The sequence below is a fragment of the Mus musculus genome, chromosome 9 (genome assembly GCF_000001635.26).
Source record: "Mus musculus strain C57BL/6J chromosome 9, GRCm38.p6 C57BL/6J".
In the NCBI taxonomy this organism is placed as follows: Eukaryota; Metazoa; Chordata; class Mammalia; order Rodentia; family Muridae; genus Mus; species Mus musculus.
This window is the reverse complement of record NC_000075.6, coordinates 113,478,719-113,622,897: the sequence shown is the minus strand read 5'-3', so window position 1 is coordinate 113,622,897 and position 144,179 is coordinate 113,478,719. Positions and strand designations below refer to the sequence as shown.

At 44.1% G+C, this 144,179-nt stretch overlaps 2 long non-coding RNA genes and 1 pseudogene across 2 annotated transcripts; 2 read left to right on the top strand and 1 right to left on the bottom strand.

Annotated features, from left to right (window-relative positions):
• The first annotated feature begins 855 nt into the window (after positions 1–855).
• Gm36592 lies at positions 856–7,900 on the top strand. The gene is made up of 3 exons (XR_379910.4): positions 856–1,111; positions 1,832–1,998; positions 7,751–7,900. It is a non-coding gene; the product is annotated as a predicted gene, 36592 (long non-coding RNA).
• Positions 7,901–35,745: 27,845 nt separating this feature from the next.
• Positions 35,746–126,152, top strand: AU023762 (expressed sequence AU023762). Its single transcript, NR_040760.1, has 5 exons — positions 35,746–35,805; positions 100,376–100,487; positions 121,545–121,641; positions 123,826–123,875; positions 124,293–126,152. It is a non-coding gene; the product is annotated as an expressed sequence AU023762 (long non-coding RNA).
• On the bottom strand, positions 91,459–92,687 carry Gm7183 (predicted gene 7183; annotated as a pseudogene).
• Positions 126,153–144,179: the final 18,027 nt, after the last annotated feature.

Here is a 144,179-nt window from a genome sequence, read left to right as displayed (position 1 = left end):
TACCTCCCTCTATCCCTCTCTCCTTCCTTCTTCTCTTCTCTTCTCTTCTCTTCTCTTCTCTTCTCTTCTCTTCTCTTCTCTTCTCTTCTCTTCTCTTCTCTTCTCTTCTCTTCTCTTCTCTTCTCTCCTCTCCTCTCCTCTCCTCTCCTCTCCTCTCCTCTCCTCTCCTCTCCTCTCCTCTCCTCTCCTCTCCTCCTCTTCTCCTTCCTTCCTTCCTTCCTTCCTTCCTTCCTTCCTTCCTTCCTTCCTTCCTTCCTTTCTCTTTTTGGTGTTTTGAAATGGGGCCTTGTATAACTCAGGCTGGCCTTGACTTGCCTGTAACCTTGAACTCAGCACCATTCTGTCCCTCCCCACAAATGCTGAGATCCTAGGTGGGTGCCATCACAACTGGTCTCATTTTACATTTTAAAGAAAGGATTATCTCTTTGTAAACCAGGCTGGCTTGAAACTCACCACCCCCCCCACCCCTTGTGTCAGCCTCCCATGTGCTGGGATTACAGGTATGTGCTGCCAAGAGGCTGTTTCTTATTTTATTCAGCTAAAGGTTTTCATCTCCCATCTTGTTAGACATTAAACCATAATTGTAAACACAGGGCTAAATTTTTAAATTAAAATTTATCCAATTTTTTTGTTGTTTGATAAATTCAAAATCTGAAAGGGAGATATATAAAGAAACATATAAAGAAAAATCTATAAAGGACGTAGGGTATCTATCTACCCTGGGACACCTCTCAGAGATGTCCTTCTGGGTCTAGGCCAATATGGCTGACTGCAGAAGTGATCCCAGTTCTTTCCCTCCTTGAGTCAATACCTTGTTGCTCGGTGACTTTGCCGCTTCTGCCTGGAGAGTTGTGTTTGACTCCTTAGTCCTTGATGTAGGCTAGTCTCTGTCAGGCTATGGTTAGTGGGACTGGGACCAAGTGCTGGTTCTGAGCCTCAGTGTCATGTGCTTCCGTCCTCTCCCTCTGAAGCAGGCTAAGCTACGACAGACAAACAAGCCCAGGCTTAGCTTGGAGGACGAGAGACTACGGAAAGCAAATCACCCAAGCATGCCTGGAAGCTGTGAGATCAAGGATTCTGGATGTGTTTGATGAGGAGTTAGGGAACCAGGGTGAGCAGAGGAGAGAGTGGGGAGAAATGAGCTGGAGGGGTGGTTGGCAGAGGGGTGGCTGGGAGCCTGGTCAGCCACGAGGGGAAATTACACCTGTAGAATAGCAATGGTTGAATACATATGCAAATTACTATATAGATGCGGGCATGAATGACCAAACAGGGGTCGGGTCAGGGCTCTTAGCTGATGAAAAGGGCGGCAGCTGCTTGGCGACAAAACTTGTCTGGGACTTGACTCAAATTCCATATTGCTCAGTGTCAGACTCTGCCAACAGTGAGCAAAGCTGGCGAAGGCCAAGTGGGTGTCTTAGTTAGGGTTTCCACTTTGGTGAAGAGATACCGTAACTAGGACAACTCTTAGAAAGGATAACATTTAATTGGGGCTGGCTTACAATTTTAGAGGTTCAGTCCATTATCATCATGGCGGGAAGCATGGCAGCATGCAGGCAGACGTGCTGGAGGAGCCGAGAGTTCTACATCTTGATCTGCAGGCAGCAGAAAGAGACTGTGTGCCACATTGGGAATAGCTTGAGCATTTATAATCTCAAAGCTCACCTCCACAGAGACACAACAACAAGGCTACACTTCCTAATTGTGCCGCTCCCTATGGGCCTAGCATTCAGGCGCGTGAGTCTATGGGGTCATACTTATTCAGCCACCCTAGTGGGCAAGGCCTGGAATCCATCTAGCCTGACGCCTGCTGTTTTCTCTTTGGATACAGGATTCTCCGTGTACTGAGGAGTTCTTGTATTGATTGTTGACCTCTGACACATGCGTGTGGGGGTTCACATGCATGAGAAGAGAGAGCAAGCCCTGGTATGAACACACTTTGCTATCTACTCCACCTACGCCATTGTTAGCTCTCCATTAGCCCCAAAATGTCCCAAGGTGAGTCCAGATGCAAGAAAATGAGAAATGGCTCCATTCCCCCTTCGCTGTCTTTATTTTTACTTAAACAATCCTGCCAAGGATTTTACAAGTATTTACTTCATCATTTTGTGTGTGTGTGTACTTGTGTGTGTGTGTGTGTACGTGTGTGTGTGTGTGTGTGTGTGTGTGTGTGTGTGTGCATGTACCAGTACCCACTGAAGCACCCACTGATGATCTCTGTAGAGACTTCTGTGTGAACGCTAATGGTTTTGCATTTGCCGGTAAGGCAGCGAATCTCAGAGAACAGGTCCTCATCTTGGTGGTTGCTCCTACTGCCTGGTCTTAAAGGCTTGCTATACACTACACTCAGCTTCTCCCTTGTGTGACCCTCAGGACTCTATGCTCACTACTTTTGGGTTATTAGTTTATCGCACCAGTGGACATTTGGCTTATCTCATCTTTAGATTTGACTTGAGGTTCTGAACCAGTTCATACCTTCCTATATCCCTGAGACCACAGGTCAGAAAGAGTGTCACACGAGGAAGGGCATGTTTCCCTCCAGCTTTTTGGCACTTAAGTTATGGTAGTGGTGGTGTCAGGGCATGAAGAGCCTCAGCAGGTTCCAGAAATAGGTTTTGTGATATCAGATGTGGTGACGTCATGGAGAAATGGAGATGAGATACTCCAGCTAAAGACCCCTCAGTCAAATTTTGAACCATACCATAAACAAGCCCTGCCTTTGGTCAGGATGGAAGGGTGCCTTCTATGAATCCCTCCAGTTAGAATGAGCTGCACATGGAAGTGAGGATGGAGTCTAATATAACCAAGGCTGGCCCATGGTGAAGCATAGTCTGTTCCCCAACTCCTGCTCATCCTGTCTCATCTCCTAAGTTCTGGGATTGTAGGCATGAATCGCCACACCTGGTCAGCTCTATTTCATCTCTACGGCTCCAGGGCAAGATTCTTAAACTGGGCTCCAACTCCTTCCTCATCTTCCCTAGGATGAGTCTTTTGATTTTCAGTTTCCCACTGTGAGAGGTTCTCAGGGATGCTGAGCCCAAACTGACTCCACATTTGGGTGATAGTAAGGCAAGTTCTATGAGATGGGAAGGCTTTGTCACCCTGAAACTGGGGTACAGCAGGGCTTCTTTACTGTCTTGGTTTTGTTTGCATTTTCTCCCAGGTGTCAACAGATTCAAGGACAGTAAAGTAGCTGAGCATATGGGCCGCAGAAATGGAGAGTAGGGATGGACTTGAGAGATATTTAGGGTTAAAATGGACGCTGGAAGAGGGACTGCAGAGGGGACGAGGGGGTGGAGAGGGAGGAGGAAAGGGTGGGGTTGGAGGCAGGACATGTCAGGAGATCCAGCATCCTCATAGCTCATTCTCACAGAGATACCTCAAACTGTATATTTGAGAGATGGTTGGCCCATGTGGAGAGACAGGTTCTTAGTGCAGAAAGGACAGATTTAGGGGGCCAGGTGGAGGTGGCACACACATTTATTCTCAGTACTTGGGAGGCAGAAGCAAGTTAATCTCTGAGTTTAAGGCCAGCCTGATCTACAAAGCTAGTTCCAGCACAGCCAGGGCTACGTAGAGAAATCCTGTCTTGAAAAACCAGGGGAAGAAAAAGAATAGATTTGGAACCTGGAAAAGACTGAAAGGGAGGAAAAGAGGGGAAAAGCTCTGGAGGGAGAAGGGGAGACAGGGTCAGAGACAGATAAATACCCATAAACTCTCCTTCCTCCATTACTGACAAGGATTGAGTTCTTTTTAGGAGACATAAACTTTTTACAGCATCTTTTTAAAGTGCTTTCATATTTTAGTTGAATTGCTGTTGAAAGACATAGTTTTAAAATGCATAATATGATCTCTACCCCTTTAAAGCAGAATTCCCTAAAATCAATTTATCCTTAAAAGACTCTTTTGGCTAGATTGAGAGAAATCCCAAGCATAAAGGAAAGTCAGAACATCATATAATAAACCCCACGAACTAACAAACAGCCACAACAGCTCACAGCTAACCTCGATTTACCTATACCCCACTCCCCTTCATTCCATGCTATGAAAATTTACCTCTGTTCTGTGGACCCAAGGTGACCTTTATGAACGTCCTCACACACACATGAGTGCTGGCACTTTCTGATGTATTCCCTACAGCTGCCTCCTTACCTTCACCAGGACTTTCCCTAGGCTCGCTGCCTGCAATCTAGTCTAGAATGGTATACAACTGGAGCAGTTGTGATGTTCTGTGCTAAATAAAAGCACATGGAACTGGAGATTTTCTGTGATGGTTAATCACGAATGTCAACTTGATTGGGTTTAGAGTCACCTAGGAGACACAGCTTTGAGTGTGCCTGCAAGGGCTTTTTTCAGAGATTTACCTGATGTGGGAAGAGCCACTCTGAATGTGGGTGGCGCCATCCCATGGGCTGAAGTCCTGGACTGAGTAAAAAAACCTGAAAAAGAGAGGCTGTGGAGGTGGGTAAAGGGTTTGCTGTGCAAGAATGAGAAACTGAGTTCAAATTCTCCACACCTAGGAGCCAGATGTGGCAGGGTGCATCTGCAACTCCAGCCGCGGTGGAGGGAGACACACAGGCCCCACAGGCTTGCTGGCCAGACACTCATGCAGAAAGGGCAAGCTACAGGGTTAGTGAGAGACCCTAACTCAAAGAATAAGGTAAAGAGTAATAAAGGACACACCCCACACCAACCTCTGGCCATCACATGTGCATACAGGGCGAATGCACCTACCACCACTTGAGCCTATAGGATAAATGTATACCCCCTACCATGTGTATTCAGGGTGAATGTACCCCCCCATGAGCATACAGGGTAAATGTAACACCCCCCCCCATACACATGTGCACACAAGGATGAGTGTACCCTTACCCCCCACCCACATGCTTAAAGATAAAGAAAGGCCAGCTGAGTGCCAGGATCCACCCTCTGTCCTGGCTGTGGGTGCTGTGTGACCAGCTGCCACTGCTCCCATGCTTTCCTCCTTGATGGACTAGATGCTCAAACCGTGAGCCCAGATAGATCTTCCCTTCCTTAAGGAAGGAACTGTTAGGTACTTCATTGACACAGCAATGAGAAAAGAAACAAATATACTTTCCTACCTTGATTTTGATTCTGGGTTTGTCTGGGCCATTCATAAGATATTTCTGGAGGACTATAATTTAGGATTTTTTTAAAAAAAAAACTCTCAAAGGTGGGGGCTATTTTATTGTATTGTCCTGTGGTATTTTATTTTCTTTTTAAAAATAAAGCCATCATTCTCAAATGCAAATAAATGGAAAACACTCATTTTTTTTTTTTTGAAGGATGATTTTGAGACAAAAACGAGAGATTCTAAGTACACGGAACACAACCTTGATTGGATGATGAGGTCCAGTTTGTTTGAAGCTTCAGCACTATCTCTGTGCTTTTGCTCAAGGGTCGTTCTGAGAAATTATATTCCGCTTTAGACCAAATGGCTTTAGACGGTTTCTGCATTTGCCACGCAGAGAGGGGAACTGTAGGTTGCCAGGTCAACCAGATAACCCTGCCTGATACTGTGACCAGCCGGTGTATGTGACATTGTGTCTGCAACATACGTTTTCTAGAGAAGTGAGTAGCCTCCTGTGCTGGCAGTGGGCTTCCTGAGTCTTCAGTGGCAGGCTCTGAGGATGAAGATGTGGGTAAGGTGCATAGAGCTGGGGGCACAGTGGCAGGCCATGAAGACCAGGAGAGGAATTTCATGGGCTTTTAGAGTCAACAGGGTACCCCTTTCTTCTGGAATCTTCTAGAACTTACCAGTACTCTCTGGAATCACATAGGGAGTGGGTATGGAGAGTAAACATTCTATGGGTTTGTTTTTTTTTTTTTAACTATCTAAAATTAAATGGTAATGACTAGGCTACGGAGGCTGGTTGGCTCACCTCCTCTCCTTTCTGACCACTTGGAATCTGCCTTCAGCATTTTCCTTTATGCACAAACCTTTGGTGACAACATATCTTTTGGGATGAAACCAAAGGCACACCGTCAATCCTAACTCTGTGAGTACTCAAACCTCACTTCTCTTGGGGGAACAGAGCCACACTGAGAACCAGGTGTGTGGCCACTGCAGTTGTGATTCCCGCACTGTGTGTGTGTGTGGGGGGGGGGGGCGCCTAGGAGGTGCTGACTGAGTCAGGAGAGTTTCTAATTCCAAGATAGCCATGGCTGCACAGTGAGATCTTATCCAATAAAGCCAAATTGTCAACTTTGGTGGGAGCTTATATTTCCATGTTGTGGGATGTCGGCAGGGCTAGGATAGTGTATGTGTAAGAGTGAATGAGTGTTTGTGTGTTTGTGTGTGTGCAGACAACAGCCTTGTTTAAGAAGAATCAGCTACACTTGACTGCCTTTGGTACCCACTGACTTCGGGCTCTGGGCTGTCTGAGGTCAGTACACAGTAGAGACGATTTTGTAAACACAGGCAGCGGCTCAAGGTCAAGTTTCTGGAGTGGTTTAATCCACTGTAGCTTCATGTTCTACAGATTTAGAAGAATATCATCAGCTGAAGTCCAGCCCGTTTTTTTTTTAAATCTCAAACATCACAGATTTAATGCAGAGAGAGACAGAGATGACACATCTTACTTGGCTGTTATCTTAAAAATAATCAATGCCTATGTAGCTGCGGGTTTTCCCACATGGAACTAGGACATTTCTCACCTATGTTCCTGCTCCTTTGCAGATGTTTACAACAACAACTCAACCTCAAAAGGTTAAAACAACCTTCTTTTCAGCAAGGTGGTACAGTTTGCTGTTCACAGTCCTGCCTGCCCTTGTCTGAGGACCCTCTCCTTCAAGGAACTGGAGATACGTTTTTATACTTAAGATCTCATTCTCTTTAAAAAAAAAAAAAAAAGATGTTTTTTTCTTTAAGAAAAAAAAAATCCCACCCATACGTTGTTAAAAGAATAAAGATGAAAATCTGATAAAGCAGGTTAAAAATAGTCATATTGTCTGTCTAAATGGGACACTCCCAGTTAGCACCCCAAGGATGTAACTGATTCTCAATAGTGCTCTGCTGTGGTGTTTTGAATAAGAATGGCCTCCATAGTCTCATATACTCGGATGCCTTGGTCCCCTATTGGTGGAATTGTTTGGGGAGGATTAGGAGATGTGGCCTTGTTGAAGTGTATCTCAGGGCAGGCTTTAGAAAGACTTGTGTCTTTCCCAGTATGTTCTTTGCCTCTTGCTTGTGGATCAAGATGTGAACTCTTCCCTGTTCCTGCCTGCATGGCTTTGCTCTGCTGTCATGGACCAACTTTCTGAAACCATAAGACCAAGTAAACACTTTCTTCTATAAGTCGCCTTGGTCATTGTGCTTTGTGATAGCAATGGAACAGTAAGTGATGCAAATACAAGTTCGTCTCCCATCTTCTTAGTTAACTTGGCGGCATACCTCTCAGCCATTAAGGAAATCTTGATCTTAGCCTTAGTTAGGGGCATGGTTCAGCGATGTAGTACTTGTCTAGCATGTGTGAGATCCTGAGTTCAATCCCTAGCCACCCCCAGCCCCTACTGATCTAAACAATTGGGCACCAGTCACAATTGTCAAGACACTTAATGCAAGTTGCTTTGGTCTTAAGCTTGACTTATTCAAGGTTTGCTTTCCATCATTAAAGTTGTTAAGCGTGGTTTTCTTCTACCTCAAATAATGGTAAACAGTATGAGCCTATATTACGGTTTTATTTCCTTGTGAATGTGGAACTTCAGTCACACACCTCTCATCTTCCAGGTGTGTGCTGCTGGCACCTAGAGGACCAGGTGAGTGTGAGTGGGTACAGATTCAGCCCAGCTTCCGTGAGAGCAATTCAGCACTGCAGGTCAGTCTCTGAAAGTTGAAGTGCCAGCATGAAGCCAACAATATCCATCCGTTCATCCATCCATCCATGATCCATTCACACATCCATCTGTCCATCCATCCTTATGTATCATCCACCCACCCACCCATCCTTCATCCATATATATATCCATCCTTCATCCATGCATCCTTATGTATCCATCCATCTATCCATCCTCCCATCCATCCTTCATCCATCCATCCATCCTTCATCCATTCATCCTTGTGTATCCATCTGTCCATCCATCCATCCATCCATCCATCCATCCATCCATCATCCATCCATCCTCATCTATACACTCATCTATCCAGGATCCCAAGTATAACTTTAATTTTTTTCAAAACCTATTTTTAATGATGGTTCTTAAATGCTTTAACTTCCCTTTTAGTCCGCCACCCATCAGAGGTAGTGGGAAAGAAAGGATATGGAGGTGGGGGTGGGGCTAGTGGACCTGTTTAAAAAAGTAGTGCCAGGATGGCAAACACAAAGCAGCAGCAGTGGCATTACCTAGCAGAGACAGCCAGGCCTCTGCCTTGGCAGCAGTCATCAGGAGGGACCAGGAGGAACGCCAAGGGACATTCTCGGCTGTGTCTCTCTCAGGGAAACTAAGATCAGCGAAGACTCAAGACCCACAAGCGTTGCGCAGCTAGCTCTATAAGCAAGCCTAGCTCAGTCCCTGTCACTGTCTGTCGAGGCCTTTTTATAGTTCCTTCAAACATCACGTGACCTCCATGTGTTTTTTTTTCCCATTTTTTATTAGGTATTTAGCTCATTTACATTTCCAATGCTATACCAAAAGTCCCCCATACCCACCCACCCCCACTCCCCTACCCACCCACTCCCCCTTTTTGGCCCTGGCGTTCCCCTGTACTGGGGCATATAAAGTTTGCGTGTCCAATGGGCCTCTCTTTCCAGTGATGGCTGACTAGGCCATCTTTTGATACATATGCAGCTAGAGTCAAGAGCTCCGGGGTACTGGTTAGTTCATAATGTTGTTCCACCTATAGGGTTGCAGTTCCCTTTAGCTCCTTGGGTACTTTCTCTAGCTCCTCCATTGGGAGCCCTGTGATCCATCCATTAGCTGACTGTGAGCATCCACTTCTGTGTTTGCTAGGCCCCGGCATAGTCTCACAAGAGACAGCTACATCTGGGTCCTTTCGATAAAATCTTGCTAGTATATGCAATGGTGTCAGCATTTGGATGCTGATTATGGGGTGGATCCCTGGATATGGCAGTCTCTACATGGTCCATCCTTTCATCTCAGCTCCAAACTTTGTCTTTGTAACTCCTTCCATGGGTGTTTTGTTACCAATTCTAAGGAGGGGCATAGTGTCCACACTTCAGTCTTCATTCTTCTTGAGTTTCATGTGTTTAGCAAATTGTATCTTATATCTTGGGTATCCTAGGTTTGGGGCTAATATCCACTTATCAGTGAGTACATATTGTGTGAGTTCCTTTGTGAATGTGTTACCTCACTGAGGATGATGCCCTCCAGGTCCATCCATTTGCCTAGGAATTTCATAAATTCATTCTTTTTAATAGCTGAGTAGTACTCCATTGTGTAGATGTACCACATTTTCTGTATCTATTCCTCTGTTGAGGGGCATCTGGGTTCTTTCCAGCTTCTGGCTATTATAAATAAGGCTGCTATGAACATAGTGGAGCATGTGTCCTTCTTACCAGTTGGGGCATCTTCTGGATATATGCCCAGGAGAGGTATTGCTCCATGTGTTTTTTGCCTCAGCTGACATCACTCTGCCAATCAGCCTAAGTCCAAGGAAGCAGCCAGAAACTGCAGCACACCACCGGAAGTTTATGGTGACTTCTCTCTATGGAGTCCCAGCATATGCAGACCAATGCATGTGTGTTGTCAGCAAAGAATCACGTGTCCTTTCATGTGCTTGCTTTAGTAGAACATCCTTTCACCCGTGTCTGCTTCAGCCAAACATTCCTTCAGGAGTCTGCCTGAGCCTTATACTTGTGTCCACTTCACCTAAATGTTCCTTCATGACTTTGCCCCAGCAAAACACCATCCAACACAACTGACTTTCCAAAGAACCTTTTAAGTTTCCACTTTACCAAAGAATATTGAACAAGACCTATTTTAAATAGAGTGCAGTTTGATTGCTTGGAAAGGCAGATACCATTTAAATCACAGGGCACGTGAGTAAATTTTAGAGATTCCTTATAGGGGTTTCATCTATCTACAGTCAAAGGAATGCATCTGAAGTGTATGTCTTGATGACTGTTTACAATTGTGTACAACTGAGTGGCTACCAGGATGATAAAGATACAGCAATTTTCTGTCAGCTGAGAAAAGGTCCTAGCTTACCTACATCCTGTTCCCCTCACCCTGCCTAGAGATAACTACCATTCTGACTTGTCTACATAAATCAGTGTGCTTCAGAGGGTACTGGCCTCTTTCACTCAAACTCTCAACTGTGAGAGTCATTTTTATGTCGCCACGTCACTGGCTCGTCCCATCTCACTGGTCTGATTTATTGAGGAACATTATTTTCTTATGTGGGCTCAGGTTTTATCTCTTTTTCTGTTAGTGGAGATTCCAGTAGTTTCTAGCCTTGGACTATTTTGCATAAAGCTGCCAGAACACTCAAGTACAAGTCTTTTGATGTATACTCGTTTGTTGTTGTTTTCTTGCGCCATAATCTTATTATCACAGTCATGGGTAGCCTGGAACTCACTATGTAGCTTAGGCTGGCCTTGAGCCCTCTCACCAACCCTCCTGCCTCAGCTTCCCATGGGCTGGCATTATAGGGGTGTGCCAGCACTTCTGTCTTTAGTGTGAGTTAAATTTAGGACAATAGAGTCAACACATTCTTAGCTATTCAGTGTGAAGGTTGATAGGATTTTGAGGTTGGCTAAATGTGAGTGAACCTTCTGAGCTGCTGTACCTCATCTGGATGGTCACATTCTCTGACGCTTAGTGGAGGAATGGGTTAACTCTGCCAGGTGCTAGGTGCCACCTCTAGATTGTTTATAGATGGGTTTCTTCCAGGAGGGGAGGCTCCTAATGGAGTGTGCTGGTTAGTTTTTGTCAACTTGACACAAATTGGAGTCACCTGAAGAAGAGGGAGCCTCAGCAGAGGAACTCCCTCCATCAGATTGACCTGTGGGCATGTCCATGAGGCATTTTCTTGATTAAAAACTGATGTGGGAGGGCCCAGCCACTGTGGGTGGGGTCACCCCTGGGCAGGTGGACCTGGGTTCTATAAGAAAGCAGGCTGAGCAAGCCAGTAAGTAGTATTCTTCCATGACCTCTGCTTCTGTTCCTTCCTTTAGTTTCCTGCCTTGAATTTCTGCCCTGACTTCCCTCAGTGATGGACTGGGACATGTAAGCCAAATCTTTCTTCTCAAAGACCATTGCTTTACCATTGCTTTATCTCATAGACCAAATAGCTCTATCATAGCTATAGAGAACACTAATGAGGACTCAAACCTCACTGTTGTTGGGGAACTGGAGACCCTTATGTGAGATCCTCATCTATGGAAGAGACAGGACAGCTTGCCCAAGTGTAGGGGATCCCTCATCTTTTGTTGGACTGACTCAAGAGTCTGAGTAGTAGAGAAGACAGAGCCATCGCTGCCCTGTGTCCGGTTGTCAGAGTTTCCAGGCCAGCAGATCTTTGGTACCCAGAACTCTCATCTTGTTGGTTCAGTGTGTGTAGCAACATGCAAGGCCAGTGTCTCGTGACAGGCAGTTTAATTTTACCTGCCTGCTGTGAGCTACACTCACCATCCTGGAGAATTGCAAAGTGGAAATTGTCTCTTAACACTGATAAACAGTAAGGAGGAGGGAAAAGCCCTGACAAAATATTACAACTTAATTGTATTTCTCAGCTGGGCTCAGGAAACTGGCTTCCTCCTTAGGCGAAGGGTGTTTACCAACTCTCCCAGACCCACAATAATTATTTCTTTAACCCATGGTGGGCTAGCACCTTCACCTGGGAGGGCTAGCTGAGCAAGGCCTTCTCAGGAGCTCAGCAGGGGAGTCACACCTTCATGGCTTCTGGCTGTGCCTTCTTGGCTTCTGGCTGTGGGGGTGGCAGGAGGGCGAGCTTCCCCCTGGAAACAGGGGTGGGGGAGGGAATGAGCCGAGCCTTTCTGCTGGCCTGGTTTTTCTGGTCACAGGTGTTTGCGACTCTAAATAAATGTGCGGTGTCAGGACTTAGCAGCCCATCAGCTGAGACTTATAATGAGGGCTGAGTAGGGAAATAAGATCGGTTCTCTCTGGGCGCTTGTCATTATGTTGGATGGACCCGAATTCAGGCCTAATTACAAAGCAGGGAGAACTGAGTTTGAAATTGGGAGAGACAGGGAGGAGGCCACCTGTCAGGGGACCCGTGGTTGTGGCTGTGTTTTTGGTTGGAGAGATGCCTCTATGCATCCCGGACAGATTTTAAGAACAATGCATTTTGAGTATCCGTGCAGACCGAGCATCCAGAGGTGATAGCAGCATCCAACAGTGAGCTCACAAAGGCTCATCTTGCTTTGTTTCACCTGGGTGTCATGAAACCCAGCATTTGTCTGCCCACTCATTTGCTCTCACACAAGTCAAGTAGAGTCTCGGGTCCTCACTGCAGTGTGTTGAACAGCAGCTCTCCAAAACTCTCTTTCCCTGAACCTCAGAATGTGAATATACTCGGAAGGATGCATGTGTGGTCATATCGGGCCAGGGTGGGCTCTTCATCTTGTGCAACTAGTGTCCTTTGGATGAGAGGAGAAGGTGGGCGTGGTGATGCGTGCCTATACCCTGGCATTTGTGAAATTGGTGCAGAGGATCTTGAGCTCAAGGTCACCCTGGGCTACATACACATCAAGGCCGCATCTCAAAGCAAAACAAAGAAATAGAGGAGACGCAGAGGAGAGTGTAACCATGTTGCAGCAGGGACGGAGATTGGGGCTGGGTGTCTACATGCCAAGGAGCACGGAGGGTGGTGGCCATGAAGAGCTGGGAGAGAGGCCAGCGGTAGATCCTCCAGGGGTAGATCCTCCAGAGGGAACCTACTAAGCCAACACCTTGGTAGTGGACTGTGAGAGAGAGGATGCATGTCTGTTGTTTATGCCACCCAGTTTGTGGCTTTGTGACAGCCTCCCTACAGAATACATCACTCAACCTCGCTGTTGGCATTTCATCTAGGCTCTGCCCCACAGTTATCTGGCAATAGCCAGGTATGTCTGACTCACTATTAAAGGGTCTGCTTGCCCCCTCCTCAGTCTCTTGCTCTTCCTTCTCTGTCCCTACTCTTCCCATTGCCCTCCCCCCTCTCTCCACGTGCTCATGGCCGGCCTCTCCATCTCCATCTATCTCTCTCTGTCTGCTTTTCTCTGTCTCTACTACCCCCTCAACTCCCTTCCCCATGCCCTGAATAAACTATTCTATACTCTACTGCTGTATGGCTGGTACCTCTGTATGGCTGTATGGCTGGTACCTCTGTATGGCTGTATGGCTGGTACCTCTGTATGGCTGTATGGCTGGTACCTCTGGTGGGAGGGATGCTTCGGCATGGGCCCACAGAGGCAGACCCTTCCCCCACACCATACCTTGCCTCCACCAAACATACTCCTTCCTCTTTTTCTTTTTTATAAAACCCAACACTGGCTCCCAGTCTCAGGCCCTTCCCTATCCTCATTTCTTACCAGCCCTTCCTCAGCTCAGCCTCTTGAGGGCTAGCCATGCATGTGGAGTATGCTTGGTCCTCAGGCATCTTGCCTTGCTGTCTTCTCATCTAGAATAATTCTTCTTCAGAGGGTCCCATGATTTGTCCTTGTATTTTGTATCAAATGCCACCCCTTCAGAAAGACCTGCTGTAGATATCTTATCAGAAATATCTCCACAAGGGGTGAATATAATCAGCTTATAATATGAGTGTAATTCATATACATTGGTTAGATTTCTTTCTTTCTTTTTTTTAGAATTAATTTTTTTATTAGGTATTTTCCTCATTTACATTTCCAATGCTATCCAAAAAGTCCCCAATACACTCCACCCCCCACTCCCCTACCCACCCACTCCCACTTTTTGGCCCTGGCGTTCCCCTGTACTGGGGCATATAAAGTTTGCGTGTCCAATGGGCCTCTCTTTCCAGTGATGGCCGACTAGGCCATCTTTTGATACATATGCAGCTAGAGTCAAGAGCTCCGGGGTACTGGTTAGTTCATAATGTTGTTCCACCTATAGGGTTGCAGTTCCCTTTAGCTCCTTGGGTACTTTCTCTAGCTCCTCCATTGGGAGCCCTGTGATCCATCCAATAGCTGACTGTGAGCATCCACTTCTGTGTTTGCTAGGCCCCGGCATTGTCTCACAAGAGACAGCTATATCTGGGTCCTTTCAGCAAAATCTTGCTAGTGTATGCAATGGTGTCAGCGTTTGGACGCTGATTATGGGATGGATCCCTGGATATGGCAGACTTTAGATGGTCCATCCTTTCTTCACAGCTCCAAACTTTATCTCTGTAACTCTTTCCATGGGTGTCTTGTTCCCAATTCTAAGAAGGGGCACAGTGTCCACACTTTGGTCTTCGTTCTTCTTGAGTTTCATGCGTTTACCAAATTGTATCTTATATCTTGGGTATCCTAAGTTTTTGGGCTAATATCCACTTATCAGTGAGTACATATTGTGTGAGTTCCTTTGTGATTGTGTTACCTCACTCAGGATGATGCCCTCCAGGTCCATCCATTTGCCTAGGAATTTCATAAATTCATTACTTTAAAAAAATAATATGAGTGTATAAAAATGTCATAAGGAAAACCAATCTCTTGCAATTACTATATGCTAATGAAAGGGAGAAAAAGAAAACCAGTATCTTCTTTGTCACTCTCTATCCCTCTAGTACACTTCAGTGATTTGTGGGACTTACCATCATCAGTGAGTAAATGTGAATTACTTTTCTAGCCCCTCCAACCAGCCTGGAAGCTTCAGGCAGGTTAGTGCCTTGTTACTGCAGTATCCACAACATGATTCCATGTGAATGTTCAATAAGTATTTATTGTCAATGGTGCCATGCCAGGCAGGCACAAGTCAAGTTGGTTTCTAGACTTTCCATCTTCACAGTGCATGCTATGGAGATGCTCTGAGGTGCTCTGAGGGAGGAGAGGACGAGAGGTCACACGGTTTGAGGGATCAATATGACTTTCTTGGACAAGTGGTGTTTGGGATTTGATTGTGGAGCCGGGGCTTGACCAAGTAGAAGGCAGGGTAGAATGTTTGAGAAAGTGGAGAAGGTGGGTGGGGCTGGGAGTCTGAAAGCCAGGCTGGACTCACTGAAGTGCAGTCTGCTTGTTGGCCAGGCAGAGATCGGGATGAGCCAGAATAAACCCTTCTCCCCTCGCCTTGCTTCTTGTCATGTCATAGTGAGAAAAGTAAAATTACAATAGGCTACCATTGAATACATGAATCTCCAGCTCCAGACTCCCAACTTCTTAGTACCGTAAGTAATCACAGCCCCACCACATGTAGAATTAGGTGGTGGGGTTGCATTTCTGGTGGGCCCTTGTGGGAGTGTCTCCCCAGTAGACACCACCTAGAGAGCCTTACTCCTAGAAGTATTTTCTCTCCTTTACTCTACCTATGTGATGGCCTTGTGGAGAAGAGTCTGTCTCAGATGTTCAGGTAACCCTTCCCTTCCTGAGGTTCCTCTCTGATTTTCCCTCCTTACTCTCCATACCTGTATCTGAGCCTGTGTTTCCCCTCTACCCTTTTCCCCCTCTTCCATAGCCCAAGAAGCCCTCAAGGCTATAGAGACTTCTGGAACCTGGTTCAGGATTTGCATTAGAGACTATCCCCACCATTCCTTTTGTCCCTTGTCCTTGCACTGGAGCAAAACTAGCTTCTCTTTTTGAGATAACAGGTTTGGCCATTGTTATCTGGCTATATTATATAATAGGCTGAAAATGCTGTTTGTGAGCCTTTGTTAGCCAAGACAGGACCAACATGGACGCCTTCTTAATTATGCGCCATTAATGATGTACTAACTGCAGTTGGGGGACACTGCTGTTTTAGTCCCCGCTTTAATTCTGTGCCTTGTTGTTAGAAAACGCTAATGAGTCCAGAAATTCTCAAAGGTCATAATCTGAATACATTTCCTTTTCTTTTTAGGGCAATGGGAATAGGATTTAAAACAATGAAATGAAATTTACTTCATCATTTGGCTGAGCACATCCTCGCTAATGATACTGAGGCATGCATTCATTCACTGGTCATTTGGACACATCTGAGCATGCCACATTTCTTGCCCTGTTTCTGAATTCTGCACAGGTGTGTGTGTGTGTGTGTGTGTGTGTGTGTGTGTGTGTGTGTATGTGTGTGTGTGATAGTTGCTTATCCTATTGATTATGAAAAATAACTGGAAAAAAAGTCCACCCAAATCCTTACGATATGAAAAGTGCAAATTTAGCAGGAGCAGCATTGAATTTTCCAGGGAGTCATTTATCATCCTTAGAAAGTTTTGGTTCTTTGCAAATAAAGGAGAGAAAGGAGTGGTAATTGTCCCCCTCAGCTAATTGACGGAACTGTGTCAGGAAACGGAGGCATTTCAGCGCTGCCTCCGATGATGACATTTGAAGGTTGTTCCAGTTCTCTCTGCTCTCCTAAATTAGGCAATCATTATTTCCCCGTGAATCTTTTTAATCTAATGGTGGCTTCTCACTGCAAACCCCTCCATTAGTTTCAAGATCCAGGTGGGAACGTGGAAACAAAACGGGGAATGTCGGAAAATAGTTTGGTCGGTGGTGTGGGATGCCTGAGTTTTACGGTTCTGTCCATCAGTTGGATAGAAAGCGGCATCTGTTTAAATTGCAGCCAGGGGAATTGGAGTTATCTGTTAAGAAGGGCTTTTTAGTTATTTTAAAGCAGCCCAGCAGGTTTGAAATGCCTCTGGATTCCGAGGATAGAAGAGTCCACATTGTATTGGGAAAGCAGAAGGCTGGAAGTTAGAAATGGCAGACAGTGGTGTTTAAGCCATTTCCCTCTTCAGGTGACCTCCATGGGGACAGGAGGCTCCATTGACTTTCAGGGTTAATAACAAGCATCCCCCCCCCAAGCATGTTTTTCAGATGGAGGTCTTACCCTGGGCCTTCTGATGAGATGCTAATGAGGGGAGGGCTGGATTAAGAAATTCAATGCTCAGTTGACATCAGACATCATCATCCAAATGCCAATTTGAGATGGAGACAGTGCAGGCTGGCTGTTGATAAAACGGTACTTCCTCAGCAGGACAGACCAACAGCCATCCTTGGTGGCACTTGGAGAACAGCTAGCTTCCCTGGGATAATGACCACATAATTCCAAGGTTATTTGATATTCCAGGGACAGCAGCTGCTGTGTCATTGTGTGCCGCTCTGATGGAATATCTCAGACTCGGCAAGGGCTGATGGGTGGAAACATGCTGGTTTGAAGTCCTGGAGGCTTTGAGGCCCAAGCATGAGCGTCTGCTTGGGCCAAGAGGAGGACAGATGAGATGGGTGGGGTAAGGGGAGGGGAGTAACAATGAAGTGGAGACTCAAGGGTTCTTTGGGAAGTCAGGTGTATTGGATGCTGTTTTGTTGGGGCAAACACACGAAGGATTCTTCACTAAGGACACGTGCAATTGAGCTGCATTTGTTGGGAGTCCATGGAGAGAAAAACACTAAAATACTTCTAATGATGTGCTGTGGCTTCTTGTTGCTTCCGAGGACTCGGGCTGATTGGCAGAGTGATGTCAGCTGAGACTTAAGTGCTGAAACAAGACTTGTGGAGGACACGTGATGTTTGGAGGGCATAAAAAGGACCCCACTGTCAGTGAGGTTGGGCTAGGCTTGCTCACAGAGCGAGCTGTGTAAGACTTGATGGGTCTCACATCTTCACTGACCTTTGCTTCTCTGAGAGAGGTACAGCTGAGAACTACTCCTGGCATCCCTCCTGGTCCCTCCTGGTGACTTGTGCTGAGGCTGAGGCGTGACTGTCTCTGCTAGGTACTGCCACCACTGCTGACTCCTGTTTGCTATCCTGACACTACCAAACTTGAGTGCTGGTGTATCCATGAAGTGTTTGTGAGTGGATCGAGCTGCCACTGTTGACCTGTGAACCGAACTGCTGATTTCCTGACAACATGGATGGGAGTTGCTCCAAAGAACTATTTCTAAACAGGTCCACTTCCCCCAAATCCTTTCTTTCCCACTATCCTTGGTGGGTGGTGGTCTAGAAGGGAGGTTAAAGCATTTAAGAACCATCATTAAACGTAGACTTTGAAAAACTGAAAGTTATACCAGCAACTATTGGCTGTATATAAATCTGAGAGGAGCAAGGCCCCAGAAGGTTGTCCACCCTGCTCTCACAGGTAATGATGGCTCTGTCCAGTTTAGGAGTGCAATGGCCAACGGTCACATCACAGTCAGAGCCCATGTTCCATACCATGAATTTATTCTTTAGTAAGGAACCTGCTCAAATGATAATGGTATTGGCTCATTCATAAGGCAGACAGCGCTTGTGGGCAAGTCACTTCTTCAAGGCCCTAGTTCTTTACTGTGTTGCATGGGTGATTAAATGTCAACCTGAATTTGGGAATGTACAAGCATTCAAACCATGGCGGTGACAGTTGCTGTCTATGCTCAGGCAAGCCCTTGAAGGTTTTTCTGCCTTGGAATGTCTTCCTACTGCATCCTCTCTCCTGTTGATGTTCCTCAAAGCAGCTGTCAGCAAGAGCAGGTAACATCAGTAATTGTGAAGAGGAAGCCAAATACACCCAACAAGTGCGTGCTGGGACACCGTGCTACCTGTTCCTTCTGCCTTCTTGAATTTCTTATAACAGGTAGGGAATGAGAGCAGATCTCTGTGGAGTTTAAAAAAAAAAAAGGAAAATATTGCTTAAAAGTAAATGACTGGGGCTGGCAAGATAGCTCAGTGGGTAGAAGTGCCTGCTGGGTGAGCATGAGGACCCAGGGACAAAATCCTTGCCTCTGACTTCAGTGCTGTGGGGGGAGGTCGGGGGAGCAGGAGGGTTGCTGGAGCCTGCTTTCTGCCAGTCTATTCTAGGTTCAGCCGGAGAGGCCCTGCCTCAAGGGAATAAGGCAGAGAGTAACAGAGAAGGACACCTGCTGTCCTCCGATGGCCTCTACACATGTGCACACATCTTATGCGCATGTGCAAACACATACACACACACACACACACACACACACACACACACACACACACACACCAGTGACGTGTGCATACCCTTAAATTATTCAAGCAAGGAATGGTGAAATATGCTGTAATCTCAGCAGCTGGAAGGCCGAGACAGGAAATTCATGAGCTAGCCTGGGCATACATACACTGTCTACAAGTAAGTTTAAAAGTTTAAAATAAAATCCATTTAAAAAGCCATTTTGAGAGAGAAAAAAAAAAAGCTGAGTGCAGTGGCTCACCCCATTCATTCCAGCCTCCTAGAGGCAGAGGCATGCAAACCTCTTTGATTTTTGAGGCCAGCCTGGTCTACGTACGCTAGGTCCAGGCCAATCAGGTAGTAAGACACTGTCTCAAAACAACAAACAAACAAACCCCCAAAAACAAACATTAGTTTTTTGTTCTACAAAGTCAATTTAACTATATGTCATCTCCCTTTTTCTTTTTTTCTCCATTTTCAAATTGCCTTTGTGTCCCTTGGGGTAGGTTCCATGTTTGGTGATAACATGTTGCCCTCTGAAGTTATCATAGAAGAGGGCCAGATGGCTGAAGAGCTAGCTGATGCCTTGTCCTCGGTTGGGTTTTTTGTTCTTGTTCGTCTGTCCTCTGCACAGGAACCGCACCGAGGATGCTTGATGCTGGAGCGTAGCAGGGACAATGGAGGAGTTCTTTATTTCTACTCTTACCACCCCACCTCTGTTCCCTTTTAATACAACTTTGGCATTTAGGGGCCATGCCCACCAGGAACCGAGTGCACATTAATTGCAGGCGAGTCTCCAGTGGGCACGTCGGTATGTGCAGTTGTCAGCAGAAGAACAAGTGGGATTTCACTTCTGTGTCTAGCTTTGGTAGCACGACTCGTCTTCCTAGCCTACAACTAAAACATGGTTGTTAAAACGGTAACATGATATTTAGAGGGTAATTTTGATCAAGGCTGTCATAATTTTCTTTCCTGAGTAAGTCTGTCTGTTCTTTGTTATATCTCTAATTATCCTGACACTTTTTTAGGAAAAAAAAAAAGGTGGGCTAGAGGTTATTTAAATACGAACCGAAGGGTTGACACCAGCGGGGAGGGAATGACTTTGATTTTCTAACATGTATTTTAATGTCATATGAGCTTATGGCTTATTTCCTCTCCTGAAGGCTCGCACTATTGTTGTTATTCTTCCTCGTGGAGGAAGAAAGTCGAGCTCAGAGTCGAGCTCATCCCCTCTGTCCCTATCTAGGCTCCGAGAAACCTAACGTAGGATGACTCCTCAGTTCTGATGCTCAGCAGCGATGGGGCTAGGGGTGTAGATCAGTGACGACCCCCTTGCTGTTTCAGACTGGTGCCTTAGAGCATCAAAAACCATGGCTGTCACCATGAGAGCAGCTGGACTCCCTGCAAGTAATCCTCAAGATTGGGTCTGCTTATGATCCCTTGTAGCCAGAGGGGCTGGAGAGGGTCATTACTCTCCAGTTGCTTGGTCCTGCATCCCCTCTCCCCTACACTCCTGTCCCAGCTTATGTTCTTCTGGGAGGAGCTGGAATGTAAACAGGGTGGGACCTTAGCAGAAGGGGACTCAGTCTGTGCAGCTATGAGGATGTCATTATCCATACTAGGGCAGGACATGTGATAATATGGTTGGTTTGGGGTCATCCATGAATTTTATTTATTTATTTATTTATTTATTTATTTATTTATTTTCTAAACAGGGTGTCTCTGTTTACAGGGCTCTCTAACAGAGCCCTGGCTGTCCTTCAACTCACTCTGAAGACCAGACTGGCCTTGAACTCACAGAGATCCCCCCACCTCCAAGTCTTGGAATTAAAGGTGTGTGCCACCGCACCTGACTTACACCCGAGAGTCTTATAAGCAAGCTCAATACGTTCCTTGGTTCACCGGTCATCAGTCTAGCCTTGTGTGGAATTGGTCTGTTATTGGTATCGTAATTGAGGGGAGCAGGTCTTTATTTCTCCCCAGGAAAAGTTGAGGCAATACTTGCCTGTCATGTGCAAGCCCCTTAATTCTATTACACACACACACACACACACACACACACCCCACCTCCACTATTACCAGTGGCAACAGCACTGTCACACTCCTTATCTAACCCTGGCTGGGCTCCCTGCAGCTGCAGCCTGCCTCAGGTTAGGAAGTCAGCAGGGAGCCTCCAGCGACTTGGCTTTTTTCACACCACTTTCGGGATCTCTATTAACTTAACTCACTAAAAATAACCCCATAGAACTGCTGAGCAGGCCAGAGAAACCGCAGGCCCGCGAAGCTGGCTATTGTTCACATTGGTCAGAACTATGGACCCCTTCTTAGGGCTGCCTGCTGTTTGACCCTGAAGCTCATTAGCAATGTTTGTGCATCTGTGGGGCCAAGAGACATGAGTACAGGAGGCCTGGTTTGGAGAAGGCAGGAGGTTGCTCTAGTTGCAGAATTCTGTCCACCAACCCAGAGTTCTCTTTTCTTCTGTATTTATGCAGCTTTTGCGTGAGCCTGGGTTAGACCAGCCTTTCCCTTCAAGGAACATTCTTTGCTGAGAACAGAGGTAACTCTTACCTTGACCCCACCTCCCCCCACCAGCTGCCATTATACAAGATTGCTCTTGACAGAATATCATGGTGGCCTTACATTGAGCCCTGGTTCCACCTATGTTATTGAGCCATCCCCTACTTCATTTTAGACTAATTTAGTGGAGACAAAATCTCATGTTACCCCGGTTGACCTCAAAGTCACTATGTAGCAGAGGATGGCCTTGTACTTCTGATCTTCCTGACTGCACTCTCCTGACTGCTAGGATTGCAGGCATGCACTGCTTTATGTGGTGCTGGGGATTGAACCCACAGCTTCGAGCCTGCTAGGCAAGTGCTAGCCACCAACTGAGCCCCACATTCCTCATTTGTGAAATAGGAATGGCCACTGAATTTGCTGTCTCTCTACCCGGGTGGTTGTAAATTCAGGTGGGACAGAACTAAAAGCAGTCAGGTGAGATGGAAATAGCTCTAGTTATCATTCTCGCTGCACATGCAGTAGTGCGTTAGCTGAGTTTAAACAACAACACTTGACCAACTATATGCTCTGAAATGGAAATTTCATGTGGCTTATGCTAGTATATTAGCATGAGGTTTGGGGGTCTTCTCACCTCCCTTAAATATCCGTGAGAGACAGAAAGACCATAAACATTCTTATTTTTGCATCTGGGGGAATGTAGGTTCAAAAGTTGCTCGCTTTAAGTTGTATGGACCCCAAACAGGGAAACCATTATCCCTTGCTTTCCTGTTCTAGCCATCAGCCCTGAGGGCCTCAGCTGCAGATGAGAAACTGAAGAAAGACTGTAGCTACCAAATACTTTACTCAGTAGCTGAGCCAAGGGCAACATTGTGCATCCCAGACTCTGCTATAAAGCTCACTAGGAGTGCTTAGCCTGGCCAGCGAGCTCTTCTGAAATGACTTGATGGCAGCATTGACCTCATCACAGCTTCTGGCTGCCGAGGCTGTTGTGTGTGCTTTTTGGGTCACAGTATTCTCATTGTGCAAAGCGTGGGATAACTGGATATCTAGGGATCTGATACCCCAGCAAGGACTCCGCGCGTGCCGGTGTTTCCGCTCTGCCCTTGGGCTTGGGCAGCTTTCTCAACAACACCCTTTGAATTTCAAGCCAATGAGCTTTCACTGCAGGCAGCTGCCCTGTGCACTACAAAATATTTAGCAGTGTCCCCGATTTCTATGTAATAGATGCCAAGTTACAACAACCGTCCAGTGACAGACATGGTCAAATGGTTTGTCAGGAGGAGCGAAAGTCACCCCTAGGTGAGACTAACTTGATTCAGGATGCCTCAGAGTATTGGGTGACAGCTGAGGCTTGGCTGGATGGCTAGTGACATATTTTAAACTTTTTTGATGTGTTTGAACACACCTGAAGGAATTACTTTTTCTCTCACCTGCTCATGACAATAAGATAATTAATGACAATTAATTAGATAATTAATGACCAACAGATAAGAGATGAGGGTCACCTCGCCAGGGTCTGTTTTTAAGCTTACACTGGTCTTGAATTTGAGACCTTTCTGTCTCCTCCTGCTGAATTCCAGGATTGTCTGAACAATGAGATCCTCCTGCCTCAGCCTCCTAAACGCTGAGATTATAGGTGTGCCACAGCACCGTGGGCAGGGATGGTCCCATTTGGGGTTGTGCTTTTTGCTAAATTGCCTATGAGCATAGAGATGTGGTGTTGCCTCTGTCCTTAGGTGGGAGGAAAAACCTGGAGGCCAGGTTCTTTCAATTTCCTGGCAAAATGCCTTCTGCTTGTTTTCTAGTGAATTAGGTTTTCAAATGCACGCTAAGCTAATCAAATGTAACGGACCCAAATCACACTATTGTTGCTCTTCAAGGCCATGTTGGAAGGGAGCAGCTTGAACCTAGGGCAGCCTGGAGACGAGGACAGTCACACAAACTCGGAAAGCGGTGCTTTTATTAGCAGTGCAAGGCGCACAAGCAGCACTTACTCAGCACGTCTCCTTGGTGATTATGAGACAAAATATCAGCAGCAGAAAGAGGACATTTTCCCTAAAAGAAGACCAGTACCTATAGTAGTATTTTATGGGGGATTTCTGCCTTACTCTTTCCTGTTTAGCTCCTGAGTAAACAACAAAGAGACAACAGAATGTACTAACGAGTGCCTGGCACTGAGCCCGGCAGGTTCTGAGCTATTCTAACCTACACTCTGGTCAGAGGGACCCCTGTTACTTGTGGTTTGAATTTTGCCTGCCCAACTTACTCCGTTTCATGTTTGTCCTCAGGGCGAGCTTTTCTTGGTCACGTGCTCATGATCCACCCCGCTAATGGAGACCTTCTTCCTTTCTTTCCCCCTTTTCTTTCTCTTTGGGGTCTCTATTTGACATGCCTTCTTCTCTCTCCTGCCCAGTCACAGGCTAGCTTTTATTACCCAATCAGAGGTTATTAGGGAGCCTTCTTTATAGCACATTGGTCAATACAATGTCTATGTCCACCCTCCAACTTGATCTTGGGGAACAGAACTCAGCACCTGAATATACAGTGCACAAGACCAAGCCAACAAGAGGCTTTCCAACAAAGCAGGAGCTTCATTGCAGGGTAGGCAATGACACAGGTGTCCTTATCCACTACTGTTTCCAGTGTATCTTTTGTCTTGGGGGAGGGGGGTGGGGACAGGGAGGAGGAGCAACATGAGGCTGGCCACTGTTCCTATGTCACCAATGGTGACTTGCTGCCAGGATTTCCCAATAGTGTCGCTGTTTATGGCTATGTCCCCTCCCCTTTTATCCTTAGTGATCCCTGGTGGAGACTGGACACAGCTGTTATATGCATCTATACCTCAGATCAATAGAAATCATAGTGCGTTCAGTCTTTGCCTTAGGACTTACACTCCCTGGAGAAAAAATAATCGTGACTTTTTTTTTTCTCCACTTAGCATTTAATTGTGTTTGAGCCACAAGCCAACTAGTGTTTCTTTTATTTTTCTTCAACTTATTATTTGCATGTATATAGAATATACATGTGTTGTATATGTATGTGTATATGTGTGTAGAGGTCACAGTTCAACACTGAATATTCTTTCTAGTTACTCTCCATGTTTCCCATTTATTTGTTTGTTTGTTTGAGAAAAGGTCTAGAGCCAGAAGTTTGGGCCAGCTGGCTGATGCTGAGCTCCAGGCATCCTCTTGTCTCTCTCTCTCACTAGAGCTTGGACCACAGATGGTGTGCTGGTTAGTTTTATGTCAACTTGACACAAGGTAGAGTCCTTTGGGAAGAGGGAACATCAACTAAGAAAATACCTCCATCAGTTTGGCCTGTATGTATGTCTTTAAGGCATTTTCTTGATTATTGGTTGATATGGGAGGTTCCAGCCCACTGGGGCAGCACCATCCTCTAGGTCCTGGATGGTATAAGAAAGCAGGCTAATCAAGCCATAGTGAGCAGGCAAAAAAGCATGGCCTCTGCTTCAAGCTGAGAGAACATTCATGCTGTATAGACCAACTCATTTCCTGTATTCAGTCACGACAACAGCAATAGATGAACGCTCTCCAAACTGTTTCTCTTCTTTCTTTTTTCTTTCTTTCTTTCTTTCTTTCTTTTTTTTAGGCTCTTGCATCTAAACAAAGTAATAAGGAATTATCCTTTTCTCTGCAAATGTGACTGTTGAACTTGTACACTGACTGTCTCATAGATTTTCATGAGATCTCTGAGCATCACTGCATGATGATCAGATGTATGGACACACGGATGAGTAACCTGTTGGTTTGATAAACTTTTGGAGTCAGATTGTTCAGGGTCCAATCCCGAGCCTGTTACCTTCTAGCTCAGTGACACAGGGTGGATGACTTCACTAATAAAGCTTCAATTTCCCTACTTGTAAAGTTGTTCTATTACTACTAATTGTGTCAGAATGGTTTGAAGGGCTAGAATGAACCATCACATGTGAAATGTGATACGGGTGACCCAACAATGGCAAGTGCTCATTGGATATCTGTTTGGAGATGATTCCCAAGCTGGGGTTAATGATATAGGGATCCTTATGCATTACTTTCTGGTTGCTGTGATAAAACACCTGTGACTAAGATAATTTGTAGGAAGGTTTACTTTGAGCTATAGTTCTGAGGAGTAGAGTCCATGATGCTGGAGAGCTACAGTTCTGAGGGGTAGAGTCCATGATGGTGGAACAGAGACATCAGGTAGCAAGCAGACGTGGTGGCTAGAGTAGCAGATGAGCACTCATATCTCAAACTGGAACCAGAGAGTACACTGAACATGCCTCCAGTCTTGAAATCTCAAAGTCCATCCACAGTGGCACACTTCCTCCAGCAACGCCATACCTCTAATCCTCAAACACTCACCAAGGAGGAATCAAGTATTCAAATGCCCAAGAGTTATAGGAGACATCTCTTTCAAACCATTTGTCTTAGAGTTTTACTGCTGTGAACAGACACCATAATCAATGCAACTCCTATAAGTACAACATTTAATTGGGGCTGGCTTACAGGTTCAGAGGTTCAGTCCATTATCATCAAGGTGAGAGTATGGCAGCATCCATGTAGACATTGTACAGGAGGAGCTGAGAGTTCTACATCTTCATCTGAAGGCTGATAGTGGAAGACTAACTTCCAGGCAGCTAGGGTGAGGCTCTTAAGCCCACGTCTGAGAGACCAGTCCTTGCAAGAGAGCACAAAGGCCTCAGAAGCAACAGAGCTTCTTGGACAGGGCCCCTTGGGCCTTCCTCTTCAGCCAGGTAGCAGATCTGAGCTCCAGACCTCTGTGCACCGTCCCTGCAAGAGGAGAGCTTGCCTGCAGAGAGTGCTCTGACCACTGGGATTCAGAAGAGAGTTGGACTCCCAGGAGTGCTGACATAGGTTAACAGAATCACAGGAGCAATAAGTGCCAGCCAGAGATAGCTAGAACATCTAACACCAGAGATTTCCAGATGGCGAAAGGCAAATGTAAGAATCTTACTAACAGAAACCAAGACCACTCGGCATCATCAGAACCCAGTACTCCCACCACAGCAAGTCCTGGATACTCCAACAAACCCAAAAAGCAAGATTTGGATTTAAAATCATATGATGCTGGTAGAGGATTTTAAGGGCATTAATTACTCACTTAAAGAAATACAGGAGAACACTGCTAAACAGGTAGAAGTTCTTAAAGAGGAAGCGTAAAAACCCCTTAAAGAATTACAGGAAAACACTGCCAGACAAGTAGAAGCCCTTAAAGAGGAAACACAAAAATCCCTTAAAGAATTACAGGAAAACACTGCCAGACAAGTAGAAGTCCTTAAAGAGGAAACACAAAAATCCCTTAAAGAATTATAGGAAAACACAACCAAACAGGTGATGGAATTGAACAAAACCATCCAAGATCTAAAAATGGAAGTAGAAACTATAAAGAAAACCCAAAGGGAGACAACTCTGGAGATAGAAACCCTAGGAAAGAAATCAGAAACCATAGATGCCAGCATCAGCAACAGAATACAAGAGATGGAAGAGAGAATCTCAGGTGTAGAAGATTCCATAGAAAGCATGGACACAACAATGAAAGAAAATGAAAAATGCAAAAAGATCCTAAAACATCCAGGAAATCCAGGACACAATGAGAAGACCAAACCTAATGATGATAGGTATAGATGAGAATGAAGATTTTCAACTTAATGGGCCAGTAAATATCTTCAACAAAATTATAGAAGAAAACTTCCCAAACCTAAAGAAAGAGATGCCCATGAACATACAAGAAGCCTACAGAACTCCAAATAGACTGGACCAGAAAAGAAATTCCTCCTGACACATAATAATCAGAACAACAAATGCACTAAATAAAGATAGAATATTAAAAGCAGTAAGGGAAAAAGGTCAAGTAACATATAAAGGCAGGCCTATCAGAATTACACCAGACTTCTCACCAGAGAAAGCCAGAAGATCCTGGAAGGTTGTTATACAGACCTTAAGAGAACACAAATGCCAGCCCAGGCTACTATACCCAGCCAAACTTTCAATTACCATAGATGGAGAAACCAAAGTATTCCATGACAACACCAAATTCACACAATACCTTTCCATGAATCCAGCCCTTCAAAGGATAATAAAGGGAAAACTCCAACACAAGGAGGGAAATTATGCCCTAGAAAAACCAAGAAAGTAATCCTTCAATAAACCTAAAAGAAGATCGCCGCAAAAACAGAATCCCAACTCTAACAACAAAAATAACAGGAAGCAACAATTACTTTTCCTTAATTTCTCTTAATATCAATGGACTCAATTCCCCAATGAAATACATAGACTAACAGACTGGCTACATAAACAGAACCCAACATTTTTCTGCATACAGGAAACCCACCTCAGGGACAAAGACAGACATTACTTCAGAGTAAAAGGCTGGAAAACAATTTTCCAAGCAAATGGTCTGAAGAAACAAGCTGGAGTAGCCATTCTAATATTGAATAAAATTGACTTCTAACTCAAAGTTATCAAAAAGGACAAAGAGGGACACTTCATACACATCAAAGGTAAAATCTTCCAAGATGAACTCAATTTAATTCTGAATATCTATGCTCCAAATGCAAGGAGATCCACATTCATTAAAGAAACTATAGTAAAGCTCAAAGTACACATTGCACCTTACACAATAATAGTGGGAGACTTCAATGCCCCACTCTCATCAGTGAACAGATCCTGGAAACAGTAACTAAGCAAGACACATGGACACTAACAGAAGCTATGAAAGAAATGGATCTAACAGATATCTACAGAACATTTTATCCTAAAACAAAAGGATATACCTTCTTCTCAGCACCTCATGGTACCTTCTCTAAAATTGACCGTATAATTGGTCACAAAACAGGCCTCAACAGATACAAAAATATTGAAATTATCCCATGCATCCTATCAGATCACCACGGACTAAGGCTGATCTTCAATAACAACATAAATAATAGAAAGCCAACATTCACATGGAAGCTGAACAACACTCTACTCAATGATAAGTTGGTCAAGGAAGAAATAAAGAGATTAAAGACTTTCTAGAGTTTAATGAAAATGAAGCATAACATACCCAAACTTATGGGACACAATGAAGACAGTCCTAAGAGGAAAACTCATAGCTCTGAGTGCCTCCAAAACAAAACAAAACAAAACAAAACAAAACAAAACAAAACAAAACAAAACAACCTAGACAGAGCATACACTAGCAGCTTGACAGCAAACCTAAAAGCTCTAGAACAAAAGGAAGCAAATTCACCCAAGAGTAGACTGCAGGAAATAATCAAACTCAGGGCTGAAATCAACCAAGTGGAAACAAAAAGTACTGTACAAAGAATCAACCAAAACAGGAGCTGTTTTTTTTTTTTGTTTGTTTGTTTTTGTTTTTTTTTGAGAAAATCAACAAGATAGATAAACCCTTAGCCAGACTAACTAGAGGGCATAGGGACAGTATCCTAATTAACAAAATCAGAAATGAAAAGGGAGAGATAACAAAAGAACCTGAGGAAAGCCAAAATATCATCAGTTCCTACCACAAAAGGCTATAATCAACAAAACTGGAAAGCCTGGATGAAATGGATAAATTTCTAGACAGATACCAGGTGCCAAAGTTAAATCAGGATGAGATTAACGATCTTAAACAGCCCCATAGCCCCTAAAGATATAGAAGGAATCATTAATAGTCTCCCAACCAAAAAAAAAAAAAAAGCCCAGGACCAGATGGGTTTAGTGTAGAGTTCTATCAGACCTTTAAAGAAGACCTAATTCCAAATCCCCTCAAACTATTCCACAAAACAGAAACAGAAGGTACTCTACCCAACTCATTCTATGAAGCTACAATTACTCTGATACCTAAACCACATAAAGACCCAACAAAGAAAGAGAACTTCAGACCAATTTCCCTTATTAATATCGATGCAAAAAACACTCAATAAAATGCCCAAAAAGTGAATCCAAGAACACATCAAAACAATCATCCATCATGATCAAGTAGGTTTCATTCCAGGGATGCAGGGATGGTTTAATATATGGAAATCCATCAATGTAATCCACTATATAAACAAACTCAAAGACAAAAACCACATAATCATCTTCTTAGATGCTGAGATAGCATTTGACAAAATCCAACACCCATTCATAATAAAAGTCTTGGAAAGATCAGGAATTCAAGGCCCATACCTAAACATAATAAAACCAATATATAGCAAACCAGTAGCCAACATCAATCTAAAATGGAGAGAAGCTGGAAGCAATCCGACTAAAATCAGGGACTAGACAAGGCTGCCCACTTTCTCCCTACCTATTCAATATAGTACTTGAAGTTCTAGCCAGTGCAATTATACAACAAAAGGAGATCAAGGGGATACAAATTGGAAAGGAAGAAGTCCAAATATCACTATTTGCAGATGATATGATAGTATATATAAGTGACCCTAAAAATTCCACCAGAGAACTCCTAAGCCTGATAAACAGCTTCAGTGCAGTAGCTGGATATAAAATTAACTCAAACAAATCAGTGGCCTTTCTCTACACAAAGGGTAAACAGGTTGAGAAAGAAATTAGGGAAACAACACCCTTCTCAATAGTCACAAATAATATAAAATACCTTGGCGTGACTCTAACTAAGGAAGTGAAAGATCTGTATGATAAGAACTTCAAGTCTCTGAAGAAAGAAATCGAAGAAGATCTCAGAAGATGGAAAGTCTCCCATGCTTATGGATTGGTAGGATTAATATAGTAAAAATGGCTATCTTGCCAAAAGCAATCTACAGATTCAATGCAATCCCCATCAAAATTCCAACTCAATTCTTCACATAGTGAGAAAGTTTTCAAATTCATCTGGAATAACAAAAATCCTAGGATAGCAAAAACTCTTCTCAAGGACAAAAGAACCTCTGGTGTAATCACCATGCCTGACCTCAAGCTGTACTACAGAGCAATTGTGATCAAAACTGCATGGTACTGGTACAGTGACAGGCAGGTAGATCAATGGAATAGAAGTGAAGACCCAGAAATGAGCCCACAACAACTATGGTCACTTGATCTTTGATAAAGGAGCTAAAACCATGCAGTGGAAAAAAGACAGAATTTTCAACAAATGGTGCTGGCACAACTGGCAGTTATTTTGTAAAAGAATGCGAATTGATCCATACTTATCTCCTTGTACAAAGTTCAAGTCTAAATGGATCAAGGACCTTCACATAAAACCAGAGACACTGGGCTGGTGAGATGGCTTAGCGGGTAAGAACACTGACTGTTCTTCCAAAGGTCCTGAGTTCAAATCCCATCAACCACATGGTGGTTCACAACATCAGTAATGAGATTTGGCACCCTCTTCTGGTGCATCTGAAGTCAACTACAGTGTACTTATGTATAATAATAAATATATCTTAAAAAGAAACAAAAACAAGCCAGAGACACTGAAACTTACAGAGGAGAAATTCGGGAAAATCCTCGAAGATATGGGCACAGGGGAAAAATTCCTGAACAGAACAGCAATGGGTTGTGCTGTAAGATCGAGAATTGACAAATGGGACCTCATAAAATTGCAAAGCTTCTGTAAGGCAAAAGACACTGTCAGAAAGACAAAAAGGCCACCAACAGATTGGGAAAGGTTCTTTACCAATCCTAAATCTGATAAGGGACTAATATCCAATGTATATAAAGAACTCAAACTGGACTCCAGAAAATCAAATAACCCTATTAAAAAGTGGGGTACAGAGCTAAACAAAGAATTCGCAAGTGAGGAATACTGAATGACTGGGAAGGACCAAAAATCTTCAGCATCCTTAATCATCAGGGAAATGCAAATCAAAACAACCCTTAGATTCTACCTCACACCAGTCAGATTGGCTAAGATAAAAAATTCAGGTGACAGCAGATTCTGGCGTGGATGTGGAGAAAGAGAAACACTCCTCCATTGCTGGTGGGATTGCAAGCTGGTACAACCACTCTGGAAATCAGTCTGGGGGTTCCTCAGAAAATTGGACATAGTACTACCGGAGGATCCCGCAATACCTCTCCTGGGCATATATCCAGAAGATGTCCCAACCGGTAAGAAGGACACATGCTCCACTATGTTCATAGCAGCCTTATTTATAATAGCCGGAAGCTGGAAAGAACCCAGATGTCCCTCAACAGAGGAATGGATACAGAAAATGTGGTACATTTACCCAATGGAATACTACTACTCAGCTATTAAAAAAATGAATTTATGAAATTCTTAGACAAATGGACAAATCTGGAGGATATCATCCTGAGTGAGGTAACCCAATCAGAAAAGAACACACATGATATGCACTCACTGATAAGTGGATATTAGCCCAGAAACTTAGAAGACCCAAGATACAATTTGGACCAAAAGTCCAGAATGTGGATACTTCGTTCCTTCTTAGAATGGAAGGAGTTACAGAGTCAAAGTTCGGAGCTGAGACAGAAGGAAGGACCATCCAGAGACTGCCCCACCTGGGGATCCATCCCATAAACAACCACTAAACCCAGACACAATTGCATATGCCAGCAAGATTTTGTTGACAGGACCCTGATATAGCTATCTCTTGTGAGGCTATGCCTGTGCCTGGCAAATACAGAAGTGGATGCTCACAGTTATCTATTGGATGGAACAGAGGGCTCCCAATGAAGGAGCTAGAGAAAATACTCAAGGAGCTAAAGGGGTCTGCAACCCTATAGGTGGAACAACAATATGAACTAACCAGTACCCCCAGGGCTTTTGTCTCTAGTTGCATATGTAGCAGCGGATGACCTAGTTGGCTATCAATGGGAGGAGAGGCACTTGGTCTTGGGAAAATTCTATGCCCTAGTATGGGGGGAATGCCAGGGCCAGGAAGTGGGAGTGGGTGGGTTGGTGAGCAAGGTGCGGGGAGGCTATAGGAGGCTTTTGGAGAGGAAACTAGGAAAGGGGATAACATTTGAAATGTAAATGTAGAAAATATCTTAAATAAAAAAAGCCCACACCTACAGTGACACACCTACTCCAACAATGCCACTCCTCCTAATAGTGCCACTCCCTGGGCCAAGCACATACAAACCATCACATCGCTCAACAGTGAGTGATGCTCGCTTCACATGGTAGCTTTAGCTGCCCTAGTTGGCTCCTCAGTCTAACTTCTGTCTTCCCCCAGTGTTAGTCCTCTGGCCCCCTGAAAGTCCTTTAAGATATTTTATGATGAGGAGATCTTCCACAGTGACTCTGATGTCATCTTCCAGGAAAGTATAAGATCTAGATAATAAGCGACAAAGAAAGAAAAATTATGTGTCAGAAGCGAGGGGTGAAAAATCTGGTCCTTGAGGAAAACATCTAGGTATGGGAGTCAACTGGAAATGTAGGATAAGCATAGAATAAGAGACCCTAAACAATTCTGTGACACAACTGTTGGCTCTATAGTAAGTACGCGTTTTTGGCTGTGACTTTTTTGAAGATTAATAAGCATCAAGAAGAAAGGCAACATTGGGGCTGGAGAGATTGATGGCTCAGTAGGTAAGAACAACTAACTTCTGCTCATGTAGGAGGCCTGGGTTCAGTTCCCGACACCCACATGGTGGCTCACAACTGTCTATGACTCCAGTTCTAGGGAATCCAGTGCTCTCGTCTGATCTCCACAGGCACCAGGCACATCATGCATTCATCCGATGTAATTTGATCATATCCTTCCATCACTATCTCTGTCTAGCTCCCCCTAGTGTCCCACCCTACCTTCCTCTCAACTTCCTGTCCTCTTTTTGACTTTGAGTCAATACATGGTAATTATACATGCGGATGTGGTAGAGTCAGGGATTTCAACACATGTGCATAGTGTGTAATAGTCAGATCAGGGTAACTGCTGTGTTGGGAACGTTCACAATCCTTGCTTCTAGATACTTGGAAATAAGCATTGAATATTACCTAGCATCGTTTCCCTACTGGGCTGTTGACTGTTATTAGAAGCTACGTCTCCTATGCCTGAACCTGTTAACCCTCCCCTCTGCAGCTCCACCCCCACCCTCACACCTCCTAGCCTTTAGTAACCTCTCTTCTACTCTCTACTCTTTGAGATCAGCTTTTTAAAGTTTCTATATGGAAGTGAGGACACACTTTGAGTCTGTGTCTGACATTTCACTTGATATAAAGTATTCTAGGGGAGCTGGAGAGATGGCTCAGTGGTCAAGAGCCCTGACTGCTCCTCCAGAGGTCCTGAGTTCAGTTCCCAGCAACCACATGGTGGCTAACAACCATCTGTAATGGGATCCAATGCCCTCTTCTGCTGTGTCTGATGACAGCAACAGTGTACCCACATACACAAGATAAATACATCTTTAATAAATAAATCTTTAAAAAAACAGAAAGTGTTCTAGAGTTCTCATGCTGCTATGGAGGCGTTTATCCCATTGCATGTGTGCATGGTGTGTATTCACCTATTCATATGTGGTGGAGGCTTGGGCTGATGCCACATCTTGGCTGTCGTGAACAGTGCTATAGTAAGTGTGGGAAAGATGACTACTGTCTCTACAACACACTTTCCTTTGCATACAGACCCAGAGGTGGATTTCTGAATCATTTGGTTGTTCTGTTTCTGTTTAAATATTTCCATTATATTTATCCTTTCATTTATTCTCTCTCCTTCTCTCTGTGTATATTCACATATGTATCTGTGCACATGTGTGCATGACTCACATGTGGAGGTCAGAGGATATCTTGGGGGAACTTGGCTTTTTCTTCCCACTATGTGGATCCTTGGGGTTCAGCACAGGTCACCAGTCTTGGCCTTAACCCACTGAGCCATCTTGTCCATTCTAGTTTTAGTTTTGGTTTTTTTTTTCTTTTAAAAATGTGTGTTTCTGGGTTTGTGCAGATGTCCACGGAGTCCAGAAGAGGACACTGGATCCCCTTGAGCAGGAGCTGTCTGTGGTTGTGTCTGACATGGGTGCTGGGGACCAAACTTTTGCCCCCTGCAAGAGCAGTACTGACAAGGAGTCACCTTTCTAGCTCCCAGCTGCAGGTTTTTGAGGGCTACCCCATTCTGCTCTCCACGATGTCTATTCTAATGGACATTTGCATCACGACTGCCTGAAGGTTTCCTGGTCCCTATATGTATGCTTATTATATTTGCTAGGTTTGGGGACTGAGATGGTGTTACATTGTGTTTTTGAGTTACATGTCTGTGATGACCAGTGACATTGGACACATTTTTGTATACATGTTGGCCATCCATACATATTCTTTTGATAAATACCATTCATGCAATTGGCTTGTTTTGTCAATTTATTATTGTTGTGCTGTTGAGTCCCTTATGTTTTAGATACTAGTCCTTGGCCAGTGACTGCAAATATTGCTTCCCATTCTGAAGCGCTGGGTCCAGGGCCTTGCACATAGTCTATAACTCACCATTGCATTACAGTCCTAAAAGGGTGATGGTGCCGTTGGAGTTTACAGGTGTGACTGATGTGTTGGGAGTTCTGACATCTTTCTAGAACCCCCTAGTATATCTGTCACCTCTCTAGTTATGGGGACAAGAAACAGCTTCAGAAGGGAGGAGCTTATTTCAGCTCGGTTTTAGGGGACAACTGACAGGGCTGGGAAGGAGCATGAGGGTGACGGTCACACTGTATCCACAGTCAGAAAACAAGAAAGGAGACAGGAGGAGGGGCTGGGCTGTAAAGCCTTACCCATCCCTACTTACCCTCTAGGGAGGCTCCCTCCTAAAGCTCCCACAACCTTTTAAGAACAGCATCTCTAGCTGGGGACCAAACTCTCAAACACATGCGCCCGTGGGGGCATTTCACTGACCACCTGCACTGAGATGGAAAGTGGTACACCTGACGCTCGAACCTCTGTCTGTCAAATTCTAAAGCCCATGAAAACAGAGGCCAAGCAGGTTCCTGTGTCTCCTTCCTTGGAGGACAATCACTGAGAAGCAATACCTGGAAGAGAAGCATGGGGGCGCTAGAATGTCCAGCCACCAAGCTTTGCCCTGTCTTTCCAAATGTGAAAATGAAAAAAAACAAGTAGATTGAACAATTTATCAAAGGCTGCTTCTCCTAAGATCAGATAGAAAACAAAAACAAACAAGCAAGCAAGCAAGCAAGCAAGCAAGCAAGCAAGCAAGCAAGCAAGCAAGCAAACCGGGATAACACAGAAAACAGCAAAGACTGTCCTCATTTTCTCCCACCTGCAGAGAGGCTCCAAGTTTGTGAGCGGTTCCGGTTTCTTCTGGTTCTACTTCCCTAACTCCTGAAGTTACACAGGGTGCAGAGAAGAAAGAGAAAGACAGCGCAGGATGTGGAGTCCAGCGAACAGAGGTACAGTTTTGAAAAATGGGAAAGATACTGGAAACTGAAGACAAATGTCCCTTGGACGAGATTTTAATTTCCTTGTAAAGTAACGGAACAAATATCAGGAGGAAAGAAATCTAAAATCACACGAAAGGGAATTGAAGCAAGAGCAGCAAGCAGTTCGGGTTTTGTAAACAAAGATTCATGCCAGAACACCCGGCAGCATCTCACTGATGGAATTATGGAATTAGTATATGAAGGAAAAAAATGAATTTAATACATTTTTGGTAATACCCAAGGGGGAGAAGGTGTGAAATCCAAGAGTAACTGAATGTAACATTTTAGAATGTATCTGACATCTGGTTAGGTTGGGATTTCCTTTTTCAAAGTTACTTTTTAGTTATGCTTGATTTCGCTAGAATTTCTGTGAGCATGTGTGAAGGTGGGCATTCTGTTTTGGATAGATGGCCATGATCTGAATCCTACATAAGTAAACACTACCCTCCCTCGCACCTCCAAATCTGCCACTGCGCTAAGAAAGGACTGGGAAAAAGAAAATAATCTTTTGCTTTAACCCCAAATGGATTATTTTGTGCCTGTAGGAATTCCGAGGAAGGTCCCACATGTGGTTCTCACATGTATGTATCAGTGTGTGTGAGCAAGCTCACCTGTGTGCATGCATTCCCATGGACACCAGAGGTCAGGGCTGGGTTCCTTCTTCACTGCTGTCCACCTTACTTAGTGTCTCTCACTGAATCTGGAGTCCCCAGCATCCACCTGTCTCCACCTTCCCGGGGCTGGAATTTCAGATGCACGTCATCATGCCTACGTTTACATGGGTGGTGGGGGTCAAATGCAAGTCCTTATGCTTGTGTGCAAAGCACTTTGTCCACAAAGTCATTTCCCCAGTGTTGATACCTAGGTCTTAAAACCTTTTTGGATTTATGCTTATGGGTGTTTTGTTGGCATGTATGTCTATGTATCCTGTACGTGCCTAGAGACTTCGGGAAGATAGAAGGCGGCATCTGATCTCTGGTACTGGAGTTCCAGATGGTTGTGAGCCTCTGTGTGAGTGCTGGGAATCAAACTGGAGTCTTCAAGAAGAGCAGCCAGTGCTGTTAAACTCTGACCCATCTTTGGACTTTAACATTTTTCTGTGACAATTTGATGACATATCTATTGATCCTTTTTATGGCAAAATGCTCAAAGGTGCTTTAGGTTGACCAGGAAACCCACAGGAAGATGCTGGGAGAGGCCTGGGGTTTCGCTCCAGACTACAGTGTTGAAGGCAAACAATTATTGATGGTTTTCTTTTTCTCTTTTTCTCTTTTTCTATTTTCTTTTCTTTTTCTTTCTTTTTGTTTTGTTTTGTTTTGTTTTGTTTTGTTTTTTGAGACAGGGTTTCTCTGTATAGCTCTGGCTATCCTGGAACTCGCTTTGTAGACCAGGCTGGCCTCGAACTCAGAAATCTGCCTGCCTCTGCCTCCCAAGTGCTGGGATTAAAGGCATGTGTCACCACTGCCCAGCTTATTGATGGTTTTCAAAAAGCAATTCTAAAAGAATATTACTATATTTTATATGTAAATAGGAATGCCAGCCAGCATCCAGTGACTGGACTGGGAAAGAGCTATTCTTCCTTGTTGTCAGGCAGCATGACAAGGGGCTGGGGAGATGGCTCTGGGTGAGAGTGCTCGCTGTGTGACCTGGGATCTCAGCACCCGTGTAAGAAGCTGTGTGCGGTCCTTGCATTTGTATCACCTGTGATGTGGGGATGGAGGCATAAGGACCTTGGGACTTAAGCCACCAGCCTAGCTCCAGCTTGAGTGATAAATCCTGTCTCAGGCGGTAAGGCACAGTGTGGTAAGTAGAACACCTGGTCTCCTCTGGGCACGTATACTCTCCCATATGTGTGCATGCACCACACAGACAAACAGACACACACACACACACACACACACACACACACACACACACACACACAAGAGAGAGAGAGAAAGAGGAAAAAGAGAATGGAGAAAGTACATGGAGAAGTGGTCTTTGGAACAAGAAATGGTCTGTGATGAGTATTCAGTATGATTGGTTGTCACAGACTCTCAGGCAAGCATACTCAGTTTTAGGTGCCTTCACTCTGGGGGCAGTGACACAAGAGGGCTCCATTCAGTTCTAAAGCTCACACTTTATTCACAGACACAAACATAGACACAGACACACACAGACACACACAGACACACACACGTACACATGTGCAGACATAGACATATATGTGTGTGCAGGTCAGAAGACAACTTTGATGGTGTTCTCTAAGTATGTTCTATTTTTTGAGACAGGGAAACTTGAGGGTTCTTTGGAAAGTCTGTTGGATGATGTTTTGCCGGGGCACACACGTGAAGGAATGTTGTCCTGAAGTGGACACAGGTGAAAGGCTAAGGCAGACTTGTGAAGGAATGTTTAGCTGAAGCAGACACAGGAAAGAGGATGTTCTACTAAATCAAGCATGTGAAAGGACATGTGATGAAGGATTCTTGCTAAAGACAAATGTGTATTGGTCCACCTTACACTGCATAGTCGAGCTGCATTTGTCAGGACTCTATAGAGAAAAATGCACCAAAAAACTTCTGGTGGTGTGCCTTGGTATCTTGCTGCTTCCTTGGACTCGGGCTGATTGGTAAAGTGATGTCAGCGGGGATGGACACACATGCTGAGGCAAGACCTGTGGAGGACGTGTGATATTTGGAGGGTATATAAAGGACCCTACTGCCAGTGACAGAGGCTGGGTTAGGCTTGCTCATAGAGCTAGCTGTGCAAGGCTTGTTGGTCTTTTGTCTTCACTGATCTTTGATTCCCTGAGAGAGGCACAGCTGAGAACAAGTCCTGGCATCCCTCCTGGTCCTTCCCACTGATTAGTGCCAAGGCTGAGGCCTGGCTGTCTCTGCTAGGTCATGCCACTGCTGCTGATTTGTGGTTGCTATCCTGACTCTACAGAACTGGACTGCTGGTGTATCCATGAAGTGTTTGTGAGTGGATCAAGCTGATACTGCTGATCTGTGAACTGAACGGCTGATTTCCTGACAGCACAGACAGGAGTTTCTCCAAAGAATCATTTCTAGACAAGTCCACTTCCCCTGTATCCTTTCTTTTCCACTCCCTCTGGTGGGTGGTGGGCTAGAAGGGAGGTTAAAGCATTTAAGAACCATCATTAAAAATAAGGTTTGAAAAAAATTAAAATTACAAGTCTCCAGTAGCCTGGAACTTCACCAGTTAGGCCAGGCTAGCTGGCTGGGGATCCCAGGGACCCACCTGTCTCCACCTCCCTTGTCACCATGGCTAGGATTACAGGTGCATGCCAAGATGCCTGGCTTTTTACCGTGTTCTGGAGATCTGAACTCAGCCCCTGAGGGCACTTGCAAAACAAGTGCTTTACTGACTAAGTCATCTTCTGAGCCCAGCATCTTATTTCTTAAAATACCTACAGTACATCGTTTACGGTTTGAATTGTGTCTTCCTAGATTAAATGAATTTATATTGTGTGGCCATCAACACCATCCTTTCTAGAAACTTTTTTTTTTTTTTTTTGGTAACTTCAGTTATGAAACTCTATGCTCTTCCTCTTCCTGTCCCCCAGCCCTTGGCAACCACTATGGTTTTACCAACGGAGTCATTCAACACATATGGCTTTGTGTCTGACTTATTTCAATTAGTACAGTGATTTTCAGATCCATCAATGATGTAGAATTTGTTAGAACTTCCTTGTTTTCTGTCATCCAGATAGTGAAACCCAGGTTTTCCTCCAGGCAAGGGCTTGGCTGCTGACTGATGTTCTCAGATCCGGATTTTCTTGATAAGGCTGTCTAATAGCAGTGTTTGCTTACACATGCTACACTCAGCTTATCTGTTTGTCTGTGGATGGGCATTTAGGGACTTGCCACCTTTCACCTTGTGATGAATGGTGCTATCCATCCTGCTCTCCAGGTACCTGTTGAAGAGTTTGCTTTTCAGTCTTTTGTGTGTTTATCGAGAAGCAGAGTTGTGAGATCATGTGGTAATTCTACAATAATATTCTGTATCTCTGCGCTTTAATGTCTATGTTTCATTAGTAATTTTACACAGCAATATGTCACATGGTAATTCTGTGTGGCTACAACATTTACATTCCCTGCAGTGACAGTCAAGGATTCTGACTTCTCTACATCCTGGCCACTGTTTGTTATTGTCTTCCTCTGTGTTCTCTATTAGTCTATCTGCTGCCATGGTCTGTCTGTCTGTCTCTTACTTAATATCCAAGTATCTGTGAAGGGGTATCCATGAATCTTTGGCTTGGATTTCCTAATGATTGCCGGTGTACTCAGGTTTCCAAGTGTCTATTTGCATCTCCTTTACAGGGAAATATCTGCTCACAACTTGAGCTTTTTTAAAGACTGTGCTGTTGGGGCCAGAGGTGGAGCTCCATTGTAGAGTGCTTGCCTAGTCTGCAGGAAGCCCTGGGTTTGATCCCAGCACTGCATAAACTGCATGGTGTCACATGTCTGGAACCTTAGTGCTTGGGAGGTGGAGGCAGGAAGATAAGAAGTTCAAAATTATCCTTGGCTATATAACTATTTTGAGGACAGCCTGGGCTACATGAGACTCTGTGTCAAACAACAACAACAACAACAACAACAACAACAACAACAAGTTGTGTGTTTGCTGTTGACCTGTGCGTGTTCATTGTGTTTTGAACACTAGCTTTCTGTCAGTTACGTGACCTGCAAACACTCCCTTGGTTCTGCGGCTGTTCTCACTCACTGTCCATTGATACAGAAAGTTTTAGCTTTGATGAATTGTAAGCTATTTACTTTCCTCTCTCATGGACCATTCGTTTTGTTCCTAGAAAACCATAGCCCAGGCCAGGGCTGAGGGGCTTCACTTCTTTGCTCTGCTCTAAGAATGCCACGCTTGCAACTCTTGTGTTTAGATCTTTGGTTCGCTTGGAGTTAATTTCCTGTATGTGGTAAGGCGAGTGGCTGATTTTAGTCCTTGGATACCTTGGTACTTTTGTCAACAAACATTTGATTAGGGGCTGGAGATGGGGTTCACCAGTGTGTGCTGCACACACAGGCTTTGGGTTCAAGACCCAGGATTGCAAACAAAAACCAAACCAAACCAAACCAACCAAACAAAACCCAACCAAAAACCAAAAACAAAATTAAAAAAAAAAGCCAAACAACCCAGCATTTGTTCATAACATGTAGGGGTTCACTTCTGAGCCCCCTTCTACTGCATTCGCTCAAGCATCCTCTGCGTACCGCGTGTGGATGTTTTGATTACTGTGGACTTGTGGTAAGTTTTGAAATGAGCTTGAGATTTCTAACTTCCTTCTTTTGGAAGATTATTTTGCCTGTTCAGGTCCTCTAGAGAATCCACGCAAGTTTTGCGATGAGGTTCTGTTTTGCTTTCACAAAAGGGGTTACTGGAGTGGGGCACGGTGGCTCAAGCCTATAACTCAGCACTTGGGAGATTGAGGCGGGAAAATTGCTATGAGTTTGAGACCAGCCTTCGCTACGTAGTGAGTTACAGATCAGCCTGGGTTACAGACAAAAACCCTGTCTCAAAAACAAAACAAAATAACAACAAAAATCCCCCATCCTCCTAATCTAAAACAAAAATAAAAGTATTTAATCAATAGGTGCTATATCGACTTTGTAACTTCTTTGGGCATTATCAACATGGTGAAAGTATGAAGTTTTTTTAAAAAACCCATATTCATAGGGTATTTTTCCCATTCATATTTTCTTTAATAACTTTTAATAATGTCTTAGTTCTCACAGTCAAAATCTTCTCCCTACTTGGTTGTTAGTTTGTTATTGAGTCTCTTTATCACCATTATCACCATCATCACCACCATAACCACCACCATCATCATCATCTCCAACACCATCACTGTCACCATCAGAGTAATAGCAGTATGTGTGTTGTGTCAGCATGTGTGTATGTACATGCCTGGTGCTGAGAAGGCCAGAAAAGGGGATTGCATCCACTAGATCAGGAGTTGCAGATTATTGTGAGCTACCATGTGGGTGCTGGGACTTGGACCCAAGCCCTTTGGAAGACCAACCAGTGCTCTTAGCCACTGAGCCGTCTTTCCAGACTTAAAGGTATCATGATTTTTGATGATTTGTAAACAGAAGTATTTCCTAAATTTCCGTTTGTAAGCTTGAATTCCGTCTGGTGATTTGCAATTGTATCAGTTAGAGAGTTCTCTGTTATTAGATATGTTCCAGCAGAGATAAACACTTCCTAAAGGCCCCAAGGGAAAAAACTGGATCGTAAATGGCTCCTTGTAGTTTGTGTGTTGAAAGTTTTGCTCCTTGTTGGTGTCATTGGATCTTGATAAAGGCCTGAGAAGGTGGTGCTTGGTGGAAGAAGGTAGGTCATGGGGTTTGCTCTTGGCAGACAGGGGTGGTGGTATACTGGTGTGCCTCTAGGCCACCACATGGTGACAGTCATTCTGCTGTGCCCAGAGGTTCTGCTTTGCCACAGGCCCCAAGTGTTGGGTCTGAGTGATTGTGGGCCCTCTGGAACTGTGAGCCTGGAAGTTGTTCTCAGATATTTCCCCCACAGTGACAGAAGTTTAGGGATCATTGTCCTTTCCTAACCCAAGGGGCTTTAGCTTTTTACGTAACTTTGAAAGAAAAATCTCGCACTGGGTGTGTGGATTTTGATGTTACCTATCTGTATGAGGCATTCGAGAAAGGGTCACTAAGCTATGGATGCAGTAGTGGTTAATGAGTGGTCACCACAACCCAGACATTGGGACAAATGACACACAACTGAAGGACATGTGACTATGGTTCTTTTTAAAAAAAGTTAAGCCAGGCGGTGGTGGCGCACGCCTTTAATCCCAGCACTTGGGAGGCAGAGGCAGGTGGATTTCTGAGTTTGAGGCCAGCCTGGTCTACAAAGTGAGTTCCAGGACAGCCAGAGCTATACAGAGAAACTCTGTCTCAAAAAAAAGTTAAAGATATTATATTTGTTTGTTTGATTCACTCTCTGTCTCTGTCTCTCTCACCTGTATGTGTGCATGTGAGAAAAATAGACACAAACACATATAGATCTATCTATCTATCTATCTATCTATCTATCTATCTATCTATCTATCCATCCATCCATCCATCCATCCATCCATCCATCATCCATCCATCCATCCATCCATCCATCCATCCATCCATCCATCCATCTATCTATCTATCTATCTATCTATCTATCTATCTATCTCTCTCTCTCTCTCTCTATCTCTCTATCTCTCTATCTCTCTAGACACAGACACAGACATACAGGCATGAGGAGATGTCTTCCTCCATCCCTCCCTCTGTTCCTTCTGTACGCACCTCAACCCAGAGCTTCCTAATTCAGCTACTGTAGCTAGCTGCTGCTCCAGAAGAAAATTATTTGCCTCTGCCTCCTGTTCCCTGGAATTAAAGGAGGGTCATCACACTCACCCAGCTGGGGATCTAAACTCCCACCAGAGTCTCTCCCTATGCTTGCCACTTGTCATTTAAGGTATGTCGCTGCACCAGTCTTTGTGCTGAATGCTGAGTCTGTGACATGGTGCTTCAAAGGCTTTTAAGTTTCCCAGGTTTGCCTGGGGGCTGCTGCTTTTTGTTTCTCAGGGATAGTCCCCCCCCCCAACTCACCATAGGACTCTGTTTATCTTGTCTTTGATAATTTCCAGTCACCTTGTGGTCAAGGACTTGGAAGCCTGATAGCATCAAAAAGTCTTAACCTTATTCACATTTTTACAAATCTTGGACTCTTTGGTATTTTCTCCATCATACAGATATATGATAGCTAGCATCACAATGGAGTCAGTCGTAGTCATATAGCATAGTCAATGGAGCTATCTAAAGCCTGGAGAATGACCAGTAGAATGAGATTGCCTGTAAGTAAGAGCAGCCCTTTGTTTGGGGACTGTTTTAAAAGATCAGTATTGGTACATATTAATCATACATGATAATGGGTTTCATTATGGCATTCAAGCATGTAAAAACTGTGTTTTGATCATGCTCACGGTAGAGTTCTTCCCTTCTTCCCTTTTCATTGCTTCTATCATTTCCTCTTTCCATGTATCTCCTTTCCACTTCTATGTCCTTTTTTGTTTGTTTGTTTGTTTGTTTTACGACCCAATGGGTTCAGTTTATTTATGTGTGTGTGCCTGTGTGCACTCTTGCACCTTCTTGCAGTGGTGTGCATGTGGAGGTCAGAGGACAGTGTGCCGGAGTCATTTTTATTTTCACGACGTAGTTCTGGAGATTTGACGCTAGTCCTCAGGCTTGGTGGTAAGTGTCTACCTACCGAGCAACCCTACCAGCCCTCAGTGAGTTTAATCAGGTTCGCGTAGAGGAGCCTGGGCCTGGGCTTGTTTCTAGGGGCATAGACAGCTTACTGGGGCTATACCACTGAAGAAAATGTAAAAGCGGTTCCTTTATAGGAAGAATTGGGCTGGCAAATGTGCCACCAGCAGTAGCCGGAGGAGCAGCAATTACTGTACTATTTAATGAGCTAAAAATGTCCTTTTTGGCTATTAACTGTGTCGTTTGGATAATATGAGTCTTCCCCAGGAGGGCCGTTAGTGGTAGGCATCAGTCTGATTAGGTAACTGTTTCTGTGGCCCCTTTCACACCCTCATCCATGCGCCCCCACATGCAGCGTGGGCGGCTGTGAGGATGGTGTAGCGGGTCCCAGGGGCAGCGTTACCTTAGTAATTTTCTGGTAACACTCAGCTCACAGACACGGAACTGCAGTTTACAGGAAGCCATCTGTCTTTCTCAAAACAGTTCAGAAAAGGAATCCATTTTCTTTTATATAAATCCTCTTTGTCTTGTGATGTATAAATCATGCCTTTGTAAGAAGTCCTCTGAGGTATCAATTCAATGTGTTCTCTCAAAACATCATCTCTCAGCATGGCCCTTCGATGCAAGATAATCCTTTATGGCTGCTGAAAAAGCAAAATTCATCCCGCGTTCCACTGAATTTCCCTGAAAGATGAATATCAAGGCCACCTCTGTGTGCAGCTTGGTTCAGGGGAAAATGGCAAGTGGCAGTGGTGTTGATATTCTCTCTAGCGTCCTGGGCTTCATTTATTAGTGAGATTTGTATGTTCAGCCGTGGTGTGCTGTGGCTCATGTTTGGGTCACAGGAGCCACCTTCTCTTGACTGCCGATGGTAGATGACAGGAGTCCTGTCTCTTAGGTTGGAGCAGCAGTTAGCAACCATTGACTGGGGTGGGGACTGCATGGGAGGGGACTTATAAATCCCTCATCATCCAGCTCAGAGTCAGACAGACCCACGGTACCATTTATGCCTCGAGGACTGCCTGAAAGATTGGGTCAAAGCTAGATAGACTTCATTGGAGAGTTTCATATTGCACGATTTCTGCTCTGTGTTGGCCTTCTTGTCTTACCCTTTTACAGGTGTCTCTTGGGAGCACTCCATCCATAAATCATTTGGACATAAACCTCCTTCTCAGGGCTGGCTGTGAGGAAGCCCTTAACTGGGTCAAACTCCAGCCAACCTGAAGACCTTCCAGGAATTGTGTGTGTGTGTGTGTGTGTGTGTGTGTGTGTGGACCCAAAGGAGCTGTTGTGTGTTTCTGGGGGTAGAGGTTAAATGTTCCCCCTTAAGGAAACTACAATCTCTTTGGTCTTAATGACTTTGTACTAAGCATAATGTACTTGATTGAAACTTGGGCCTACGATCTCATGTTACCTACAGTAGATATGAGCTGAGCAGGGTGCTTGGGTCTGCCTCTGACCCTTCATGCTCTTTTGGTTTGCTGGATGACTTTTTCAGGCGTCAGACATCATCTAGCGACCTGGAGAGTTTGCTCTGCACTGGCCCTGGGACAAAGATGCTAAAAGAAGGTGCAGACATGGATTGTGAAGGGGCCATGGTCTGTACGCCAGGTGTCTTGGAAGCTTGAACAGTCATTCTGGGATGTGATAGCAAGGATGTTTGGATCAGCGGAGCTGAGCTGAGCCAGGAGAATTGGTCAAGAGACCATACTTGGCTTAAGGCTGGAAAAGACATGGAGTTGTGCTAGCAGACTTTATGTCCTCACGTGGAAATTATAAATCAGGATCCCATGTCTCCTTTATTATATAGGACTCTCAAAAGGGACTCATGGCAAAAATGAACATCTAGGGTCATGGGGGTGGTGCAGTGGGTGAGGGCTCTTGCTGTTGAGCCTAAGACTTGAGTTCAGTCCTTGAGAGGCGCGTGGTGGAGAGGGAAAAACAACTGTTGCAAGTTTTCTATTGATCTCCATGTATGTGCCCCACCCTAATAAAAAATAGATGTTAAAAAAATGATTTTACTTATTCCCACTCTACCTGTCTGGACTGTGGTTTGTTTTGACCAGCGAACATACACTCTCTGGGCTATTTCCCTTTATCTCGCTGGAAATACAGATGTCTTTCTAGACAAAGAGACATTTCTTTTCTAGAGACAGCTTTGTAAGCACATCTACGATGTCTCTCAATAAGAATCTCCTCTCTGGGTTTAGTGGCACAGGCCTGTAGTCTTAGTTGTTTGGGAGATTGAGGCAGGAGGATCTCAAGTTCATTCTGGGCTTCAGAAGAGGTTCAAGGCCAACTTAGACTCCTATCATGAGACTCTGACTCCAACCCAAGCTGAGGAAACTGTCGCTGGACCTCCCAGTCTTTCTAGCTGATGCGACTCTTTGATGAAAGGCTCCATGTTAGCTTTTCCAAACTTGTGACCAAATACCTGAAATAAACCAATAATGCTAAGGGATGAAAGCTAATTCTTAGCCACTTCCTCTCTTATTGTAGTAAAATACTTGGACAAAAGCAACGTGAGGGAGGAGGGTTTTGGCTTTTTTTTTTTTTTTTTTTTTGTGTTTCGTTTTGTTTTGTTTTGTTTTCCCTCATAGTTTGAAGGCACAGGTCACCCTGATGTGGAAGCTTAGAAGCAGGATCCAGAAGCAGCTGGTTACATTGTATCTACAGTCAGGAAGCAGAATATTAAGCATGCTGTTATACAGATTATTTCTCTTTGTAATGTAGCCCAGGACCTGGGCTTATGGAATGGTGCCACCTATATCCAGGGTGGGCCTTTTTACTCCAGTTAACTGCATAATCCCTTTTGGGCATTACCAGGCCCAGAGGCTTGTCTCTTAGGTGATGCTAGATCTGGTCAAGTTGACAGTATTACTCATCACAACTTACTATCTCATGATCTCAGCCTGTGGATGGCTGAATCCATTGCTATGGGTCTGTACAAGGCAGAGCATCATGGCAGACTGATTGTGGTGGTTGGCATGGTGGAGCACTGTTGCTTCACTCATGGGGGCCAGAAACTGGAGAGATGGCCAAGGAGTGAGGACAGGCCCTTAGAGGACATGCCCCACTCCTTCCTGTTAGGTCTCACCTCCCTGTTTCCATGTCCTCCCAATAATGCCTATCAATAATTTTATAAGTCCATCAGTGGATTAATCTATTGACTAGGTGAGAGTCCTCGTGACTCCATCAGTACCAGGAAATGCTATCAACTGGGGACTTGAACCTCTCTCACCCAAAGTACAACAGTCCACAGCCAAGTTCATTAAGATACATGGCTTGTCTTGGGAATGAAAAAACATGGAGAAAAGGATTTACTCACAGAATCCACACAGCTCCTTGTAACATTGATGGGCACACAAACATCCATCAAAAATTGAAACAAAACAAAACAAAACAAAAACAAAAAACCAGAGTTAAGTATCCTTTGCTTTTATACAAAGCTCTAAAATGTTCACCCTGGTAATATTGGGATTTGTGTGCTTACAGAGTCCAGACCCTGGGTGCTCCCTAGGATCTGTGAATTTACCCAATAATTATTGTGTTTGCAGTCCATGAGAAGATTTTGGGGGAAGTTGGAGGTCTTGTTTCTCCCAGGGAGTGCAGCTGTGTGTTAAGGATCCAATAAAGTTCCATTTCTTTCTCTCGTTCTTCTTTAGAGGAACATCTGTTGTTCAGACTCATTTCTTAGGGCTGTCATGAACATACTTCTTCAAGACCATTTTGCTCCCTGTCACCCCAAATTCAGCTGTAAATTTCCCTCTTGCCTGTTCTTTTTATTGGTAGAAGTTGCTTTGGAGATGCGGTTGCTTGTATGTTAGCTGTTTTTTTATGTGTCTCATCTGCCTCTGCCACCTCAGCCCACCATGAGCTCCCCCCTCCACCCCCCACTCCCTGCTTAAAGGAGCCCATTTTCTTCCGCACACCACCGTCATTTTCTTATAATCGTCTTCCAGATGATCTGCAGAGAGTCCTGTTGCTGACTGTGTGGTGAGGCTCATGGCTTTCAGCATGCTGCCTTCTCTTCTTATAGATGACAGCTTTCTGTTACTAGTTCCTTCCCAAGGTTTTTAGAGTGTATACTCCTCTTATCAGGGAAATCAAGCATGCATCCTCTGGAGGAGCATCCTCCAGATTCACAATAGCATCTTAAAGGACAAAGCCTTACGATGTAGCCACCCTGCTATTGAGCTCATCTGCCCTGCCCCAGCCTCCCAAGTGCTGTGATTACAGGCATGTTATACCACGTTTTGGCCTGAGAAAGTGTTTTACTGACCACGAGCCATCAACTTGGCACTCCACCTCTCTCATGACAGTCACCATCTTGCCACTAGGTGACTTTGAAAGGAGCAAGGGTGGAGAGTGGTTTTCTGCTCATACCTTGTGTCTGTTTATGTCTGGTACATTGAGTGCTCTGGGGTACTGAATATTGATATACACTTATTATACTGCATTATGTGACAGATATTTAGTCTTTCAGGGTAGTTTTTTCTTTAGAATGTTATTGTTCAGCAAACCAATTATGAGTGTCAGCTATGTGTTAGGAACTGTATATTGGAAAGCAAATATGAGAAGACGATGATTATATCTCAAATTTTTAATATCATAGTGAGGAAGTGTTTTGTTTCAGTTGCTGTAATAAAATACCCTGAAAGAGGTAGCTTAGGGGATCTGGGGTTTATTTGGCTCAGAATTCCAGATTACAGTGATCAGTATGGAGAAGTTAAGGCAGGAGCCTGAAGCGGTTCGTCATGTCACATCCATCGTCAAGAGCAGAGAAAGCAATGGACACATGCATGCTTCTGCTCTTCTTGCCTTCTGCATTCCTATATAGTTCAGAACCCAAACCCAGAAGACGGTGCAGCCTGCAAGTCAATAAAGACAACGCTTCCACCACGACATACCTGCGGGCCAAACTCATCTAGATGGTCCCCTACCAAGTTGCTTCCCAGGTGATTGCACATTGTGTTGAGTTGACAATTAGAACTATCCAGTGCAGGAGGGCACATGGCAGTTAGAAACACTGTAGCATGCAAGGCCTCTGTAATGTGTAATGGAGTTCTATGTCTCTGTAAGGAGGTTGGGAGTAAAGCCACCTGATGTGGATACATTCGCAGCTAGTAATGTATCTTGATTGCTTCATTCATAGACTACTAATATGGATAGGTGATTTCCTATCACTCAGTCTAAGTGCTTTATAGAATTCTTTTATCAGCAGTGTGATTTACTAGTGTGTTTTTCTATTTCCAGAAGGTTTTTCTTTCTGTTTTGGTTTACACCTCCTTATTTCTTGCTCAGTTATCAGAGATCACTTGTAACGTGATGATTCTCTGATACTTCTTAAGCCTTTCATTGTAAGTATAAAGCTTATGGTTATGGTTAATCTTCCTGAGTATTTCATGCATGTTTCAAGTAGATACCTAACTTTTAATTATATATACATGTGTATGCATATACATATATGTATATATATATATACATATACACACACATACATACACACACACACACACACACACATCTTAGTCAGGGTTTCTATTCCTGGACAAAACATCATGACCAAGAAGCAAGTTGGGGAGGAAAGGGTTTATTCAGCTTACACTTCCACATTGCTGTTCATCACTAAAGGAAGTCGGGACTGGAACTCAAGCAGGTCAAAAAGCAGGAGCTGATGCAGAGTCCATGGAGGGATGTTATTTACTGGCTTGCTTCCCCTGGCTTGCTCAGCCTGCTGTCTTATAGAACACAAGACTACTAGCCCAGGGATGGTCCTACCAACAAGGGGCCTTTCCCCCTTGATCACTAATTGAGAAAATGCCTTACAGCTGGATCTCATGGAGGCATTTCCCCAACTGAAGCTCCTTTCTCCGTGATAACTCCAGCTTGTGTCAAGTTGACACAAAACTAGCCAGTACAATATATAATTTCTAGTGTGTGTGTATATGTATATGTATATATGTATATATGTATATATGTATATGTATATATATACATATATACACACATACACACATACATATATGATTTCAATTTATAATGCCTAACTTTTAATTATATATATATATGTATATATATATATATATACATATCATATTTCAATTGTGTTAATTAAAACCTATTTATCTTTCTAATTTTTTGTTTCATTCATCTATAATTTGCCAAGTGAGGCATGTGAAGACATTCCACTTGACTGGCTTTATCCAGTTCTCCTTGTAATTGTTTTGTTTCCTACATTTTTGAGGTTATGTTGCTAGGTAATTTTTCTTTTGTGATTTGTTTTCCTTGTGAATCATTGTTTCTGAGATACAAAATGTCTCCATTTACCTGTTATAATTGAGGCGACACTATAATTTACTAACTAAACAGACACTCTGGGAGCGAATAGGGAGCCCAGGGTGGTGAGTTGGCACCTGCTGGGCTTTAGTAGGTAGAACCAGGCTGATCCTGGGCAAACCAGGGTGCTCCATAGACATATTCATAATACTTGACCTTATGGTTTTTCATGTAAATTTTATATTCTCTCATCAAATCTGATTTCACCAAACCTAGGCATTACTAGAAGAATGCTGAGAGTTTGGTGTAGCTACTTAATTAGCCTTACTTTTATTCTGAAGATAGCTAAGAGGAAGACTGACTCATATACACTTAAATAAATCATTTGACAACAATGGTGATGTGTACTTTATTTGACTGACTGCATGTGTGTCTGTGCACCAATGTGTGCCTGGTGCCCACAGAGGCCAAAAAAAGAGTGTTGAATTCCTCAGGACTGGAGTAACAGAGGGTTGTGAGCCATCATGCGGGTGCTGGGATGTGAACAAGAGTCCTCTGGAAGAGTAGCCAGTGCTCTTAATGGCTAAGCCATTCTCCAGCTTCCTCAATACATTTTCAAAGATTTATCTGAGGGCCTGAGTTTGGATCCCCATTACCTATATAATAAAAGCTGTGTGATGGTGTGTGCGTGCTGTTCCAGAACTGAAGAGGGAGGCACGGGAGGTCCCTGGGGCTCCCTGGCTGTCCAGTCTAGCCAAATCAGGAAGCTTCCAGACAGGGAGAGTCCCCCTTTCATGAAATAAGGTGGAGAACCATTGAGAAGGATAACAGACGTTAACTTCTGGCCTCTGTATGCATCTGCACACTCATGCATATATATAAACATGTACACATGCATGTCTGCATACAACGCTTTAAGCATCATTTTAGCTTTTGTCAGGTGCAGAGGATGAATTCGAATCAAAGAACTTGGTTGTAGAGACCCTAAGCCATACTAGACTTTCTGAAGAGGGAAATGCCTGTGTAATGATGGGCTGTAATAACTCGAGCCTCATTGGGGTTAGTTTGTAAGCTGGGCATATGACTAGTCCTACACTCACTGTTGTTGGTATTGAAGTAAGACATTGAAAATTTTTTTAGATGTGTTGTGCTACCAACCAGCTAAGTTAGCCATGTCTCTTTTCTTTTTTTCTCATGTGTGTGTGTGTGTGTGTGTGTGTGTGTATGTGTGTGTGTCTAGGCTTCACACTGATGTTGGGAATCTTTGGTTGCTCTCCATCCAATTCATTGAGGCAGAGTTGGCCCCTCAGCTGAACCTAGAGCTCACCATCACAGCCAGTGTAATGTAGTCCAGTTTGTTCCTGGGATCCCCTACCTCTGGCTCCCAAGTGCTGGGATTTCAGGTCTGTGCCTGGCACTCCCACTGACATTTACTTGGGTTCGGAACTCCAGTCTTTTGCCCATCTTGGGTGTCCTATTCACCGAGCCGTCTCTCCAACTCCTCATGCGTAGTTTAAAATGTAACTTTGAATTCTCTGGCTGGGGATTCTCATTAATTCAGGTACTAAAAACCTATCCTCACCAACTGTGGAAACCCCAAGCTCTGTCGCTTGGGGTCCTAATGGAGGCTTTTCACCATGAGTCTGAGGAAAGACAAACTTTGTTATTATTCTGTGTGGTGGTTGGGATTTGTTCCACTCTATATACAGTGTAGATGATCTTGGCAGTGAAGGACCTGTGTTCCATCTCTGTATCCCCCACAGGCCTTGTCTACTATCTTTTGGGGGAACAGGTAAGAAACCCAATCTCTTCATACTTTTCAAGAATGGAATAAATCAGGAGTAGCTGTGGTCACCTGGCAGTATGTGATGTAATGTTTGTTACTTAGCGACATAGGCGTTCCACAGCGAATACACATGTATGCCATGCAGAACACCATGCAGTACACGACAAACCCACACAATGCCATCTGATACTTATTAGTTTTAAAAAGACCCCAAACATATATGCAGTGTGTGGGTTAACACTGGGACTAGTTTTCCTTACACCCTGAGTTAGTGTGGAGTCATGGCTTTCCTTGGGAATGACCAGTGCTATGGTCAAAACCAAGCACCGAGCTCAGACAAATGCTCCCAGTACCCTTAACTTCATTTTTCAGAGGCACAGAAAGACACTGAATTTTGAATTCAACATTAGATTGTTTTCTTTTCAACATTAGATTTTTGAGGTGGAAAGCAACAGAGCTGTCTACTCATTCTCTCTCTCCACCCCTTCTCTCTCTATCTCTCTCTCTCTCTCTCTCTCTCTCTCTCTCTCTGTGTGTGTGTGTGTGTGTGTTCTTGTGTGGATCAGAGGACAACCTTGGGTATTGTTCTCCACTATTTAAAAAAAAATTGAGACAGTTTCTCATTGGTCTGGGACTTGCCAACTAGGCTAGGCTGGCTGGTCAGTGCCCAGGGATTGGCCTGTGTCCCCCACCTCCCCAACTCTGGGATTACAGGTGTATGAGATCTCCTCTCCTCTCCTCTCCTCTCCTCTCCTCTCCTCTCCTCTCCTCTCCTCTCCTCTCCTCTCCTCTCCTCTCCTCTCCTCTCCTCTCCTCTCCTCTCCTCTCCTCTCCTCTCCTCTCCTCTCCTCTCCTCTCCCTTCCCTTTTCCTCTTCTCTTTCTCTTCCTCTCCTTTCCTCTTCTCCTCTTCCTCTCCTCCCTTCCCCTTCCCTCCCCTATCTTCCCCTTCTCTCCCCTCCTCTCTTCTCTTGAACATGAGTTTTGGAGTTCTCACTCAGGTCCTTAAGCATGCAAAGCAAGGGCTTTACTGATTGAGCTATCTTCTCAGCCCCTATTTTTTTTTTTTTAATTTTATAAGCATTATAGACCTCTTCCACATTTGAGAATCTCTTTAGTCCTCTATCAGGCCTGTGAGCAGAGCCACAGAGGCTGTGAGAAGATGGTCTCATGTTTCCTTCTGCATCTCTTATGACATCCTCCAGCTTCGCATCTTAGAAGACTTTATTATTTAATGTGTGTGTGCATGTGTGTATGTGTGTGCCATTGTGTAGGTCATAGGACAATTTTGGGAGTGGGTTCTCTCTTTCCTTTCTGTGGGTCCCAGGCATCCAACTCAAGTTGTCAGGCTTGGTAGCAAACATCCCTACCCTCTGAGCCATCCAACTTTACCTTTTGGTGCAAGATTTTCAGTCTATCAATGTTGATTTCAGCACTTCCTTTGTAATTTTCTGAAGTATATGTAGGTATAAAATCCTATTTTAATATTGTTAAATGTACAGCAAATGGGAAACTGAAGTAAACAATAACAAAATAAAGCAGGAAGTAAAATAAAAATTATTTCAATATATCACATACAAGTAGAAGCAAACTTTCCACATTGAATGTGATGAGGCTGCTGCAGATCATGGTGTGATGATGCTGTGGGCACAGGCTTGGGCTGATGATGTCACTGGTGTGGGCACAAGCTTGGCTAACTTGTAGTGTGCATCAAGTGTGACTCATCTATCTATTTTTCCCAAACACAGTGAGACTTTAAGTGAGTTGAAGAACCCCCAATCCTCACTGGGCCCTGAGGGATCCTCTGAGCAGTATGTGTCTCTGCACTCTACCTTGTTAACATCTGGAAATTAAAAATAGCACCACCCGGAGCTGAGCTAGTGACTAGTAAGTGGAAATGTAGGCACTAAACTCTCAGGCTACTTAGTTTTAGAGTGAAAATCTAGAGGATTTAGAATAAAGCTATTAAAAATATAAATAACAAGGAGATGAAGAGAAAAAATTATTACTTCCTTTTGAGAATTTCATAAGTACTGTATTTATATTATTTCCACTCAGCTCTCTTCCCCTCCAGCTCCTTCTGTGTCTCCCCACTTCCTCTCACATTTATGACCTTTTCTTCTTTTTACACTTAGGATATGTTTGGGAGGTGGAGAGATGGCTCAGCAGTGAGTACTTGCTGCTCTTGCAAAGGTCCTGAGTTCAGTTTCCAGCACCCACGTTGGTTAGCTCACATCTGCCTATAATTCCAGTTCCAGGGTATCTGATGCCCTACTGGTCTAGCGCACACACACACACACACACACACACACACACACACACACACACACACACTCACATACACAGAAACTAAAATACATATTTAAAATAGTTTTAAGACAGGGTCTCTTGTAGCCTAAGCTGACCACACCTGTCTGCAGCTAAGGATAATCTTGAATTTCTGAGTCTCCTGTATCCACTTCCCAAGTTGCTGGTGTAAGTTTGCTTTACTATACTGACCTATGGAAGAAAATGATTATAGGGATATTTGAAGATTTTCTCAGTCTCTTCCTGGGAAATCAAGTGTTATTCCACAAATGATTTAGGGTTTCAGGACAATTAAGTGACCAGAGCAGAAGGCTACCTTGGGTGGGACCACATGAGGACAGAGAGGAGGAGGGGCCTAGTTTTGGCTGGGCAGGGCCTTTTTGCAGAGATTCTGTTCTCTTCTTAAAACTGATACAGCTATAAAAATACCCCTTCCTGTGGTTCACAGTTCTTGCCTGGACTTGCCCTTAGAGACAGGGACTGCTTCTTCCAAGGTCACATTCTTTTCTATCAGTGCTTGCATGACAGGCAGCTGGCTGCTGTGGAGAGATCAAGGCTCAACTTCAGGCAACGCTGAAGGGCCAGCCAAGTTGGGGAGCCCTTGTAGAACCCACCTGAGTCCTGAGTTGTAATTGCATGACAGGCCAGCTTTCTGCCTGCCAATTTGTCTTTCCAATTCTGTGCCAGACAGCTGATCTTCTGAGAGTTCTCCCATGTAAAACTCCTACATAATTTTCCTCATCTCAGAATCTGATTGTAGAGAACTTAATCCAAGACCATCGTCAGTGAGAGCCTTGGGTGGAGTAGATAGAATTTTTCACTATCATAGCCCCAGCTCTTGGCACAATGCCTGGTGCAGAGTAGGAGATCAGTAAACACTTGTTAAATGAGTGACTAAATGACAGATCTGAAGAGAACAAGAATGACCACCATAATTCTGCCTTTGGATATTAATTTGATAATGGGGTTAGTGTGTGTGTGTGTGTGTGTGTGTGTGTGTGTGTGAGAGAGAGAGAGAGATGAACTATGAATTTACACTTTCTCTGGTCTACATTTATGGCTCAGTCCCATGCATACTCTCTATAATCTTGAGCCCATGCCTTCTCAGGAGATCAACTGTAGGGTACTGAGTTAGAACAAGACATGGGCAGACAGAAAGTTAACCTGCAAGACAATGACTGCCCATAACTCAGCTGGGTTCTTCAGGAGCTCTGCAACTTGGCTGACCCTTCAGAAGCTGAGCCTCAATACCTCCACACCAGTTAGCTGCCCACCCTCCCAGCTCCCCCACCCCATCCACATTGTGGGGTTTTTCTTGAGGCATTTCTAAGTGTTTCAAAGGAATTGGGAGATATGAGTCATGGCTGCTGATCCCCCTCCATGTTCCTACCTGGTAACCTCAGGTTTTCTGTCTCCCTGCTGGGGACTGGAGTGTGGTGCACATTCAAGAGTAGAGTCTGGCTTTAGGGCCTCATTATGTACCTATGCATAAAATGACAAGAGTTAGTTTAAGTGAGGGGAGGAAATGCTTGGCTTCCTGGTTGCTCTAAGTTTCACTTTCAGGGTGTCCAGGAGCACACTCATAGTGGGGATGGAAGCATTACCATTTTAACGAGCCGGTCTCCCTGTAGTTTATGGCTTCCTCTCACCCACGGCCAATCTGATAGGCAATTGCTTTCTCTCTTAAGGTAGCCATTCTGGGATCTGAGATTGGGTCAGATACTCCTCCCCACTGCCAGACAGCCTCATAAAGTCTGTAATGGCTGCTTCCTTTAATTGGAATTCCAGGCCATTAAGTAGTGGCCTAATTCGCCTGCCATAGACTGTTTCTCATACTGACTCTGGCAAGAAGCAAAGCAGATTTGGGCATGGGTCTTCTTTCCTTCCCCTCCCTTCCCCTCCTTTCCCCTCCCTTCCCCTCCCTTCCCCTCCCTTACCCTCCCTTCCTCTCCCTTCCCTTCCCCTTTCCCTCCCCCTCTCCCTCTCCTCCCTTTTACCTTTAGGGACAGGGTCTTATAATATAGTCCAGGTTAGCCTGGAAATTACTATGTAGCCCAAGATTGCCTCAAGCTCTCAACAGTTCCCCTGCCTCAGCCTCTTCACTGATATGATTTCAGGAATTGACCACTGCTTCTGGCTCATCTCCTTGCATTCTATATCTGTCTGTCTGTCTGTCTGTCTGTCTGTCCGTCCGTCCGTCCGTCCGTCTGTCTGTCTGTCCGTCCGTCTGTCTGTCTGTATTCATGTGTATATGGGTACATGTAGTGTGTATATATGTGCATGTGCTTGTGGAGGTCAGGGTCAGTGGCAAACGTCTTCTTCCAGCTCTCTACACCATAGTTTTTGAGACAGGCTCTCTCACTGAGCCTGGAGCTCATTGGTTCAGCTAGGATTGCTGTGCTCCTGCCCTGTGCTCTTGGTATTTGTGGTGCAGACTGTCCTCTGTGCTTTTATGTAGGTTCTGCGGAATCCCAACTCCGGTCCTAGGGCTTCTGTGGCAGATATCTTACCTGCTGAGCCATTTCCTTGGCCTCTTCGCTGTGTATCTTAGGATAGTTAAATGTGGTTTAGAGAAGGACTCAGGGAGGGGAGGAGGAGAAACACAACAAAGACAAAGCTGTAGAGATGTGAAGGGAGCCGGGCCCTGGGAGGGAACTGTGTGTCCTCTGCTGCATTTTACACATGTGTATTTTACACGGTCTACATGGGGACAGTGTGGAGATGACTTAGGGAAGATGTTGAATAGAACCTGCATCAACTGGAGTCCTAAAGGAGGAATGCTTTGGAATTGTGTCATGCAGAAGTCTCTATAGCATGGGGCCAGGGGCTGGAGAGTAGACAGCTGGGTGAGCGAGCATGGGACAGCATAGGCCATTTCTGACATTCAGCTCACAGATCCAGGGAGGTTTCTTTCCCATATGGAGAGTCTCGGGGGAACTGCACTGGCCAGAAAAGCCTTAATCCGGAAATGTAGATCCTACTCCAGAAAGACTAATGCAGGAAGGGTCTGTATCCAGTGCGAGGGCAGTTTCTGATCCACCTCCAAGTGAATGTTGAGTTTTCTAAATGAGAGAGCCACAGAGACCCCACCCACTGGAGTCCTTGCTTATGGTCCTTATTCATTCGTGTCCCAGCTTCAAGTCCCCGCCATCCCCCCAGAGTCTGCTGTTGACATAGCAAATCTCTAGCTGACATTTGGTACTGGTCACAGGGGTGTCACTCCGTGAATCCCTTAGTCCTGCAGAATCCCTGGAACAAAGCTAATCTGCCACCTGACACCTGGGCTTGTCACCTTTCATTCCTGGCTCTGACTGCTGTCTCCAGGGAAATAAAGGAAAAGATTTCTCTTCTGCTCTCCTACCCTCCCTGCGTGTTATTCTACTCCCAGACCTCTGTCCCAAAGGGCACGCATCCTCGCCACTCTGCTTTGTAGGTGTAAAACCACTTCTGAGGCATTGACCTGCTCAGTTGTCAGTTTTAATTTTAAGGAGTCAAGAATCCCAATGACAATGAGAAAAAAGCTTTCTGCAAGTTCTCTCTCTCTCTCTCTCTCTCTCTCTCTCTCTCTCTCTCTCTCTCTTTCTGTCCTTCCTCCTTTCTCTCATGTATCATATAGCTGGGTTTCTCTTGAGCTTGCAATGTAGCCAAGAATGACCTTACACTCCCAATTCTTCTCCCTCCTCTACCTCTGTGTTGAGATTATAGATATGTGCCAGTGTGTGCTATTTTAGGGTTCAAATCCTAAGCTTGGTCCATGCTAGGTAAGTAGTCTGTCAATTGAATTATATCCCCAGCCTTAGAAGCTTAGAAACATTATTTTATTATTTTATTTGTATAGTTTTTTTTTCCCTCTGTGAAACGTGTGCAGGCAGTACCTAAGGATGCCAAAAAAGGGCACTGGATAACATGGAGCAGGAGTTACAGACAGCTGTGAGCTGCCACATGAAGCCAGCTCCTTTGGAAGAGCAACCATTGCTTTTAACCTCTGCACTGTCTATGTCTCCATCCCTAGAAGCTGTTTCTTAATAGAAAGAGTTTTGAGCAAAGAATTTTTTGGGGGTATCTGCATGCTCACAGAGGGACTTCAGGCATCAAGGCTCCAGGAAGAAGTATTGTGGGGTTGGGAACCTATTTCTAGGCCCCCACCCCAACCTCTGTGCTCACCCTCACCTGCAGAGAATAAGTTCCATCCTTAGCACTGCACAAACAAAAATGTTGGTGCTCCATGCCTGCAATCCCAGCATTGATGAGGTAGAGGCGAGAAGATCATGAGTTCAAGGCCATCCAGAGCTACATAGGGAGTCAAGGCCAGCTTTGGCTACATGAAATCCTGCTTCAAATAAAAATGCAAGGAAAAGAAGTATGAACATGAAAAAAAACATAAATTTTCTTGATTTTCTTCTTATGTCTCTAGTTAGCTGCCCTGGGTAAGGTTGGACAACTTCCTTAAGCTACAAATCATTTTTATATGTATGACTATATGATGCATTTGTGTGTATGTATCTATGACTGTGTAATGCATATCTGTATGTATAACTGTGTGATGCACATGTGTATGTATGCATGACTGTGCTACATATGTATATGTATGACTGTGTAATGCATGTGTGTGTATGAATATGTGATGCATATGTGTGTATATGTATTATGTATGTATGACTGTGTGATGCATATGCATGCATACTGTATGATGCACATGTGTGTGTATGTGTGATGCATATGTGTGTGTATGACTGTGTGTATGCACATGTGTGTGTATGACTGTATGAGGCACATGTGTGTGTATGACTGTGTGATAAATTTGTGTGTGTATGTACATGTGTGTGTATGACTGTATGAGGCACATGTGTGTGTATGATTGTGTGATGCATATGTGTGTGTATGTATGACTGTGCAATGCATATGTGTATGTATGCATGACTGTGTGATGCATTTGTGTGTGTGTGTGTGTATATATATATATATATATATATATAGTATGTATATGTATGTGTGTATGACTGTGGGATGCATATGTGTGTGTATATATGACTGTGGGATGCACATGTGTATGCTACCTGAGACCAGTTTAAGCAGATGGAGCAACATACACAGGATGAGAGTTAGAGGGACATGGAACAGGCATTGCAGGAGTTAAAATCCAGCTCTGGACAGCTGCCTACCCAGGTGAGGGAGGACAGCTGAACTTCTAGGCTAGGGTAGGCTATAAAGCAAGGCTGTGTTAAGAAGAAAAGAAATCCATCTCTGGCTTTATGAGCAGTTATAGAAGTTCCCAGTATGCTCCACATCCAACAATTGCCTACAACTCCTGCTCCAGGTAAGCTGCTACCCTCTTCTGGTCTTTGAAGGCAGCTCTGCTCATGTGCACTACCCACACAAACATTCACCAGTAAAAATAATAATAAGTAAATATTTTAAAAGTAAAATTGTGAACACATACACGCACCAAAACAACCCAAATCTATAAAGACAGTAAACTGGAAACCATAGCATACATGCAAAAGACAAGCAAGACGAACAAAAATAAAGCTAAAACAAAGCAACAGGAGGCAAAAAAAAAAATCTACAAAAATACCATTGAGTTCATTTTGTGTTGGCCATCTAATTCTGGGCATGGGATCTATTGTGTAAGCATGCTCAGTATACCCAGTGAGACTCTGTTAGAGAAAACTCATGTTTCCTATGCAAGTAGATGTCAATAGCTTCTTGCTTGGGGTGGGAGCCCATGTTCATTTTCCTCTCTCAACACTGGGACCTCATCTGTCTTGGACCTTTGCAGGCCATGCATACACTGCCAACCTCTGTGAATGAATATGTGCATCATCTTGTTCTATCTGGAAGTTTCTGTTTCTTTCTTGTCATTTATCCTACATCCCACCTTCCTTCCAATGATGGAGGTTGGAAAGTAAGACACATCATCTTTCCAAGCCTCTCTTCCCTACCTCCCACCAATCTGGACTTTGCAGAGTTGCTTCTGACAGTGAGATGCACTCAAACAAAATTAGGACTTTCTGGTCTAGGAGATTCTAAGTCTGTTTCCCTGCTGCCTAGCTTTGCTTGAAGAATCATGGTCAGCAGAGGTGTTAAAATGTACTTTATGGAAGTATCTGTGGCAGCTGGAGTTCATGGACATTTCAAGGCAGTGTGGCAGTAGCAGTGAGATGCTTGGGCCACAGCTCATTGGTGTGTTTCAGAACTCAGTGGTCTTGTTCTACCGTTTCTCCACCCTTCCATGGTTGTTAAGCACTAGCATTTAATAGCAAGTGTCTTTTAGTTTGAAACACCTTGTGTGTTTTCTATAGCTTTGATGCATGGTGAGTTCTTTGTATGGATGGAGAGTCAGGATAATTAGTTCATCATTGTGAGCTAGCCTCAAGGACTGTGCTTATTCTCCACCCTTGCTTTAGTGATCTCCAGGGCTCCTTACTTTCTGCCGTGTTCAGCACATGTATGTGTTTGTTCCTGAAGAATACCATGCACCAAGACCCGAGCTTGGAAGCAGAGAACTCATGCCAGAACATTCCAGGTTCATTAGCAGGCTTAGGTCAGGTTGGGTGACTTCTTGAGCTTCAACCTTATCCTCTGTAGAGGCTGGAGTCTTCTTTCATGATTTATCTAGGGGTTGCTATGAGACCCACTATCAGCAACACCAGCTGTCACTCATTTAGCAGAACTTATGGAGAGTCGTCCATGTTGTAGGGCCCACATGGAGCTGAGTAACTCACCGGAGGGGCTAAGTCAGCTTCTGCCCGTGGCCTTCCGTGGGTCTCTACGAATCTTAGCAGGTGAAGGAAATGTGGGAGAGCCTTGTAAGCACTTTAGGAGTGCACCACAACTCTCCACATCCTGAGATCTATCTCTGAAGCCAGCAGGGGTGGGGAGGGGGAGGGAAGGAAATCTATTCTTAGGCCCATAAATAATTTAGGTCAGAATATTCCAGGTAGCATAGCATCATAGCTGAAAACAAACCCCAATTTGGATGGTTATGAAATGATCTCAATAAACATCATTGCTAAAAACACAAGCATTTTAATGAGCTCATCTGTAACTCTGCAGGGCCTGCTGAGATATGAATATATATATATATTCACAATATAGATCATTGTAAGCGTGTTTCTCACTGGTTGCATTTATCCTCTTTCCTCTTGTTGCTATTATTTTGGGGGGTCATTAAATTGTCTTCTACCTTTTGAGTGGATGAAGACTATTTATTTGTATCTCGAGGCTCATAGAAAGCAGGCACACTTAATTTTCTGAAGGATAAGGTTCAGGATGGTTTCACCATCCCAAACTCCATGAGAACTTCCTGTGTCACGTGGCAGAGACCTTTAGCTTCCTTGCTCCTGGGTTCTAGTAAGGTGCAGGGAAATGACCTAGGGTTCACAATTGGTAGAGAGAATAGAGTACAAAGATCACACTACAGGGAGCTGTGTGTTCCCCGGAGTTCTCTAGAGGAACATGACCAATGGCCTGGGTACAGTAAAAGGCAATTTATTAGCTTGGTCTAGGTAGTATGACAGTGGGTGCCTGCACACTGAAGGGCCTAGAATCTGCTAGGTGCTCAGTCCATGAGCTGGATGCTTCAGCAGCCCTAGGTTGGTGTTGAAGGACTGGAGGACTACTGGATAGTCATTGGTCTTTGGTCTGTGCTGGAAGGTCAAAGAAGCTGGGTTTTCATGGCAGAGAAAAATGGCAGTATCATCATCATCATCATCATTAATTAGATGCCACTATAAGATGACAACAAAGTAGATGAACTTGTCAGTAAGTCATAACGACAAGCAGGCAGAAACCAAAAGCTTTTGTTTCTCCGATTTCCTTCTATCTCAGCTGCCACTGGAAGGTGCCAATCACATCTAGGGTAGGCCTTCACACTTCCATTAAACTGGATAAGATAATCCTAGTAGCTTGCCTATTAGTTGGCCCCAAATCCAGTCAAGTTGACAATAGAAATTGGTTAATCAAGGAGAAGGAAAATGAAGGAGAAACTTATTTTTCCAGGAAGGCTAGGCTCAGTTCTGCCTGAGACTTTGTGTCTCTCTAACCTGGTCTTCTCAATGACACTTTATGACAGACTGATTTCTTCTCTGCAGAGGGGAAAATTCAGGGTTGGTGAGTAAACTCTACATAGCTGTGGACAGATATAGTCACATGATCAAGTTCAAAGACAATGTAGTAGGGGACAAAGATGTGAACACTGGCTAACATGGTTTACAGAGGGCCACTAAAAGGTAATAATATCTACTGTATAAGAGATACCGTGGCTCAGCCTTCATCTGAAACTTCCTGTCTTCCAGCTACTTCTCGCCAAACCCTGTTAGAATGTTCCTCTGAGCATCTGGTTAACTAGCCGGCCTTGCCCACTGGTCTTGGTTAACTGTGTGCAGAACACGGTGCCAGGTGTGATGAGCAACACAGAATCAAGAGACCCTTGCACCTGCTTTAAGAAGACAGCCACCATGGGGCTGAAGAGATGGCTCAGCAGTTACAGACACTTGCTGCTCTTCCAAATGACCTGGGTTCAGTTCCCATCACCTATGCCAGATAACTTACAGCCTCCTGTAATTCAGAGTTAGGGAATCTGATGCTCTCTTCCGGCCTCTGTGAGCAACTCCACTTATAAACACACACACACACACACACACACACACACACACACACACACACAGAGAGAGAGAGAGAGAGAGAGAGAGAGAGAGAGAGATACAGACACATGTACTTAAAAATAAAAAAAATAAAATAAATCTTAAAAAGTAAGTCACCCATCCAAGTGATGAGATAAAGCTAGAAACCATGGAAATAAGAATGTGTTTGATGACTCATTGCAACAAACATCTGTAAGTGAAGATGTGTGGACAGAGGGACATGCTGTGGCATACTAATGAGAAGCTTTTCTATGTGCACGCGCGCGCGCGTGTGTGTGTGTGTGTGTGCGCATGTGTGTGTTTTATCTGGAGAGGGAAGGTTGCAAGGGTGAAAGATGGATATGTGGGGACAGGGAGATGAGCGGGACTGGGGTGCATGATGTGAAACTCACAAAGAGTCAATAAAAGGTTACAAAAAGAAAATGTGTTGGAAGTGAGTGGAGAAATTCAGAGAAGCAGGAGGAACATCTGGAGTGGGAAGGAGAGTTCTGCTTCCTGTCTTTTTGCGGTCTCTTTTTTTTATTCCTTCATCTTTATCTCTGTCTTGTCTGTCCTATGCCCAACCCCTTCCAGTCTCCTCCTCTTCAATGTGGTCATTGTATTCCACCGAGAGTGAATCAGGCTTGCATTTTCAAGCCACCTACTGCTTTGATACAAATTGTCTTAAATCGTGTCCCAACACAACAAACACCCTCTTCTCCGATTCCCATGGGTCAGGAGCTGAGAAGTGGTCATGCTGGGTAGCTCCTTGGTCATGAAAGGCTAGGGTGGAGTAAGGCTACATTCATGGGGCTGGGGATTTGGTGGTGCTGGCTTTTGGAGAGAGGCTGCCTCCTCCATAGAGGCCACAGATAGCATTTGCTCTTGGAGTGTGCACCGTCATGACATGGCAGCTGGCTTGCCCCAGAGCTTGATGGGAGCTATTTTGGGGTGGGGGTGGGGTGGGGAGGTTCTCTATTTGTAGCCTTGGCTGGCCTGGACTTGCTTTGTAGACCAGGCTGGCCTCTGACTCACAGAGATGTACCTGAGTCTGCCTGTCAAGTGCCGGGATCAAAGGCATGTGCCTTGGTGCCTTGTGGGGACATACATCTCTTTTATGAGCAACTCAGAAGTCACATAGCATCATATCTGCCTTTTCCTTTTGCTTGAAGTGGAGCCTAAGGCATGGATTGCTTTAAACAGGAGGGGAATTAGTCTTACTTTCTCAGAGGACGAGTGCCGAAGAACTTGCAGCCATTTTGAAGAAAAAGTATGTAGTCATTGAGTCCTTTTTTATTTCTTCCTTGGCTTCAGAGGAGGGGGCAGTCCATATATGGGTGAGATGTAACTCGCATGGTACAATGGACAGTTCCTTAGTAACCTGTCTTCATTCACCTTCCCATTCAGGCTATTGCTGACCATGGTAACAATGAAGGGTGGCTCTCAAAAGCCAAAAGGCATTCGAAAAGACAGAAGTCTACATGGAGAAGATGGCCAGAAGCAACTGTTCTTAGTCAGGCAGTTTCTGGAGTCCAGGCCTCTTCTTCCTCCAGATAGACCCACACCCTTTCAGAGGCGAAATTTCTTTGTTTATCTTTCATGAAGTGAAGTATATTTAGACAGCGGAATTATCTTTTCCTTTCCCTCATGAGCTCTCTGTGGAATTCATTAGCTCTGATTTAGTAAAGTGCATCCCATACCCTAGGAGTCAGTTTAATTCCAGATCATCAGCTAATATCGCCATCCCCTCTAGCCACTTTCCATGGAGGAATCTGCAAAGATTAGAACTGAGCAACTGCTGCAGAAATACCCCAAAGCTGGGAGGCATCAATTGGAGGACGGGTCTTCCTTCAGCTCTTGTCTATAGCATAAAGGACAGGCTCTGTCTGTTGGTAGTTATTGCTGGTGCTTTCCATGTTCATATTTTCTTGCTGACCCATCTTTTTAGCTTGAGCCTCCCTTAGACTGAGTCCTGTTTGGCCAAGTTGGTTGTCTGGAGTGAATGGCTTTAGTTCATTGGGTTGGTCTGACTTCCAGTCACAGGCTGAGGAATGATACCAAAGTCAAGGGGGCAGTTTTGTAGATGACTAGGGCTTGAGAGTGCAATGAGGTCTGAGTGAACTGAGTTTCAGTTATTGATCTAGTGCTGAACATCTTGTCAAATACATGTTGTCATTTGCTCCCCCCACCAAGGGATGGGTGGGAAAGGTAGAACAGAGGTATTTCACTGTTTTGAGATGTTCTGTGTATGGGAGGAAGGCCATGATGTGTCAACACATCTTCTAGCTCAAGCTTAGTGACATGCTGAGATGTCCTAGATGCCAAGAGGGTGTCCTGTGCAACCTCATGCAGGTCTCAGACCTTCTCAGACCCCATGTGACTGTCTATGGAACCAAGAGGTAGTGGCTGCCTTCCCAACCTTTTTCCAAATGTGTCTGTCCTTCAGCAGGAGGACCCTATGGGATTTGTTTGATAGCTGACCATTGGTGACAGGACATAATTTGCATGTCTTCCAGATGATGGGGTCCTTGTCTCATGTCTGGGGGAAATTTTAGTTGAGATGGATAGACTCACCCTTAGTGTGGCTGCCAACATGCCTTGGCCTGAAGTCCTGAACTGAGTAAAGGGGAGAGAACACCGAAGCCAAGCATTCATCTCTCCCTGCTTCTGCCTGTGATGCGACCCAACTGTCTCATGGTACTGCCACCATATCTTCCTCACCATGATGGTTGTACTCACTGAAACTGTGAGCAGAAAATACCCCTTTCCCCTTAGGTTGCCTTTGTTGCAGCAGTGAGAAAACTAACACAGCAGGTAAGTGGTTAGGCTCTCAGTAGCATTCTGGACATTCTAATGGAAACTCTCTTCCTATGAGGCTCACCCTTGTCTTCATCAAGTTCAATAGCGTGACTATAGCTCAGTCTAGTGCCTGCCATGAAGCAGGCACCCCGTATACCCATTAGAGAAACAAACTGTAAAGTTCTGCAAATTGATGACAACAGGCTTAAGACTTGACTCGTGGATCCTGCCATCTTTCTTCCTACCAGAGTCCCCTTTGATGCTGACTCCTTTAAGCAACTCTGAGGTATTTTTTTTAAAGACTTGTTTCTAGATGGCACTCTTATCTCTATCCCTTTGTAATGACAAGGCCTAGATACATAGATATGTGGATCATGTGCAAAAACTGGGTCATTTTCAAACTGATTTATGGGATTTGTCCAATGGCAGGGCCATGTAGAAGTCTTGGCTAAAGATTTAAAAAGAGATATATCCTTACTGATTCAGGATATTATAATGCCAAGTGATGTTTCAAAAGTCTTACTTTTCTGTGCAATCCCTATAACTCACTTCACTGTTTATCAAAGGTCAGATTTGACACCAGAGAGTTAAATGAGGCAGGCAGCAAAAGGAGGTTTGGTGTTGATGATTGGGGTCATGCTGATTGCAGCCACCCCCATCCCTGCTCACAGAGATGGGTGATTTACAGGGTCAGTACTACTGATAGAACAAAAATTAACTATCTGGCGCTGGTAAGAGTGCCTAGTGAGAAACTCTGAACTCTTTTAACTCTTAAGTGAACATATATAAAGACAGATAGACATATATACTTATAGACATAATGTATATACATATAGACAGACAGACAGACACATATATGTATATATATACATACACAGACATGTGTATATATATGTGTGTGTGTATATATATATATACACATATGAATATATGTCACACTTTATTCTTTCAGTCTCTTCTATACTTTCTTAGACAAAAGTTCTTAAAAAATACGTTATAGATGAAATGTTACACAAAAGGGGAGTTATAGAAGGATGTTGATCAAATCTTTGTTTCATTCTGTAAGATCATTATAAGTTCACAGCAACAGTTTCACAGGGCCTTGCTTTATCATGGTGCACACCTGTGGTTTCTTCTTTGGACATGACCTAGAATGAATGTTTTTCCTTGAGTACAAATTTGTCCTGAGTCTACTTCTCTTAGTGAAATCTATGAAATTCCCTCTTATGCAGCCTTTACTTACTATTCTATGAGGAGTAGGCACATTCTATTATTGATTCTAACTTTATTATATGTTTCTGGCAAAACAACTAAAACCATCTCCTTAAACTTTCTAAATTTATTTGAATAAAATCAGGAATGTTATAAAGTCATTAATTCATCTAAACAGCATTAATTCATGAGAGTTCACCTTCAGGTTGATCTGGAGGAAATCATGCATGGGTAAATACCCAGGAAATCATTAGGCTATTAAATAGTGGCAGGAAAGGTACATCTGCAGCAAGAAGCAATCCTGGGATGAAGTCTCTGAGGCCATGCCTCTTCAGAGTACACCCATTACAGCCATGCAAAAACAGTGGGCTGTCTCCAGGAAATTCACTCGCTTGCCATAGCCTTTGCTAGATGGCTCCTGTCAAATGTTATTATTGTACTATTTGTGTCCTCAAAAAGAGTAATACACATTTAATTGATTTTGAACTTAATATAGCTGTTTATTTCAGTGACTTCACTTTCATGTCTTTTCTTTGCCATTACATTTGGTGACATAAATCCCAAAGTAATTTGCCTAATAGCTAAAAGGGCAAAAAGAAGACATCTTATTTGTCTGGGAAGTTTTCCAATTTCATATCTTGGATAATACATGGGTTTAAAGAGTCATGTTGTTCCACCCCTTGAAAGATGCTTTCTTTAAAGCTCCACATTTATCTTATTATTTAAGGACATTCCACAATTTCACCATGTCCCTTCATAGAATGTCAAGTATTCAATGTCCTTCTCGGATTCTCTTATATGAAGAATAGTGAACCCGTGTTGTTGCTTTTTTGGGTATGTGCTTGCTTTTTGTCACTTGTGATGGTTATCTTGATAGCATGTTGATGGGATCTGGAACCAGTCAAGAGACACAACTCTAGGTAGGTTTGTGAGGGTGTGTTTAGAATGGAGTAACTGAGAAGATTTTCTCAGAGTGGATAGCATCCTCAGCAGGAGACCCAGATGTAAAGGTCCTAGGAGAAAGGTTGTCTGCTTGCTTACCTTTGCTTCTTGCTGGTGGGCACACCTATTTCTGCTTCTACTGATGTCCTCTGCTGCTATCAGACTAGCTTTTTTGTCCCTCTAGTGGGGGAGAAGGAGAGGAAGAGGAAGAGGAGGAGAGAAGGGGAGAGGAGGAGGAAAAGGAGGAGAGAAAGGGAGAGGAGGAGGAAGAAGAGGAAGGGAAGGGAGAGGAGAAAGAGGAGGAAGGGAAGGGAGAGGAGGAGGAGGAGGAGGAGGAGGAGGAGGAGGGAGAGGAAGAGACTCTGACTGACTTTGGGCTTGACATGAACATTTGACACCTCCAAATCCATTCCCAGTAATCCATTTCCTCCAACAAGGTCACACCTCCTAATCCTTTTTAATACTTCCAAATAGCACTACTCCCTGGTGACTAAGCATTTAAATATATGAACCTAGGAAGGCCATTCTTACTCAACCCACCACAAAGAGTGAGTGACTCTCTCTGGCCTTCAGCACTGAATTGGGATTTTTGAGACATTCAGCTATATGGACTGAAGAGCTGCTGGGTTTACAGCCTCTCCAGCATGTAGAAGGCCATTGTCAGACCCCTCATGCGGGAAGCGAGTACGGCCGCATGGGCCAAGATGGCACCCTGGCCCATTGCCAGGCCCCGTGAAACCCACGTTTACTGCCTTGCCAGAACATGCGCAGTGAAACTGCATGTGTAACCTGCCTGCCAAGTTAGATTATTCCTCGTCATGATCCGGATCTGTCAGCCTATCTGTGACAGACCTGAGCTTGTGCCTGGAGCGTGTGTGATTCTGATTGGATGAGGTGGTGGGGAACGAGATGAGGTCAGTTGCCGCTACTGTATAAATATAGCCCTTGCCCTAAGTAAAAAGAGCTGTAAGTAAAGAGGAAGCTGTGGAAGCTGTGTGAACCCATCTTGGTGTCTGTGTCATTCTTGTCTCTGCTGGTCGGAGATTGCGCCAAGTGGTGGCCCATATGGGGATCTCATCGTGTTGGTAAGCAACAGCACACTCAGCCTCCATTGTATAAGCCAATCTTGTGGATCTCCTTTTGTAACATACATATGTCCCATTGGGTCTGTTCTCCTAGAGAATCATGCCTACATCGCCCAATTACAACACATTTACGCACAACATTTGATAACAGTGGTATATTTATTATCCCTTGATATATAACACATTACCCCTAAATTAAATGTTATTTCCTTGTTTCTGAGGGTAAGGTATCTTAACAGGTCTTCTGCTTCAGGTTTTTGCTTACATGGTTACCATCCAGGTGTCAGCCAGGGGTACAATTTTTGGGGTCCAGGAATTGTCTCACAAACCACACAAACACTGATCTCAGTCAGCCAGGGACAGTTTATTGAGCACATGCCCCAGGACTGGTCGATCAGGACCACAGTCCAGATTCAGGAACTGAACTCTGACATTGAGTTAAGATCTTACATGGTTTTTAAGCCTAAAATCCACAATGTCTTTGCCAAGTTATTTTACCAGTCAGGATTTAGGAATAGAGAATTTCCTTAGGAATATGTCTTTGTGGTGCATTTATTCTTTTTCCATTGGCTGGGGTATTCAACTGTAGCAGGGAACTTGTCTAACATTCATGTCTTAACTTGTCTAAAAGATGGGAATTGTCTTGTCTAACATTCATGTTTTAACTTGCCAACCAGGATGCCAATCACCCACTTATATGTCTCTTTCTGCCAAGTAGGATGTCAGTTCCCAGGGAGGTCTTGGGAACTTAAACTTGACCCCTATTCAAAATAGAAGTCTTATTTTAAATAGATGCAGGTATCTCTCTTATGGGGTCCATAAGAGGCAGCTTATAGAAACAAATACCATAAAAGCTTATATACAGAGGCACAGGAAGTGCTGTTGGGTGGTTGGTTCTGGTCCAAGCTTATTTTGGGTAACTAGACAAAGAAGCTCTATTGACTTCTATCATGATTGGTTTCCAAGGACACAGAATATAACAGAATATGTAATTAGCTTGGGCATGAGAAAGTTTCCTAGTAACAGCAAAAACAACATATGAGAAACTTTCTGTATCTGTTATCTGTTATCTGGCAGGTTAGCCAGATAATAGCTAGACCTTAACATTTCATCTAGGCCTTAATATTTGACTTAGGCCTTAGCTCAATCACCTTAAGGATCAGCCAGAGCAGGATCTACTTCTAGATTTACTGGTATGATTGTGTTTCTCTTGGGCCATTGAAAGAACGTCTGAGTTGCTCATTGGCTCTTGGCAAAAGGTTATCTACAGTTCTTTGCAAAGTGGCTCTTTTGATTAAACAAGCATGTGAAGAGAGCAATTGTAAAAATGTGAAATCGAGGGTGAGAGCAAGAGCAAGAGCAAGGGCAAGGGCAAGGGCAAGGGCAAGGGCAAGGGCAAGGGCAAGGGCAAGGGCAAGGGCAAGGGCAAGGGGAAGAAGGGGGAGGGGAAGGGGAAGGGGAAGGGAGGTCAGGTGTGTGTGGCACACCTAATTCGAGTACCTGGGAGGGCGGATGTCATAGCAGACACTTAATTATAACACTTGGGAGACAGGCAGGTGGGTTTCTGAGTTTGATTCTATCCTGGTCTACAGAGTGAGTACCAGGACAGCCAGTACTATATAGTAAGACATTGTCTCAGAAAGAGAAAAAGAGGGAGAAGGGGTTGCAAGAGGGGAGGGGGAATATCTATGCTGGAAACCAGTCATGTAACCTATCATGGAGGTGACATCTCATTGTCTCTACTGTTCCTCTTGGTGAGAAGTAAGTCACTAGGACCAGTGCACTGGACCAGAGGGAGAGAGCCACAAGAGGCCATTAACATTAGGAGACAAGGGTTATCTCCAGCTACATCACAGACTACCAGTCACAAATACCATGTATGGCATCCTGTTTACTGGGTAGGTTACAGGCACTCTCCTAGGGCCTTTCTATGAAGTCTGTCATTCAATCCTTACAAAACTCTACTGAATATATACTCAATTTTAGAGACAGTAAAGCACAAGTATAGAAAGGTTCAATAGCTAGCAAGTGTCAGAGGTACGTCTGTGTTCTGGTTGGGGTCAGATATAATGCCTTCGATTCTCCAAAGAGAATAAGCTTAGCTTAGACTTTGCAGACAAGAACCTGGTAGGTACTGAGTAGTTGTTGAATAAACCAAGGAAGGAAGGAAAGGAAGGGGGGAAGAAGGGAGAAAGGGAGGGAGGGAGGGAGGGAGGGAGGAAAATAGACCTAGGTCACATACTAGCTACTTTTTTTTGTTTTTGTTTTTTGTTTTTGTTTTTTTTGTTTTGTTTTTGTTTTTTGGTTTTTTGAGACAGGGTTTCTCCGTGTAGCTCTGGCTGTCCTGGAACTCACTCTGTAGACCAGGCTGGCCTCGAACTCAGAAATTCGCCTGCCTCTGCCTCCCAAGTGCTGGGATTAAAGGCGTGCGCCACCACACCCTGCACCATTCTAGCTACTTTTATTCACTCTCTGGTCCTGAGTCTTGACCCATACTAAGTAATAGATCAATTACCGGGTGGTCACCTATGGCTCAATTATATCTACTAGTCAAAAGGGCCCCAACTTTCAGGCGTAGGATGCAAGATGAGGGATGCCATGCTGTTAACTGTTCTCACATGGACTTTGTTACTACTTCACGCTTCAGAGGATGTCCCACCAGTTTGAATGCTATGACGAGAGACACCCCTGTCTAGTTACAAGGAACATCGCAGGGGCATTTAGAAGGTGGGTTTGGTAGGGTTTTTTGATCAGCTTTCTGCTTAAAAAAAATGGTGAACAGGATTATTTAAGTGCTTCTAGTTTTCTATGCCAAAACACCAAAAAAAAAAAAAAAAAAAGGAATGGAAACTGATGTCTTACCTATCCAAAGCTGGGAAGCTGAGGTAGAGATTGATCTTGTGGGGCTGGGGAAGGACTCTGCAGGTAAAGGTGAACACACTTGCTGTGCAAGCCTGACAAACCACTGATGCCCAGGGCATCATAATGACAAAGTAGAAGAGACCTGACAGCCAAAAGGTGTAGCTTGATGATGATTCCATGTTTGGTGGAGCTCTGCTCTCCACCCATAGGCATGCATCCAAACAATGAAGGGTGAAGGCCTCTCTGAAGCCTTTTCCCCAGGGCATTAATCCCTCTCATGAGGACTTTGCCCAGTGACTTGATCAACTTCCAAAGGCATTACCTCTAAATATAATTTGAGAGTAAAGCTCTCAATTTACGAATTTGCAGCAGGCCACATAGGCATTTGGATCATGGTAGGGGATAAAGTGAGGCAAGAAATGACTCACTGAGCTGGACATAAACTGATGTGTGCCTGAGGCTAAATTCATTAAGGAGAAATGGATAATGGAGGCCAATGAGGCTCCTTTTGAATCCTGCTAACCTTGGCTCCATGATCCTTTCTTGTTTCTCTTCATAGCCAGGGCTCTCTCCATTGGCTCCTTTGGGGTAAATCAGATGGATACAGAGGTCATGACTCATGAAAAAACTGTCCTTCCTGTAGCCCAGCAAAGTTCACAGTTTGAAGCTACTGCAGTGCACAGCATTGGCTGTTTATAAAGTACCTTCTTATGGGCTGCTCCTTTGGATCTTCAGTGAACCTCTGAAATGATGCTGTGGGAAAGAATGGATTGTCCTCTACCTCAACCGCTGCGTTTACTCCTTAAAATCTCTTGGTTGTCAAATCTCTATGAGATACCCTGGCAAGAAAGGAACAAAATCATAGTTTAATGACAGACTAATAGCTAGGGAGCACACTGGCTGGGGACTCTAGGGCTTTTTTGTGATATGAGTGTTCTATCAACTGCTGCCTCTTTTTTTTCTCATTTTATTATTACTATTACTGTGTGTGCATAGGTATGTATCATGTATGTGTGTGTTCATGTGGGTGTGCATCTGTTCATATGGGTCTCTTCAGAAGTCTGTGTTAGGTGTCTTCCTTGGTTGCTCTCTACCATGTTGTTTGAGGCAGGGTTTTTAATTGAACCCAAAGTTCACAGATTTGGCTGGCCAACAGCTCCAGAGAGCCTCCTATCACAATCTCTGTGATGCTGGGATTACAGATGTGTGCTGAGCATCTGGCTTCTTGTACAGTGCTAGATCTGAACTCAGGTCTTCCTAGTTGCACAACAGGCATCTTACTGGCAGAGCCATGTGCCCATTCTCGATTGATGTCTCCTTGAGTCCCTTTTTAGGTGGTTTTAGTAGCGCTTTCTTATGCTTCTGATGGGGTCTTCTTTTTTCAGCTAACATTCCTGATTGGGTTAACACTGTGGATAGCAATAAGTGAAGCTCACCACTTGTACAACTGACACCCACCATTATTTATTGGTTTTGAACTAGCCTTTTAGATGTTGTAGGATGTCACTTGTACATGGGTACCATCATCTCTGGTTTATAAATAAGGAAACCAGACTTGGAAAAGTTGCTACAGGGGATTTCTCAGGGTGTTGTATCCATCCAGGAAGTTGGACCCTCTTAGATTTTCTGACTCTAAACTCTGAATTCGTTGTACCCCTCCATTTTCCTTGGGTTGGCTCATATCGAGGAGTGCTCACTGAATTGCCTCCTTGATTGCACAGTCCCATCTGGGATGTGCTATGTTCTTGGATGAGACTGAGTGATATTGTAAGGGGAGGTGCTACAAGACTAGAGATGCTGTGGTCCTTCCCCCGAGCCTGTGAAGAAATGAGAGATTACCCAGTGATCCAATAATGTAGGAACTTGAAACACAGGTATGGCCAGGCAGGGGTAGCACATGCCTTTAATCCCAGCACTTGGGAGGCAGAGGCAGGCGGATTTCTGAGTTTGAGGCCAGCATGGTCTACAGAGTGAGTTCCAGGACAGCCAGGGCTATACAGAGAAACCCTGTCTCAATCCCCCCCCCCCAAAAAAAAGGAAAAGAAGCACAGGTATGGCTATGGAGCTCATAACCAGGTCTGCATGGCTGGACCAGCTATACCTTGTTAATAGCTTCATTCTTCTCATAATAGAGGGGGATGTGTCTCTTGGTGACAACAGAGGCTGTTGTCCTGGGGAAACAAGGAGTTAGATGAGGACCAGAATCCATCTCTCTCTCAGCTTCCTGAATGCAGAAGCAATGGACCAGCTGCCTCCCACTCCAGATGCTGTGCCTTCCTTCCCCCACCATGATGGACTGTGTGGCCTTGAACCATGAGACACAATAAACTCTCCTTGCCTTAAGTTGCTTCTTGTCAGGTATTTGGTCAGATTAATGAGAAAAGTAGTGAGCATAAATGTTTATTTTGTTCATTTTGTCCCAGCATGGTTTCTCTCTGTTCCATTACCAGGAGAGCAAGTAGGTGAGTGGGTATCTTAGCCTAGACTGCATTTCATGTTTGCTTTGTATGGCTGATGCTTCCCTGCTGTGAGCAGGCTTAAAACAACTACCAGAAAAGGAGAAATGGGATTTTGATACATAAGACCAAGATGTATAAGAAGCATTCTGCAGACTTCCAATGGGCTTATACCATGGTTAGGCTTTTGGACTGAGAGGGTAACATGAGGGATACAGGTATGAAGTCTCAACTGTATAATGGCTCAAACTGTCCCAATGGACATTCTAGTCATCCTTTCTCAAGCCAGTCCCCTGGTGACCTTCTGTTACCTTGCTATCCAAATGCTTTTACATATCACAGCTGGACCATACAGGACTCCCTTATCCTCTCCCTAGTTCTGAGGAAAGAATCTTGGACATTTGGCTTGGCAAATGTTGTGATGTGATGTGGAAATTGTCATCTGTGAGCAAAGGTGTTAAGGAAGCAAATGTTGGGTCTGAGGATGCTCGAAGAACCAGACAGCCTCTCCTGTGTTCTTAGAGGTGATTCCCTGTGACTTTCTCAGGGAGCCATGGTCCTCAGCACCAGGTAGCTACCATGCCTGCCCTTTATGCTTGTCAAGTGACACTGCACTTTGCACTGGACTCTCAAGGTTTTATGTAGTCATCTTGAGAGCTTTCTAGAACAAGCAAGCTGTTCTAGTCTTAACATCCCAGTGCCTACTGGCTGAGTGATTGGGAGAGCTGGTGGACCTCGGACTTGCATTTGGAGCAAGGTAACAGAGGGTTATCAGAGGACTGGCTTGAGAAGGGATGACTAGAAAGCCCATTGGGACAGTTTGAGTCAATATGTAACTACTGTGTTTACTCAGTTACTGTACGAGGCTTAATCAGGCCGGTCAAAATCTTCCTAATGAGATTTTAAAATAATATCTCTTCACAGATCATTGCAAGGAAATATTTATGGAGGAATGAGTCATTATTTATTGTTAAGCTTAAAGGACTTTTGGGGGTTATAAATAAACTCTTCATCACCCAGTCAAAAGTAGTAAAGCTCGTGACTTTTCTGCTCTGAAGAATTATGTCCCAGCTTCCCTTTTCCTGCCGCTCAGTTTATATCTAGCCTTGTCTCACCCACCACCAGTTGGTGGGTGTTTAAGAAGTGAAAAATAATTTTAATATTTGCCAAGGTGAAATAGAAGTAATTTGGTAAATCTGCTACTTAAAGGAGCACGGGAAAAATACCGAGACAATATAGAGGCTTTTTTTTTCTGAATTGTCTTTTGTTTTTAATTATTTCTATTTCATTATCCTTTTATATTCATGGGTGATTATATATATTTTAAAACCAAGCTAGAACAAAGCAGAGTAAATAAAATGTACAACCAAGGGACAAAGTAGAATGAAAAATATTAATTAACTACATAGCTTTTATTTCTATTATCAGTGTCTTCATCCATCTTCTATCCACCGTCAATCCAATAGATTCCATTTCCCTCTATCCACCCACCAATCCAGAGCCCATTCATCTACCCATCTACTGACCCACCCATCCACCGTGTCCATCCAAGAGCCCATCTCTGTTTATTTGTCCATCCATCCATCCATCCATCCATCCATCCATCCATCCATCCATCGATTCTCCCTCCCTCCCACCCTCCCTCCCTCCCTCCCTCCCTCCCTCCCTCCCTCCCTCCCTCCCTCCCTCCTATCCATTCCACCCATCCAAAACATGGCCAGGGTTTCAGGTAGTATTAAAGTTATGGGATGGAAAAGTTTGTTACGGATAAGTGCTCTGTTAATACTTAACAATACATCTCTTCTCTGCCCACCTCTGTGTTATGACAAACAGTGACTCTAGGCTTTTTCAAATATTTCTCTGGGGCAAAACTTCTAGTTCTAATTGAACCTCACATTCCATTGTGCCCACTGGAGGTATCAGCAGGGAACTCAAGGCTATGTTCTTTGCATTTTCCTGTCTCCCACCTCCCACTGAAATGTGGCTATTCCTTGGTTGTCTCAAGTAAGGGCTGTTTTTCCTCCCATCCTGCCCATAATACCTGCTCCTGTGAAATGCATGATGTCTGGGAAGGTTGTTCTTTCTACATTGGTGCCTCATCAGCTGCTGTCTGTCTATAACCCTCGTCCACAGGAGAATTTAGTATTTGGCTCAACTACCTTATCCCAGATGCAATTCCTATCCTCAAGGCCTTATCCATCCATAGCAATGGCTCACCCTGAACCACGTCTCCTAATTCTTGATCTCATCTTCAGTAGATTTTTAATTTACCAAATACACAATGGGACATCGGGAAGCTTAGCAGACAGCAATCTAGGTCCAAGAAGCTCTGCCCTAAGGCAGTAGACATTACAGAGGCAAGGCGATACAAAAAATAAACAGAGAAAAAAGAAAATCTCACTTTGAAAGTTGTTACCGGAGAGGTGAATGGACCATTGTGGTTTAGAGTGACAGAGTTGGGGAGATGAATTGCTCAGGTGGGTGAAGAAAGCGTTCCTGTGATTTTGAAAAGTTGAGCCAAGTCTTAAAGCACGCAAAGGGGTTGTGATAATTGCCCCCAATTGTCAACTGATATAACCTAGAATCTGCTGGGAAGAAAGTCTTAGTGAAGGATTGTTTAGATTAGCTCAGCCTGTCGTCATATCTAAGGGGGGTTGTCTTGATTACCTTTACTGGTGTGGAGGACCCACATATGTGTGGGACCACTTCCTGACCTTGGGTTCTAGACTGTGTGAGAGTAGAAAAAGGAAGCTGAGAATGCGCATGCGTACATTCGTCTCTCGCGGCTCACCACTGTGGGTGTGACATGACCAGCTGCTTCAAGTCCCTTTTGTTTTACCTTTCTCGAAATCCTGTATTATGCATTATTACCCGGGTTTGTGAGCTAAAACGATCCCCCTTTCCTCAAGCACTGTTATTTCTTGTGTTATTTTGTCAGAGCAACAAAAATGAAGCTGGAATAGAAGTCGGCCGGCCGTGAGATAGCTCGGAAGAAGCTATGCGAGCAGCAGTGAATGTGGGATTCAGGAAGAAGTGTGAGGCCTTCCCTAGATGCATTTTCCAAAGTGGGAAGTCAAGTCATAGAATCTGAACCTTCTCCAGTGTCTCTAAACCTTGCCTGACCTCTGGAACAACACACGCATCGACCCGCTCAGGCAGTGCACTGTTTTCTACGCGTTGCTACATATTCAACACAGCGCATCCCTTGGTTACGTCCCTTTATCTTCTTTCAACCACAGTGCTTAGCCAAGGTGCCAATGCTCTCCCGTAGTAGAAGGGCCTTCTTGTGTCTTCTGACTCACCCAAAGGTGAAGCAGATATTCTCCGCTTTACCCTGGGACCTCCCTTTACATCTTGGGGCTTTTACTTCTGGATTAAAAAGAAAATTAAAGATTTGTATTCATTTTTAAATTTTCATACGAATAGATGTTGTGCACTGATTGAACACAGTCCCACCATGTCCCCAACTCTTGCATACCTCACCCCTCCATATTCCCTGGGAGTTCCTTTTGTTGCCCTAGGCAGTTTTCTATACTTCTTCCTTTACTCTCTCTGTGTGTGTGTGTATGTGTGTGTGTGTGTGCTGTCTGCATGTATGTAAGTGTACCCATGGGTGCTCGTATACATGTGTACCTGTGGGTGCATGTATGCATGCACTGGTGCTCACACCAGTGTGTTCACATGTGGAAGGCAGGTCATTGAGTATCCTCCCTGTATTTTCCACTTTACTCCTTCAAGGGGAAAGGGTCTCAAACTGAACATGAAGCTCACAGTCTTTGCAGCTTGCCTGATTCACCAGCAGGTTCAAGGGAGCTTCTTCCACCCAAGCTGGGATTATAGGTCTTCTTGTAAGTCTCTACCCACCCAGCTAAATTCCTGTGAGATGGTTGAGGTGTTCTGGATGGAGGGTTTAGCTTGACTGACATTGTTTTATGGTCTGAGATGTGCTAAGGAGTTTGGGGAAGTGGGACAGAGTTCAGTCTACAATGCAAATCTTTTAGTCGATGTTCATAATTCTGGTTCATTAATTGTCCCAGTTATCTAGATGCCAGCCTATGGACTGGTGTCCCCCAGCCTGGAGATTCCAAATTTTATCTTCCTCAGAGCATTAGTTCCCAAAATATGATCCACTTAAAGGGCACCGAAAGATCAAAGTTATTTAAAAAGTAATAGCAAGGTTTTACTTGCTGTGTTAGTCTTGTGATGATGATGATGTCCTAGTCTAGGCTTTCTTTGGCTTGAGAAGGGATATTATTTTTCATAAATTAAGTGATGGGTATTAATACAAAGTAGGTTTTTTTTACTATTAATTTTAGGATGTATTAATAGTTAAAAGTAGCTTTGTTCTAATTTCTCACACAACAAATATCAATCGATAGACTATATTAAGTTCCATATAAACTAAAACTTTTTGGAGCTTTTTGAAGACTTTGAAACTGGCCTGAGACTATAAATCTGAGAATTGTTCTAGAGTCTAGAGCCAAGAGCAATCCTCTTGCATTTTATGGACTGGACTATGCTCACCTGGCCAAGTAACATGGGAAAGAATCCATCTTCTCTTTCTCTTTCACCCTTTTCCTTCAGAGGTCAAGCTCTTCTCAGTGTGGAATCTAGTCTCCTCCTAGCTGCCTTTGGATCAAGATGTAGAAAGCTTGACTCTTTCAGCACCATGTCTGCCTACACTCTGCCATGCTTACTGTCATGATGATAATGGACTAAATCTCTGAAACTGTAAGCCAGCCCCAATTAAATGTTTGCCTTTATAAGACTTGCCTTGGTCATGGTGTCTCTTCACAGCAATAAAACCCTAACTAAGACAACATTATCTTTCTTTGCTCCATAACACATGCAACAATTAGTTATTATATATAAGTGTGTCTAGATAGATTCTGTCTGGCTATTCAGCTGCAAGGGTGTCATATTTTCAGTTAGTTGCTGGCAGGTGGCAGTGCTTTCTATCATGGTACCAGTTGCCTTTTGCCGGGAGACTGGTTTCTGAAAGAATTTAGTAAGTTTTAAAAACTTGTAGGGAAAACACCAGAGACCACACCGACTCTGGGAACTCTCGATTAATTATTTTTGAGCTGTCCCAACAGAACTCACGAGAGACTTATTTAATAACATTATATCCCTTAAAATTTACTGGGCAAGCTACTGAACTAAACGTCTTGTGACTTCACATTCTGGGTTTTAATAACAGAGAATCGATAACCTGCTCCCATTCGTTGAAGTCTGTAGTTAAAATATGTCTGAAGGGTTCCCAGTGGGGAGAGAGGGCAAGGACCCAATCCTGTGTATTGTCAATCTTTTAAGCTTTACCCATTTCGGAGGGTGTAAAGTGGTAAGCTTACGGTGACTTTAATTTATACTTCCCTAATGTGAAATGAACTTGGGATTTTTAGCTCAGGGGTGGATGTGTCTGGAAACTGGACACATAACATAGAGGCTGAGTTAGCTTGTGTTTTAACCCTGGGTGGTCATGTTTTCTTCTGGCATTTTTAACAATGCAAGGTGTGCATACTTTCCCTCAAGATAGTTTGGGGAAGATTTAGTCTAGGACACTGGTTCTCAACCTTCCAAATGCTGTGATCCTTTAATACAGTTTCTCGTGTTGTAGTGACCTTTCCAAACATAACTGTAATTTTGCTACTGTTATTAATCATAATGTAATTATCTTTTTTCATTTATTGTCTTTTCTTTTTATTGGATTTTTAAAAATTTACATTTCAAGTGTAAATTTCCTTTCCTTGTTTCCCCTCTGGAAACCTCTTATCCCATCCTCCCTCCCCTTGCTTCTATGAGAATGCTTCCCCATCTACCCACCCACTCCCGCCTCCCCGCCCTGGCATTCCCCTACACTGGGACACTGAGCCTTCACAGGACCAAAGGCTAATCCTCCCATTGATGCCAGACAAGGCCACCCTCTTCTACATATGTTGATGGAGCCATGGGTCCATCCATGTGTACAATTTGGTTGGTGGTTTAGTCCCTGGGAGCTCTGGGGGGGGTCTGGTTGGTTGATGTTGTTCTTCCTGTGGGGTTGCAAACCCCTTAAGCTCCTTCGGTCTTTCCTTTAACTCCTCTATTGGGGACACGGTGCTCAGTCCCATGGTTAGCTGTGAGCATCCACTTCTGTCTTTTTCAGGCTCTGGCAGACTGATTTCCAGAGTGGTTGTACCAGCATGAAATCCCACTAACAGTGGAGGAATGTTCCTCTTTCTCCACATCCTTGCCAGCATCTGCTGTCACCTGAGATTTTGATCTTAGCCATTCTGATTGTTGTGAGGCAGGATCTCATTTTTTTTTATTTGTATTTCCCTGGTGACTAAGGATGTTGAACAGTTCTTTAGGTGCTTCTCGACCATCTAATATTCCTCAGTTGAGAATTCTTTGTCTAGCTCTGTACCCCATTTTTGAAAATAGGGTTACTTGGTTCTCTGGAGTTTAACGTCTTGAGTTCTTTGTATATATTGGATGTTAGTCCTCTATTGGATGTAGGATTGGTAAAGATCTTTTCCCAATCTGTTGGTTGCTGTTTTGTCCTATTGACAGCGTCCTTTGCCTTACAGAAGCTTTGCAATTTTATGAGGTCCCATTTGTCTATTGTTGTTCTTAGAGCATGAGCCACTGGTATTTTGTTCAGGAAAATTTCCCCTGTGCCCATGTGTTTGAGGTTCTTTTCCAGTCCTCTTCTATTAGTTTCAGTGTATCTGGCTCTATGTCGAGGTCATTGGTCCACTTGGACTTGAGCTTTGTACAAGGAGATAAGAATGGATCGATTTACATTCTTCTACATGCTAATTGCCAGTTGAATCAGCACCATTTGTTAAAAATGCTGTCTTTTTTCCCACTGCATGGTTTTAGCTCCTTTGTCAAAGATCAAGAGAGCATAAGTATGTGGTTTCATTTTTGGGTCTTCCCTTCTATTCCATTGATCTACCTGCCTGCCTCTATACCAATACCATACAGTTTTTTTCCATTTTTTATTAGGTATTTAGCTCATTTACATTTCCAATGCTATACCAAAAGTCCCCCATACCCACCCACCCCCACTCCCCTACCCACCCACTCCCCCTTTTTGGCCCTGGCGTTCCCCTGTACTGGGGCATATAAAGTTCGCATGTCCAATGGGCCTCTCTTTCCAGTGATGGCCGACTAGGCCATCTTTTGATACATATGCAGCTAGAGTCAAGAGCTCCGGGGTACTGGTTAGTTCATAATGTTGTTCCACCTATAGGGTTGCAGATCCCTTTAGCTCCTTGGGTACTTTCTCTAGCTCCTCCATTGGGAACCCTGTGATCCATCCATTGGCTGACTGTGAGCATCCACTTCTGTGTTTGCTAGGCCCCGGCATAGTCTCACAAGAGAGAGCTACATCTGGGTCCTTTCGATAAAATCTTGCTAGTGTATGCAATGGTGTCAGTGTTTGGAAGCTGATTATGGGGTGGATCCCTGGATATGGCAGTCTCTACATGGTCCATCCTTTCGTCTCAGCTCCAAACTTTGTCTCTGTAACTCCTTCCATGGGTGTTTTGTTCCCACTTCTAAGGAGGGGCATAGTGTCCACACTTCAGTCTTCATTCTTCTTGAGTTTCATGTGTTTAGCAAATTGTATCTTATATCTTGGGTATCCTAGGTTTTGGGCTAATATCCACTTATCAGTGAGTACATATTGTGTGAGTTCCTTTGTGAATGTGTTATCTCACTCAGGATGATGCCCTCCAGGTCCATCCATTTGGCTAGGAATTTCATAAATTCATTCTTTTTAATAGCTGAGCAGTACTCCATTGTGTAGATGTACCACATTTTCTGTATCCATTCCTCTGTTGAGGGGCATCTGGGTTCTTTCCATCTTCTGGCTATTATAAATAAGGCTGCTATGAACATAGTGGAGCATGTGTCCTTCTTACCAGTTGGGGCATCTTCTGGATATATGCCCAGGAGAGGTATTGCTGGATCCTCCGGTAGTACTATGTCCAATTTTCTGAGGAACCGCCAGACTGATTTCCAGAGTGGTTGTACAAGCCTGCAATCCCACCAACAATGGAGGAGTGTTCCTCTTTCTCCACATCCACGCCAGCATCTGCTGTCACCTGAATTTTTGATCTTAGCCATTCTGACTGGTGTGAGGTGGAATCTCAGGGTTGTTTTGATTTGCATTTCCCTGATGATTAAGGATGTTGAGCATTTTTTCAGGTGCTTCTCTGCCATTCGGTATTCCTCAGGTGAGAATTCTTTGTTCAGTTCTGAGCCCCATTTTTTAATGGGGTTATTTGATTTTCTGAAGTCCACCTTCTTGAGTTCTTTATATATGTTGGATATTAGTCCCCTATCTGATTTAGGATAGGTAAAGATCCTTTCCCAATCTGTTGGTGGTCTTTTTGTCTTATTGACGGTGTCTTTTGCCTTGCAGAAACTTTGGAGTTTCATTAGGTCCCATTTGTCAATTCTCAATCTTACAGTACAAGCCATTGCTGTTCTGTTCAGGAATTTTTCCCCTGTGCCCATATCTTCAAGGCTTTTCCCCACTTTCTCCTCTATAAGTTTCAGTGTCTCTGGTTTTATGTGAAGTTCCTTGATCCACTTAGTTTTGACCTTAGTACAAGGAGATAAGTATGGATCAATTCGCATTCTTCTACATGATAACGGCCAGTTGTGCCAGCACCATTTGTTGAAAATGCTGTCTTTCTTCCACTGGATGGTTTTAGCTCCCCTGTCGAAGATCAAGTGACCATAGGTGTGTGGGTTCATTTCTGGGTCTTCAATTCTATTCCATTGGTCTACTTGTCTGTCTCTATACCAGTACCATGCAGTTTTTTTTAATCACAATTGCTCTGTAGTAAAGCTTTAGGACAGGCATGGTGATTCCACCAGAGGTTCTTTTATCTTTGAGAAGAGTTTTTGCTATCCTAGGTTTTTTGTTATTCCAGATGAATTTGCAAATTGCTCCTTCTAATTCGTTGAAGAATTGAGTTGGAATTTTGATGGGGATTGCATTGAATCTGTAGATTGCTTTTGGCAAGATAGCCATTTTTACAATGTTGATCCTGCCAATCCATGAGCATGGGAGATCTTTCCATCTTCTGAGATCTTCTTTAATTTCTTTCTTCAGAGATTTGAAGTTTTTATCATACAGATCTTTCACTTCCTTAGTTAGAGTCACGCCAAGATATTTTATATTATTTGTGACTATTGAAAAGGGTGTTGTTTCCCTAATTTCTTTCTCAGCCTGTTTATTCTTTGTGTAGAGAAAGGCCATTGACTTGTTTGAGTTTATTTTATATCCAGCTACTTCACCGAAGCTGTTTATCAGGCTTAGGAGTTCTCTGGTGGAATTTTTAGGGTCACTTATATATACCATCATATCATCTGTAAAAAGTGATATTTTGACTTCATCTTTTCCAATTTGTATCCCCTTGATCTCCTTTTGTTGTCAAATTGCTCTGGCTAGGACTTCAAGTACTATGTTGAAGAAGTAGGGAGAAAGTGGGCAGCCTTGTCTAGTCCCTGATTTTAGTGGGATTGCTTCCAGCTTCTCTCGATTTTAGTTTGATGTTGGCTACTGGTTTGCTGTATATTGGTTTTATTATGTTTAGGTATGGGCCTTGAATTCCTGATCTTTCCAAGACTTTTATTATGAATGGGTGTTGGATTTTGTCAAATGCTATCTCAGCATCTAAGAAGATGATTATGTGGTTTTTGTCTTTGAGTTTGTTTATATAATGGATTACATTGATGGATTTTCATATATTAAACCATCCCTGCATCCCTGGAATAAAACCTACTTGGTCAGGATGGATGATTGCTTTAATGTGTTCCTGGATTCGGTTAGCGAGAATTTTATTGAGGATTTTTTGCATCGATATTCATAAGAGAAATTGGTCTGAAGTTCTCTATCTTTGTTGGATCTTTCTGTGGTTTAGGTATCAGAGTAATAGTGGCTTCATAAAACGAGTTGGGTAGTGTACCTTCTACTTCTATTTTGTGAAATAGTTTGTGCAGAACTGGAATTAGATCTTCTTTGAAGGTCTGATAGAACTCTGCACTAAACCTGTCTGGTCCTGGGCTTTTTTTGGCTGGGAGACTATTAATAACTGCTTCTATTTCTTTAGGGGATATGGGACTGTTTAGATGGTCAACTTGATCCCGATTCAACTTTGGTACCTGGTATCTGTCCAGAAATTTGTCCATTTCTTTCAGGTTTTCCAGTTTTGTTGAGTATAGCCTTTTGTAGAAGGATCTGATGGTGTTTTGGATTTCTTCAGGATCTGTTGTTATGACTCCCCTTTCATTTCTGATTTTTTAATTAGGATTTTGTCCCTGTGCCCTCTAGTGAGTCTAGCTAAGGGTTTATCTATCTTGTTGATTTTCTAAAAGAACCAACTCCTCATTTGGTTAATTCTTTGAATAGTTCTTCTTGTTTCCACCTGGTTGATTTCACCCCTGAGTTTGATTATTTCCTGCCGTCTACTCCTCTTGGGTGAATTTGCTTTCTTTTTTTCTAGAGCTTTTAGATGTGTTGTCAAGCTGCTAGTATGTGCTCTCTCCTGTTTCTTCTTGGAAGCACTCAGAGCTATGAGTTTCCCTCTTAGAAATGCTTTCATTGTGTCCCATAGGTTTGGGTACATTGTGGCTTCATTTTCATTAAACTCTAAAAAGTCTTTAATTTCTTTCTTTATCCTTCCTTGACCAAGGTATCATTGAGAAGAGTGTTGTTCAGTTTCCACGTGAATGTTGGCTTTCCATTATTTATGTTGTTATTGAAGATCAGTCTTAGGCCATGGTGGTCTGATAGGATACATGGGACAATTTCAATATTTTTGTATCTGTTGAGGCCTGTTTTGTGACCAATTAATTATATGGTCAATTTTGGAGAAGGTCCCGTGAGGTGCTGAGAAGAAGGTATATCCTTTTGTTTTAGGATAAAATGTTCTGTAGATATCTGTCAGGTCCATTTGTTTCATAACTTCTGTTAGTTTCACTGTGTCCCTGTTCAGTTTCTGTTTCCAGGATCTGTCCATTGATGAAAGTGGTGTGTTGAAGTCTCCCACTATTATTGTGTGAGGTGCAATGTGTGCTTTGAGCTTTACTAAAGTTTCTTTAATGAATGTGGCTGCCCTTGCATTTGGAGCGTAGATATTCAGAATTGAGAGTTCCTCTTGGAGGATTTTACCTTTGATGAGTACGAAGTGTCCCTCCTTGTCTTTTTTGATAACTTTGGGTTGGAAGTTGATTTTATCCGATATTAGAATGGCTACTCCAGCTTGTTTCTTCATACCACTTGCTTGGAAAATTGTTTTCTAGCCTTTCACTCTGAGGTAGTGTCTGTCTTTTTCCCTGAGATGGGTTTCCTGTAAGCAGCAGAATGTTGGGTCCTGTTTGTGTAGCCAGTCTGTTAGTCTATGTCTTTTTATTGGGGAATTGAGTCCATTGATATTAAGAGATATTAAGGAAAAGTAATTGTTGCTTCGTTTTATTTTTGTTGTTAGAGTTGGCATTCTGTTCTTGTGGCTGTCTTCTTTTTAGTTTGTTGAGGGATTACTTTCTTGCTTGTTCTAGGGCGTGATTTCCGTCCTTGTATTGCTTCTTTTCTGTTATTATCCTTTGAAGGGCTGGATTCGTGGAAAGATAATGTGTGAATTTGGTTTTGTCATGGAATACTTTGGTTTCTCCATCTATGGTAATTGAGAGTTTGGCCAGGTATAGTAGCCTGGGCTGGCATTTGTGTTCTCTTAGTGTCTGTATAACATCTGTCCAGGCTCTTCTGGCTTTCATAGTCTCTGGTGAAAAGTCTGGTGTAATTCTGATAGGCCTTCCTTTATATGTTACTTGACCTTTCTCCGTTACTGCTTTTAATATTCTATCTTTATTTAGTGCATTTGTTGTTCTGATTATTATGTGTCAGGAGGAATTTCTTTTCTGGTCCAGTCTATTTGGAGTTCTGTAGGCTTCTTGTATGCTCATGGGCATCTCTTTCTTTATGTTTGGGAAGTTTTCTTCTATTATTTTGTTGAAGATATTTGCTGGCCCTTTAAGTTGAAAATCTTCATTGTCATCAACTCCTATTATCTGTAGGTTTGGTCTTCTCATTGTGTCCTGGATTTCCTGGATATTTTGAGTTAGGATCCTTTTGCATTTTGTATTTTCTTTGACTGTTGTGCCGATGTTCTCTATGGAATCTTCTGCACCTGAGATTCTCTCTTCCATTTCTTGTATTCTGTTGCTGATGCTCGCATCTATGTTTCCAGATCTCTTTCCTAGGGTTTCTATCTCCAGAGTTGCCTTGCTTTGGGTTTTCTTTATTGTGTCTACTTCCCTTTTTAGTTCTAGTATGGTTTTGTTCATTTCCATCACCTGTTTGGATGTGTTTTCCTGTTTTTCTTTAAGGACTTCTACCTGTTTGGTTGTGTTTTCCTGCTTTTCTTTAAGGGCCTGTAACTCTTTAGCAGTGCTCTCCTATAATTCTTTAAGTGACTTATGAAAGTCCTTCTTGATGTCCTCTGTCATCATCATGAGAAATGTTTTTAAATCTGGGTCTAGATTTTCGGTTGTGTTGGGGTGCCCAGGACTAGGTGGGGTAGGAGTGCTGTGTTCTGATGATGGTGAGTGGTCTTGATTTCTGTTAGTAGGATTCTTACGTTTGCCTTTCGCCATCTGGTAATCTCTGAAGCTAGCTGTTATAGTTGTCTCTGGTAAGAGCTTGTTCCTCAGGTGACTCTGTTAGCCTCTATAAGCAGACCTGGGAGGCTAGCTCTCTCCTTAGTTTCAGTGGGCAGAGTATTCTCTGCAGGCAAGCTCTCTTCTTGCAGGGAAGGTACCCAGATATCTGGTGTTCCAACCTACCTCCTGGCAGAAGATGTGTTCTACTCACCAGAGGTCTTAGGATCCCATGGGGAATCCTGTGTGGGCCCTTGCGGGTGTCGGGGGACTCCGCTGGCAAGGCACCCCAGTGCTCGAGTGGAGCAGAAGGGACTTGTGCCCCAGGTCAGGCCCGGGTAGTCTGCTTTCCTATTTACCGCAGTCTCAGGTTCCGAGCGATTGGATTGGGGCAGACGCTGTGTTCCACTCACCAGAGGTGTTAGAATCCCGTGGGAAATCCTGTGTGGGCCCTTGCGGGTGTAGGGCGACTCTGCTGGCACGCACCCCGGTGCTCGAGTAGAGCGGAAGGGACTTGTCTACCATACAGTTTTTAATCACTATTGTTCTGTAATACAGCTTGAGTTCAGGGATGGTGATTCCCCTAGAAATTCTTTTATTGTTGAGAATAGTTTTCGCTATCCTGTGGTTTTTTGTTTGTTTGTTTGTTTGTTTGTTTGTTATTCCAAATGAGTTTGCAAATTGCTCTTTCTAACTCTATGAAGAATTGAGTTGGAATTTTGATGGGGATTGCATTGAATCTGTAGATTGCTTTCAGCAAGATGGCCATTTTTACTATAAATCCTGCCAATTCATGTGCATGGGAGATCTTTCCATCTTCTAAGATCTTCTTTGATTTCTGTCTTCAGAGACTTGAAGTTCTTATCATACAGATCTTTCACTTGCTTGGTTATAGTCACACCAAGGTATTCTATATTATTTGTGACTATTGTGGAGGGTGTTGCTTCCCTAATTTCTTTTTCAGCCTGTTTATACTTTGAGTAGAGGAAGGCTACTGATTTGTTTGAGTTAATTTTATATGCAGCCACTTTGCTGAAGTTGTTTATCAAGTTTAGAAGTTCTCTAGTGGAATTTTTGTGGTCACTTAAATATACTATCATATCGCCTGTAAATAGTGATATTTTGACTTCTTCCTTTCCCATTTGTATCCCTTTGACCTCCTTTTGTTGTCTAATTGTTCTGGGTAGGACTTTGAGTAATATATTGAATAGCTATTGAGAGAGTGGGTAGCCTTGTCTAGTCCCTGATTTTAGTGGGATTGCTTCAAGTTTTTCTCCATTTAGTTTGATGTTGGCTACTAGTTTGTTGTATATTGCTTTTACTATGTTTAGGTATGGGCCTTGAATTTCTGATCTTTCACAGACATTTACCATGAAGGGATGTTGAATTTTGTTAAATGCTTTCTCAACATCTAATGAGACGATCATGTGGTTTTTGTCTTTGAGCTGGTTTTTTTTTTTTTTTTTTTTTTTATATAGTGGATTACATTGATGGATTTCCATACATTGAACCACCCCTGCATCCCTGGGATGAAGCCTACTTGATCGTGGTGAATGATCATTTTGATGTGTACTTGGATTCAGTTTGTGAGAATTTTATTGAGTATTTTTGCATTGATATTTATAAGGGAAACTGGTCTGAAGTTCTCTTTCTTTGTTGGGTCTTTGTGAGGTTTAGGTATAAACATAATTGTAGGTTTATAGAATAAATTGGATAGTGTTCCTTCTGTTTCTATTTTGTGAAATTGTTTGAAGAGTATTGGTATTAGGTCTCCTTTGAATGTCTGATAGAATTCTGCACTAAACCCTTTTGGTCCCTGGATTTTTTGGTCAGGAGACTTTTAATGACTGCTTCTATTTCTTTAGTGGTTATTGGACTGTTTAGATGGTTTATCTTATCCTGATGTAACTTTGGTATTTTGTATCTGTCTAGAAAACTGTCCATTTCATCCAGATTTTCCAGTTTTATTGGATATAGGCTTTTGTAGTAAGATCTGATAATTTTTTTTGAATTCCCTCTGTTTCTGTTGTTGTCTCCCTTTTCATTTCTGATTTTGTTAATTTGGATACTGTCTCTGTGTCCCTGGTTAGTCTGGCTAAAGGTTTGTCTATCTTGTTGATTTTCTCAAAGAACCAACTCCTGGCTTTGTTGATTCTTTGTATAGTTCTTTTTGTTTCTACTTGGTTGATTTCAGCCCTGAGTTTGATTATTTCCTGTCATCTACTCCTCTTGGGTGTATTTGCTTCTTTTTGTTCTAAAGCTTTCAGGTGTGCTGTTAAGCTGGTAGTGTAAGCTCTTTTCAGTTTCTTTTTGGAGGCACTCAGAGCAATGTGTTTTCCTTTTACCACTGTTCTTATTGTGTCCCATAAGTTTGGGTATGTTGTGCCTTCATTTTCATTAAATTCTAAAAAGTCTTTAATTTCCTTCTTTATTTCTTCCTTGACCAGGTTTGCATTGAGTAGAGTGTTGTTCAGCTTCCATGTATATGTGGGCTTTCTGTTGTTTTTGTTGTTATTGAAGACCTTCCTTAGTTCATGGTGATCTGAGATGATGCATGGGATTATTTCAGTCTTCTTGTATCTGTTGAGCCCTGTTTTATGACCAATTATATGATCAATTTTGGAGAAGGTACCATGAGGTTCTGAGAAGAAGGTATATTTTTTTGTTTTAGGGTGAAATGTTCTATTGATATCTGTTAAATCCATTTGTTTCATAAGTTCTGTTAGTTTCATTGTGTCTTTGTTTAGTTTCTGTTTCCATGATCTGTCCATCGCTGAGAATGAGATATATAAGTCTCCCACTATTATTGTGTGAAGTGCAATGTGTGCTTTAAGCTTTAGTAAAGTTTCTTTTATGAATGTGTGTGCCCTTGCATTTGAAGCATAGGTGTTCAGAATTGAGAGTTCATCTTGATAGATTTTTGCTTTGACCAGTATGAAGTGTCCTTCCTTATCTTTTTTGATAACTTTTGGTTGTAAGTCGATTTTATTCGATATTTTAATGGCTACTTCAGCTTGTTTCTTGGGACCATTTACTTGGAAATTTTCTCCAGTCTTTTATTGTGAGGTAGCATCTGACTTTGTCATTGAGGCACGTTTCCTGTATGCAGCAAAATGCTGGGTCCTGTTTATGCATCCAGTCTGTTAGTCTATGTCTTTTTATTGGGGAATTGAGTCCATTGATGTTAAGAGATATTAAGGAAAGTGATTGTTGCTTCCTGTTATTTTTGTTATTAGAGGTGGAATTTTGTTTGTGTGGCTATCTTCTTTTAGGTTTGTTGAAAGATGATTACTTTCTTGCTTTTTCTAGAGTGTAGTTTCCCTCCTTGTGTTGGAGTTTTCCATTTATTACTCTTTGTAGATGGATTTATGGAAAGATATTGTGTAAATTTGGTTTTGTCATGGAATATCTTGTTTTCTCCATCTACAGTAATTGAGAGTTTTGTTGGGTATAGTAGCCTGGGCTGGCATTTGTGTTAACATATGCCCAGGATCTCCAGGCTTTTAGAGTCTCTGGTGAGAATTCTTGTGTAATTCTGATAGGTCCGCCGTTATATGTTACTTGACCTTTTTCCTTGACTGTTTTTAATACTCTTTCTTTGTTTTGTGCATTTGGTGTTTTGATTATTATGTAATGGGAGGAATTTCTTTTCTGGTCCAAACTATTTGGAGTTCTATAGGCTTCTTGTATGTTCATGTGCATCTCTTTCTTTAGGTTAGGGAAGTTTTTTCTATAATTTTGTTGAAGATATTTACTGGCCCTTTATGTTGGGAATCTTCACTCTCTTCTATACCTATTATCCTTAGGTTTGGCCTTCTCATTGTGTCCTGGATTTCCTGGATGTTTTGGGTTAGAAGCTTTTTGCATTTTCTTTGTTGTGTCAATGTTTTCTATGGTATCTTCTGCACCTAAGAGTTTCTCTTCTATCTCTTGCATTCTGTTGGTGATGCTTCCATCTATAATTCTTGATCTCTTTCCTAGGTTTTCTATCTCTGGGATTGTCCCCTTTTGTGATTTCTTTATTGTTTCTATTTCCATTTTTAGATGCTAGATGGTTTTGTTCAATTCCTTCACCTGTTTGGTTGTGATTTCCTAAAATTGTTTAAGAGATTTTTGTGTTTCCTCTTTAAGGGCTTCTACCTGTTTACCTGTGTTCTCCTGTATTTCTTTAAGGGAGTTATTTATGTCCTTCTTAAAGTCCTCTATCATCATGATAAGATGTGCTTTTAAATCCAAATCTTGCTTTTCTGGTGTGTTAGGGTATCCAGGGCTTGGTGTGGTGAGAGAAATGGGTTCTGATGTTGTCAAGTAGCATTGGTTTCTTTTTTTCTTTCTTTTTTTCCTTTTGGGTGCAGTGAACTTTATTGATGGTATTCAAGAGAGTAAGGAGGGGTCCCCTAGGCCCCTCCTGTTATTATGGGGGTCTGGGGTGGAAATTGTGAGGGAGATGCTCAGTGTTGGGGGCCAAGTTGGTATAGGAACTCCTCAGCAACTGAGGGCCTCTCTTTTGCTCTCAGTGTCCTTGCTGGGGTGGGTGGTTCAGGGTTTCTTACTCCTTGGAGGCCATGTAGACCATGAGGTCCACCACCCTGTTGCTGTAGCCGTATTCATTGTCATACCAGGAAATGAGCTTGACAAAGTTGTTATTGAGAGCGATGCCAGCCCTGGCATCAAAGGTGGAAGAGTGGGAGTTGCTGTTGAAGTTGCAGGAGACAACCTGGTCCTCAGTGTAGCCCAGGATGCCATTCAGTGGGCCCTCAGATGCCTGCTTCACCACCTTCTTGATGTCGTCATACTTGGCAGGTTTCTCCAGGCTGCACGTCAGATCCAGGATGGACACATTGAGGGTAGGAACATGGAAGGCCATGCCAGTATGCTTCCTGTTCAGCTCTGGGATGACCTTGCCTATAGCCTTGGCAGCACCAGTGGATGCAGGGATGGTGTTCTGGGCAGCCCCACAGCCACCACACCACAGCTTTCCAGAGGGGCCATCCACAGTCTTCTGAGTGGCAGTGATGGCATGAACCGTGGTCATGAGCCCTTTAACGATGCCAAAGTTGTTATGGATGACCTTGGCCAGGGGGGCTAAGCAGTTGGTGGTGCAGGATGCATTGCTGACAATCTTGAGTGAGTTGTCATATTTCTAGTGGTTCACACCCATCACAAACATGGGGGCATCAGCAGAAGGGGTGGAAATGATGACCCTTTTGGCTCCACCCTTCAAGTGGACCCCAGCCTTCTCCATGGTGGTGAAGACGCCAATAGATTCCACAATATACTCAGCACTGGCATCACCCCATTTGATGTTAGTGGGGTCTCACTCCTGGAAGGTGGTGATGGGCTTTCTGTTGATGACAAGTTTCCCATTCTTGGCCTTGACTGTGCTGTTGAATTTGCCGTGGGTGGAGTCATACTGGAACATGTAAACCATGTAGTTCAGGTCAATGAAGGGGTCATTGATGGCAACAATTTCCACTTTGCCATGTGGAGAACAGATGGCAGCCCTGGTGACCAGGCACCCAATACAGCCAAATCCGTTCACACCCACTTTCACCATTTTGTCTACGGGACGAGGCTGGCACTGCACAAGAAGATGCGGCTGTCTCTGGAACAGGGAGGAGCAGAGAGCCGTAGCATTGGTTTCTATTGCATATGTTCTTGCTCTTGTCTCTTGCCATCTGGTTATCTCTAGTGCTACCTGCCCTTCCTGAATCTGACTGGAGCCTGTTCCTCCTGTGATCCTGGTTATGTCAAAACTCCTTGGAGTCTAGCCGTCTCTGTGATCCTGTGATTCTGGGATCCTGTCATTTTGAGATCGTGGGTATGTCAGAGCTCCTGGGAGTCAAGCTGCCTCTGGGATCCTGAAATCCTGGTGTGACCAAGCTCCTGATGTTCTGTTGTGTCAGAGCTCCTGGGAGTCAAGGTTTTGCTGGGTGTTGCAGGGATGGGTGGGGAGCCAGAGCCATGGGTTTGCTCAGGGCACAGGTGCAAGCTGGAAGGAACCTGTGTCTCTGGCTGGGTGGGGATTTACGCTTCCTTGGTTCCTGTGGGGGTTCCAGTTACACTGGATGCTGGGAAAGACTTGTGGCCTCAACTTTGATCCTGAGTGTGTCAGAGCTCCAGTGCTCCTGGGTGTGTCTGATCTCCTGGGAGTAGAGCTTCCTCTGTGATCCTGTGATTCTGTGATACTGGGCATTTCAGAGTACCTGGGAGTCAGGCTCCCTCAGGGTGTTGTAAGAGTGGGTGCAGAGCCAGCACCCCAGGTCTGCTCTGGGTGCAGATTCAGACCAGAAAGAATCCATGCCACTGTCTGGGTGGGGGTTCCTGCATCCCTGGATCCTGGGGGACCCAGGTACTTTGAATATTTGGGCAGATGTTGTGGCCTTTCCCATGATCCTGGGTGTTTCAGAGCACTTGGGAGTCAGGCTTCCTCTGCGTGTTGTAGGAGTGGGTGCAGAGCCAGCACCCAAGTCTGCTCCAGGTGCAGGTTCAAACTGGAAGGAACCCGTGCCACTGGCCAGTTGGGGGTTCCTGTGTCCCTGGATCCCAGGGGTCCCAGTTATTCCCAGTGTTGGGGCATATGTTGTAGCCTCCTCACCTGTGGTCCTGGGCATGTTAGAGCACCTGGGAGTCGAGCTTCTTCTGGGTGTTGTGGGACTCTGTACAGAGCCAGCGCCCAAGGTCTGCTCAGGGCACAGGTTCATACCAGAAGGATAATAATGTAATTATCTTATATGAAGGATATCTTATATGTGATGCACAAAGGGGTTGCAACCCATGGGCTGAGAAATACTGGTCTAGAGGCATCTCTGAGTTTCAGTATTATGAAAAGTAAACCCACAAGAAAGCCTGCGGGGAAGTCCCACTTGCTATTTATAGTAGAATTTTGATAATTTTCCTAGGGAAGTGCTAAGAGAGTTCTAACTGGCACCTTTTGAGCTTTTACTATGTCAGCTGTGTGCTTTGTCCCAGCACATCTTTGCCATGACCTCTAGAGGCAGGGGATGGTACTACACCCATACTCTGTGTTGGAGTCTCAAGAAGACCTGAGGACTGCCCATGGCCCACAGAGGCTCCATTAAAACCCTGGTGACAATGGCATAGTATGTATTCATAATGCACACATTATTCTGGGAGAACTTATTTTCAGGTAGGAAGTTGTGCGGCTATGTGAAGGTCCCAGTTCTGTTATTTCTTGTCTATATGACCTTGGGCAACTTAACTTAGGTTTTTGGAGCTTCTGTATGATAGAGATATCAACACTTGCCCTTCAGGGCTAACATCAAGCCTGACTGAAATTTCCTCATATGCCAAATGTCTGCTATATCTTCACAAAGACTTAGAAATGGCCAATAAACACATGTTCAAGTTCATTTGACATCACTGTTCATTAAAACCATACTAAGATATCACATTGCCCTCCAGTAGAATGGGTAAAAATAGAAAAATTTGACAGATTACAATGCGAAGTGTTTGAATGGAAACAGCTCTTTTGTGCTTCTGGGCAAACAGTCTACATAGGAGTGAAACCTGTCGAGAAATCATGTAGTAGAATCAACTAATGATGGCAAATGTTTGTGTGCCCTGGCTGGCGATTTCCATTCTGAGCATATACTCAAGGGAATGGTGGTTTGTGTTCACCAAAACACAGAATATTCACAGCTTCATTCATAGCCTCAAAAAACCAGACACAGAAATATTCTTCAGAGGAGGAGGAATAGATACGATCTGGTGGAGTAGTGAGGGAGATATCCTTCATCAGCCAGCTAACTATAGATGCATACATGAGTCCCACAGGTAGTCCGCTGAATGAAAGAAGCCAGACAGAGTGCACATTTTTATTCTTTTTTATGGAGTTTCTAGTTCTACTTCAATTGCATGAACTCAAGAGTAGGTCAAACCAACCTTTGTGGAGAGAACTCCATCGTTGTCCCCTGTGGAAGACACAGAAGGAGTTGTTGAGGAGTTGAGGAGTTTCTTGCCTTGATTGGAGTCATGGATGTAGATAGATAAAATACACTAAGCTGTACATGAGAAACATGTGGGCATTATTCTAAGTCACACGATATACATAAAATGTTAAGCTACAATGTATTGGTCATGTGGTAAGTGCTCAACAAACATGAGAATCTTTCTTTGTTTTGTTGTCTGCTAGATAAGAATATACAATGTTGGGGCTGAGAGGATGGCTCAATGATGTGCCTGCCATATAGTCACAGGGTCTGAGTTCAGATTCCAGAATCCAGGTAAAAAGTTGAGCATGGTGTTGCATGCTTGTACAAACTACAGTGTTGGGAACAGGGGCAGAGGCAGGAGGATCGCTGAAGCTAGTTGGCCAGCCTAGATGAATCAATGAGCTCCAGGTTGAATCAAAGTCCTTGTCTCAAAAGATAAGATGGGAAGCAATCAGTGGAGGCACTGGACTTGGACCTCTAGGCCCAACACACATGCATGCACGCATATACACATGTGTATGTACATTGGTGCATCCACCTACATGAACATCACACACACACACACACACACACACACACACACACACACACACACACAAAATGTGACTTATATGGACAAATAGTGATTTTTTCCACCCAGGGACCATAGGGCAGTTTAAGAGGATGAGAAAGCCTCATGCAGAAAGCTGGGTTACCACAGACTGAATCAAATGGCCCCTTGAGATGACAAGGATTCGTTTGTCCGTGTAGTGTGAGTAAGAAAGGTTCTCCACTCCTGTGTGGTTATGGGGAACCTTGTGGGAAGTGGAACATTTCAAACAGTTGATGGTGAGGCAAAGGACAAAGTGTAGAAGTTGAGAGGATTCAGGGAAGAGCTAAAGGAGTCAGTGTAGCTAGGGTTTGCAAGGATGTGAGTGTGTAGAGTTGGAACACATGGGTAGAGCATTCATGGGAGAACTTGGGTTCCAGGAGGAGTGGATTAGCCATGATTCTACTGGAGGAATTTAGGGAGATTTCCAAGTCATGTTCTCAAGCTGGCAGCTGGCGATAGCTGGGGAATGTAAGTGTCAGGATACCTAGGAGCAGAAGCTGCAGTTAGCAGGGCTAGATGAGTTCCGAAGAAAGTACCTGGAGCAAAGGCCAAGTGTGGTTGTCCTGGGACACACTTGGAGGGGACAGGAGTCACACATGTAGGGTCTCACTCCATCTCACACCTTGCTGAGAAAATCCAGTATTTACCACAACTAGGAAGCTGGAGGCTAAGTCTTAGGGTTAAATCCCAAGTGAGATTTTTTTTTTTTTTTGAGGAAGGGATATTAGTCTATTCAGTCTGGAATAGGGATGCCAAGTGTGGTTCTTGCATGAGAAGGGGAGGAAAGCAAGATATAGCACAGAAGGACCTACACATGGATGGCCTCTTAGCTGCAGCCTCCACCCAGCCTCGCCAGGAACTGAGTTGTCACATAAAGTCAAGGGAGAAGGGCAAGTACAAAGTCATATGACCTTCTGTTATTGAGCCACTGGTACAGGTGGCTCCTGGTGGGGGAATGAGGATTGTAATCTGTGGACATGGCAGGCCCTGTGTCCTGGACCATTTTCTGAGAAGGGTCGGTGAAGATCCATTGGCAGCAGCACCTAGAGCCGCAGAGAACAGACATCATAATAAGGAAAGAGGGTCAGGGAGGCTACCAGCACATCCATGACAGTTCTGTCATGGGGACAGGAGACAATAGTCTCTCAGAAGTGGTTCTGTCTGTCTGTCCTGCATGAAAGCATGATGCAACCAGTTAGCTTTAACATGTTGTCCACCCCTTCCAGTCTCCTTGGTCCCATGGCCATCCCATTGAGGTCTCACTATGATCAGCTCTTTCCTTGTCTGCTTCCCCACCAGAGAGAGCCCTTTGAGGGCTAGAGTTGGCCTCACCATCCTATTGTCCCTCTCAACCCCAGAGACTGTCCCATCCTTGGCACAGAAGCGTCAAAGTGATGTTGCTTGGCATCAGGAATCCTCTGTCCCATCCAGCAGGACCCAGTTATTCGTGGGTGCGAGGGGGACCGCAAACCTGGAAGAGAAATGGGAGGAAGGGAAAGAGAGGCAGAGACCAAGGAGGGTTCCTGTCAAGGTCTCAGTTTATTAGGTTTAAACGCCAGGTTTTAAGCACACAGCAAGGGGGATAGGGAGGGGTTGAGGGGGAATTAACAAATAACAAAGAAGGCAGCATCTGGGGACATGAAGGCTGAATTCAAACTGCAGGCCGGGAGGCACTCTGAGTCTTATCTCTGGAATGTAGATTCCTCCTTAACAGCCTTGGGTGTCAGGCTGGGCTCAGCACATAACTTGTGTCCTTAGAAGTCTTGGGAGTCAGGAAGAGATAAGGAAGAGGGGACTATAATTCAGCTTTTTACAGCCTCAGGTGCCAGGAAGGGAATAGGGAGGAGGGGGTGATGACCGGCTTCTTAGCACAAGGCTATTTGGCTTGTTAGGGTTGGAAGCTGCAAAAGGCTTACTTTCTCATGATATGGTCTCCAACAATCCTCTACCCTTGTTCCCTATGCCCACAAAATCACCTTTTGTCTATATCCAGATTCAGGGCCATTGACTAAACTCTGACCTTGGGAGACAGTGATGGGCTACATGTGAAAATCAGGCAGCTGGCAGCTGTACTGAGAGCCTTCAGCCTTGTTTTTCGGTTATCTATACCTTTAAAAAGTTTATTTAAAACAAATTATATGGTTAATTTCTTCTCCCTGCTCTCCAAATGGCACCGTGGAAGGCAATTTTGCAATGTCTCTCTTGGAAAAAGAGAGAGAGAGAGAGAAAAAACCCAGGAGATTTTAAAGCCAGATAATTATTTGTATCAGCAGGAAATCGGAACTCTACATCGGCTCTGAACAGGTACTGGGAGAGCCTGACTGTTTAATTTCCCTTAAACTCTGTTTGCATGCATTTAGTGCTAAGAGGCTCACACTCAGAGTCAGGGAATGGTGGGAAAGTCAGCGGAGGGAAAGGAAAGGGATGACAAACTAGAAGGTTGCAAATAGTGTATACTAAAAAGCTAGAGTTCTGTGTCTTACCTGCAATTGGTTGTGGGATCCTAGGGACTTTTATAGCCTGGGCTTGCCCTCCCTCCTCGGATGCTTTGCTATGGAGATGCTGGCAAGATCCTGGATCCTTTAAGCACTTGGAGACGTGCTGTGACCACTTCCTGAGTGTCCTGTGGGCAGATGAGTGGTTGAGTCACAGCCTACTTAGCCTACATGGCTCTTGGTCTGTAAGAAAAGCAATTCAAGGAGACACACAAACTTTTCTTGGCTGCCTCTCAAGGCTCTGCAGCTGCATTGCCAGATGAATTAGAGACCAGGGAACCAGAGGGGCCACGTGTCATCCATCTGATGTAAACTCCATTAAGGGGAAGCCTCTTCTTTGTCAATGCCTATTAGTGTCTTCTGTCTGTATGCAAGCCCTCCACCTTAAAGACCACTTTAATAATGTAATTCAGTTTCCAAATGAAGTTCAAATGAGGTAGGCTCTTGGCTAATTGCTAGAGACCCAGAGACTACAGTTATAGACAGGGAGAAAGACATGCTGATAGTTGTGGACAGGTGACAGTGACATCACGGGGGGAGGTGTTCTTTGTTGTGTTGTAGCTGGGATAGAGTCAAGAGAAACTGGCATGTTTGAAAGGCAATCAAGGCTCTCTGGGCAGAGGGACATGCTGAATACAGGCTTAGGAGTCTGCAGTCCTTGGGTTTCAGGCACTGTGGTATATGGTAAGGAAGGAAGCTGGGCTTGTGGACCTGGGTAGAAATGAATGTTGCTGTGGATCTCAGCAGAGTTTGATATAGCAGATCTTTAGAAGAGTGTCTGCCAAGGAGCAGAGCTCCCCAGAGGTGTGACTGTGACATTTCATGTGTGCTGGCTGTGGTGATGATAGTGATTGAATCCCTCCACATGGGATTTTGGGAGCCAAAACTCCTGTAAGTTTGTTTTTTTCCCCCATAGGCAGGTTCTGTAGATGCCTTAAGTCACCCACACAGGCAATTCTGTCCTTCTGTGGCACATCTCTGCCAGGTACAGTTGAACACACAGGAGCTAAAACAGAGAGGGAAGGCAAGACCTAAACCAGGCAGTCCTGGAAAGGGCAGCTCATGTTTTTCTAGAATATTTTGATCAGTTGACTGGCATAGCCCTCTAGGAGTTCAAGAAATTTGACTTCATTTAAAAAAAATAATTGCTTAGTTCTCAGTGACTCAAACAAGGAACATAAGAGTACCCAGCTTTTGCAAAGAGCTAGGCTTTGCAAATATCGGTTTCCTCTGTCTTTGAGCCTTCCTTCTCTTTCCCAGTGTGCCTTGGTTTAATTCTGCTCTCAGACATTCTTCTCTGACTCAGATTTCAGCCCATCACCAAGAGGAAGAGCTCACCACAGCACATGTTAGGTTGGCTCTGAGTCCTCTAGTGGTGTCACATGGTGACTATCTGATGCTCACAGTATGGCGATGATGATAGCAATGATCACAGCTGTCAAAACTACAGGTCCTGTGGTGGAGCTGTCTTCAGGATAGTATGCTATGGTAGACAGCCCATGCCCCTGACCCTCTGGCTAGAGCCTTGCTTTGGGTTCCCTGACACTAGGAAATCACATAGTGGACACAATGAAACTGGATCAAATCTCTTACAACCCACTGTGTATCTAAATTGCCCTAAGTGGACAAAATGCCAATGAAGAATACTTTGTAATCTTTGTATCTACTGGAATCCTCAAATCATATTCCACATACAACATGTTTTTATTCTGTAAGTAGACAAAGGCAGAGTGAATCAGGAGATTGGGTTCCCAGATCTCCCTAGGCTTAAAACTCTGCCCATATGGAGAGACTAGAGAGATAGCTCAGAAGTTGGAGATAATACATAGGGGACCATTCATGCATAGGACCTGAGTTCAATTCCTACCACCCCCAGTCAGCTCATGACTACCTATGCCTTGAGTCCTATGGAATCTGAGGCCTCTGGCCTCCTTAAACACTTATACTCGTGTGTGTATATAGCCATATACAGGCACATAAAGAGTTTAAAATAAAATAAAAAAAAACCTGTTGTATGGAAACATTGCTACATCCTGTCTAACTTAAGGCAGCTTTTTAATGGTGACTGAAAAACATCAGCTGGCTTGTCATCCCTTGTTTATTGCCCATTTACTCTGTGCTCAGAACAGTAGCTGTGGCTGAGAAATGCCTAAATGTCCTAGGCTGTGGACTTCTGTGGCTTCTCTGGGACAGAAGTTTTCTGTGTGTCTCTCATTTACAGGGCTGACTTCCCACCATACCCCACTGGACATGAGTGAGCAGATGTCCTTCCAGGTATCTAGTGCCCGAGGAGTCATGTGTCACATGCCCAGTGAAAGTTTGGTGACTGAATGGTAAGTGCTCAAAAAACTATCTCCAGGAGGTTGGAGAGAAGGCTCAGTCTTTACAGTGCTTCCTGCACGCGTAAGGGGACCTGAGTTTGGATCCCCAGCAATGAGTGCATGAAGCTGGGCAAGGGCAGTGCCTGTGGTGGGTGGTACAGGAGTGGACAGGACAGACCTTGGAACTCACTGGCCAGCAAGTCTAGTGAATCCCTGAGCTCCAGGTTCCTCGAGAGACCCTATCTCAGAAGATCAGCAATGGAGAACAATTGAAAAAGACACAGAGTATTCACTTCTGGCTTCCACCTGAGTGCATACGTGTGTGCATGCTGCACGCACATGAATACATCCCACATGAATGCAAAACTAACACATATGCATGCTCCTACAGACAACCTGATTTCTAAACACATGGCTTGTCATTTGTGGGCCCAGCAGTAATGGCTTTCTTTGGGAACTTGTGGGTAAGAGGTGGCCCTCGACTGAGCATGCAGAACCAATCTAGATGTGGCTCCCCTTCAGCTGCTTTCTGACCTTAGAAAGTCCTTGGCAGAAACAACTTTCTTTCTGTGAAATGAAAAGGATTGACTCTGTGTTCCTCTTCTGTTTCTTCAAGCTCAAATCCACTCACATTTTAAGGCTATTAATAGAATTTTCAGAACTGTGCAAAGATGTAAAAATGTGTGTTCCCTGAGGGCTGTGGTGGAAGTGAAAGAAAGAGAACCTGGGACATAGAATTCACTTCTGCCTTGCTTAGAAAGGGCTTGTTTTCTTTCCTTATAAAATATAGATAGGAGAGCCTTCTGTCTACTCTGGGGTCCTATGGCAATTAATTAGTTAATGTCTGTGCAGTTCAAAGGGAACAAAAAAACCATCACATGTAATAAGCTGTAGCAATGCTAAGTGTTATTATTTTCCACCCGGATTCTCCCATTATGCTTCAGTTTCATATTACAGTCACCATAACAGCACCAGTTGGGGCTCTTCTGGTTAATTATGCTACTAGTGAAAGGGAAAAGAATTCCCTTTAAAATTTCCGTTTTAGCTCTACTCTGTCTCCAGCTCCTTCTCCTATCTCTCTAGCGCAACATTTTACATGTTAATAACTCAGGGTCAGTAAATATGGCCACTCCTGTTCTTCACTCAGGCCCACTATGATCTGGAGACACCAACATTGTCACAAACGAACAAGTGGTACATACAGACACTTCAGAGCACTCTCCGCTCTACCCTTTAGGGCTTCTTCAAGTGTCTGTGTTTGTGTTTGTGTGTGCGTGTGCACGTGTGTGTGTGTGTGTGTGTGTGTGTGTGTGTGTGTGTGTGAGAGAGAGAGAGAGAGAGAGAGAGAGAGAGAGAGAGAGAGATCCTGCTTCTTCCATGTGGTAGGGTGGGACATGTTTGACAAAGGCAGAAGTTGCATAGTTGTTTTCTCAGGGTTGAGTGTTGTCATGGCTGTCCTGGATCAGAGCAGCCGTGATCACAGGAGACCCTCATGAGACTGGGCCTATGAACACTCACTTATCCATGTGAAGAAATCTAGTATAGCCCTTCAGGATTTCCTGTGATGCTCCCAAATTATGTAAGAAGTCAGTAGCTAACTAGGGTGGTATTTGTTAGTGGTGAAGCTTTTGTGTATCCACATAATTCTGGAAGTAACCCGACTAAACTTGACTCACCAGGCTGGACTTGGGCAGAATACACTCTTTGGTCTGTTGATGTCTTCTATACTTAAACCCAAACAGGGACCAGTATAATCAAGAATGTGTAGAGCATTCATGGGGGGAGCCTCGATGTGGGATCATCAGAAAGGAAGGAGCCTCAGTTGAGAAAAATGGCTCCATAAGATCCAGCTGTAAGGCATTTTCTTAATTAGTGATGGATGGGGGAGGGTCCAGCCCATTGTGGATGGGGCCATCCCTGGGCTGGTGGTCCTGGGTTCTATAAGAGAGTGGGCTGAGCAAGCCATGATTGCAAGCCAGTAAGCAGCACCCCTCCATGGCCTCTGCATCAGCTCCTGCCTCCAGGTTCCAGTCTTACTTGAGTTCCCATCCTGACTTCCTTCAGTGATGGACAGACATGTAAGCCATATGCAACCTTTCATCACCAACGAGCTTCTGGTCATGGTGTTTATCTCAGTGATAGAAACCCTGACACCCGTGAGTAACCTCCTCACCTCCTGGAGAAGCCCTAGCTGGTGTCAGGAATTCTGATGGCTTCTGCCTTAATCTCACAGGCTCAGCTTTCTGACCTGACCCCCTTATCCTGCCGTAACTTGGAGAATGCTCTGATTGGCTGTGATAAAGACGCAGTCAGAGACTGGGGCTCAGAACCAAGAATCGCAAGTGGTCTGGAGCACTCCAAGTCTAGGGGTCTCCTAGCCTGGGTCTGTGAGTCGATACACAGTGCTCTCCCAGGCAAGTGAGTGGCACAGCGGGGCAGGGTGCCGCCCTTGCTTCTGTGCAGGGAGAAGCTGTGCTAGCCTCTCAGGTCTGGGCATCGTTGGCATTCTCCAGCTTGAAGAGGGTCTCTGGGGACCGGACTCATTGGAAGCACGCCTCATTGCACACAGTGCCCTTCCCCCCTGCTCGGCAGGGCAGGAAGCTTTAATGGAGCATTGCCTGTTTCCCAGGAGGCAGCTAGCGAAGGTGGGAGGTGAGTGGCATAAGCTGGCTGCACTGATTTATAGACTCATAAGAAGAGATGGCCACGGGATGAACAGTGAAGGGAGAGCAGATTTCTTTGAGCTTGCTGGTGTTGGGGTTGAGACGGAGTGGGGGGCGGGGAGGGAATAGTCAGGTGAGATCTTGCAATAGCCGATGGGGTGGGTGTGGGTCAAAGATGAACTTGCTAAAGCCTAAATAGCATGCTTCATATTGTGGCGTCTTCTCTGTGCACTCATACATCTGTGCATACATGTGTGGATGTGGAGGTCAGAGGGCAACTCTCAGTGTTGTGTCTCAGATGCCTTCAACTTTTTCTTTGAGACAGCCTCTGTCACTGGCTTGGCCGTTAGCCTAGGCTAGTAGGCCAGTGACCTTCCAGGAACCGGCCTGTCTTCACCCTCCGCCTTGCCACCGTTGGGATTCTAAGTGTGTGTCACTCGGTCTGGCCTTCGGTATGGGTTCCAGATCCAGAAAGGCGAGGAGTTTGCCCACTGAGCTGTCTCTCCTGCCCCAGTGGTGTTTTCTAACTACATTCTACTGAACTCTCACAAGCTTTGGGTTCTGATGATTTGTTCTTGCCATGAAATCTTGCAAACGAGGTGTGGGTATGATGGAGCATACCTATAATTCTGGCCATGCCAAGACAGGAGGGTCGTTGTGGAAGCCTTGTTGGAAGCTTGAGCTGTAGAGTGAACTCCATGTTAGCCAGTTCCCTGGGCTACAAAATGAGAGTCTCTCTTGAAAAAAGCAAAAACAACAAAAACAAAAACACCTTGTAATCATCCGATACTGCTATTTCTCCATTGCTCTTTTCACATTTCACCTGGGGTAGCAAATAGGCTGTGGAGGCAAGGCTTAGCATCAAATCTAAGGTATTTGATCTCCCTCCTTCCTGTGCTTCGAGTCTTTTTATTTATTCACTCATCAAACATTGAGCATTTAGTAGGCACCAGCTGGGGTATGGAGATGAACAGGGGAAATACAGTCTCTAACTACCCAATATGGCTATGGATGGTGCTAACAGGCTGTGCTCACTCATTGGTTCAATAAATATTTATAGAGTGCTTAGTGTTTGATCATCTCTGTGTTAGGCATTGAGAATAAAGGAGCAGACAGGCGAGAACAAATTACTGTTGCTTTTGGAGAGGCTGTAGTGTGGGTGGGAAAGATGTTAAGCAAGGAAGTTCATTAAACGAAAACATAGTGACATAGTTTGAAAGATGCAGTAGGGGCTGGAGAGATGGTTCAGCAGTTAAGAGCTCTGGCTACTCTTCCAGAGGACGAGGGTTCAATTCCCAGCACCCACATGACATCTTACAACTGTCTGTAACTCCAAGATCTGACACCTTCACAAAGACATACACTTGAGCAAAATAGCAATGCACATAAAAAAATATACATTGTCATAAGAAAAGATTATCTGGTGTTCCAGTTCATAGGGGGCACGTTTCTATATTATTTTGAGTTTCAGATTGTGTTCAGTCATGAGCCACTACTGTGTACTAATTGGGTGTGTGTGTGTGTGTGTGTGTGTGTGTGTGTGTGCAACCAAAGTTTGATGGCTAGTATTGCCAACTTGATAGGCACTAGGAGACAGGGCTCTTGGTATATATGTGAGGAAGTTTCTAGTTAGAGGTAGGAAGACCCACCCAAAGTGCACGTGGTATCACTCAGTGGGTCGGGCTCTCACACTGAATGAGGAGCACCAGTTTCCGTCCCATCTCTTTCTGCTTCCTGACGTGAGTGCATGTGATCTTGTTCCCTTGAACCGTGAGCCAAAGAAGGCCCTTCCTTCCTGAGGTTGCTTTGCCACAGCAGTGGGAGAGGAGTTAGAGTCGTGTGGGAAGCATAAGGTTCACATGAATGCCATGGTTCCAGTTAGCCACCCTCAGCATCAAGAAACCCAGGGGAGTCAATGAAGCCTCAAGTGGGTATCATGGGCAAGGCAAAGGCTGGTTGTGGCTCAGGGACTCAGCCACAGTGGCCACTCTTGTCCCTTTGTTCGGTAGCCATAGATAGTTTGCTTTTGTCTGTGTGTAGGGGAGATTTAACCTGTATACGTGAGAATTTGACATCTACTGCTCTTTCCTCATGTCCCTTCTAACCAATGGAAGGCCCCATTCAAGTGTCATCCTGCTCTATCCCATCACAGATAAACCAGGCACAGGGACCCCAATGAGTAGACGTTTTCTGCTGGAGGCTTTCATCTCTTTCTCATAAACAATGCTGATCTTATAGGGTTTTTTGTTTGTTTGTTTTTTTTGCTTTTGTTTTTGTTTTGCCTCGAAGTGGTACATATCTGTGTCTATTACTGTTAATAGATTACAGTAGTAATGGGGTCCCTAACTCTCACTTCAAAAATATACAACCCATAGGGCATTTTGTAAGGTTATACTTTCCCAAGATGGCTACAGAGGCACTTTCCACCTCATGTGGACATTACTGTGATGTTGCCATTCCATTCCCAAGGTTATAGTTTGGTCTCTCCACTGACCTGTGTTCCCACATGAACCCACAGGGTTGGCAAAGCCACACCAACATGTCTGAGATTATACCCTTTTGCCAGCTTGGCAATCTCTACATTTTATGTTGTGGAGCTAGTGGCCATGTAAGGCGTGCGATTGTTGTGAGGCCACGGGATGCTATGTCACGTATAATGGAAGAGAGGCCAAGGAGCAAAAAGCCCATCGGATACTGATGGAGAAGGCGTCATGGAAGAAGGTTTTCCAGCCTTGGATTTCTGAGTGCTCAGCGGAATCCCTCAGCGCATGAGACTTTTATAATGGAATTGCAAAGGAAAGAAGAGAGGCCCATTGGACACGCAAACTTTGTATGCCCCAGTACAGGGGAACGCCAGGGCCAAAAAGGGGGAGTGGGTGGGTAGGGGAGTGGGGGTGGGTGGGTATGGGGGACTTTTGGTATAGCATTGGAAATGTAAATGAGCTAAATACCTAATAAAAAATGGAAAAAAAAAAGAAGTGGTTCAGATGCCTGGTTTGGAAGTGATATAGGCTATTAGCAATAGAAAACGAAAGCTCTCTGTTTCTCTTGCAGATGTGTGTGTCTGTCCCCATGGCCTTGCTGACTCCAGGGAACTGAGCAATGCACGGGTGTCTCCTATCCAGGTGCCTGTCAACACCACCTTCACATAACACTTTGAACCCAAGCTTTCTCAAGCTGTCACAGAGCCTGACAGGTGTGGTGAGGCTGTAATAAGTCAATTTAACCCAGAGACTGCTAGGCTCTGCCTTGTCCTTAGTGAGTCCTCAGGACTAAGTTGGGAATAGAAGCAACTTTACCTTATGTGGAATCCTGCTGATCAACCCCTCCTCCCTGGGGAGTATTTAGAATATAGGAATATTTTCCCTCTAGTAGCGGAGACAGAAGTGCTACACCGTGGAGTTAGATCCCTAGACCTTAAAACATTGGAGATAAGATCTGCTAAGCCCTCCAGGCTGGCTTTAACGTATGGTCAGCCTCCTGAATGGCTGGAATTATGGGTCTGGCTGAGTGCACATTTGAATTTGAGTTTGGTGTAGTCTGAGATCTGCTTGCAGTGGTGGATGGAAAGGGAGTGCCCGGGGCTTTAACGTGTACAGCTCATGCGACTAAGAACTTACTGCGCGTCCTAGGCCTTTCTGCAGAATTCATGGCAATAATTCGTTTTCTTTTCTCTGCATAGCCCGGGCTGGCTTCAAACTCATGATTCTCCTTCCAGTTACTTTGTCAGTGGTGAGACTGAAGGTCTGCACTGACACACATACACGCACATACACACACACACACACACACACACACACACACGCACACACACAGAGGCACACGCACACACACGACAGTCAGTGAACAGCTTCAGGTGATTTTTCTTAGGTGCAGTCCACATTTTCTGAGGAAGCATGTCACTGTGGCCCAGAACTTGCCCAGCAGGCCAGGGTACCGAGGTCTGTGGATCTGTTTAGCTCCGCCTTCCCAGCATGGGGAATTAAAGACACAAGGGTATGAAACCCATTTTGTTCTTTTTTTTTTTTTTTTTTTTTTTGTGATGTGGGTTTTGAGGGTTGGATTTACATCCCTGCGCTTTCAAGGTAAACACTTTGCCACCAGAACCATTTCCCAGACTTCTCTCTTTTAACATTAGTCTTTAATCCACTTCATTGGACAAGCGAGGAGGCAGAGGTCCAGACCGCGCGCCTGGCTGGTCCTACAACACGAACAGAGCAATAGCAAGTCTGGTTTCTAAGGGCAGAAGGATTTGAGGCAGTGACAGACATGCTCATCCTAAGGAAACATGGAGGACACATAATTTTAATCCGAAAGTGTAGCAAAGAGCTGGCCCCTGGACTCCGTGTGAACGCCGCAAACCCTGGCTGTCGGCTCACCCCATTCAGCTGAGCAGTTTTTGGCAAACATCGGCACATCACATCATCCCCCTCCCCATCTCCACTCGGAGGTTCTTCCGTTTCCAGCACATATGTTCCTCTGTTCTGGAGTTTTTCCTGACAGAAGCAGCAGGTTTTTGACAAACAACTTTAATATTCTTTGCTTCTGTGTGGCTGGCTCTAATAATCCTGAAAGCCTACAAGGTCACGAGGAAGATTAAATCTGAGACATCGGAGGCAGATTTTGACACATCATTATTTAAATCCTGAGCTGCTCTAGGGCTCCTGTCCCCAAGAGCCCTGATTCACTGTCCAAATGAACACCCCAAATTCTACGAGGTTGCTGAGCACGGATTCTGGAGTCCTGACGGGAAATGCCGGCTCTGCTTGGCGTGACAAGGCCCTCGCTTTCTGTCCCGGAAGAGTTATTGCCTGTGGGGAGAATGAGGGTTTCAGGAAATCTGGGTCCTCTCCCATCTCTTGCTGTGGACTTTAGGATTTCATCCAATCTTCACAAATCCTCCATGATTTCTACTTACGAAGTTATTTATATCATTTTGTTTTTTAAAGACATATTTATATTTATTTTTTATTTTTGCGCGCGCGCGCATGTGCGCGCGCGCACACACACACACACACACACACACACACACACATGTATGCTTGCTGTAGCTGTATGGGTCCTTGAATAAACCAGAAGAGGGCGTCAGATCTCCTGGAGCTAGAGTTAGAGGTGGTTTAATGCTTACAACATGCGTGCAGGGAAAAAACCCCTCAGGACCCTTGTAAGAGCAGCTTCTGAGCCATCTCTGCAGCCTATTCTGCTTTATTTTAATTGAGATATATGTTTTTTAAAAATAAAAATGTACATATTTTGAACAGTTTGATAAAAACTTAAATGTATGGTCCAAGTGGGCATAACCCCAATTGAGAGAGGGGCACTTTCACCATTCCAGAGGATACTTGCTCTTCCTAGGATTGTAAGGGCATGCCTACTACATTGCCTGGGCTGATTTTTTTTTCTTTTGAGACAGATATCACTATGTAGCTCTGGCTGTCCACAACTCACTCTGTTGACCAGGCTGGCCTCTACTTCACAGAGATCAGCCTGGCTCTACCTCCTGAGTGCTGGAATTAAAGGCATTGCCACCATACCCAGGTCTTCCTTCCTTCCTTCCTTCCTTCCTTCCTTCCTTCCTTCCTTCCTTCCTCTTTCCCTCCTCCCCTCCCTCCTTCCTTCCTTTCCTCCTTCCCTCCCTCCTCCTCTCCCTCCTCCCTCCCTCCCTCCCTCCCCTCCCTCTCACCCTCCTTCCTTCCTTCCTTCCTCTTTCCCTCCCTCCCTCCCTCCTCCCCTCCCTCCTCCCTCCCTCCCTCCCTCCCTCCTTCCCCTCCCTCTCACCCTCCTTCCTTCCTTCCACATGGGTCCTGGCAATAGAACTCAGCTCTTTCTGCTTTCAAGGAAAGTGCTATGAACTGCGATCTCTAGGTCCACTCTACCACTTAAAACCTCCCTGTCTTATCCTCCAGGATTGCCGTGCTATGTCCCAAGCTCCCGATGTACTTACGCGATACATTTGAATCACATCCAAACCCTAGCACAGGGGAGACATTTGTTCCCCTTTGGTATGACACTTCTTTATATAAAACCTGATAGAGGGATGAAGGGAGGGAGAGAGGAAGAGAGAAAGACACACACACACACACACACACACAGAGAGAGAGAGAGACAGACAGACAGACAGACAGACAGACAGACAGTCAGACACACAGGCACACAGATACACAGACACACAGACAGACAGAAACACACAAAAAGAGAGTACAGGCTGGACCCCAATAGCCTTTTCATGGGTACCCATCTACTCACTTAACTTCATTACACTAAACCACACCCCTTAAAGTTTCTATCACCGACCCCCTCTCCCCTGAGCCTCAGGCTGTCAATAAAGACTTAAAAATGGGTCCTTGGTGGAAAATTCCAGACCAGAGCACAGGTTAGAACTGCCAGGCATTACTTCATTAATCAAATCAAATGAGTAATCATCTTGGTTGTGGCTGATTTTGGAAAATCATTTTAAAATAGAGGGCTTGTCACAGCATCACAGTGCACCCATGTCACACCATCACTCACAGTGCACCCAGGTCATAGCATCACTCACAGTGCACCCATGTCACAGCATCACTCACAGTGCACCCATGTCACACCATCACAGTGCACCCATGTCACAGCATCACTCACAGTGCACCCATGTCACACCATCACAGTGCACCCATGTCACAGCATCACTCACAGTGCACCCATGTCACACCATCACAGTGCACCCATGTCACAGCATCACAGTGCATCCATGTCACAGCATCACTCACAGTGCACCCAGGTCACAGCATCACAGTGCACCCATTTGGCATCAGGGAGCAGAGGTGGTGCAGCTTCTGCAATCATGGCAATGAGATAGCTGAAGGATATGGTGATAGCCAAATCTGTGGCCATGGCAACAGAGCCTCTCACAGTCCATAGTGAAGGGAGAAAGGGGAGAGCGACTGGATCCTCAGTTACAATTCCAGCTCCCTCCTTCCTTGTAGCTGCATTGGATTGCAGGAGGAGCTAGAATGTGCAGGGGATGAAAGGTTACCTGAAGACAATGCTCTGTGATACAGTGTCCAAGAGGTCGTGGTCCATGATAGGGTGGGGCTTGGTAGTAAGAGCTGTTTCCAATTGCCCTCTGTGTTGGTTTTGTTTTTATTGCTTTGATAAAGATGGTGACCAAAACCAACGACTTGGAGAGGAAATTGTTCCTGAAGGCAGAACCTACCTAAAGCAGAAACCATGGAGGGGTGCTGCTTTCTGGCTTGCTCCCAAAGGCTCGCTCAGCCTGCTTGCTTTTACCTCCAGGGACCTCCCACCTCAAATATTACATTAAAAAATGCCCCATAGATGTGTCTATAATCTGAGGGAGGCATTTTCTCAACTGATGCCCCCTCTTCCTGGAAGACTCCAGCTTATGCCAAGTTGACCAAAAAACCAACCAGTACACCCATTCTTCTGTGAGTTTAATCTCATTTATGCTCTTCTGAGTAATCTATCCTACTCCAAATTCCTGGTTCAGCAAGCTAGCATTAGGTGGAATTACACCTTCGTGCTGTGTCTCAGATGGACTTTTGTTTGTATCTCTTCAAGAGGATAACACAACAGTGTGTTGGGAAAGCCCAGGGTTAGACCAACACGTATTTGACTGTGTCCCTGGGGATGCTGTGGCTCTTGTCCTAGACTGGCCTCTCCCATCTTAGAGGAATTTTTATCTCAAGTTTTATTGACCTGTCTCAGGAAGTTGGAGCTTTATCCTGAAGATGTCTTTATGGATGGTCTTATCCTTGAGTCTAGACTGTCTGGGGCTGAGGTCATGGATTCTTTCTGCCTAGAATGTCCTTGCTTTTTCTTTCTTTATTTTATCATATCATCATCATCATCATCGTTATTATGTGTATGTATCTGCCCGTGTGTGTGCACCATGGTGCATGTGAGAAGGTCAGAAGACAATTTTGGGCAGTCAGTTCTTTCTTTTCACCCCTTACACCCTGCAGGTTGACCTCAGGTCATCTGAATCGGTCTGCAAGTACTTTTACCTTCTGAGCCATCTTGCTGGCCTTCAGTGTCCAGCTCTGGAATCTAAGTAGCATGGCATCTTTTAATTGCTAGGTGATGGAGAAACAAGATGCCAGACAGGCCATCAGTGGTGCATTGTGGGACACAGAAGATCCAATTCTGTTTGTGTCAGAGCCAGAATTAGTAACCAGCAGCCCCTACCCTGGTTATACTATTTTAGTGTTGCCATAGCTACCTTAGATGAAAATCTGCCAGCGTGGGCAGGGGCTCATCATGATCGTCACCTGTGAATGGTCTCAGCCGGATTCAGCAGTTTTTAATTTAATAATAGTAGGTACATTTTGAGAGGACGAGGACAACATGGGGACACATGAGGCACTGCCGAACAGCTGAGGTGAAGCTCTGCAGGTAGGCACCTGACAACACATCCCCAGACCCTAGGGTGTGAGCCTGGAGGCTGTTAGCACACCAATCCAGCTTGTATGGCAGAGTGGCCATGCAGTCTGACATTTTCCTATGTTTTTTTTTTTTCAGGGGGAAGTATTTAAATTCAGGGGCAGTGGGGTCGATGCTGAGATATTTATGCCCTTTTGATAACTGCTGCTTAAGCTGCTTCTTGACAAATTCTAATTAAGCAAAGATAATAAGTTGCAGAAACACGGTGGATTTTGGTGCCTTTCCTGTGGCATGTCACATCTTATAACTCACAGAAGCACTTTTCGGAACTGTCTCTGTAAAGTCACCTTGGCCATTGCCCCAGAGGTGTCAGCTAGGCTAACACCTCCCTCTTTTCCCCCTTACTGTAAAACTATTTTTAGGTATGAAATTAATTGCAGGGAAGTTCAGGTTAAAGAGATTTGTGTTTCTCTGAAGTAAACTTTAATCTTACTTAAGAGTGTAACACCCAATTAAATAGCTGGGTGGGATTTGAACTCTGGTCTTAGCTAGCTGTACATTCCAGGAAATAAAAGGCAATATAAAAATCAACAGTAATAATAATAAAAACAATTCTCAAAAAACGAATCTAGGGGTCTGCTGATGGATTCTTGATCGTGGTGACTTGTGTCTGTGGAAGGGAGTTATTATAGTGGCAGAATTCAGTAAGCTTGGCTATGTCCGACTATGTGTGAGTGACTGGTAGAGACCAGAAATTTAATGGTGAGAGTCTCTTTCCTTAGGATTTCATTCATCCCATACCCACTTTGTAATGTTCAGATTGTCAGCTTGATACACTCTAAAATCACCTCAGAAGAAAGTCTCAATGATTGGATGGATTCCCAGGCATGTTTCTGGTGATATTGTCTTAATTAAGTTAATTCATAGAGGAAGAGAGACCAGCCTACTATGAGTAGCACCATTCCCTAAGCAGAGGGGTTCTGAGCTGTGTAAGAATGGAGAAATTGAGCTGAGCACAAGCAAGGCAGAAAGTAAGCATGCCTGCCTATTTCCCCCTCTGCTTTCATTTGCGGATGTGACGTGGCCAACTCTCTCATCAGCTGCGATTATAAGCTACAATAAGCTCAGACTACCCTAGGCTGTATTTTGCAGGGTCTTTTATCACAGCAACAGAAATTAAACTATAACATTTTTGTATAACATGGTATATATATTTTTAAAAGATTTATTTATATAACTTATGCATGTGAGTGCTCTATTTGCATGTATTCCTGCCTGACAGAAGAGGACATCAGATCCCATTATAGATGGCCGTGAGCCACCATGTGGGAACTGAGAATTGAACCCTCTAGAAGAGCAGCCAGTGCCCTCAACGGCTGAGCCATCTCTCCAGTCCAGGACATGGTATTTATTATCTACCAACCGTTGATCCTTGTCCCTGCCTCTTCTCAGCTGGCCCCAGGTCCACAGTCCCATGGAGGGTACTGAATGCCAGCAATGAATGATACTTCTTGTCCTCCATTGTGGACATTTCCCCACGGACAACCTCTTGTTAGCTCCATTTTTGAATTGCACGACCCCTCTGGGAGTTGGTAAAAGCCTCACGAACATCTCTATTCCGCCTGTGTGTCCTGCCTGAGTTTCAAGTTTGCTTTCCAGCTGTGAAAAACATATGTACGGGTGGCGGTAATTGGGAATTTAATAATTTTTTGATGTTTCTTGTGGTGTTTAGGAGGTCCGTTGAGAACGAGCCATATTTTTCTTCAATGTTTCCCTATTCTGCGCTGAAGCTGTCTGAGCTAAAGCTACACGGGGCTTTTATTCTCACCACCCCCACAGGCAGGCTAACTTTGAAGTCATTTCCTTTTTAAAGGGAATGCATATTGGTTCTTTATTTTCTCTTTTTGTTTTTATTGCTATAGTGTTCTGTGTAATTCTTTTTCCAGGTCATTGTAGAAATAAAATATCCATGGGGAAGAAACCACAAGAGTCAGAGCTTCAGACATGAGGGCTGTCTCCTGTGAGCACAGGTCTTATGGTTCTAGTGGATGCTTGTGTTTTTCACTCCGTGCTATTTGATTACAAGGTCATCAAATGATACTGGCTCTATTGTGCTCACTCCCCAAAGCTTGAGACTAAGGGAAAAATTGTGACCTGTGCTGTTATCACATCCTGGGGGCTCCCACCTTACTTCTGAGGGAATCCATACAGCGCACTGGGAAGTCTTGGAAGGAGTGGGTGAATTCTCTGACTTGCTTATTGGAGACATGTGGCACTGTGCCACCCAGGGATGCCATCTGTGGGTTTTGGGATGAGCCAAGTAATCTACATTCTTCTATTCTTTTCTCCCCTCTCCATCTACCACAGGAGCAGGGTGATGACTAAGCTTCCTTGGTAGCTTGCTGGATTTGGACTCACCTTGGAGACACGCCTGAGGTGTGTCTGTGAGACTGTTTCTGCTTAGACTTTAACTGAGTTAAACTGAGATGTGAACGTGGGCAGTACTTTCCCATGGGTTGGGATCCTAGACTGAATAAAAAGGAAACCTCAGGAGAAGATGAGTGCTGGCATCCATCTGACTGTGGATGCAGTGTGACCAGCTCCCACATGCTCCTACCGCCATGATGAATGGTTTCCCCTCAAATAGCAAGCCAAACTCAACCATTGCTCTGGCCCTGAGAATTTGCATTTTAATGCATAGTATACAGCTAGAGAAACTGAGGCTCAGAGGCACAGTGGGATGCCCAAGGCCTTTAGAGACTCAGTGTTATCCTTGGGGCTGGGCCTGGTCTGTTGTCTTGAGCTCTTTCCTGGGCTCAGTTTAGCAGCATTCTGGACCCCACAGGAGACCAGCCACCAGCAACGCTTTCCTGCCTTCCTCCTCTGCTTAAGAGTGGAATTTCCGCTGTGATATGTACAATTGGACAGTCCCTGGAGTCTGGGACTCTGGCCTGATCTAATTTTATACTTTGGTGGGTCATTGAAGAGGGTCCCAGTGTCCACTTTGGAACCTTCTGCAGCCCAGATGTCTACACAGAGGCTCGGCAGCTGGAAGATTGTCTCCTTTCATAGGCAAAGCCTTGCTTGTCACACAGTGGCATCTCTGTGCAAGGGTAAATTTGACTCCTCTACTTTGGAATTATCCTGTGCTAACAGAATTCTCAGACTCACAGGTACGTGGATAATTAGGACTCTTGTTAATCATTCTGTGTCCCTCTCCCCTCCCCCGCCCTCCAGCAATGAGATTCACACAGATTAATTACTGCCTGCTATAAATAAATGTAGAGAAAAGCAATCTGCATAGGAGAGGCAGAGGGTAACTGTCATTTAATATAGCGCAGCTTTCCCGCACACCTGTTCTCCCCTCGCCGTCACCATGGAAACCACACTTTATAAGAGAAGCTATGCATAATTAGCATGGATGGAGGTCTATATCAATCAGAATAATTTGGAAGAATACTAAAAGCCCGAAGGAGCAGGCAAAAACTACTTGTCTCAGTAGGAAGGGATCAGATCTCCACTGTGTGGTAAATGAGGAGGCAGTTACAGTAAGAAATCAGCAAAACTAGAGATTCTGGGTCAGCCGAAAGATGGGGCGGCAGCCTGCCTGCGCGGGAGAGAGAGAAAACTTTGTCGTTGAGTTTGCTTTTCTTTTCAAGCGCTATTTAGGGCTGCGCAGAGGAAACACGAGCCAGACAACCAGATATGTACATCGCAAGGTGCCGGTGCTGGAACTGCAAGAAGTTTAATTGAGTGTGGGGTGGCTGTGCGCACAGGGGACCTCTGCGTCATGGTTGGCAGTGGGCCTGGGGTGAGAAGCTAGAGGGTCTTGGTGCAGAGTGTGGGGCTTTTCTACGGAACATCGAGAAGTGGGGCTTTAGGAGGCTTGGAATTGCCAAATTGCTTCTGAGTGTGGGCAGGGACCTTAGTTTATTTCCGTGCCCTAGTTCTTGGAGGATGAATGGAAGTCACAGAGAGAAGAAACAAGCCCGAGGTTTCAAAGCCGCTGAGGTCCTTTCTGAGACCAGGGCTCAGCATGGTTTCTCCTTCACTATGTTTGTTGGGCCATGGGGCCAGACCAGGGCTTTGCTCATCTAGGATAGGAACTCAGGCCTTTCCCAGAGCACCTGGCAGACACAGGTTTCTGTGTGGTTTTCTTTCAAATGCAGATATGTCTTCAGTCACGTGATTAAAGCCCCTTGGTTCTACAAGCATTCATTTTTAGTAATGGGATAATAGCGTGCTCAGGACGCATAAAGTTTCCTGTAAATTATACATTTCCCAGTAGGCACCAGGGCTCACTGTTCATAGAAATGGACATTTACTTATTCAACACGCATGCGTCACCAGTTGGTGTGTGTCAGGATCTACTGCAGGTGCTGGGCATAGTCATGTCTAGGACATCATCTTCCGTTTTTGTAGATTCTGCAGTCTGCTGGGGGAACACGAGATTCTAGCCCGGAAACAAACGAATAACGTCTTAGATAGTTGTAGAGTGCCCAGATGCAGGTGGGCAGCCCTCAGGCCAGGGCCTGGGCCAGGACTTTGGAATGTCCTCTACTTGCCGAGATGTGCAGCAAACAGAAGTCTTAGGTGAGGAGGTGCTGTGGTTGGGGGCCACCACTCTGGGGGCGTCTGTCTGCCCATTAATTTGAGACTAGTGTAGGCCAAGAAACCCCCAGTAGCTCCTGTTGTCCTCACAACAAAGTAAGGGTTTGTAGCTCAGCTACAGGGCCAGTGGTCCTGCCTCATCTTTCTTCATTGCTATTCTGTGCTTTATCTCTTTGTGGTACTGCTAGGAGTTGAAATAATAAAAAGGCAGACTAACGGCAAAGCGTAGGGAATAACATTGAACGTTTATAAATCAGCCCTTACCAATGTACCTGGTGTTATGCAAATTGCTGTGTGATGTTTAACTCATTAACTCTTCAAAACACAGAAACTATCATTAAGTTGATTTTGCAGAAGAGAAAAGTAAGGGGGGAGAGATTAAGGGTTTTTTTCCCCCAAGGTCAAATACCTAATTGAATGATGTTCTAGGAGTTGAAACCAAAACCTGTTTATGCCATTAACCTCTGTGCTAATTTGATAAATCACTAGCATCAGTATGTTAATAGAAAAGGCTCAATTTCTACAGTTCTCACATTAAGAGAAACGAGAAGCAGAAACTACCATTGCGGTATGTGTCTGATGGGCAGAAAAATATTCGAGATCCAATGATCTCCAAAAATCTGCACAAATTTTACCCCTCAGATTCTCCCTGGAATTAGAATTCTTGCAATAACATGGTGAAATAGATCTGCTCTCCGCCTTCAGGGTGAAGAGATGGTAATTCAGAGAAATTAGATAACAAAGTGAGACCTCCAACTCTCAGTGCTTCATTAAAGTATGGGATGCCTTTCAGACATCCGTCAGAAGTCCTGGGGTGACTACAGACCCTGGGTGACCTGCTCTTGGCCACTGGTAGCATCTTTTATATAGAGATAGGATCTCATGTATTCTAATTTGGCCTTGAACCTTCAGGGTCGTCAAGGATGACCTTGAACTTCGGATCTTCCCCCTTCCGGCTCTTGAGTGCTGGGGTTACAGGTTTGTGCCATCATGCCAAGTCTACGCGGTAGTCGGGATGGACCTTGGGGCACTCTACCAGGTTATAACTCCAGCCCACGATGGCCTCCTTAGAGGTTCTTCAGGGGAACCTGGAGGCTTGCATGCTGTAGCATCTAGGGGTGTATTTCTCAGCACTCTCAAGGAACTCAGTGGCTGTGCTTCAGTGCCATGTTTGGTCTTGCCCACCAGACTTAATAGAGACATTTTCTCCTTCTTGTGGTGCCTGACAGGTTTCCACTCAGACTCTTCTTTGCGGGTTGGGTTTTCTGTGTGCTGGCCTGTCACATTTGTGGTCTTAACCCTTGCTCTAGCTCTTTCTCCTCAGTGCTGGTGAATCACCTGCCATCCTTTGGCATTGATCTTCCATTCCTATCCAAGGTCTGCCATTGCCAAGCTTAGCAGGTATCAGAATGAATCCTTCAAAGTCCCCACCAAGAGCCAATAAAGGTTTCTCCTTGTCCTTCCCCAAAGAGAGCTCGCTTGTCAGGTTCTTTTCACCAGCGTGAGGGTCATCTACTGGACCAGTTATACCGTCACTGTTTATTGTTCTCATTTGGCTGTTGAATTACTGGTACCTTCTTCTATACCATTCAGTTTTCAAGGGCCTGCTGTCTAGGGATGGAGGAGACTTCTATAAGTATGGTGAGCAAGGAGGACAAGGGATGAGCCCAGGAGCTCTCAGTGTTTATAAAGGTTAAATTGACTCCTTTACCCTATTCTACTTTTTGAGGACAAGTGAGCATGTGTGTCTGAGAACAACCTGTCACACTATTCTGGTTGACTTTTATGGTCAACCTGATACAAGTTAGAGTCACCCGGGAACTTCAGCTGAAGAATTGCTTTTATCAGATTGGCTTGTGGCCACATCTGTAAAGGATTGTCTTGATGGCAAATTGATACAGGAGGGCCCAGACCACTGTGGGTGGCACCATCCCTAGGCAGGCATTGTCAGGATGTATAAAAAAAGCTAGCTGAACATAAGCCAGTGAGCAAAGCAGGAGACAGCATTCCGCCATAGTTTCTGTTTCATTTCCTGCTTGTGTTCCGGTCCTGACTTCCCTTGACGACGTACTGAAACTTGGAAGTATAAGCTGCAATAAACCTCTTACCCTGCCAAGATGCATTTGGTCATGGGATTTATCACAACAATAGAAAATCAAATTATGCCGGGCATGGTGGCGCACGCCTTTAATCCCAGCACTTGGGAGGCAGAGGCAGGCGGATTTCTGAGTTCGAGGCCAGCCTGGTCTACAAAGTGAGTTCCAGGACAGCCAGGGCTACACAGAGAAACCCTGTCTCGAAAAAAACAAAACAAAACAAAACAAAAAAAATCAAATTAGAAAACACATTGAGTCTATGGAGAAGGCATTGAAGACTCTTCATCCACAGTGTATGCCCAGGCAGGGCTCTGTCCATGGTTTCTTGAAACACCTTCATGGGCAGCTCAGACACAACTTGTTTGTATCAATTAGCCTTCCCATATAAGAAAATATATCCCTCCCAATACTAGTTTTAAAGAGCAACCATTTATTTAGCTCATGTATTGCGGGGATGTTTCTTCTGACCTAGGTTGGGTTTGACTGGATTTGTTCTGTGGTTAGCTGATGGGGTCAGCTGGGGACATGAAGGTTTTGTATGACCTCACTCACATACCTGTTGGCCATAGCAGTGACTGAGCAATGTGACCTCATCTTCTACCAGGTGGGTCTGGCTTGTCCACAGGGTAGCAAGGAATCCAAGCACAGCAAGGGAGGTAGCCTCATCAAGCAAACACTTGTCACAGTTTCTTCTGCCTCATTTTCTGAGCCAATATGATAGGTGATAACAAAGGCATATGGGAACTTATTGGCTGTTATTGGCGTTGATCCCTACACCACTGGTTCAGTTCAAACTTGCAATGGACAATTGTCCCCAGAAGCTGTGAATACCTTATTCTGTCAAGAAGACTAGTAGAGGCCATGGGGAGAGCATATACAAGCATATATAAAACCCTGACTTAGTGTCTGGCACCCCATAAAACTGAGAGTATGTGTTAGTAAATACTGACTGTTGATTTGACAGGATCTAGAATTGCGTAGGAATCCTTGTCAGCCTCTAGGAACCAGTGAAGGCTTCTTTAGATTAGAGTAGCCTCTGGCTGTGTGCATGAGAGATTATCGTGATTAGGTCTGCTGAGGTAGGAAGACCCACCCTCAAATAGGAGGCACAGTTCTGTGGGCTGGGATCTTAGACTGCATAAGGAGAAAGGAAGCTACTCGAGGACACGCGTTTATAGCTACCTTCTTCCCGGCCGTGGACACACTCTGCTGCTTCAAGTCCCTGCCCCTTTGGCTCTGCCACGGGATGGACTGACTGTGCTTTCAAACTGTGCACATAAACAGACCTTTCCTTTCTTAAGTCATGTTTGTCAGAGTTTTGTTTTTTTTTATTTTTATTCTCGTCATGGCAACAACTAAGATGTAGTAGTACTTTCCTGTAATCCCAGCACTCCATAGGTGTAGGAAGAATCAAGTTCAAGGTCATTCTCAACTATATGGTGAGTGTGAGGGCAACTTGAACTTGAGTTCCCGTTTAAAAGCACATGAGGCTAGTAGGAAGACTTTGTAAGTTTCCAGCCTGGCTAATGGAGATGACTGCAACATAATTCCTAAAATTTTTAAATTGCCATCTAATTTCGAGTGCTTTGGGCATTGTGAAGAAGTCCATACCAGAAACAAATGCTCTGCCCTTTCTCCCCATCCTGGTCGGTATTCTTCTAAAACATTCTCCCCCCAAACACTGCCTATATGCAGAAGCTGGCCACCACTTCCACAGACTTCAGCTTTCCCACCATATCCCTATTCCACACAGGCTTTTCTTTTACAGTAAATAGGTAAACATGATGCTGAGGGTTAAGACTGTAGGTCAGTGGTAGCATAGGGCGGCGGGGAATGTGAAAGGCCCTGGGCTCAGTCTCCAGCAATGAAAAGGAAAATGATGGCTTGATTCAGGTTGAAGGGGGTGAAGTGTCTTTTCTCAGGTGGATCTATGGGTAACATGCTGGCTCCCATCAACTTACTTCAGGCATAATTTTCTTCAAAATGGTTATTCTGGCTTTGAAACTGGAATGGTTATTCTCTTATGGATATCATTAGAAATGGTAACATTGTTATAACATCAAGACATAGCGTCAACTTCGACATTCCTCTGCTTCAGAATCTTCTCAATGGATACTTTGGCTAAGGTGAGCACAAAAGGTTGACTTTGTTGCTTATTCCTTTGACTTTTATATCAATTATATATTTGTACCTTTGCATGGAATATGGTTACTTATATATGTGTACATGAATAAAATATGTTTAATAAGCATGCATAAAATATATGAACTTAAAAACTGTTCCCTGGTGGAGCATTATAGTCTTGGTTGAAATATCTAAGTGACTTTCAAAAGAAACCATTAGTTCCACTTCAGTGTATTTTGTGTCTGTGGAGGAGGTCACACTCCGCACAGCTATGATTCTTAATTTTTTGTTATTGTTTTATAAGTCCCCTGAGAATTCTGGTCACTTTTGTGAATAGGACAGGACAAATTAAAAACAAAGCAAAACTGGTGAGCCTGTTGCTTGTGGGGTAGACAAATATTTCAAATTTAATGTCTTGTAAATTATTACCTTCCAATTTTATTCATCTACCTATCTCTATCTCTGTCTCTGTCTCTGTCTCTGTCTCTGTCTCTGTCTCTATCTCTATCTCTATCTCTATCTCTATCTCTATCTCTATCTCTATCTCTATCTCTATCTCTATCTCTACCTAATACCCACACACATACACACACTAAAGGAGTAATGATATAGTTTCTTTTCTGTTGCTATGATGAAACATTCTGACGCATAGCACCTTGAGGAGGAAAGGGTTAGTTTAATTTATACATCCAGGTCACAGACCCTCATTGAGTTATGTCAAGGACAAAACCCAAGGGCGGGAACCTGCTGCAGAAACCATGGAGAAATGCTGCTTGCTTAGCTAGCTCCCATCTATATCTGAGGACACCTGCCCAGGGAATGGTGCTCCCTGTAGTGGGGATCTTCTTATATAAACTACTAAACGAGACAACCCTTCACGAATATGTCTATAGACCTATTTGGAAAAGATAGTTACTCAGTTGAGACTCTGTTGGGGTGATTTTACACTTTGTCAAGATGACAAAGTTGACTAGGACAGGGGCCTTTACATTTGTGGCAGATTGTAAAGCTGCCCCTTATCTCCTCTGTCTTTGGAGTGTCTGTGACTTTAGTAATTCCCCAATAAAGGAATGCCGTCCCTTCCTCCACCTCTCACATGCCCTGACCCCTGACCAGCTTTGCCAATAGAATTTGGGGAAAATGATGGTTGAGTCTTAGCCTCATAAGATACGGTTCATTTTCCTATCTCTTTCCAGGGTCCATCTTCTGCTTTCATGATTGTCCCCAAGCCAGAGTGATGGAGGATGGAGAGAGAATGTGGATTGGTACTAAGGTGTCATGTGACTGCCTCAGGTGAGTAGAACTCTTTGCTGCTGCTGCTGCTGCTGCTTAGCTGAGAGGGAGCCCAGCCAGATCAGAGAGGCATGGTTCAGATCTGCAGAATCACTCATTTAACTTTTAAACTTATAGGTAGCCCTCCAAACTTGTCTTAAACCAGTACATTTTAGGATAGTTTTTAAAATGATAATAAGTAATAGATAATAAAAAGTATCCCAGAGAAATGCAAATCAAAATAACACTGATATTTCACCTCACACTAGTCAGAATGGCTAAGATAAAAAATTCAGGTGACAGCAGATGCTGGTGAGGATGTGGAGAAAGAAGAACACTCATCCATTGCTGGTGGGATTGCAAGCTGGTACAATCACTCTAGAAACCAGTCTGGTGGTTTCTCATAAAATTGGACATAGTACTACCGGAAGATCCAGCAATACTATTCATGGGCATATATCCAGAAGATGTTCCAACTGGTAATAAGGACACATGCTCCACTATGTTCATAGCAGCCTTATTTATAATAGCCAGAAGCTGGAAGGAACACAGATGTCCCTTAACAGAAGAATGGATACAGAAAATGTGGTACATTTACACAATGGAGCACTACTCAGTTATGAAAAACAATGAATTTATGGAATTCTTTTAAGAATTTATGGAATTCTTAGGTAAACTGATGGATCTGGAGGATATCACCCTGAGTGAGATAACCCAATCACAAAAGAACACACATGATATGCACTCACTGATTAGTGGATATTAGCCTAGAAACTTAGAATACGCAAGATACAATTTGCAAACCACATGAAACTCAAGAAGAAGGAAGACCAAAGTGTGGATACTTCGTTCCTCCTTGGAATGTGGAACAAAATACCCATGGATGGAGTTACAGAGACAAAGTTTGGAACTGAGATGGAAGGAATGACCATCCAGAGACTGCCCCACCTGGGGATCCATCCCATAAACAACCACCAAACCCAGACACTATTGCATATGCCAGCAAGATTTTGCTGATAGGACCCTGATATAGCTGTCTCTTGTGAGGTTATGCCAGTGCCTGGTAAATACAGAAGAGGATGCTCATCTGTTGGATGGAACACAGGGCCCCCAATGGAGGAGCTAGAGAAAGTACCCAAGGAGCTGTAGGGGCCTGTAACCCTATAGGAGGAACAGCAATATGAACTAACCAGTACCCCCAGAGCTCATGCCTCTAGCTGCATGTGTAGCAGAAGATGGCCTAATTGGCCATCATTGGGAGGAGAGGCCCTTGGTCTTGCAAAGATTATATGGCCCAATACAGGGGAATGCCAGAGTCAGGAAGCTGGAGTGGGTGGGTTGGGGAGCAGGGCGGGGGGAGGGTATAGGGGACTTTTGGGATGGCATTTGAATTGTAAATGAAGAAAATATCTAATAAAAATTGTTTAAATAGTCAAAAAAAATCCCAGAAAGTGATTTCTGTGAGTAAAGGGTTTATGTCTGATTCTGAAGTTATCATGAGCACCTAGAACATAAACACCATTTATCATGAAATGTTCGTAAAATGCTAGAGTACGATAAGTGTACTCTGCTTAGCTTCCTGAACTATAGGGGCTTGTGTGCTATCTAGAATGCCACACGTGGACTTGGCACTGCACTGGCATCTTGTAGACCGTGGTAGAAAGTGTGTAGTAAGCAAAGCTAAGATCTTGAGTCCCCACATCTCAGTAGACTTATGTCGCCAGGGAAAGCCATCAGCTCATTCCTCTTCTCTCTAGGAGGATTCAGTCATTCCTAGCCATTGCTGTGTGATGAGCTGCCTCTCTGGAGACAGTCCTTCCCACTCCAATTAGCTGAGTCATATAACGTGTTCTAGCTAAGCAGATGTGGGCAGAAGGGATGTATATTGCAGCCAATCAGAAGCCCTGAAAGTTCCTGCTCATAGTCCCAGTTCTCACTCTCTTTCTGTTACAAGGCTCAACATCCTGAAAAAGTTGGGGGGTAGGGGAGCAGATGCCTCAGCCTGAGTCCTGAAAGAAAACCTGCGAAGTCGGGGGGTCATAGCTTGCTCACCACCAGGTGAGGAAGGAGGATTATGGTAACAAGATTTGGTGACTGGACGTCCTCCAACTTTTTGTCTTTTGACCTTGAGGCTTCTTTGTAAGGAACAAAACACATCTATCTTGTTTGAAACACTGATTTGTGCTTTCTGTTTCTCATGACCAGACTGAATTGTAAAACATTTTTGGACAGTTTCATACACGGAGATGATGAAGGTAGGCTGTTTTTCACTCCTCAGTACTCCCTCATGTCCACTCCTTCTCCCATGGAAACCCTTCCCAAAAACCCTCCTCCTTCTCTCAAATCCCGTGCGTGCATGTGTGCGTGCGTGCGTGCGTGCGTGCGTGTGTGTGTGTGTGTGTGTGTGTGTGTGTGTGTGTGCGCGTGCGTGCGTGTGTGTGAAGTATATCGTGTGAGTGTGTGAGATATCTTTAAGTTTCTTCAGTTTTGTCTATACCTCTGAAGGAAATTACTTCCCTTCTCTCAACAACCATTAACTTCCAATAGTCCCCCTGGGAGGGGTGGGACTTCATGAGTTTCTCCTCCATCCATTATGAAATGTAGTAATTCTCTCCTGCCATCAAGATGCTAAAGTCTACCAAGGAAGCCAAGGAGGAACCTATCTATTTTAGGTTGGAGGAGAGGATCAGGAAAGAGCTGTTTGTACGAACGATCTCCTAGTGGACCTCCGGAAGAAGAAAAGGAAGAGTGAGATAAAGAGTGAAGGTCGGACAGCAGCAGCAGAACAGAGAAAAGAACACGCAAAGGCAGGAGAGCGCTGGACGAAGCCAGATATCTAAAAGGCAACGGGACCAGGAACCAGTACAGATGAGGCTGAATAACGAGGTAGCAGCCAGTTTGTGGAGTGACTCAGGGGCCAGGGCAAGGGATTTGGTCTTTCTTTCAAGAGCACTGAGAAAACATCAAACATAATCTAAAATAAGCCAACCTCTGGTTTAAAGAGATAACTGGATCAGCTGTGTGGAAAACAATCAGAGTCCTTACGACTCAGGGAGCCTGGGGTGGGAATTCCTTATAGAATGCATATGGATTCATATATGTTTTTATATTTTATATCCAAGTCTCTACTCCACCTGGGATCTTGCTCACAGCAACAGCTAAGGCTTATCCTTGAGTAGATATGGATAGCTATTTGCTCCAACGCCGTTGATTGAAAATGTCCTTTGCCTGTTGCTTTTCTATCACACATTTGGCATAAACTCATTTCTACAGTAGTTACGGTTGTACATTTTAGGTTATTGTAATGTTCTGGTCTGTCTTTCTCTTCTTGCGCAAAGTCTGTGCTGTCTCCTTTACTGTAAGTCATTTATCTCCATGATTCTCTAGGCTATTCTTTTTTTAAAATCTATTTATTTTATTTATATAAGTACACTGGAGCTGTCTTCAGCCATATGAGAAGGCACTAGATCCATTACAGATGGTTGTGAGCCACCATGTGGTTGCTGAGAATTGAACTCAGGACCTCTGGAAGAGCAATCAGTGCTCTTAACCACTGAGCCATCTCTCTAGCCCCTAAGCTATTCTTTTTAATCCCTTGTTTTCAAAAAATATGTTTTAGAGTCAGTGTGTCAAGTTATACACATACACACACACACACACACACACACACACATACACACACACACACACACCAGTCTAATGAGATGTACTTTTTAAAAAGCAACACCCTCTATTGAGGCTTTCATAATGAGTATCATATTGGAGGAAAGTGAGGTTTGTCTTAGTTTCTTTTCCCACTGCTGTGATAAAAAAGCCTGACAAAATCAACTCAAGAGAGAAAGGATTTCTTTGGCTTATTAGTCACAGCCATCACTTCAGGGAAGTCAAGGTGGCAGGAATTTGAAACAGATGTCACATTACATCCACAAATCAGAATCTGAGCAATGACTTAATGCATGTGTGCCTAGCTCAGTATCTCTGCTCAGAATCCCTTGCCTAGGGAATAGTGCCGCTCACTGTGGGCTCTCCAACCTTAATTAACATAATCAAGATAATCCCCCACCAGACATACTCATAGGCCAACCTAATATAGACATTCTCTCAGTGAGACTCCCTTTCCAAGTGATTCTGGATTGTGTCAAGTTGACAATTAACAATGACCATCACAGGATCTATAAAGAATTGAAACTTCCAGTCTGTGAGCACAGAATATCTATCAGTATATAGAGACTATCCTTGATTTTGATTTTTTTTCAATTGTGTTGTGTACTTTCCTGTTAAAATTCTCACATATATATATTTTAGATTTACTCCTGGATATTTAATATTTGGGATGCTATTGCTAATAGTCTTTTTAAAAATTTGTTTTTAAGTTATTGCTGGCATTAATAAATTCAATTACTTCTGAGCATTTATCTTTAGTAATATTATTACATTTTCTTGTTAATTCTAAAGTCTGTAGATTATTTTGGGTTATTGTTGTGCATATAATCCTCTCATTTTCAGACAATGGAAATAAAATATTTTCTTCCTAATATGTTTTGCCTGTGTTTATTTTTCTTACTGAGCTGGTTAAAGCCCACAGAATGATGACAAGGAGAACCGTATTTAACCTTGTATTAGACTCAGAGAGAAAAGATGTCATCTCGCACTTTTGTTTGATGCTGAGACATCAGTTCTCATGTTAATCAGGGCCTCTGTTAGCTGATAGGAGAATCTCCATGTATTTGTTGTGCTGAAACTGCTGGTTCATAACCTTTGACCTGCCAACCCCTTGAGATTCAGGACGCTGTATTCAAGGTTGCTGTTTAGCCTGCGTTTGCTGTGTAGCTGAAAATGACTTTGAACTGTTGATCCTCATGCTTCCGCCTCCGGAGTGCTGGGATGAGGAGTGCTGGGATGAGTGCTGGGATGAGGAGTGCTGGGATGAGTGCTGGGATGAGTGCTGGGATGAGTGCTGGGATGAGGAGTGCTGGGATGAGGAGTGCTGGGATGAGGAGTGCTGGGATGAGTGCTGGGATGAGTGCTGGGATGAGGAGTGCTGGGATGACAGGCACGTTCCACTGGGCTCTGCTTGCTGTGCTATGGTAGTTGCACCCAGGGCTTCCTGCATGCTGAGCAGACGCTCTATAAACTGAGCTAAATGCCAACTCACCTAGTTTTAAGAACATCAACAGATACATTTTTAAAGATGAAATGTAAGAAATTTCTTAGATGACATGAATTAGCTTCCTTATTAACCATATGTGGCAATAATTTTCATTTGTCCTTTAATTTTATCCATGGCATTTAAAAACACTGCCTCATGGAGAAAGTAAATCATATATAAATTAGAATAGTGCAATAAATCTCATGTATCTGTCCCTCAATTACATCCATTATGTATAGTTTTATTTACAGGTTGCTCTGATTTTTCCAAGTTTTACATATATCTATAGGGCCAAATATTTTACAACGTCTTCAATTCTGTAGGATCTTTTGATCCATATTCTTTAGTGCTGCTTATACATATTAATATTTTTCTGTTGTGTTTTGACATATAACATCTCATTTAAGATGCTGTTCTCTATTGTAACACGGAGCTGGGTACATTCCCTGAAAGATTTCCATCTTAAGATGGAAAGAAATGCGTTTTCTCTGGGTGGGATGAGCACGTCTTATATTCGTTTGATCAATCTTCTGTAGTTCTTTTACATCTGTGACATCTCTATTTTTATGAACTTCTTGGCTGCTATGCTTTATTGCTTTTTGATAGCACAAAAATATCAGATGCTACAGGTTTGCACACAGCTCTATAGTGTATAGCTTCAATTTACTTATTAAGACTGAAACAAAATACTCAAAAGTCGATTATAACAAATGTGTGCTGACTTGGTGTTATTTATGTTTTTATTTTTGGAGATAAAACCTCATGCATCCCTAATTGGACTTAAGACCCGATCAACAAGCGGGAACTCATACCTAGCATTGGAAACCTAGCCAAATACCCAGAGTTAGGGAGGCCACAGATCTTGGAGGAGAACCTACAATAGCCACTTTACTAAACCATTGTAGCCCCCGACTACATTCCAAATAATTGACCTTTTACCCACAGGTAAGTGTAGTCCACACCCCTCAGCAAAGAAACTTCTTTTTGCAATTGACAGAGGCCATTACAGAAAACAACAACCAGTCAAAATGAGTTGCTGAGCCCAGTCCCAATGGACAAATACATCTACTAAACAATTCCCACATCTAAAGCTCAGGGGACACTGCGGAAGAGGGGCAGAAAGATCCTAAGAATCAGAGGATCAGGGGATGTGCTGTGAGATTGCATCTCCTAGGACTGCCAAAAGCTGCACCCACAGTGTCTCACCAATGCGACTGCCTGAACGTGAGTTGATCAAGGACACCACCAACAGACATGCTAATGCAAATGAGGGGAAGCTGGAGAGGCCTCAGCTTTCCACAGAGAACTACAGGTAGCTAAGAAGTGCTGAGAAGGGGAGAAAGAGCATCCCCTAAGGGAGAGCACATCACTTGGTTATCTAGTACCAAATGTCCAGTCCCGAAAACACACATAAAGAACATTATACAGACTGGGCAGGTTATATTTACATATTTAAAAATAGATATGCATGTAATGACAAGTCATGGAAAGAGAAGGTGTGAGTCGAGGGTCACTAGGAAATGTGTCACTACATTACTGCAATCTTACAAAACAACCTCAGGCTGTGGATATAGCTCAGTTTGAACAGTGCTTGCCTAGCATATGAAAGACCCAGGGTTCAATCTCCAGCACCACATACCCTGGATAAAAAAGAACATTAGCCAGAAGAGCATCCTATGTGAAGGCCCTGCGGCTGTAGCACAGATAACAGATAAAGGCATTGCTTATGCCATCCTCAAGGGGAGCTTTCTTTCTCTCATGGGCTCGAGAGACCTCTTGTGTTCCATTAATAGCTAAAAACAAAACCACACACACACACACACACACCCCACACCAAAACCGAAAGAAAAACCAGGTATGCGTGTAACTGGCTTGTTTGTGGCTTAGTTTTCCAGTGGCTCTCAAACCATCTCAAACCAGAGTGTATAGAGCCACCTCAGGTGTTTGTGAAGATAACAGGGGTAGTGGTGGTGGTGGTGGTGGTGGTGGTGGTGGTGGTGGTGGATCCTGAAGGTAGGGGACACAAACCTGTACGTATATCTGTATGTGTGTGAGTGTTTTGTCTCCATGTGTGCCTATGCACCATATGCATGCCTGGTGCCCACATAAACCAGAGTAGATGTTGAATCCCCTGAGACTGGAGTTACAGATGGTTGTGAACCACCATGTGAATATGGAGGAGCACACCTTAGTCCTCTGCAAGAGTAGCAATGCTCAAGGTTTGTGGTGTGAACAAACCTTTGATTTCTTGCCCCATTCCTATCTCTATTTGGCTTTCCAGAGGCTATGCATGAAGGGCTTTGTCTACTGGCATGAAACATGCATATTACTCATGCCTATAATAAATGGTACTTCATCAGTAATACACCAAGCCATGATTTGCAAGAATATCTTTTTGGCAGATTTAATGATTGCACTTTGATATACCGATCCCTCTATTTTTGCATAAGAGGGTCTTCGCACATCCTTGAATGTTGTAGCTTGAGGGTGCAGTGGCCCTGTATTGCTATCTGTCATGGCATGGTCACTTTGACTATCCAATGGAAGAACTTGTTGCTTAAGTTCTTACTCCTCACTTTCCAATATTTTTCTTTTCTTTTCTTTTTTCTTTTCTTTTCTTTTCTTTTCTTTTCTTTTCTTTTCTTTTCTTTTCTTTTCTTTTCTCTTCTCTTCCCTTCTTTTCTTTTCTTCCTTTTCCTCTTTCTTTCTTTCTTTCTTTCTTTCTTTCTTTCTTTCTTTCTTTCTTCCTTCCTTCCTTCCTTCCTTCCTTCCTTCCTTTCTTTCTTTCTTTCTTTCTTTCTTTCTTTCTTTCTTTCTTTCTTTCTTTCTTTCTTCATACCTTCTTTTATTTATTTATTTATTTATTTATTTATTTATTTATTTTAAACTTCAGATTTTATTCCCCTCCTTGTCCACCCTCCAACTGCTCCACATCCTATACTTCCTCCCTGACCCCCTGTCTTCACGAGGATGGCCTCACCCCCCCACCCTACCCCACCAGACCTCTAAACTCCCTGGGGCCTCCAGTCTCTTGAGGGTTAGGTACATCTTCTCTGACTAAATCCAGATCTGGCAGTCCTCTGCTGTGTATGTGTTTGGGGCCTCATATCAGCTGGTATATGTTGCCTGGTTGGTGTTCTAGTATCTGAGAGATCTCAGGGGTCCAGATTAATTAAGACTGCTGGTCCTCCTATATGGTCGCCCTTCTCCTCAGCTTCTTTCAGCTTTTCCCTAATTCAGCCACAGGAGTCAGCAGCTTCTGTCCAAATATCTGCATCTGACTCTTTCAGCTGCTTGGGTCTTTTGGAGGGCAACCATGATAGGTCCCTATTTGTGAGCGCTCCATAGCCTCAGTAATAGTGTCAGGCCTTGGGACCTCCCCTTGAGTTGGAACCCACTTTGGGCCTGTCGCTGGACCTTCTTTTCCTCAGGCTCCTCTCTATTTCCATCCCTACAGTTCTTTCAGGCAGGAACAATTATGGGTCAGAGTTTTGACTATGGGATGGCAACCCCATCCCTCACTTGATGCCCTGTCTTTCTACTGGAGGTGGGCTCTACAAGTTCCCTCTCAATATAGGCCATTTCATCTTCGATCTCTCTCTTTGAGTCCTGAGAGTCCCTCACCTCCCAGGTCTCTAGTACATTCTGGAGGGTCCCCCCAGCCTTCTATCTCCCGAGGTTGCCTGTTTTCATTCTTTCTGCTGGCTCTCAGGGATTTCAGTCCTTTTTCCCCACCCAATACCTGATCATGTTCCCCTCTCTGCCCCCATTTCCCCCTTTCCCTCCCATATCCTTCCCCACTTGCGATTGCTTTCTTCTCTCTTCCAAGTTGGACTGAGATGTCTTCACTTAAGTCCTTCAGCTTGTTGACCTTTTTGAGTTCTGTGGGCTGTATCTTGGGTATTCGGCACTCCACCCCCAAAACATTTACTTATACCATGCATGTCTTTTTTGGGTCAATCAGCAACCTACCGATTGGGGGAAAAAATCTTCACTAACCCCACATCCGAGAGAGGGCTAATATCCAAAATATATAAAGAACTCAAGAGGCTAACCACCCAAACATCAAACAACCAATGAAAAAAATGGGTTATAGAACTAAACTGAGAATTCACAACTGAGGAATCTCGAATGGCTGAGAAACAGTTAAAGAAATGTTCAAAGTCCTTAGTGATCAGAGAAATGCATATCAAAACAACCCTAAGAGTCGTCTACCTTACACCAATGAGAATGGCTAAGATCAAAACCTCAGGTGACAACACATGTTGGAGAGGATGTAGTGAAAGAGGAACACTCCTCCACTGCTGGTGAGATTGCAAACTTGTACAACCACTTTAGAAATGAAACTGGAGGTTCCTCTGAAAATTGGAAATAGATCTACTTGAACACCCAGCGATACCACTCTTGGGTATATACCCAAAAGATGCTCCACCATGCGACAGGAGCACGTGTTCCACTATGTTCATAGTGGCCTTCTTTGTGATAGTCAAAAGCTGGAAACAACCTAGATGTCCCACAATAGAAGAGAAGAATGGATACAGAAAATATGGTTCATTTACACAATGGAATACTACTCAGCTATTAAGAATGAGGACATCCTGAGTTTTGCAGGCAAATGGATGGAATCAATTTTTTTTTCTTAATCATTGGTTTAAGAAAACATCTGTGCTTGATTAAGCATCTAGGATGTGCTGTGCACTGATAGTTCCCCTTTCACATAGTTACCATCCATCCCTTTGCCTTCCTAGCCTCAGCCTAAATCTCTGTTTAAATATAGATTTTGCCTGGTTGCTTTCCACCAACTCTTAGAAGCCAAATACCTGTTTGGAAATGAGAGATTTGGCCACAGTGACCTTTGGAAATTCCTACCCAGAACACATACCTTGAATTTTCCTCGGTTACTGTTGTCTGTGCCATTGGCACATTTCAAGCCTTAGGGATGTGCTACCTGTGCACTGGACTACTTGTTGCCCAACTCTTTCTGCTCCACCCGTGCCCCATTGGTCCCAAGAAAGGATCTCTTCTAAATAGTAGTTCCCGATTGGCTAGCACTGTCTGCATCAACAACCCTTGGTCTCTCAGGCAGTGCTCGGTGAGTCCCGTCCCCCCCCCCCCCCCACCGCCCCTGCAGGAGATGCCTTTGCAGCTGTGCAGCCCTGGTGTTTACATAGAGGTGGCCACCACTGCTTCTCCTATAAGGATGAAACTACTTCACCTTAGAAATTGCAGTGGCTTAATAAATACCTAGAGACGGGAAAGATGACTCAGTAGTTAAGAGCACCGAGTATATGTGGGTTTGAGTAAAATGGCCCTCATAGGTCCATAGGGAGTGTCACTCCTAGGAGGTACCATCAGAACCCTCAGCTAACTCTCCAATACCATGTTTGCCTGCTTGTTACATGTTATCTGCCATGATGATAATGGACTAAACCTCTGAACTGTAAGCCAGCTCCAATTAAATGTCTGCCTCTATAAGGGTTGCTGTGGCCATGGTGTCTCTTCACATTGGTGGAAACTCTAACAAAGGCAGTGTATAAGCATGAACCTGAGTTTGTGTAAAGAGAAGGGTATGTCTACATTTGTGCTTGTAATCCCAGCACTGTAGGGGGCAGGAGGGCTGATGGACCTTGTTGGCCATCATTCTAGCTCCAGGTCCAGTGAGAGATCCTATCTCAAGGGAAAAAGGTGGGGAGTGGTGGAGCAGGAGAGTCGATGCTTTTCTGTGTTCTCTACATGTGAAAACAGTTACACACACATGTGGATACATGTGCATATATACCACATATGCAACACCACCACTAACAGCTACCACCAACCTGCACCAAATTTGTTCTTTATTATTATCCAACGCTTCCAACAAAACATATGAACAGTGTGCTAGTTACACTGTGGATGGGTCCCATGCATGTGTGTCCACCCAGTTATGGGTCTCGTGCATGTGTTTCTATCCACATATTCTTTGTACAGGCTTAAATAAAAAATAAGGGTAAGACTAGGCAGGAGCTATTTCATTTTTGTTTATTCTGAAGGTGGTCATCTTCTACCTGCACTCTTCTTTTCCTCAAGGTGCTGGTGGTATGGTGGAAAAGCAGCAAGTGGGTGTGAGACCCTGTTTTGAGAGGTGAGAAATGAGCACGTGACCAGAGTTTAGGCAATGAACCATGAGACTCAGTGTAAGCTGCGTGGGGGAATGAGCTGATTTGAAATGCTTGGTGTTGTCTCAAAGGCTAGGCTGAGGGCAAAGCTAAGCTGCCAGGGAGTGGGAAGGAAGAGAGTCATTTTAGTGGCAGTGGCTGGTGACCCCAACTTCACATCTGGCGCAACAGGAAACACACAGGCCGATATGAAGCCTTGGCCATGTGGGGGTGGGAGTGGGGGTGGGGGGTGGTGGTGGTGGGTGGGTGGGGGTGGGAGTAGGCTGCAAGAGCCAGGTTCTTTTTCTATGTAATTTATCAACAACAAAGAACCCAAATCCTAAAGTTTACATGATAGGTGGAAGGAAGTTCTGATTACTCACAGAGGTTTGGTGCTGCTTTAGAAAGACGACAGCGAGAAAAGCATGGCGACCTGTGGTATCTATAATCCTCAGGCTCAGAAGGCTGAGGCAGGAGGATTGTCATCAGTTTGAAGCCATGGGAACTTAGTGAGTTCCAGGACAGCCTGAGCTGAAGTGTGAGACCTTGTTTCAAATTGAACAAGAAAAAGGAGTTGTGAATTTTCAGAAATGAAATTTCAGTGTTTTTGCTTTATGATGGATTTTAATCTGCATGTGGCATCCAGCTCTTTGTGAATAGCTGAGCTCTCCAACAGCGACCCCCAGCGATATTGCTGGCCCCCTGTTTCCTTCCTTTGAGATTCAGCATTGCAGACAAAGATTACCATCACCCTGCAGATCCCAGGTCTAATACCTGCCACCCTCTCTGGAGAGCTGTGGGTCACATCCCCAAGCTGGTCCAATTGATTCCTACATAGGCATCATCAGAAAGTGGAGACTTGCTTTGGTTGGTCCTTGGTGTCATGCATACATGCATACACACATGTATGCACACATGCACACACATGTTCTCTAGGGATAACATACAGGAGAAAGCTCTACTTTTGTAGATCTTTTGGACTTTCTTTTCTCACTTCCCCTCTCCAAAAAAATAAAAAAGGGATCTTGATAAATTCGTCTTCCTATTTGAAGTGCAGAGTGAGTCTGTGCGTGGTCCTTTAAAAAGTAGACTACAACTTACTTATGCTCAGGCCATATGGACTCTGGAGTGGGCGTTTTCGGTGCCAAAATAAACTCCCTGGAATTGCAGCCATGCACAGTGAGGGTGGAGAGTCTTCTTGTCACCTTAGGAAACGAGTTTATTTTGAGCAGTGTAGAGTGGGTTTTTTCCCCATTATAAAACCAGTGCAGGCTTATTATAGAAAATTGCGAAAATGTAGAAATGGCAAAGTTTGGTCAAACTTTGAAGAGTGGAGGTAGAGTCTGGCTGATGGCTTCTGGTCCAGCACAGAGAGAAAAGGAGGGAGGGAGGGAGCAGGTGGTTGAGCACCTTAGGCTTTCTGGGCTCCACCTTGAGAAAGCCACACCCCCATCCTGCAGCTGGCTGTGAGATGGTTGGATAAAGGGGAAGAGAAAAGCCCCCACAGGCTGGCTGGCGTCGGAGATCTGTGCTCCTTCTCCAACTTCATATCACAATGACCAAGTTTCTCTGGTCCCCCAAACAAGCTTTCCACTGAGGAAAAGTGGGCTTAGCAGAGATCACTGCTTTCCCCTACATCAGTGTCTTGCCGAGAGGGTGTGAGAGCCCTAATGAAGCTGGAGAACAAGAGCGATCACTGCTTCCATCCACGGTGGGCTGAGGGCTCCTGCTTCACACCAGCCTCTGTGCTAGGGGAACACATGACACGTGTACAGGTGTGGTGCTGTACTTCCAGCCTCATGATTTAGTACACATGCATCCTCATGTATGACCGAGGGGAGAGTGGCCTGCGGTCACAGGACCTCAGGAAAGGCTGTAATCTTACCTTGTCTTGTGCACCAGATCCTCATCATTTCAGACCCAACTGGAGTCGACATCATTCTCTATTCATGTTGACCCTGAATAAGACCCTCTGAGTGTGAAGGACGACAGAGGCTTGATGGAGCTGGAATGGAAGCTGCCTGACTACTTTTTCCTGATACGATATGTCAGCTCTGAGCACAGTGTGAATGAGGATCCAGCCCAGGACCCAGACCCTGCCAGCAAGGGACCCCTGGGACTCTCTTTTCAACACCCCTTAGACAGCCAGTGTCCAAAACCGAACTCCACTTGTCTTCTCTGAATTATAAACCTCCCAGAACTTCCAGAAAGACTTTACTCAGGCCTTATGGTAACGTCTGCCCTTAGGTTGTCTGTACTATAAGCTATCTGGGTAAAGGAACAGTTGCCAATCTCGCTTTCCAGAAAATGGCTAGGAGGGGATTCATTTTGAGTGACTGGTGAGTAGACAGACTCTGGATGTGAGATGTGAAGATCTGTGGTGCAAATATTGTACACAGACACTTGCACACACATTTGCATACATACTTTCACACACCTTCACACATACCTTCACACAGACTCACAAACACACACACACAGACACTCACCGACATACACACAGGCACACACTCAGACATGCACACAGACATGCACACAGACACACACACACACACACACACACACACAGACAGACAGACACACACACAGACACACACACACACACACACCCCTTCAGAAGCTCAGCCCTGGAAGCTCTTCTTCATGGTAACCAGCATTGTGTCTTGTGATCACCACAGCACATCACCTTTGATTTCCCTTACTGGCTTTAATCTCAAAGACCTGTTTTCTTATCCCCCCAATATAAACCCACTTCAAAGTTCTACCATCTACCATTCTCATTGTCTCAGGCTGGGGAAGCCATTAGAACCTTTGTCCACTCTTGTGTTGAAAGGCTGTTTTGAGAAGGATGACCCCTGGGTTATTTCAATGTCTCTGGTCACCAGAATGAGGAAGGCCAGGGCTGACACCATGTTCTTGGCTTCAGAGCAGTCTCGAGTATAATATTTTATCCCAACAGTCAACGCTGCGTATTCTAGATTCCAGTTTTAGAGACTGGGTCCCCACAGCTGGGAGGAACTTACTGTTTTGTAGGCACAAAGATTTTCTTTGTTCCTTGTTTGTTTCCCCGGGGAAATGTGAGGCAGTAGTGATCCATTGCTGTGGGGTTTGGCACAAGGAAAGGGAGGCGAGGCTCTTCCATCTGCTTTTCTATGGTGATTTCATGCACGGGCTAGCTCTTTGTCAATGTGGCACAAGCTAAAGTTATCTGGAAAGAAGAAACATAATTGAGAAAATGTCCCCATCCTATCACCTGTAGGCCAGTCTTGATTAATGACTGACATGGGTGGGACCAGCTCACTGTGGGTGGGGCTGCCCCTGGGTGGGTGGTCCTGGGTGTATAAGAGAGCAGGCTGAAAGCCCCAGGGTGCACACCAGTAAGCAGTGTTCTCCTTACTTAAAGCAAAGTACATTAGGTTTGCCCTCCAGGTTCCTGCCTTTCTCACCTTGCCTTTCCCTGATGGAAGCAGGCTGTATGGAACCTATAAGCCCAGTAAACTCTTTCCTCCGCAAGTTTCCTTCAGCCATGATGTTTTGTTGTAGCAATTATAACCCTAACTGGGACCCTTCCCTTTTGTTTCTTCAAGCCATTCACAAGTCAGAGGCTTTGGTGAGAATGAAGTGGAGCACCGAGTTTGGTTTAGACACTGACAGAGAAAATAAAACAAGAGCCAAGCACGAGCTAGGTGTGAACTGAGCCTGGGGTTGCTCAGACGGGAGGGAAGGTCCCCAAAACCAAGCCAGCATGTCTACACCTTATGCCTCATCTAATCTCTGAGAGGAAATTCCCTATGGCAATTGTCTCACGTGGCTAATGGAGGCCGAGGCGTTATAAGCTGGCCTTTCAGAGAAACTAAACGTGGCTTTGTTCAGATCCAGTGGCCCCAGGACTGAGGAAGCCAATGGCTTAAAAGTCTGAGCTTCTGATGTTCAGGGAAGGATGAGAGAGGTGCCCCAGCTCCAGGATCCACCTTTACTCTACCTCTGTGCCATAAGATGCCCACCTACAATCAGTGAGGATGGGTCTTACCCACTCATGGAATCAAATGTCCATGTTCTGAAGAGACTCTAGTAGACATGCCAAGAAGCAGTGTCTTAGCAGATGTTCCAGGGTCCCCTGACTCCCAAGACTGCCTACCACTGGGGGTATAGCTTGTTTACTAAGGCAGACAGCAGCAGGGTTGACCTCAGCCAACTGCAGGTCTAATTTCTGGATTCTGTGCTTATCTGTATTAGAGACGTCATTGGAAAATTAGCCAATCAACCCTTATTAAGGGTCTGATATGGAAAATTATCTTCACAGAGGACTGCTCAAGAGGCTGTTGTTATGAACTGAGCGTTCCTATGCGGAGGCCTAACCTCCTGTTGGAAGTAAGGCCCTTGGGATATAAGTCTGTTTAGACAGGTTTATAAGGTGGAGCCTGCATGACAAGATTAGGCTACGTGAGAAGAGAGACAGACAATAAGAACCAGAAGACGACACCGGAGAGCAAGTCCTTCTCAGGATGCAAATTTGCCTTTGCCTTGATTACTTTGGATCTTCTTAGCCCTGTGGGAAATGAGAAAGTAATTTGTGCCTTTTAGGCCACCAGTGTGTGGCATTTTGTTGCAGCATCCTGATGTGTCTGAGACAGACACGTAGGCTTTTTTTTTCTTTAGGGCTTCTGTTCCCCAGCCTTCTCTTTGTCTTTCATTGTATGATGCTGACTGTCTGCTCTAGGGAGATGCCTGAGGACGGGGGTTCTAAACCTGTGGGGTTATCAGTCCTTTGAGGGTCAGATGGCTCTGTTACAGGGGTCAAATATCAGGTATCCTGCATATCAGATTAATTTTTAAAAGAAAACCATGATTCTCCTCTCAATCCCAGGTGGGGTTCCCTGCGAAGCTGATTCTGAAATGACCCTGGGTTTTAGGAGGCTGTGTATGGGACACTCTGGGATCCACATCTGTGGAAGGCAGAGAAGGAGATAGTTGTGGGCAGAGTGGAAGGTTGTGACGTCGTCTCAGTAAAGTCCATAAGAGAGGGCAGGGGAGATGGCTCCGTGGGTAAAAACACTTTCTATGCAAGCCTGAAGCTGGAGTCATCCCTGGGATTCATGGACTGAAAGTCGTCCTCTGACTTCCCATGTGTGCATGCACACACCCACACCCATACCCACACCCACACCAAATCCTCAGAAGATTCCACTGTGGGACCTTGGGCGAGGGACCTCTACTTACCAGCTAGGAGTCACCTCTCTATAGCATGTAGAGGAGTATTTAGTCTTGAGGGGGCATCTAGGCAGTGAACCACAATACCCAACTTACCCTATCAGTGGTGCCTTGTGGGTATCCACTGATCTGAGGCTTTTGTAGGACTGTGGAAGTTTCTTTGTGGGAGAATTTAGCTTGCATTTGCAAATGTTTTCCCCTTTGTGTGTGCTGGGTGTCACTGCCACCTGCAATTTAGGATCTCCAAATCATGGCTATCCTTTTAATTTTATAATTGCCTTTCCAGAATAATAACCCTATCCAGGTGTTTTGTATCACAAAACAGCAAGGGAAATTAATTTCAATTAGAAGGGAAAAAATACAAAATGAAGTAGAGATGTGGAAAGAAAAAAAAAAGCCTACACACATTTCTTTGAGTGTACTTCGTCTAGGTAATTAAATTCCTGCAATGTGGCTGAACCATTGGCAGAGGTGCCCTTTAGAGACTGACATTTAAAAACTGCATGGCATTGGAGAATCTGAAGGTGTTTTGGCTGTCCAGTACCCATCTGTAAGTAAGAAGGGGTGGAAAGAGCTGGAGGGGCAGGGAGCAAACTCAAAGGGAGGAGCAGATTCAAAGAAAGAAAGTGTCTTAGGCCAGGAAGATAGCTTAGTCAGTAAGATACTTAGAGGTTAAGCATGAGAACCCAGGAGGACCAACCCCTAGAACTCACATAAAAAATAAGTGACTGTCTGTCTGTCTGTCTGTCTCTGTGTCTCTGTCTCTGTTTCTCTCTTTCTCTTTCTGTGTACAATTGTAATTCTGGTGCTTGGGAGGTAGAGATAAACAGATCCTTGGGGGCTTGATGGCCATTTAATCTAGATTTGATCAGAGCCAGGCCAGTGAGAGATGCTGTCTTAAAAATTAAAAGTGGCACAGGCACAATAGTGGCATAATGATTATGTAGTTAACCAACCACTATATGAATTGTTTTGATGCCAACTCCAAAGAAAGGAACCCTTACCTGTTACTGTGAACATGGTCTAGAACTTGTGTTTTGGGAGGCCATAGGTCCTAGAGAGACCCCCATTGCTGTTGTTTCAGTAAATGGACATGTTATCAAATTGCCTTCTGCATGCTCATGTTTCTGACAAGAGATTAGTGCTGCTTTCAGCCTTCACGGACAAGATTCTTATCACTGTCAGGAGCCGTTAATGCAGAGACTCATAACTGATCAAAATGCCAAGAACAAGGGATGCTGGAGTGATTTGCCCTAATCAGGATGCTTATATAATTCTGTGTTCCAAGGCTCAGGGAACATCACAGAGGAGGGGTAGAAAGAATGTAGTAGTTGGAGGATAGAGAACTGTACCACATATACATACATACATACATACATACATACATACACACATACACACATACACATATATATACATATACATACACATACACACCTGCATACTCACATACACACACAGATACATACACACACAGATACATACACACACATATACATACATGCACACATACACACCTGCATACTCACATACACACACAGATACATACACACACATATATGATATATACACACATATATATACACACATATACATACATAACACACATACACAAATACATATATACATACATACACACGCATACATACAGAGATTCATACATACATGCACACATACATATATACACATAATACATGTATACACATACATACTCATATATACATACACACATACATAATACACAGATACATGCATACATACACATATATACATACATACACATATACATACACAGATACATGCATATATACACATACACACATATATACATATATACATACATACATACATACACACATACATAGACACATACATGCATACATAGATTCATACATACATGCACACATACATACATATACACACAACATACATATACACACATACATACATATACACACAGATTCATACATACATATACACACACATACACAAATGCACGCATACATACACACATATATACATACATAGATACATACACACATACATATACAGGTTCATATATGCATACATACACACATACATACATACATACATATACACACATACATACATAGATACATATACACACATACATACATACATACATACATACATACATACACACATACATATACAGGTTCATATATGCATGCACACATACATACATATACATACATACACATACATACATACATACACATACATACATACACATATACATACACACACACACACACACACACACACACACACTTCAATCTGTCATTGCCTATGTAGTGAGGTCCTTGGGCACCTTGGGGCCATGTTTTCCCACCTGCTATTCCCTTCCTGTTCAGGAGCAAGGCTGGTCTGCCATCTCAGCCAGGATAGCTATCATTGCTCATCATGGTTTCATCCAGCTTGAAGACATTAAACTCTTTGACATTTTGTTCATGTGTGTGTTTTAGGAGTATGCAGATGTGAGTGTATGTATTTGTGTTTTATTTTGCTGGCTTATTTTGCTTAACAAGATGGTTTCCAATTGCATCCATTTTCCTGCAAGTGCTATAATTTCCTTTGTCTTTGTGGTTCTCTAGGCTCCATTATGTGTATGTACCATCCTTTCTCTATCCAGTCATTCACTGGCAGGCATCTAGGCCTGTTTCTTGTCTATTATGAATGGCGCTACAGTAAAGTTGTTGTTTACCAATCTCTATAGTATGGTAGTTTATATCCTTAGGACATGCCCAGGAGTGTTATAGTTGGGTCACAGAGTAAGACCATGACTAAAACAATCATTTGAAAAGAAGAGAGGGATAAAGGGCAAAACCAGAAATTTTGAGGCAGAGTTTTTCCGGGTCATTTAAAACTGGAGTCTGCCTGGTGGACACTAGGGTTGTGTGTATGTGTGTGTGTGTGTTTGTGTGTGTGTGTGCGCGCATCAACTGAACACAGACTTGGTTTCTTGCAGTCATGCTGGTGCTGAGCCTATAAAGGCACGTGTCAGATGTCCAGCCAAGTTATCTTCACTTTAGTAGCTTTTCTTTGTACACCAGGGACCTATGCCAGCCACCCAGCTTTGCAGAATGTGGGCTTAGCTGCTCCTCTTACCCTTCTGAGACTCCTCAGTTCATAAGCCTGAGATAGCTAGTGTACCAGCTGTGGTGTCTCCTAAATACGCTGGAAGCAAGGAAAACAAACAGGGCCGAGATAGGCATGGGCAGGCCTGTGTCCGCAGAGCCTAAGTTCGTTAGTCACATGGACGATGAGGGTACAGAAGGCAGGCAAGGAGTTTCAGAATTCTCAGCATCTGACTAGGTATGGTGGTACACACCTGTAAATCAGGACTCAGAAGGCAGAGACTGGAAATCAGCTACAAAGTGAGTGTGAGGCCAGCATGGGATATATGAGACCCGTCTTAGCAGCCAAAACCCACCCAATCTCTCTACAGCATACACACACACACACACACACACACACACACACACACACATCTCTACAGCAGTGAACCCGGCAACCATTAGGTGGCGTTGGGGGCTGATCTAGCTGATCACTTCAGGTCTGGGATGACCAGACTTTAAAGTTATCTTCAGGTGATGACATCAGCTTCTAGCCACTGTGGGTGGGACACTCCCCCCTACATGTCACTGCCTGAGCCAAGCCCCTACCCAACGTATAGACAAGAGCCTGATTTTCCCAGTACCCACTAATGCTTCCCATGTGATTGGATGGAAGACTGTTCAGGCTTTTTGATTTGTGATTGTTTTATTTAGTTTCTCAGAGTTACAACGTAGTTTTTTACCTAAAGATGGGCCCTGGCCATTGTCCTCTGAGCAATGGAGAGGGACAGAATGGACCTCTGTCCCACTGCTGACCCTCCAGGCAGGAAGAGGAGGGTCCCGCTGTCTTACTAAAACACACCTGGACTTGAGTCCTGTGGGAACCCTGGCCCTTCCTTTGGGCAGGAGTGCTGGTTTCTTTTCTTTAGGGCCACCTGGACTGCCTTCTGATGAGACTTCTGTTTCTCCTTCCCTCACCAGGGAACTACATGGCCAAAATCACATGTGACTTACTCCCTTCTGGGACACCCTTCTGTTTCTCTGTGCCTTTCAGCTGCTCCTTCTCCTCCTCTGTGATTCCGATTCTCTCCTCCTTACCACAGTCTATTCTCTGTTATCTTGACACTTCATTCCCCCAGCCCTCACCATCCTGTGTAGGTGTCCACCATTTTCTCTGAAAGTCTCGAGTGTTTTGTGAGTGCCTCTTAAAAGCGAGCCAGGGACTCACGAGATAATGATGCTTTAGATGTGCCAATGCCTCCTTGGAGTGACCCACCTCGCATGTTCATCTCCATTCCATTCTTTAAATATTTCCTAATGCCTGCTCTCTACTAGGGTCTGTTCAGGTCATGAACTCGCTGGACGTTAGTGTTCCAGGGACCCATAGCATCCTACGGGCATGGGACCTCTGTTATGAATTCCCCAGAGTAGTTTTCTTTCTCAGTCTGGGATTTTCTAGTGCCTTCCTAGGCCTGTGTCAGTCAGAAGAGGGAAGAGCTTTTTTTTTTTTTTTTGGCTGTGTCTGACTTCCTACTGTATTATAAAGCTACCACACAGTGACCAAAGGCCACTTCTCCTGCAACTGCACAAAGTCCAGAGGCCACATCTCCTGTGGTTTTCCAGTCTCAGCATTCTCATGCTAACAAATTGTCTATTAGAGTCTTGGGCTTGCTGAGTTTGAGTTTCTCTCAAAGGTTAACTATGAGCACACTGCTGCCCGGAGAGGATAAGAGCCCTGCCGCAGACCACACAGCCCTAGATGAAGACTTCTGTTTCCCAGGCTTGCCTCAGGCTCAGCATTCGCCCCCCTCTGGACTGATTTTAAGAAGCCCATGAAAAGCAGCTTGTCTTAGGGTTTCTATTCCTGCACAAACATCATGACCAAGAAACAAGTTGGGGAGGAAAGGGTTTATTTGGCTTACACTTCTATGCTGCTGTTCATCACCAAAGGAAGTCAGGACTGGAACTCAAGCAGGTCAGGAAGCAGGAGCTGATGCAGAGGCCATGGAGGGATGTTCTTTACTGGCTTGCTTCCCCTGGCTTGCTCAGCCTGCTCTCTTATAGAACCAAGACTACCAGCCCAGAGATGGTCCCATCCACAAGGGGCCTTTCCCCCTTGATCACTAATTGAGAAAGTGCCTTACAGTTGGATCTCATGGAGGCATTTCCTCAACTGAAGCTCCTTTCTCTGTGATAACTCCAGCTGTGTCAAGTTGACACAAAACTAGCCAGTACACAGCTCAATGGAGGTGTCCTTCCCCACATTCTTAGCTGCTTTTACTCTATCATTTTCTACATTTTATGTGTTCTCAAGTCACTTCCCTTCAACCTTTACTTGAACTTTGACTTCTTAGTTTTTAACTTTATTTCCTTTCTACTACTTAAAGAAAAGCCACCTTGCTGTCCTTTGGTGACTTTTGATATCTTGTTTTATCCTCTCTCTCTCTATTTTTTTTCTATAGATTTTATGACGCTCATTATGATTTGTTCTCTGACCCATAATGCAATTGAAAGTGTATGCTTTAAAACTTACAAACACATGAGTTATTTTTCTGTTACTGATGTCTTATTTAATTAAACTGTGGTCAGAGATGATGGCCCCTGTGTTTTCCATTTTCTGGGATTCCTGGCAAATTGCTCTGCAACCTTTCCTGTGATCTATTTTTACAAGTGCTTCATGCTGCTTGAACAGAGTGTGTTGTCTCTAATGGTTGGCAATGGAATTTTATACAGCACCATTATATCAAGCATTTTAATTGTGTTCTATGTCTTCACCAAATTTTTATTTGCTTAATTAGATTCTGAGACATGTATAATAAAATGTCTATTATGATTGTGGGTTTGCCAATTTTTCCTTGCAATTCTGTAAATGTGTGTCTCATATATTTTGAAGCTGGGCTGTTATAAAAACAATGTGGGGTTTATACACAGGAGCCAAGGCTGGCTGTGTTTAAATTGTGGTTATTCTGTGTTGCAGTTTTGGGCCTT